The 144,179-nt window shown below is 35.5% G+C and overlaps 9 protein-coding genes and 2 non-coding genes across 13 annotated transcripts; 9 read left to right on the top strand and 2 right to left on the bottom strand.

Annotated features, from left to right (window-relative positions):
* Positions 1 to 4,235: 4,235 nt before the first annotated feature.
* LOC104897989 (protein NRT1/ PTR FAMILY 2.12) lies at positions 4,236 to 17,119 on the top strand. Its single transcript, XM_010684976.4, has 4 exons — positions 4,236 to 4,638; positions 9,997 to 10,214; positions 12,925 to 13,517; positions 16,022 to 17,119. Exons 1-4 carry the CDS (start codon positions 4,458 to 4,460, stop codon positions 16,890 to 16,892), a joined length of 1,863 nt encoding a protein of 620 aa, XP_010683278.2. The 5' UTR covers positions 4,236 to 4,457; the 3' UTR covers positions 16,893 to 17,119.
* Positions 17,120 to 22,971: 5,852 nt separating this feature from the next.
* On the top strand, positions 22,972 to 33,209 carry LOC104897991 (protein DETOXIFICATION 1). 2 transcript variants are annotated; one of them, XM_010684977.4, is made up of 8 exons: positions 22,972 to 23,239; positions 26,269 to 26,524; positions 26,822 to 27,366; positions 28,173 to 28,259; positions 29,348 to 29,404; positions 29,798 to 30,036; positions 32,008 to 32,213; positions 33,072 to 33,209. In XM_010684977.4, exons 2-8 carry the CDS (start codon positions 26,285 to 26,287, stop codon positions 33,135 to 33,137), a joined length of 1,440 nt encoding a protein of 479 aa, XP_010683279.2. In that variant the 5' UTR covers positions 22,972 to 23,239; positions 26,269 to 26,284; the 3' UTR covers positions 33,138 to 33,209. The 2 variants fall into 2 exon arrangements, with proteins under 2 accessions (XP_010683279.2, XP_010683280.2); XM_010684978.4 differs by lacking the exon at positions 22,972 to 23,239 and adding an exon at positions 24,774 to 25,121.
* Positions 33,210 to 43,851: 10,642 nt separating this feature from the next.
* Positions 43,852 to 52,400, top strand: LOC104897992 (adagio protein 3). The gene is made up of 2 exons (XM_010684980.4): positions 43,852 to 44,216; positions 50,382 to 52,400. Exons 1-2 carry the CDS (start codon positions 43,897 to 43,899, stop codon positions 51,964 to 51,966), a joined length of 1,905 nt encoding a protein of 634 aa, XP_010683282.2. The 5' UTR covers positions 43,852 to 43,896; the 3' UTR covers positions 51,967 to 52,400.
* A 553-nt stretch (positions 52,401 to 52,953) lies between these two features.
* On the top strand, positions 52,954 to 64,422 carry LOC104897993 (AMP deaminase). Its single transcript, XM_010684982.4, has 19 exons — positions 52,954 to 53,716; positions 54,021 to 54,187; positions 54,587 to 54,794; positions 56,016 to 56,188; positions 56,373 to 56,424; positions 56,508 to 56,635; positions 56,731 to 56,910; positions 57,029 to 57,096; positions 57,183 to 57,325; positions 57,464 to 57,525; positions 58,084 to 58,197; positions 59,696 to 59,836; positions 60,622 to 60,774; positions 61,637 to 61,690; positions 61,790 to 61,900; positions 62,066 to 62,239; positions 62,318 to 62,398; positions 63,835 to 63,933; positions 64,024 to 64,422. Exons 1-19 carry the CDS (start codon positions 53,236 to 53,238, stop codon positions 64,093 to 64,095), a joined length of 2,661 nt encoding a protein of 886 aa, XP_010683284.2. The 5' UTR covers positions 52,954 to 53,235; the 3' UTR covers positions 64,096 to 64,422.
* A 2,038-nt stretch (positions 64,423 to 66,460) lies between these two features.
* On the top strand, positions 66,461 to 71,167 carry LOC104897994 (hypothetical protein). Its single transcript, XM_010684985.4, has 4 exons — positions 66,461 to 67,314; positions 67,407 to 67,609; positions 70,378 to 70,452; positions 70,527 to 71,167. Exons 1-4 carry the CDS (start codon positions 66,636 to 66,638, stop codon positions 70,923 to 70,925), a joined length of 1,356 nt encoding a protein of 451 aa, XP_010683287.2. The 5' UTR covers positions 66,461 to 66,635; the 3' UTR covers positions 70,926 to 71,167.
* A 75-nt stretch (positions 71,168 to 71,242) lies between these two features.
* On the top strand, positions 71,243 to 73,566 carry LOC104897995 (thioredoxin H-type). Of its 2 annotated transcripts, XM_048645870.1 has the most exons (4): positions 71,243 to 71,284; positions 72,312 to 72,473; positions 72,578 to 72,700; positions 73,258 to 73,566. In XM_048645870.1, the coding sequence occupies exons 1-4, from the start codon at positions 71,258 to 71,260 to the stop codon at positions 73,387 to 73,389; spliced, it is 444 nt and encodes a 147-aa protein (XP_048501827.1). In that variant the 5' UTR covers positions 71,243 to 71,257; the 3' UTR covers positions 73,390 to 73,566. The 2 variants fall into 2 exon arrangements, with proteins under 2 accessions (XP_048501827.1, XP_010683288.3); XM_010684986.4 differs by lacking the exon at positions 71,243 to 71,284 and having other exon boundaries at positions 72,153 to 72,473.
* A 4,285-nt stretch (positions 73,567 to 77,851) lies between these two features.
* On the bottom strand, positions 77,852 to 77,924 carry TRNAA-UGC (transfer RNA alanine (anticodon UGC)). Its single transcript has one exon. It is a non-coding gene; the product is annotated as a tRNA-Ala (tRNA).
* A 4,153-nt stretch (positions 77,925 to 82,077) lies between these two features.
* On the bottom strand, positions 82,078 to 82,150 carry TRNAA-UGC (transfer RNA alanine (anticodon UGC)). Its single transcript has one exon. It is a non-coding gene; the product is annotated as a tRNA-Ala (tRNA).
* A 27,196-nt stretch (positions 82,151 to 109,346) lies between these two features.
* LOC104897996 (thioredoxin H2) lies at positions 109,347 to 111,952 on the top strand. The gene is made up of 3 exons (XM_010684987.3): positions 109,347 to 109,850; positions 111,129 to 111,251; positions 111,372 to 111,952. The coding sequence occupies exons 1-3, from the start codon at positions 109,482 to 109,484 to the stop codon at positions 111,501 to 111,503; spliced, it is 624 nt and encodes a 207-aa protein (XP_010683289.2). The 5' UTR covers positions 109,347 to 109,481; the 3' UTR covers positions 111,504 to 111,952.
* Positions 111,953 to 126,805: 14,853 nt separating this feature from the next.
* On the top strand, positions 126,806 to 128,738 carry LOC104897997 (thioredoxin H7). Its single transcript, XM_010684988.3, has 3 exons — positions 126,806 to 127,258; positions 128,015 to 128,137; positions 128,377 to 128,738. The coding sequence occupies exons 1-3, from the start codon at positions 126,896 to 126,898 to the stop codon at positions 128,506 to 128,508; spliced, it is 618 nt and encodes a 205-aa protein (XP_010683290.2). The 5' UTR covers positions 126,806 to 126,895; the 3' UTR covers positions 128,509 to 128,738.
* A 3,441-nt stretch (positions 128,739 to 132,179) lies between these two features.
* LOC104886480 (uncharacterized) lies at positions 132,180 to 134,007 on the top strand. Its single transcript, XM_048647548.2, has 4 exons — positions 132,180 to 132,323; positions 132,402 to 132,532; positions 132,606 to 133,023; positions 133,094 to 134,007. The coding sequence occupies exons 1-4, from the start codon at positions 132,194 to 132,196 to the stop codon at positions 133,804 to 133,806; spliced, it is 1,392 nt and encodes a 463-aa protein (XP_048503505.2). The 5' UTR covers positions 132,180 to 132,193; the 3' UTR covers positions 133,807 to 134,007.
* Positions 134,008 to 144,179: the final 10,172 nt, after the last annotated feature.

Here is a 144,179-nt window from a genome sequence, read left to right on the forward strand (position 1 = left end):
ATTGTGCATATTCCAATACTAGATTAGGGATAACTAGTATTGTTATGATTCCATTGTCTTGATCACAACGGGAGTTGGATTTTGACGGATTTGAGTATTTCAATTAAGGACATGAAGTTCTCCACGGGAGTAGGTAGAATGGATTGTTAGGAAGTTAAAGTGTCGTGTTTAATGTCTTTAATTTGCATGATTCCACGGGAGTAGGCTTGATGCATATTAGAGAAGCCATAGATCTCGGGAGAGGTCTATGGTACTTTATAGAGAGTACTTTTCCTTGTGAACATTTAATTTATTAGTTTGGGGTAGAAATTATTTTGTATTATTTCGTGCTAGTGGGGATACTTAACTGTAGAGTCTTTTATTTATATATTGATTAGTATAGTTTAATTCACCATTATTCTTGATATTAATCTCCTTCGTCTTACCATTATTTAAGGGCTAATCATAGAACAACTTTCTCCTTGTGGATTCGACTCTGACTTACCCTACTACATAGTTAGGAGGATTAGTTAGGTTATTTATTTTTGTTAGGTGCGCGACACGCCTATCAACTTGCAAGTTTCATCACGCACTCTTAAGAAAAACATGCTATTCCTAAACTATCAAACTAGCACAACCCAACTCACACCAATCGCATATGGGACCAATTTCACGATTGCGTCGGTTGATTTTCGAAACTCTCTTGAATCTTTCACTGGATTTATTTTGATTGCAATCCTTACTGCGTTGATGACTATACATATAATAGCAAGGAAATTCCAATATCTACACATATCATTCGAGTGCAATCAAAGGACATAGCTATGTACCAACTAGGGGAGAAGTCAGACTTGGTTGTGGAGGAGGGTCGGTTTAATAGAGAATTCTAAACATGATTGTTGAGGGAGATCAATTTACCTATAAAATAAGATATAACCATTGATTATCAATGATTTTCTTCAAAGGTATGTTGGGGCTACAGGGGTGTTGGGGTTAGGAGCGCAAGGGTAAGCAAATTTAGAGATTGAGAAAATTGGATAAAAGATGGACAAGAAAAGTAGAAATAAATAAACAACACACAATTTAACGTGGGAAAAATCCTCAAATGAGGTAAACAACTCACCAACAACGAGCACTTATTATCCAATATATGAAAAAGGGTACGAGAGTACAACCCCGAAGGGTAAAAAGGTAATGGTGACTCTCTAAATTATATTGGATCTAATTTTCAAAGAGAGCATATAAACTCACTAATGAGCTAGAAATTGTATTCTCTCTATGAGCTTATAGTAAGTGTTTTATGTGTATTTTGTGTGTGTTTGTGTTACTCTTGGTACACTTGGTACAAATATAAGTCCATGCTAATTAAGTGGGAAATTTATTGTACAAGAAAGCTTGGAGGCCAAGCATATTAGTACAAGCCTTGGAGCCTAAGGACATCATAATCCTTGGAGGCCAAGGATAATCTTCAAAAAACTTGGAGGCCAAGTATATGGTATGTGTGAATTTCCTCCGAGGCTTACAAACCAAGCTTGAATTAATTAATTTGGGATTTGTGACACATGAAACCCAACAAGGGGCCATAGCCCTCTTAGGCCCCAACATAGCTTCTCCCCCGGTACCAACTAAAAGGAGAATTGTGAATATGAGAAAGCTAACTATAACTTATTATATGACCTTTGTAATTATGAAATCTCCATCTTTTCCAGATATGTAAATGACTATTGAGTATTGTGTGAGGTTAACATTGTTTTTCCTAGTTTTCCTTCTAGAAACATGTGTAACCTTTAATTATAAAGTTGCACTATGTAGAAATCAAAATAATATACACTTATATTCAAATTAATATGTCAGGTTTGAGCATTCGAGAGATAAAAACATGACGGTAAATTCAATAGCATCTATGTTGTTAAAAATCATTGTCAATACATGCTATTGCCATATGTCATCATTGTCTCATGTAAACGAGTTTTATTTCACACTTCTGGAAGGGAATCTGGAAGTCCGATATTTTTCCGAAGTGGAAACACTTCATATGGAAAATTATGGTTAACACACTCCCCACGACAGATAATTTGGCGAAAAGGAAGATTGCAAATGTATATGAAAATTGCAAATTCCACGATAGTGAGAAAGAAAGCATATCCCACTTGCTCCGGGATTGCCAAGCAACAAAGCGCATATGGAGTACAACAATGGGAATCAATACAGAGCACACAGAGAACATATATAGCAATCCAAGATTGGATTAGGAACTTCCTAAATTAGCTTTTTAGAAAAAAGAAGGACGAGGAAGGGAATGAACTGAGAAGAAATTTCATTTCATCAATGTGGGGAATATGGCTCCATAGAAATGAGATAATCTTCAAAGAATCAAAATTTGATCTTAAAAGAATAATTGATCTCTATGAGGAAAACAGACGCAAATACGACGAAAGTGTTAAGAGAATAAGAGAAAGGAAAGGAATAGAACGACAAAATCAGCAAGCAGAAAGGGAAAATTCAGCCAAATGGACGATAGGCGCAACAACCTCTGACACACCACAAATTCTAGTAGTGCATGGAGCTTGGAAACACGAAAAGAAAAGAAAAATCTGGGAAGTAGCTATAGCATGGAAGAACACCACGCAAGGATCAAGAGAGGAAAGAGCTTTAAGAATATTTGCAAACTCGGTGCTACAAACAGAGGTCTACGCCATCCTGCAAGCCATGAAGGACATGCAATGGAGATGCCATGACCTAATTATAAAAACAGACAATCTGGAGGTAGTTCAAGTGCTTTTAAATGACGACCGAACAGATAAGAGGATAGATTCCATATTAAGGGAAATAAAAAACATAGCTAGTACATTTCATTTTTTTTTTCATGTATTAAAGTTAAAAGAGAAGAAGTTAAACTAGCCCACAATCTAGCACAAAAAGCTAGAAAGGGTTAACAACTTCTCTCCCTTGTTTGTTTTACACATTGTAAAAAACAAACCCTTTTAATCTACAAACAGAAGGGTAGATGAGGGTGTGCAAGAAGTCCAGTAGCACAGGCTAGGGTTCCCCAAATTTACAAGTAACACCCTTCTAATACTCATGACTAGCTAATTAAAGAAGAAAATGAGAATCCTGTTGGAATCAAGGCTTGAAAAACCTTGTCTTCTTTTCATTAAATGTCCCACATTGCTTGTGGGAGGGAATACTTCCTTGCTTTTATATTCCCTTCTTCCTTACTCTTACTGAGTTGGTACATGAGAATTGAGATGCTTTTGTGGTTGGATGGTTAAGGGTATGTTGCCAGAGGTTTCAGACATTTTCTTGATACTTTACTTTGATATCCAATCATAAACCTATTTCATCGAAGTTGAAGAATCAAGGAATTTGTCTTACAGATTCTGATAACTCGAGAATGCTGCTGCAATGGCTGTTATAGCTGCTGATGAGCTGCTACCTTTTTCAGAAAAGTAGCTCTGTGTCGTTCATCCTTACTTGTTCAAGTAAGTGAATTGGCATTACCTTACTCATTCAAGTAAGCAAGTAGTCGAGTTCCTTCCTCCTTTCCACACGAAGTACAGTACCATAGTAGCGACACTGCGGAACATCCGGGTCTACAAGCCTTTCTCATTTCAGTGCTCGAGCTTGAGCTGATGTCAGCTCATGTCATGCTTGGTTTGGGTTTGCTATCACACACACGCGTCACCCGCCCCTTGGGTCTTGGGGAATAAACTTAACTTAACTAACTTTTTGGACCCAGGCTGGGCGCGTGGCGCGTGTGTGACTGTTGAAGATTGTAACGACGTTTTGATCGATTATCAGTGGTCTCCTACCACGACACAACCTTGAAATTATTGTCCTTCTGCCATTGCAATTGTCAGTTAACAACAATAATGTTGGAAGCATATTATATTAGATGAAATAACCCAAGTTGTTGCTTGACCTAAGCCTATTGACTATTACTAGTGAACTTCCTTAGATTTTCGAGTTCTCATGTATGGTGAAATAGGCGAAGTGACTCACGCATTGATATTCATGGTCCATTTTGTCTCACTAGTTTGTTACTCAGACCAAGAAAGAGGTCCACATATTATTATGGCAACCACATTATTTAATGTTAATTCATTCATGTAACAATTCTTTTAAAAGAAATAAAAACAATCATTCATAAAAGTTGTTTGGTACGTACACACATCATTTTCATATATATATGGACGTGCCCACGTATTTGCTCATGAAGAAAATGCTACTATGGTCAGCCTCTAGTTAAGAAATTTGCACTATCTTTATGTTCACAAGAATTGCAATTTACAAGTAACACCCTTCCACACTTAAACATTTTCGTCAGCTTCATACCACCACCTAGATAAGCTTGCTTGTGTCCTTTAAATAACAACAACATCTGCCTGTTTCTACCATAAAATTTATTACTATAGAATTTATTAGCTAAGCTTGTAAGCTTTTATGTTTTCTTCTTTCTAGCAAATAAAAAGTGAGCTATGGAAACCGACAAAGAGCAAATACATTCTTCTTGGTTGTCATGGTGTTGCTTAAGGAGAACTTCTTCCTCATTTTTAAGGCCTGAAAGAGAAGCTAATGGTGATGGGAAACATCAGCTTGTAATGGTGAACTCAAACCAGATAAAGCCTGGTGGATGGAAGTCTATGCCTTTCATTCTAGGTTTTTCTTTCCTCTATATATATGTCTCTCTTAAATTTTAGTATCTCTTTTTGAATTCTTATTATTTAGATATAACTATATAGTCTTATTACTTTAGAATGTCCAAAGAATTATCACATTTAAAGGGAAAATTAAATTTCAAGGTTTTTATTGTATATATCTTCATTTTTATCTATTAGGAAAATTTGACGAAAAAAACCTTTTAAAGCAACCTTTGCGGAAAAAAAAACCACAAACTTTTTTTTTTTTACATATTTAAGAACAGCCTAATTTCAAAGTGCGTGATTTCTAGCCTGCCACACATAGTAAACACTAGCTGTCAAAGCTGCATAACACACTTGTTGCTTCTTCCTACATTTGTACAATTGTACTTATTATGAAACGGAGGAAGTAAATATCTCTTTCACCGTAAGTATATGATCAGTAAGCCACTCATAACCCCTTTGTTGTCTATGGTTTTCCATCAGTTAACCACTGTTATTTGCACTGTACCCACTCTTCATAATCTCCTTCGCTTTACAGATTTTCCTCCATCCCCAACTAGCTGCACTTGGGGCCCTGTACTCCCACCAATTTATGTCCCTAATATAGACACTATGCATCTCTTGATCCATTCTATATATTTTTCGGTGTGGTTTTTGAGATACATGAGTGACCCTTTTATCTTCTTTTAAACCTCTGTTTCACAGGGGTGACCTTTTTATCTTCTTTTAAACCCCTATTTCATTAACTGCATCACAACTTCTACGCATCTTAAAAACCACACTGTAAAAGTAGAATAAGTTTTATCTTGAAAAAAAAAATTGTGGTTGTTTTTGCAAAGAATGTTTAAATTTTTTTTTTTTTCACTTGAACTTTTTGGCAAATTTTTTCATTTATTGATTGATTGGTCGTGTTTCTCATGATGATTATAACAAATAATTATAATAGGTTTTATTTAATATTAGGTAGACATTTTAAATAGGTTGGTGAAACCTGATCAGTAAGATGCATTCCTATCTTTATATAAACTGATTTATATGACTATATGAGTACCACAATAATTTCCCTTTAGGTTGTTTTCATTTCTTGAGAACAAGGTATCGACTAAAGATATACTTGGACTGAAAATAATTAATAAAAGGACGTAATAATAAAGATGCATTCAAGAGAATGATGAATAGATGGAATTGATTCCCTCTTACGGTTAATGCATCACCCCTAAGATATTGGTGGGCAATCTATACTACTCCTAATATAGTACTATATTAATAAAAAGTACGCTTAAATAAGAAACTATGCCACGTGGTGTTATTTTTTAACGTATTTACTTTATGCAAACCACATACAATAAAAAGATTAGAAAATTTATGATATAAGATTTAATTTAGGACTTCAAACTTATATATTAAAGTTTTAACCACTAATAAGAATTTGAGTTCGTACATAGACGAGATTCCCTGTAATTTTATGACAAGACATCTTATAGGAAACAAAAGTAATAGCAGACTCTGCTGGTGCATGCCGAAGAGGAGAAACGTACATCATGAGCAGCTTTCATAAACCTATGTTTCTTTTCCTTGTTAACTTTTCCATCGAGATATAGATGATAGAAATGTCCGATAAAATAAATCATCATAAAACGCATAGGTCTTGTTGAGCAAATAGAGTTTAGAGTTTAAAGTTTGTTGTTAAAGTTATAATTTTTTGTTAAGTAGTTTTGACTGTTGATTTGACAACTTTCTTTTATAAATGTGTTTGGTAACAATTAACTGATGATTAAAAGCTTATTGCCATTTGTTTGAGTGAAATGACATTTATAGACATTTTAATACAATGTGTAGTAGTATTATTAGAGATAAAAAAAAAGTCATTGCACATATTATTACCTAATCATATAAAGAAAAAGCTCCTATTAGGAGCTGCTTTTTCATTTTGAAAGTTCTCATTCTAAAACTCTGTCTAAAACTCTATTTACCAAACACCTCTTTTAGAGTTGTTGACTAGTCAAAACTCTAAAAAGGTCCAAAACTCTCTTTTTTCTCCAAAACTCTAATTGTCAAACATCCTCATAGTTAAAAATGGTCATATGTAGTGATTAAATAATAAAAAATACTTTTTCCGTTCTGATTTACCTGCAACATGGGAGAAAAGCACAATAATTTAGATGAGGAGAGAAAGAGTGAGAAAAAAAAAGATGATCCATATGATGAGGAGAGATAGAAAGAAAGAATATCCCCAAAAGTAAAGTTGTAAGTAAATTTTTATTTTGAGGGGATGTTGTAAGTAAATTGATCGAAAAATCCAAAATGATAAGTGTTGCAAGTAAATGAGAACACAACCTTATTGACTAGATTGTCCTTAGAGAACGATAAGTAGTAAAAAAGATTTGTTAATAGGTTATGAAAACTAAGTGTAACTTACCAAAGAACAATTCACCTAAATGACTTTAGAAAGAAAAAATCCAACATGAATATATACTAGTTCTGTTTCTTTTTAATTTATTCACTTCAATTTGGGGAAGAATTAACAAGAAAATCTTAAAGTGAGAGAAAAATTGAAAAGGTATATAGAGAAATTGAAAAATGAGATAGAGAACTAAACTAATTGGTGGAAAGAGAAATATTGAAATATGGGTTATTATTAAAAAGTAAATCACATGGATGAAAAAGATGAGAAAGTAAATGAGACATGTTAATTACTAAATATAGAAAAAGCAAAGAAAAACACAAGTAGATTAAAAGAAAAAGGAGGGAAGCAACGAAACAACCTCAGACTTACCACTAAGCAGAACCAAAAGGAACACTGTTAGTTTTTTTTTCTTCTGTCTAACCGTCTCAGATTAGTTCGAGTAATTATCATAACGTATTTTTATAAGTTCAAGAATATGTTTTAATAAATTGTAATTTGATTTCCTTTTGACAAAAGTTTCCAAAATCCAGTATGAAACAAAGATCGACTCTAACCAAAACCACTTAAAAAAGAAACTAAAACCGAAACTTAGAGCCTGTTTGGCAAAACTAGCGTTTTTAATAACTTTAACATGTTGCAAAACTTGTAGTTGTTGCCATGTTGGGGGTAGCTGCTAGCTCTCTGCTAGTATCTAGTAGTGATTAGTGTTTTATTTAGTTGTTTAAAATAGGTATATTTGCAAAAGTATGTAGCTGTTGAAATTATAATAAATAGTAAATGATGTTTATCCATTATGAAATGAACGACTACAATTTCATTAGCTGGCTCAATAGTGAAATTGAAGATTTATTTTTTCAAAGAACTACACATAAAAAGTAGACGACTTTTAAACTACTAGAATAAATATATAATTTTAAGATAATATTCAACCCTCAAAAAAAATTTACATTACCTATTTTAGCGAAAACGCTCGTAGAATTTGGAACATATAATATTGTAAAATATTAGTTACATTTTCCTAAAAAAAATATATTTAAATCACATTCTCACTATTATAGTGGAAGAACAATAAATTGCCATAAAACAAAGTAATTAATAAATAGAAAAAGGAAAAAGACATAAAGAGCTTTTTCTGGTGCAAAAGGGTAATAAAACAAGACCTAAAAAAAACAAAAAAAAAAAACTAGAGGATATTAAGTGACAAAACGAGACGAAGCCACATATAGTATTTAATCTCTAGACCGCTAACTATAAATCTCAACCGTTATTTATTGAAATTCTACAAACGTGATCCATAATCTACTCTAATTGCTATCCACTATTATAACCATTTATTGTACCAAACCCTCATAGTTTCTTCATTAGTAATTTAATCTTGTCCAATCACTATCCAATATCTAAAATGCTAGTGTCAAATAAGGCTTTAGAAAGAACAAGAACAATATAAGTCCAATCCTTTAATTGGTTTACCTCTTTTTCCATTTGCCTTTTCCATTTATATTTTTCATCGTGTATTATTCCTCCATAATTTAACTGCTACTAGAATTTTGGAGCACCATGATGTCACTTTAGTTAGTGTACCTAAAAGATTTTTTAGATGATGGATGTCTCAGTATCACTTAGCCCAAACTTAAAAGTAATGATAGACTTATCCTCTATAGGACGACACAAGCTTTTCTTCTAGAATTTTTTTCTAGTGAAAATGCTTTAATTTTAGCTAGTTATATACTTCCTTTATTTTTTTTATAAATGCAATACTTTGACTTTTAAATTATTCACACACAATATTTTGACAGTAACTTTTTACAATAATAAGAATAATGAACATATAAAATATTGTTGAACTTGTTTCGATTAATATTTTCATAGTATCAACTTTTTGTAAATTTTACAAATACATAATTAGAGATATTAATGATCAAAGTTGTGCGTTGACAAATGTGAAAGTCAAACTATTGCACTTATTTAGACACAGATATTAGTAAGAGATAGGAAAGTTGTACGCTTCACATGTACAATGCTCAGTTAGATAGATGTTCAATCTAGCCAAATAATCATATATACTCATAGCTAATAATCATCCAGGTTCAAGGAGGAGATCCACACTTTATACAATAAATATTTTAACACACATGCGCGCCCGCACGCGCGCACACACACATATATTTATTTCTATGATAATGATATATATAGCGATTAATTGAATTATCCTTAGCAAATTTGAATGTTCTACTATGCGTTATATATTCTGATTCAATTAGCTTTGTAAGACTCTAAATTTTATATATAACATAAATCTTTTGGACGACGGTGGCATATATAGCCATTATAATGCATTTATCAATGTCTAATTTTGATTATATTTTTCCCTGAAAATATATTGATACATTTATTTACATATTGTAACAAACACATACTTTTTGTTAAAGAATTATATAATTCAGGGCAAAAGCAAGAGTGATGCTCGTAATTCTAATTCTAATTCTATTTTGGATTCAGGTAACTTCAACTCAAAATTCCGTTAAATTGGATCCTATCCTAATTTATGTTCATTCAATTTTGAGAGGAGCAAACAAGTGCAGATTTCCTTTAGATCTACCTACCAATGTATATATATAGTCATATAGACATTAGTACAAGTCACATCCTAGAGGTTGATCATGGTTTGTGTGTATATATAGAGATATATGGTGTTGCTTAGAGATATTAAATACAATTAAATATCCCATAAATTGTTCCTAACTTTTTAGTTATCTAAATCTGAAAATCTAAACATTCTCAAAGACTTAGATTTAAGGAAGTCAAATAAAACAAAAGGGTCGAAATCAATGTGCTGCCTTCTATGAATCTTTAACACTTTTTTTGTTATCAATCTTTAGCACTTTAATAAGTGAGTGTATGGGTTATATATAGTTACGTGCCAAAAAATTTCTAATGGGTTGGGTAAAATTGTTTGTGGTGGTGCAGGAAATGAAACATTTGAAAGGCTAGCAACGTTTGGGGTATTAGCCAATTTTATGGTGTATTTGAGACGTGAGTATCACATGGACCAAGTGACTGCCACTAACGTCATAAACATCTTCTCGGGCGTTTCTAACTTTGCCCCTTTGCTTGGTGCCTTTCTTTCTGATGCCTTCATTGGCCGCTTTTGGGCCATCGCCTTTGGTTCTTTGGCTTCTTTTTTGGTAAGATATGACTCATTTTCGTCTTTTTTTAATAAAGATATTGATTCTATTTTGCAATACTAGTCGAAAATGAACTAAAATTGATAAGTTAACTGAAATTGATAAAATTAATCGGGAACCGATAAGGTGTTGGAATGGATAAGGTAGCTGATGAACTTAACTATTTGGCAAAATTAGTTGCTTAAGTTGATAAATTATTTTAGCAAAATTTTTTTGAGGCGAATTTTAGGAAAATTGGTTATTAAAATTGTAAGAAGATTTTTCCAAAATTACAACCACCTGATTTTGAATAAGTAAAAAGTTTTAACGTATCATTTAAGCCATATTAACCACCTAAAATTGTATTATGGGTACTTCTCTAACTCTACGAATCATTTTAGCACCTATAGATTAAAATATTTTAGCACCTTGTCATTTAAGGTGACTAAAATGCTTCCCCAAACAAAGCCAATTAGGTAGATTTACATACCACATAAGAAAGTAAATGACATGTCAAATATCGATATTAAAACAAACATCGCTTACTAAATGACAAAATGTGCAATAAAAGAACGAAGATAGTATAACCAATGATTTCGTGTCTTCTTTTACTTGATAGTTCTGTTTGGTAATACTAACTGAAAATAAACTGAAACTTATAAGTTAACTGAAACTAATAAGATAAAGCTGAAACTGATAAGGTGCCGAAACTGATAAGGTAGCTGATTAGCTCAATTGATTTTGAAAAGATAAAAATTTTTAACTTATCATTTAAGTCATTTTAAACACCTGAAATTTTATTTTAGTTCATCCTGAAACACTACTAATTATTTTAGTAGTTAAAATATATTACTACCTTATTATTTAATGTAACTAGAACGCTTCTCCAAATAGAGTCAATGTAAAGAAATGAAAGAGTAGGGAGGAAACAAAGTAGGTGGGTAAGGTGGGCCTAATTTAGGAAAATAATTGTTGTAATAATATATGTAGCAAATAATTTAGTAAAAAATTGTAACAAGTACTAGTTTGGGATGGAAGAAGCATTACATTGCATATTTTGGCTATGTCATTATACATGTCAAAATATATTTGGTTTGATGGGTGAGAGAACTGAGAATAAGCGAAATCGAGCTTAGTAAGCTCAAGACCTTCATTTTGACGAATGTTGGAGCTGCATGAAGAGTAATACGCAAAAATATAATCACCTTTTTTGAAACACGTAGTATATGGTTTGTATCTAAAGTAAAGAAAGCTTGTCCTTGCTAGGGAGCACATGGTCTTGTGGCTTATGTGAAGAGCGTTTGGCTTTTGTTGATAAACAACCGTATGGTACGGTGCTATTATTTCGGAAAATCCGTGAACTATCGGCTAGGGGTTTGGATTCGGTGGAGTTTGATGAAAACTTTACATAGTGGAGTTGAATCCTAACCTTATATTTTAAAATCAACGACTCAGATTTTATGGAAAGAGATAAGGAGGGGGAGGATTTTTGGGGAAAATAGGGGGGAGTTTTGGGAAAGAATATATAAACCATTGATTTTAAAATCAATGGCTACGATTTGTTAAACTCTACGTGGTAGAGTTATTTACTAACTTTACTGGATCTAAACTCATCGGGTAGATATGTTTGTTTAGGTGATTCATTTTACTAGTTTGTTTTCGAATAGGGTCTGACGTCACACGTCATATCTCTATTATATAAGTTAAGGGGAAGCTGTGATGTTCCCTTTTGAAAAGACTTTTTAACCCTTCATTCAATAAAAAAGATTACCTATTAAGATTTTGATATTTTCCTCAATCATATCCCTTCCTAATTGATGTATATCGAAGAAAGTTCAAAGTAGCTAAAATAAACTTTCATAAAAATATGTGTAAAAAAGTTTATGATTGAAAAACAAATTAACATAACTAAAGCATTTTTCAAATCAATTACAAAACAAAAGACATAAAATTATAGTTTTGCCTAAACTTTGAAATGCAATAATAATATACCAACATCCAACAAGTAATGATAATAATCGCTAAAATAATTCACGCACCATCGCGTGCAAAATAGGCTAGTTTGTATATGAAAGGAGGGAAAACTAACTGAATTAAGACGTGAGTGGAGTGTTTAAGGCAAACGTAAGAACCTAATCAAAGAAATCGGGTGTTGGGATTATTTGTAATAATTTAACTATTTTTATAGGCAAATTTTCAACTGAGATGATCTCGCCTTGAGTCGTCTCATCTTTAATAAGGGGTCATTTTTTGTTACATTACAATTGATCATTTAGTGAAACTACTAGTAATATATATGGACATGAATTGGTTGTTCGTTTACAAAACAAATTGATACTAACGTCTCTTTTTATATCAGGATCAAACCATATGAGAAAGATATATCCGAAATATCCATATGATACTTAATCTATATTTATACTAGTTTTGTGCTTCTTTGTCACCTCAATAAGATATATTATGTGTGATAGGCACACATAAATTATATACATAATATTTAACTTATAACATAGTACTTCCTCCGTCCCATAATACAATGCTTGTTTTTTTTACACGGTCTCCAAAACGTAACTTTGACCTTTTATATCTTCAATTTTGTATTATATAAAAAGTTGATATTATGAAACTACACATTGAGACGAATCTAACAAGATCCCACATGAATATGTTTTTTTATATATACAAATGAGAATATTTGATCAAAGATTTTAAAGTTTGATTGTTTTGACAGGGTATGTTGGCACTAACTTTAACAGCCAGTATCCCTAGCCTAACACCACCATGGTGCCCATACAATGACCACCATGACCAAATATCGGGAGTCCAACAAATGAGTTCATGCTTGAAGGCCAACGGTGTTCAATTAGGCTTCCTAGTGTTAGGCCTTGGGCTACTTTGCATAGGGACAGCAGGAATTAGGCCTTGTAGCATACCATTTGGAATGGACCAATTTGATCACACAACTGAAGAAGGTAGAAGAGGGATCAATAGCTACTACAATTGGTATTATACAACTTTCACAATTGTGGTAATGTTGACTCTTACTGTAGTAGTGTATATACAAGATTCAGTGAGTTGGGTTTGGGGTTTTGGAATTCCTACAATGCTCATGTTTTGCTCCATTCTTCTCTTTTTCTTTGGGATGAGATTGTTTGTGTATGTCAAGCCTCAAGGCAGCATCTTCTCTAGCATTTTTCGAGTTCTCGTCGCCGCCTATAAGAAGCGTCACCTTGAGCTTCCGCATGCCGTCGAGAAGGGTGTTTTCCATGATCCACCCCCTTCGGGAGTTCTTGAGTCAATACTTCCTCTAACTCATCAATTCAGGTACTTTTAAGGTCTTTGAAAAATAATACTTTATTCAACTTATGCATCCTTATATACATAGTTTTTATAACGTTTTGAAACTAAAAGGTAAAAAGTGAAACCATATCAAAGATTAGTACTTCATTCGTTGATCCTCAAATCATGTCTCATACACTAATTTTACCATCTATCTATACAAATATATTAAAAGACGTGCATAAACAAAAAACTTTGTCATGTGACGCTCTTTTTAGAGAATTCTAGTTCATGTAATCCATGTACAATAAAATATAGAAATTGCGTAATATAGGGTTTGATCCCGAGATCTCAAGTAGTACATATACTAAAGTCTTAACCACAATGCTAAATTATATTTAGTGTTATTATCATAAAGTATTATATTAATAAATAAATTTTTTTTCTTACCCGAGGCATAACCCAGGCCTAATAACTAGTTTTATTATTATTTATAATTACATATCATATCGAAATTATGTCTTGATGTGAATCTAACAAGAAGTGAATCAAAAGATTTTGATATATCCGTTAAAAATTTATAAGTTTGACCATAAAAGTCAAATACAACAATGATTTGAGTAGAGATGGAGCATTAACTTTTAAAATAAATATAATTATAATTATATTTAATTGAAATTAATAGTGCCACGTTTATATCAATGGAAATTACTTAGTGTAGTGACTTTGTTACTTTTGATCAAGGTTATAATGGAAATGAGTTCTTTATTGATATTGAGAAAATAACTAGTATTACTAACATCCACTATTACCTACCTTATCCTATGTACGTGGGAACTTCTTTTAAGAGCTTTAAGTTAATGGCTAAATATAGTTCGACTGAAAAGTGCTTTTATTATGATTGTGCTAGAAAGTAAAAAGTTGTTCCATGAGTCCATAGCAATAAGCTTTTCCTATGATTTATGATGGAAAAGTCCAGGAGATTTCAAAGTTGAATTGAGTTGGACCAAAATGAAAGTTGTGTCATAAAGTTCAATTGAAAGGCACCCTTGCTTTCACCATCACCGTCACAAATATGTATTCCAAACCATGATAAGATTCTCATTGGTTCATTTGAATGTCAAATTTTATAAAGTTTCCTTATCATAAACTTTCACTAATATAAAATTTAATATAAAAAAATCTTATTAGTTTCGTCTCAATATATATATTTATTTTGTTAACTTTCCATAATTTTCACTACGGTAGTGGATAACACAACAACAAGATTGGCCTAAGAAAGTCTTACTAGGGTAAAGAGATCAACTGATCGATCGATTTTTAGGTTATAGGTGTATCAAGATAAGAAACCAAGCTTTTTTTGATGGGAAAGTAAGAAACCGAACTTATAGTTAGGGTTTTTAATATAAAGTACCCGAATCACATCTTCATCTTTTTGGATTATATTATTATTGCTGCAAAATATGAATAAACAGAAGAATATATTAAAAATGCGTCTTTAAAAAATGTGTATAAGTAAATAAGAAGTTTATTAGAGGACAAAGGAGAAGTTAAGGCCCACAAAATAAGTAGAAAAACAAAAGTTGATTATGAATAATTCGTACGCTCTTCTTTCCTTTTTTTTTGTTACAATTCATTTTGGGAGAAAATCAAGGAAATTTTGCAAAAAAGCAAGAAATAAGTATAACCAAATAATGTTTTATTTTGAAAAATTTAAACGAGATATTACAATATTGTAGGAGAGAGGAAAATTAGGTAGGTGGGAAGGTTTCAGGTGGATTATTAAAATAGGTAGTGGGATATACTACCTCCAATCTTTTTCTATTCCAACAATGTGTTTGGACACGATTTTTTTAAAAATGGAAAAAGTGAGTAGTTTAGTATAAAGGGATCCCTTCAATTAACTAGAGTAAGAGAGAAATCAATTTTTAATAAAGTAAAAGCAACTTTATGAGGAAAGTGAGTAATTTATGGTGTTTTTTAGTAAGATAAAGTAAGGAAGATATTGTCAACTAAAGTCTAAAAGTGGAATTGTTGCAATTGATATGAAACTACCTAAAATGTTAATTATTATTGCAATAGAAAAAAAAAGGTAGTAAGATAGAAAAGTGTAAAAAGTTGATATGATAGATTATTATATAAAAAAAAGGTGAAAGTGTAACAATTAAATAATAACGACAAAAAAAGGAAAGCGTAACAATAAAAAAACAGAGGTAGTATATATGTATAAAAGTTTTTCAAGTGTACATTATATGTTTATGGAGAGTCATACTTCATAAGGGTGAATTAAGGTACGATATTTCTAATTCAAAATGCTGCCAAACCGTGTAAACTGTACCCCCTCCATCTTTTTAGATTGTTGTATTATGTTCCTCCGAGACACAACTTTAAACCTTAATATGTTGAGTCATGTACAAATTAAGATATATCTAGAACTTATGTTCGAATCCTCGTCTACTTCAATACATAAAAAGAACGAATAATGCAAAATTAGTAAATGTTACATAGCATATATATACATATCTAATTTATGGATTATCATCTGGCAGCTTCTTAAACAAAGCAGCTATAATCCGTGAGGGGGAGCTCAACATAGATACTACACCAACACCAGCAAGCAGATGGAGTTTATGTAGCATCCAAGAAGTAGAAGAAGTGAAATGTGTAATACGAGTACTTCCTATTTGGGCATCTGGGATAATTTGTTTCACGGCAGCTGCACAACAATCAACTTTCGCAGTCTCACAAGCCATGATAATGAACCGAAACATAGGGCCAAAGTTCCAAATTCCACCAGGTTCAATTGGCATTATATCCATGCTTGCCATAGGAGTTTGGGTGCCAATCTACGACCGTTTCCTCGTTCCATCCCTTCGAAAGATCACGAAACACGAACATGGCTTTACGCTCCTCCAAAGAATGGGAATCGGCCTCGTGTTTTCGATTATCTCGATGGTTGTAGCTGGTTTAGTCGAGCAAAAAAGAAGGAACACCGCAAACATTCACCACCAAAGGCTATCCATCATATGGTTAGTCCCTCAACTAGTCATGTTAGGGCTTGCTGAAGGGTTCAATTTTATAGCGCAGATTGAGTTTTACAACAAGCAATTTCCAGAGAATTTAAGAAGCATTGCTACTTCTATGTTCTTTATCACTGTAGCTGGTGCTAGCTACTTGAGCAGTGCTGTGGTGAATTTGGTACATAAATATACTAGTCGACATGGTAAGCCTGATTGGTTAACTAATGATATTAACCAAGGGAGGGTAGATTTCTTTTACTACTTGCTTGCTATAATGGGTGTTCTAAATTTTATATATTTTATAATTTGTGCTAGGAAATATAAATATAAAATACTTAGTAACGTTAACTTAGAGGTGAAAGAGATTGCTATTGTAGATCTTAATCGAGTTAAACATTGAAAAAAAGAGAGGGAGAGTTGTCTAAGGTGTATAAATATTTTGTGTAATAAGGTGAGTTTGAGAGTCTTGCTAATTGCATGCTTTATAAATAAAAAGTTACATTTTATATATAGTTGTGTAATAATTTCATCCATTATATTTTAGAGTTCATTCATTATAAACCTTGGTATAATACCATGTGTATGATATATTTAATGATTTAATGATATTTATTCTCATTTGGAACACTTTTCATACTCACGTTACAATCGAGTATATGATGAAAGTTTTACCATATTTAGAGCAAGTATGTTCCAATAATTTAGTCCACAATCCAATTACAGAGCTGGTTCAAACTATGTGGAGGCTCTATATGCAGGATATTTAAATAAAAAAATCATAAATCTTATTAATTAAATTAAATAATCATATTTTTTTTTCTAGCTTCTTATAGAATGAGGAACCATGAGACAATCATTACCTTGTCTTTGTAATCTCCCCTAAACCTAGATTTCTCTATAGCCGCCCCCTCTTCTCCTTTGTCCCTTCTTCATCAGTTAGGAACTGACATGGATGATTTTTTCCATGCATCATAGAGCTGATCAACTCAAGCATGGCCCGATTTTTAGGCGCAATTTTTGACCCGCGGTCGGGCCCGACCCGATTTTTTGGTTTGGGCCGGACTTTGGGCAAGCCAATAATAAAAGATTTTTGTCTAGTTTTTTGCTCTGTCCGATTTTGGCCCGAAAAGCCCGCTCATTTCTCCCCCAAAATAGCGGGATTTGTTTGGCCCGACCTATTTTGGGTGCGGTCCGGCCCATGATCACCTCTAATGCATGGTAAATCCCTTTTCCTCTCTTATTTATCAGTTTTTAGTTTATTTTCTTGATTTGTTGAGTTTTAGGTTTAGGGTTTAGGCCATTTTTTAAGATAAAATGATTTTTGGCTATATTATAGGACTCACTTTTGAAAAAATTTATAACAATTATTATTTCGATGCTATTAAATTTGCCAAACAAGTTAGATCATCAACAACTTTAGCAGTTTCAACACCTATTAGTTTCAGCTACTTGTCAGTTTTCGTTTACTTATAATTAAGTTACAGCTCCTTTTTAGCTAGTATCACAAGACTTTATCATTATATTCTTCTTTTCATTTTTGTTGATGGCCGACTTATAATTTAATACATTTGTTTCCACCATTACAAGGTTAAGAATAGCCACAATTTGTACAATTGGTGCTTCATGTTCGCCCTCTCGTGCACACAGCACGCACCTTGCTTGTTCGAGCATACTACACCACATGAGCTTATTGCGATTCCATCTCAGTCAATGAGTCATAAGAAAACAAAATATATTCTAATATCGTTCGAGATTATTCCACAAAATAAAAACACTCTAATGATAATCATTCGACATCAATCTATGCAATAGATTATGGACTAATCTAATTGTTGATTTTTTTCGCGGTTTTTTCACCAGGCACCCCTGATGAGGTTTCTTAATATTTACCTGGACCCTCGCGTTTTCCAAAATTCACCAGGTACCTGTAGTATAGAAAAAAAAAAACTTGTGGGTAGCGAGTTCAGTTTACATGGAATGCATTTGCCATATATAGGGTCAGATATAACGACTTTGCCACTAGTTTTTCTACTCTCTTGATTCAGAGCATGAATTTGTATCGATTTGTAAATTGGGGACTCCAACCGGGCCATGCTATTAGTAGCAGCAGTTCAACAGAATTGCAGTATTGTGGACCTTGACATTGCTCGTGATGATGAAACAAAGCTTGAGAAAATCATGGAAAAAGGGAGGCGCTGCGCGAGGGGTGTGGGTTGGGGAGGTGTTGCGCGAGGGGTGGGGGTTGGGGGAGGGGTTGCGGTGGGGAGGGGCAGGGGTGGTGGGAAGGGACCAAGGATGGGGTGGTGGGGTTTCTTAATATTATGTTTTGATACCATATTGTTGCAGTTTTAGGCCGAAATCGCATCATCTTTATTTTATATTTTATCTTTGTTTTTATGTGATATATTGTTGCATATGGGTAAAACCGCAGCAATACCACTTCAGTAATAAGCAATTATTCTACTAGTGATGCATAAGAATCATATAACTTCTTCCAGAAATAGGTCTGTTTTTCGAGGCGTTGAATGGAGAGATTATTTATCCCTGGCCTGTATTTGTGTCACGAGATTTGAAAAAGTAGGAACGAGTGTTGTTTAGAGAACTTTACCCTTTTCCCAAAGAGATCGCACTATTTCTTCAGCTTTAAGACTTGCTTCGGAGCGAATCCATGTCCTAAACCTCCTCCCTAACCTGAATTCTCCTCCCTTTGACCCCATGGTTTCTTTTCCTTCTATCCGGAAGCATATGAATGTTATGCATGTTGATGTGGTTGGTGTTGGGGGTGATTTGAGACTACAAAGGGAATTGTATCCTTGGGTTTGAACAACAATGGTTCGCTATTATTGGCCGAAATCTTTGCAATTCATACAGGTGTAAGCATTGTCATAAATAACCAATATACTAATATGATAATTTTTTATGACTGTTTGGGAGTTGTTATTTGCATTTGTTCCATTGATGCGACTATTGATAAATATATGAGTCTAATTCTTACATGAATAAATCTGAGAAACAGCTTCTGGGAGTCAAAATTGAACATTGTGGTAGAAAACTTAACCATGTGGCGGATGTATTAGCCAAAAACAGTAGGCACTCAGATATTAGTAGTGTTTTAACCAGGACTTTCCCTTACCCTCTAGTTATTGTATGATATTTATCTTGATGATGGTAAGACACTCTTTAATTCTATAATATAATGTTAGTTGCTTTGTCAACCAAGAAAAATAAAGTAGTAATTATAAAGTCTTTGTACCCTCAATTTCAAATAATAAAACATGAAGAACTAGTGTTAGTTGTTACTGTAGATATTTTTGCAAATAATTTTTTTGAAGAATTATATGCAATCTATCAATACAAATATATTAAAAGCCGTATCTAAGGAAGTATATGTATCACGTGGCACTCTACTCAAACTTCAAATGTAAATGTTTTATGTTCATGTATCCCCTTAATAAAAAAAAAATTGTGTAATTGCAGGGTCTCTAACATGTAACCTTTGAAATTAAAAGTAAGAGCATAATCATCAACACACTATGACTTTATTGTCTAATGTTTGAAATAAAATATGATAAAGTCTTATAATAAACAAACTTGACTAAAAAGACTTAAACAAGTATATACATCTCTAACACTCTTATTAGTTTATTACGTAACTAACAAGAGACTATTGATGTCATGTTTTCTTATCACAATTCATTTTGAGCTATTATTTTAAACTTAAACCTTTCAAAAGAAAATTAGGGCTTGTTCTCCCCAACTTATTTTCAATTCAGTTCAGCTCCAATAAGTTCAGTTCAGTTCAGCTCCAATAAGTTCAGTTCAGTTCAGCTCCAATAAGTTCAGTTCAGTTCATATCAGTTCAGTTCAGATCAGTTCAGTTCAGCTCTATTCTTTTATAACCATTTTTTTAAATATTATTATTATGTTGGTATAATCTATTTTACTAATTACTATTATTATTATTATTATTATTTAAATATATATCATTACTATTAAGTATATTATTATTGTTGTTTCTATATATTTTTTTTTATTATAACTTTACTAATTATTATTACTATTATTATTAGGAGGAACATGGTTTAGGTCAAAGCACAAATAAACCCACTTTTTTTAGCCCATAAACCAATCAAATCGCGTCAAGACGTTTATGATGTAATTTTCGCGGTCCAACCCAATCATTATTTTATTACTAAAATTTTTATATTATTAAATCTAATTATTAAAACAGTAATATTAATTTACTTCTTTGATATTATTGTTATTATATATCATCGTCAAGTATTAATATATTAATACAAAAATATAAAATAATTATTATTAATTATCATTATTATCATTAATTATTATTATTATATAATTTATGATTATTAATATTATTTATTTATAACTATCATTTAAAAATATTCAAAATACTACTATTATTATTATTCATTATTATTACTTATCATTATAATTATTATTTAATATTCATATTATTATTGTTTAAAATATTATTTATATATTTATTACATTCAATTTATTTCAATGTAATTTAATTCAATTCAAATCAATTCAGTTCGGTTCGGTTCGGTTCTGATAAGTTCAGTTCAGTTCAGCTCCGATAAGTTCAGTTCAGTTCAGCTGTTTTATGCCGAAGAGAACAGGCTCTTACTTATCATGTCATGACGTAAACTTTTCAATTTATTAATGGACAAAAAATACAAAAAGTGGCAAAATAAATTATAAAATTTTAAAAATAATAACATATTTGTTTATTTGTAACTAACCCGGGTGATATCACCCGAACCAAAATACTAATTAAGATCTAAAACTCACATCATTACAATTTTTTTTTGTGAGAACCCATCGTTACATTGTGTACTACAGATTTTATCGTATAAGCATCTAATTGCATGAGCTAATTGATCAGTGCGTAATGGCGTGAAAAGTGTCTGCTCAAGTAGAAACTCACTAAAAAGGCATGCAACATCTCCTCGTTCCTAAACCCTCATGATTTGCCAATTTTAGAGATTTTCGTTAGAAGTCATGAAAGTGTCCTTTATGGAAGATGTGTCACTTGAAACTAGTGGATAGAAATTTCAAAGAAAAATACTTCTGTAATTTAAAAGAGGACTGTTAAGGTAGAATTTGATAGCGACCCTAAAATTCTTGACCAACTATATTCTCATTAATTGATATACAAAAACACATAATATGGGATCTTTTTATTATTATTAGGAAAGATAATTGGTCCGAAGATCAGCTACTAATTTGTAAAGCACGCCAACTCATATGCTGAGTACAAGGCTAAACAGTCCATAAGTAAAATGCCCCAACATATTATTGGGATGAGGATTGAAATTTGAAACCCTGGACAATTCCCTGGAAATTGGGGTGGTAGTCCACTGAGTTACCACCTCTCCCTCAATCATGGGATCTTATTAAGTTCGTGTAATGTGTAGTTTGATAATATCAAGTTTTTATAATTTTCATTGATACATAACTAAAGATATTAATATCAAAAATATATGCATCGAAGATCGTGCAAAAAGAAACATAAACTAATTTGGGACAGATGGAGTATTATCTAATCCATGTCGATATAAATAGAGATGTTGTGCCATATGAATGTGATGATTGAATATCATTTAATTGACTTGCTTCTCTATAGGTTATGTGCAATATATATTTTGTTCTCTAGAAAAAGCAAAAACACAACTCTTGTTTGATTGATTCTTGTATACGTAAACAATCAAGATCAATATTTTTTACGTCGTATTTCAAAAATATTATCGTAATTACTCAGTTGCTCTAGTAAGTCAGTAAATCATTTTTGGCAATATCTATCTAATATCAAAAAGGATTTTTCTAATCTTTGCCACAAGACATAGTTTAAGAATAACAAGATTTCATTAAAAAAAATATGATACAACAAAATTCCATTTGAGGATAATAAATAAGTATATATAATGAACATAGAAATAATCACGTAAGATATTTTTAATTTGTTTCAATTTCAAAATGAAAACTTTTTGCATAATAATATCTTACTTCCTTCATTCCGAATTAAATGCAACAATTTCATTTTTTTCATTATTCACATTTTTCACTTTGATTAAGGTTTGTGACCTGTACGTAATGAAAAACGTATGATCTTGTTAGATTTGTCTCGTGACGTACGTACTTTCATAAAATATAATATTTTTAACTTTTACTTTTATGTAATTATAGATATTTGTAGTCAAAATAATATATTTCGACATGCGTAAAATTGAATTTGTTGCATTTTAATTCGAAACGGATGAAGTATATATAATTTTTAATGATCTTAATCTATACCATAGGTCCCACAAGGCATGGGTTTGAAAAATCCTATCCAAAAAAAAACTCCATAATAACTCATGACCAAGTACCAATGTGTTTAATTAATATTTACACTTCCTTTTCCCTAAAAAAGATTTGAAAAAGGTATGGAGAGAGATCGTGATCTGATTCGCAGGCACTGAGGCTTATATAGTTATATTGTGCTGATTCATAGCGCAGAGTAAAATCTTTCATGTGTGATTTCGTTTGTGGACGACAAACAAAAACCTTCTTTATAAGATACTCCAAAGAACAAGACGAAACAAACAAACCTTTCTTTATTAGATATTAACGAATGTGCATGCTTTGTTAGTTGTCTTTGGTCCTTCTACCGGTTGTTGCTTGAGGTCTTCTGAATTCGCCTACGATAAGTTCGATCTTCTGCCATTTGACATTAATCAGGTACTTTCTTCAGCATTTCTGTTGTACATTTCTTCACTTTTTCTTCGTCCAACTTCATATGCTAGTTGTTTCTGTATAACAGTATAAGTGTGGACAGAGGCGGCTAAGGCCATGTGCAGGATGAGCAACTGCACAGGGCCCCCGAAATATAAGGGGCCTAATTTTATTAGTTGTCCGTCCAAAAAAAAAATCTAAATCTAATTACAAATATAAAGAGATTAATTTCTATTTGGTGTTTTTCTTCTTCTCCTATTCTCCAAAAAGCCCCATATATAACTCTTCCGTCTTTCTATTCACCAAAAAATTTAATCTTTATAATTTATTTTAGCACAGGGCCCCTAATTTTATGAGACGGCCCTGAGTGTGGAGAATAATTGTTTTTCTTGGGAAGAATTTAACCTGTATATATATAGGTTTACAATACAGGCTTATGACTAGTTAAAGAATAAAGACTATTTTATCCTTTTACATACAATGTTATCTAATAGTTTCTCCCCTTCTTCTAGGAGAAAAGACTACAATATTGTTGTTGTTAGGAAATTAGGATATCTATGTTGGTTTTTAAAATACTATCAATTTATCATAAGGTAAAAATGCATGTCTATTTGTTATTGAGTCAAGTTTTAATTGGTCAGAGCCATATAGGCAGGGGTGTATCCCTACATGCTCATCTTAGAGGGTGTGCAAAGAGCCCAACCGCACAGGGCTTCAATCGAAAGGGGCCTCAAAATTTATATTTTCTAATTATTTCTTCCTCATTGCGTGATGATTATATAAATAGAGATGGAGTATTATCTAATCCATGTTTGTATAAATAAAGATGTTGTGCCATATGAATGTGATGATTGAATATCATTAAATTGACTTGCTTCTCTATAGGTTATGTGCAATATATATTTTGTTCTCTAGAAAAAGCAAAAACACAACTCTTGTTTGATTGATTCTTGTAAACAATCAAGATCAATATTTTTTACGTCGTATCTCAAAAATATTATCGTAATTACGCTGTTGTTCTAGTAAGTCAATACATCATTTTCAGGCTTTTAACAATATCTATCTAATATCAAAAAGGATTTTTCTAACCTTTGTCACAATATATTGGTTAATAATTACAAGATTTCATTAAAAAAAAATACAACAAAATTCTATTTGGGGATAATAAATAGATATATATAATGAGCATAAAAAATAATCACGTAAAATGTTTTTAGTTTATTTCGATTTTAAATGAAAACCTTTTGCATAATGATATCTGATATAGGATTTTTAATGTTGTTAACCTATATCATAGATCCACAAGGCATATATTTGAAAAATTATACCCAAAACTCCATAACAATTCATGTCCAACTACCAATGTGTTTAATTACAAAAATTATTAAAAGAGATGGTCTAATTTTCATATAAAAGTAGACTTAGTCACTAAACAAATTAAACTAGTCACCAAAATAAATTAAGCTAGTCACTATTGGACTAATTTTCTTTTTAATATTGGATTTATCATCGTCTAATTTTAATTTAAAAATAGACGGTCTCTTACAAGACAAACTCGTTTAATTATTATTTACACCTTCCTAAAAAAGATTTTAAAAAGGTACGGAGAGAGAGCGTGATTCGCAGGCACTGAGGCATATATTGTGCTGATTCATAGCGCAGAGTAGAATCTTTCATGTGTGATTTCGTTTATGGACGACAAACAAAAACCTTCTTTATAAGATACTCCTAAAAACAAGACGAAACAAATAAACCTTTCATAATTAGATATTAACGAATGTGCAATTGTGCATGCTTGTTCAATTGTCTTTGGTCCTTCTACCGGTTGTTGCTTGAGGTCTTATGAATTCGCCTACAATAAGTTCTTCTGCCATTTGACATTAATAAGGTACTTTTTTGAGCATTTCTGTTGTACATTTCTTCACTTTTTCTTCGTCCAACTTCATATGCTAGTTGTTTCTCCGAGAAAGTATACTCCCATATTTTGTATGGGGCAACTTTTCCCATTTCAGTTACTTAATATGATTCGATATAGTCAGATTTGATTTAATAGCTAACTGATATGATAAGATATTGTTAAGATATGTTATAAGATTTCAACTAACAAGCCCACAAAAAAAAAATATGAAAAATAAAAAAATAATAATTTTTTAATATTACTTGTCATAAAAATTACATAAATGTCATGGTATTGGCCCATACTAAGTATGGGAATATCATTGCTCTTGTTTCTCCCCTTCTTCTAGGAGAAAAGACTACAACATTGTTGTTAGGAAATTAGGATATCTATGTTGGTTTTTAAAATACTATCAATCTATCATAAGGTAAAAATACACGTCTATTTGTTATTGAGTCAAGTTTTAATTGGTTATAGCCATATAGGCAGGGCTCATCCCTACATGTTCATCTTAGAGGGTGTGCAAAGAGCCCAACCACACAGGGCTTCAATCGAAAGGGGCCTAAAACTTTATATTTTCTAATATTTTTATATAAAAAAATGATTATTTCTTCCTCATTGCGTGACAAAAAATCTTGATTTTAGAATATGTGCTTATCAAAATTGTATATTATTGCCTAATATGTATGTACAACCTATTAATTTCAATAACATAAGGACATGTTCAAGACGGCCCTGCATCCTTATAGGGTCATTGGTGGCGCACTGATAGTGACATGTGCCCGTCTAGAAAAATATTAGATTATTGATCCGAGTTTTCAAATCGTTTTAGGATACTAATAGTGTAAAACCTCTCTAATTAAACTAGATGATACTACAAATCTTTTAACATTACTTCTATTCTAACTTTTATTTATTAGCTCTTATGGCTAAAGCCTAAATTAGCATTTTCAAATGTTGAAGAAATGGCTATGAAGGTTTACTTTATTTAGGGTGATTCAAGTTTCCTCTCTAATTCCATATGGGAAAAAATTACATCTATCCAAGTAAATGATATATGTCCAAAGAAATAAAAACGTCCCATCTAACTTTGAGCTAATTTTTTCTGTTGTTATTAATGATGTAACATATCGCACAGGGGATTTAGATTTTAGATGGAGGCCGGTACATCAGGTGTACAGATTGGTGAAGAGAGTAAAAATTTGACATGGAAAATTTTGATTAAAGAGGTTAAAAAGGTGAGCCTCCTTGCTGCACCAATGATAACAGTTTCAATACTACAATATATGGTGCAAGTGGTGGCGTTGATGATGGTTGGACATCTTGGGGAACTTCCTTTGGCTAGTGTTGCTATTGCTATCTCTATTACCAATGTCACCGGTTTTAGTCTACTTGTAAGTTCTAAGCCTCGTCTTTCTTTCTTTAATGTTGTGAATCATGCATTTAAAAAACATAAATTTAATTTTACTTTTTAAATAAAAGGCTGTGACACGGCACCCCATGGTGATCATGCTCACTCATTTAAGTTAAATTTCGGTGAAAAGTTGAATCGATTTAATGCCAAATGTAATTATATATAACCTCGTATCATAAGAGTTATTAGTGGCTAAAACAAAAGTTTTCGAAAAGTTTACGTAACTTCTTATATGTTTGACAAGTGACCTAATTGTGAATTTATATATGCTTCGCAGATTGGGCTATGTGGTGGGTTAGACACATTGTGTGGGCAAGCATTTGGAGCAAAACAATACAAAAAAATTGCAACATACGTTTATAGTGCAATAATATGTCTACTAGTAATTTGCATCCCCATTATCCTAGTATGGATTTTCATGGACAAATTACTAATTCTAGTAGGTCAAGATCCTGAAATCTCAATGGAGGCACGCAAGTTTTCAGTTTGGTTAATCCCAGGACTCATAGCAAGTGCTATCTACAACCCTTTAGTTCGTTTTTTGCAATGTCAAAGTTTAACTTTGCCTTTGCTCTTAAACTTTGTTGCTGTTCTTGGTATAAACACATTATCATGTTGGATTTCTGTGTATAAACTGGAGTTTGGGATTCAAGCAGTTGCATTCTCACTTAGTCTTTGCAGTTGGCTAAACGTAATATTTCTTGGGATTTATATCAACTTTTCTTCTGCTTGTGAGAGAACTCGACCATACTTCTCCAAAGATGTTTTCTACAATATTTGGCTCTTTCTTAAGTTTGGGTTCCCTGCTGCTTTGATGACTTGGTATAGCTCCTACCACTATTTTTTGGTATTCGTGTTCCTTTTATTAACAAAATTTGTCTTTTAATGCTAGATAGCTGAGCAGCAGGTGATAGCCTAATGGTATTGGCATCACCTCCGATCCTAGAAGTCAAGGGATCGAGTCTTACCCCTTGCAAAGCGGGATCCCCAATTTCCTAATTTGAATGGCACAAACAGTGAAGTTGTAACTCCTAGTAGCGCTATGCGATTGCGCATAAACTAATATATCCATCGTCGTTTTAAGTCAAACAAAAAAAAAAGTTGTCTTTTTAGTCCTTGGCTCCTTGCAACTGATTTGTTATTCGAAATTTTTATATCCAAGCTAATTTTGAAAATAAAACTTTTTTTAGAGTTTATTCGAACTAATCTAAACTTATTCGAAATATTTAAATTTATTATAACTTATCAGAATTTATTGGAACTTATTTGAACTTACTGACATGAAATCTTTTTCAAAGGCGAAGATATCACACCCAAAGTCAAGTTACAATGTCCATATTATTATGTATATAAGGTGTCCATCTATTCGGTTGGGACAAATTTTTGAGCCAAAAGTTTAGCCTAAGTGTAGTTAAGCCTGAAAAGGCCGTTTAAGCCAAACCCAATCATGTTGACTTGAGTATATTAAGAAAAAAGATTGTCAAATATTTGTAAGTTTAACTTTAAATGGTCAACTATGAGTCTATAACATACAAGAATCACATGAGTAATTTTGATTCAAAGAAATTCTTCGTTTAGATATATTTAACAATGATTTACTAATTTATCATGGTAACTATCCACAACAGCCTCAAGTGGTGGGCTTTTGAAGCTGTGACATTACTTTCAGGCCGTCTTCCCAATCCACAACTTGAGACATCCGTGCTGTCCATTTGGTACGTCTGTGCTTTATATATGTACTAAAATTGTTGCTAAGCATCAATACAATATTTCTTTTTTTGTATCTTTTAAAAGGATTATCAGGAGTGATAATGAGTTTGGTCTGTTCGCGTATAGTTTGGGATCGGTTAGGGCAAAGCTCGGTCAGAGCTCAGCTCATGCTGGCTTGGCTCGGATTTGGACTCATCTCGAGAATTTAACGAGCGCCGAGCTGAGCTAGACAAAGCTCAACCCAAAAGCTCGTGAACAAGCTCGATTATACTTTTATATAGAAAATATATATATATATATATATTAACCTAGATATTACATACTAATAAGTTATAGTTTCATTGTCTAAAAGAAAACTTATAAATCTCAAATATTAAAAAAGGAAAAACAAAAAAAAAACATGTAAAAACTAAGGGTGATAAAGAGTCAAGAATGTTCGTGAACAGTTTGAACTCGGCTCGTTTAACATTTGGTCAAAGCTCGGCTCGAACAAAGTTCGACTCGTTAAACTTTGAGCTCGGCTCGAGCTTGAATAAACTTTTTTTTTTACCGGAATAGAGATGATCTTATTACGCAACATGCTTGTCAAACATTACAGACTACAAACTTCCGGAGGAAAATCCTCTAACCACACTCTTAGCTCCACGACAGATTTGCACATTTGAGCTAAGATGTGGGCAACTTTGTTACCTTGTCTCTTGACATGAGCAAAGGCGACATGGGAACAAAGTGATGCTAAAACTAAAATATCATTAACTACTCTCCCAAACAGAGTTGCATCACTATTCCTACCATGAAGATGGTGAAAAAAAATTGCTTATGAAACGGGGTTCGAATAAATTTAAATGAACACAAATCGAGCAAATCACAATTCGGACTCGGCTCGACCAATAAACAGCCCTCCATCCAAAAGATATTATAGTATATACTACATTACTACGAATCTACGATATTAATTATTTAACTGATCTGACTTTGTTCTTGCTCCCTCCATCCAAAAGATATCATCCCCTTGGAAAATTGTAACTCCCAATACAATTTTCAAAGTGGATAAATCATTTTGGAAAAAGGGAGTACTATTTGTTTTTGGCAGCTTGAATATATCAACATTGTTTTTTACGGTACCGCTTGGATTGGGTTACACTGTAGGGTATGTATATCTTCTTTCTCTACTCATTTTGTAATTTGTACTATTTCTTTCTCGATACATATATTCAATGTGTTTTATATTAATTGCAACAATTTGACTTTTTGTACTATTGTATGTTTCATTTTGATGATAATTTTTATAATTTAAGATGTTTTAACATTTATCACTATCATGTATACTTTTCAACATATACAACTTTTCATAATAACTACTAATAAATAATTAGAAATATTATTGTCAAAGTTGCGCATTGACAAGTATATCGGACGGGTAAGCTGTTGCAATTTATATGGGATGGTGTGAGAAATTTCAAATTTGTTATCTGTGATTGAAACTTTGGATTATTGCACAGAATTGATGACAAGCATATATAATAAAATGAAAATCATACAGCATTAGGGTGTCGAACGAGCTAGGTGCAGGAAATGCAGAAGCAGCAAGGTTATCAGCATGGGTTGTAACAACTGCAGTTTTTATGGAGACTCTAGTTGCGAGTGTAATTTTGTTTTGTGGTCGTCATATAGTGGGATACGCATACAGTCATACCAAACAAGTCGTTACTTACGTTGCTGACGTGATTCCCTTCCTTTGTCTTTCCATTATCACCGATGGCCTTCAGATGGTCCTTTCTGGTCAGTTCTTTTTCTTTCTATAATAATGTTGGTGTAAGATCATGAATTTATAATACGTGCATTGTGATCTCGGGAACACGATGAGAACTGTGCTCCCACAATACAAACTAGAACATTTACGAATACGAAAACGAACATTTTGATGTTGAAGTGAAACATTACAAAATTCACTTACAAAAATGAACATTTTATTTTTGAAATGGAACATTACAATAATTCATTTATGAAAAAGAACATTTTACTGTTGAAGCGGAATATTACTAGAATTCAAATACGGAAATGAACATTTTTGTTGAAATGGAACATTACTAAAATTTAATTACTTAAATAGAACATATGGTTATCAAATAATATAGAACACATTTTTAGTGAAAATAGAACATATTTTTTGGTGGAATATAAGTTTTAAAAGAACATTTTAAAAAATAGAACATTTGTTTATCAGAAATAAAACAGATTCACAAAATATAGAACATAATTTTCTACTGAAAAATAAGCTTAAAACGAACATGTGTTGAAATAGAGCATTTGTTTATTGAAAATAGAACATATTTTTTTGCTGAAAAATATGCTTAAAATGAACATTTGTTGAAATAAAACATTTACTCATCGGAAATGGAACAAATTTAATGGGTGCATAGTGTGCACCGTGCTCCCAGGAGCACAATAGAATTTTCAATGAATTTAAGAGATAATTTTATGTTTGTAAAAGGTAAGATGATTTGTGTTGATATTCATTAATATTAGGTATGAAAATTTGATCATGTTACCTTATACGGCTTCCCCTGTACCAAGGATGTCTTGGCCTAGTGGTTAAAATTGAGGTACTGTGAACGATAAGTCACATGTTCGAATCTCATAATCAGAGAAGAAAAATATATCACCATTACTTCAACATCTTGGGTTTAAGATGGAAAAGAAGAATGGCTTTCAAGTAGCAAAGAGGGTGTTCAATTAGGAGTTCCAATGGTAATTGTTGTTTGTTTGTTTTCTTCGAAGGGTGTATCATGATCTTTGTTGTCTTGGTCTTGTAGTAGTAATTTGTTTTCATAGGAGTCATGAATGATGTATGGGTGTTTGTTTTTAGGAGATTGATTCTCAAATGGATGGTGTCTAGGTGTGTTCTAAAATGGTGTTTTAGGGGTAATTCCAATCCGTTGGTGTATTGAGCTTTTGCTCCTCTTTCTATTATAATAAAATGGACTATTAATTATCAAAAAAAAAAAAAAAGTCACATGTTCGAATCTCATCTCCCCTTCTATGTACTTTGTACCGCCTTCGTGACTCATATGAATCAATATATATATATGGCTTCCCCTGTAGAAATTCAAATCGACCTTACTTGAACAATCAAGCAAACTAATTTAACTGAAAATTAAATCAAATATAACCAAGCTAAGATAGATTGATTTAGTCATAAAAATCATGATATTAGCAATGGATTCGAATATAATCTAATCCAATTTCATATCCAAAAATGACCAAATTCAAATTAGTTTAGACAAATATGTTAGATTGTGAGATATTCTCTATCAAAATCCAATCTAAATAACAAAGACGTCTTGACCTAGTGGTTAAGATTGAGGTAATGTGAACGATAGGTTATTACAAGTCCGGATCTTCCCTCCCTTTCTTTGTACTATTTTCGTGGCTCATATGGATAAAAAAAATCCAATCTAAATGATCAATCTGCCATCTCTTATGATAATACACCTCCCCAATTTTTTATTTTTTTTACTAGCCTTGTAGGAACTACCAGCACATTGGCTGATAAAGCATGCAAAGCATGCTAAGGAAATATCCCAACATAATGTTGGGGGTAAGGATCGAACCCCTGACCTCAAGGATCAGAGGGGAGTGCTCTACCACATGAGCTAACTCCTCATCCATACACCTCCCCAATTGATTAGAGAGAATTTATTTTCTGTATTGTTTTGTTTTTCATTACAATTGCTATCGAAATTGATGCAGGAATTGCAAAAGGAAGTGGATGGCAACGACTTGGAGCATATGTCAACCTTGGAGCATTTTACCTAGTAGGACTTCCGGTTGCTATAGTACTCGGTTTTGTTCGGCATTTAAATGCTAAGGGTCTATGGATTGGAATATTAATAGGGTCAATCTTGCAAGCGACTCTGCTCATCATAGTTACCATTCTTACAAACTGGCGAAAACAGGTTATTACTCTTCTCTTTCTATTGGTTGTCCATCTGTAATTTCAGGTTTTCAAGACGTACATTTAACTATTGATATCTTTAATTACATATTAATAGCAGTTATGAAAAGTTAACTTTAGAAAACTATACATTATAAAGAATCTAATGGAATTTCAAATAATAATGTATTTTAAATAGGACATTGATTGAGTGACCCTAAGGGTTGTCAACCCTCTTATTATTGAATTTTCATTGGTTAGGAATACATTAAAACATTATTTTTATATATCTTCTCTCCTCATTTATTACATACATATCAATATTTTATTCTAATGTGTCTAAGAGGGTTGGCAACCCTAAGGGTTACTCAAACATTTTCCTTTTATATATATTAATAATATGAATTTACATTCAATGTTCATAACGTAAAATCATTAATATTTTTTTCTCCAAGACATATGTTTAACCATTAATATCTCCTTGAATGCTAAATATCAAATGTATAATCAAATTTCCATTTTAAGCTTACTCTGTTTCTCAACAAGTGAAACATTTTTTATTTATATGCTTGCCAACGCACAACTTTGATCAATAATATCTCTAATTATGTATTTGTAAAAGTAATAAAAGTTTGCTATGATGAAAATTTTCATTGATATAAATCCAACAATAATATTTTGTATTATCATTTTTGTTTTTATATATTAGTGAAAATATAAGGTCAAAATGAGGTATCTGAATAGAGTATAAGTCAAAATGTCTCACTTATAGAGAAACAGATTAAGAAACTATATAATGGTAGAACATAATATGAATGAAAATGAGATAGAGAGCCCTCTTTCCCCATATTACTAATTGAAACAATCTATGATATCGCAGGCTACAAAGGCAATAGAGAGATCAAGTGAAGGTACCGGTGAACAAAGAGTTGATGGCACTCAGTGAAGAACTTCAAACTTCAGTAATTTATCAAGAGTACAATTAATACTCCTTCAAACTAAAGGAAAGGTCTTTATTTCCTTCCAATGGGAATTTGATACCCAAATTTTGACCTCACTTGAGGTTCAAGATTTTGCCTATTAAATTAGTTAATATCTCCAAAAATGTTGAGAATTTTTATGTAGTAGAAACTATTAATCTTAGCTTTATGTTAGATGTTTGTGAAAAAATGATGTATAGCTTATTAAAGCTTTAGCCTTTATAGTTAATGTAAAGAACATGTTGATATGAATTGACAAAGTTAATCTTGTTGATATTGCCGCGCAAAAATTCTCTCATTTACGGACTTATCTCTTACTTTTACACTTTTCATTTAGTTAGCTATAGCTTATCTTCCGTTAGAATTTCTCAGTTCTTTTCGCTGCAACGTTCCCCTACACCCATGTATATACACTTCACTTGTCAATTAATATCTTCAAGCTTTCTCATAAAGTCATAACTCTATCATGGTATCAGAGCATTGATCTTTTTCCGCTTCTACAATCCTACCTCCCTCTCTACACCTCTTAGCTTCTTCAATAGCTGCAATTTTCATCCTCACAATTCTCAACAATTTCTTTTTCTCTCCTCCAAAAAATGGAATCCTTTGTCCTGCACTAGCCTCCCGCCTCAAAACACCTAGAAAGTTTCAACTCACAAAAAAAATATGACTTTACTCCTTCGACGCCCCTATAATTTGACTACCAAGACCATTCCCGAACATGAAACTCCTTTTTCCGAACTTCTATGGAGGCACACACCATAACATAGTCTCAATAATTATCACCACTATATCATATCTATCCTTAGCTTAGTGAAGGAAATGAGGGAGCTATGGTGTCCCTCAATAAATTTACTTAATTACCCCTTGGTAAATCAACTACTCTACCAAAAAATGATGAAATAAAATCAAATTCAAATATAGCAATAAAAATTAACAAAGAAAACTATATCGATCAAATATTTGATCAATCAATACACAACCAAGTAGTAAATCAAAAGGAAAATACAATCAATTAACAAAGTGAAATAATTTAATTAAAACAAAATACTTTGTTGATAAAAATATAAGAAATCGTTAATAAATCTACGTAAAATTCTTTTATCGCTCATCAGTTTTATATTTAAAAATCTTAAAGAAAGTATAAATAAAATAAATGATAAAAGACGGGTTTGATCAAGTGATATAGGCTTAATCAACAAAATTAGCTATCTCAAAAAACATGTGTAATGTTCAAATTTCACCTTTGTTTATTCCCAAAAAAGTTATAAAATATGTTTTTAAAAAGTGATGCAGGAGCATCTAGCTTAAACAATCAAGGTCTTCTTCTACATGATCAAAAGAAGAACATGGTGAAAGAGGTTCAGTTTCTTAGTCTAACTAGCTCGGTTTATTCTAAAACCTTACTTAAGCACCTTGATTAGGCTAATCCTATGTTAATCTCTACTTAAGCAAGATTAGTTAATACTTAATGACACCTTAATCATCATTATGTATTGGTAATCAAGTTTAGTAAGTGATTAGTAGTCTAATTACATACTTAAGTTAAGTTAATCATGTTTTAAGAGCTAAGCTAGTTTAGCTTCATTGTAATCCGGTTCTAAGCAAGCTTAGGAAGTTGTTTTTGCTGCATTTTGGTGCCACCTCCTACTGAATTGAAGACTTAGGGAAGAGGAGAAGCCCACATGAAGTTCACATGGGTGAAAGAAGCCTTAACAAGTGAAAGGAGGATGCTTCATGCTAAGGAAAGCTGCTGCCAGCTCCTGCGTCCCTCATAGCTTCTTTCTTCTGTTTTGGGCAGCAATCATTTGAGCTGCAAATGACTCAAGCTTTTGAGGAGTAATAGTTTAATATGTTTACTTTAGTATCCTATTGGTAGTTTTACTGTTTTGTAGCTTCCAATAGAAATCTAAGCTAGTTTGTAGAAGGTGTGCTGAGCAGGATGTAATTGTTGTTTCATGTTTTTTATTAGCTTAGTTGGCATAGCTAGGGAAGTCCAAATCAGCCGAAATTTGGACACAATGTAAACAAATATGTTAGCTTTGCTGTCTTTTTGGAATCAATGAATTTGAATCAAAATTGAGAGAGTTACACTCAAAACATTAAGCTGTGTGCTTATTGCTTCTTTCGGTCAGTTTAGACCATTTACAAATCTTTGCTTAATTCTATCACTTAATCGTTGAATTAGTGGTTGAAACTCAAAGTAGATGCAAGTTAGAACTTATTGTTATAACTTGATCTTAGATTGGTGGTATTTGGTTTGTGAAAGTTGGTGGTTGTTCAATAAATTGAACCGGTTAGATACATCGATTTTCTTTGTTTCCTTTGTTCTTGTTTTCTTTTGAATGCTCTTGAATGCTTAATCAATATGTATCATTTGGTATCAGAGCTGTAGGTTGATTAAGAGCATTCTAATTCATCCCTTAAACACATTAAACACACAACAAAACCCAAACACAATCCCCCCCAAAACCGAACCTATTCTAAGCCCAAACACACTTCTTTTCTTCTTTCTAGCCTAACTTTCATTGAGGTTGAATCAATCATGAGTGGAGGTGAAGAAAATCAGTTTAAAGAGGTATGAACTTGAGTGAAGCAAGGTTGGTAGGAGTGGAGAATCAAATAGCCACTTTAAGTGAACAAATGGCTAATTTGATGACTGTTGTTAGAGAAGGGTATAGAGGACCTTTAAGGAGGGATAATGTGGAGGATGAAGGTGTGCTATGATAGTAGTGAGGAGATTCTCTCTGAATCTTCAAGAACTAGAAGAAAACCACAAAAGAAAGATGATTTTAGAGACATTAAGTTAGAGGTTCCTGAGTTTGATGGAAACCTTAATCCAGATGCTTATTTGGAGTGGGTTTCAAGGTGTGAAAGGATCTTTGAACTTAAGGAGTATGATGATGCTAAATCTTTCAAGGTTGCTATAGCTAAGCTAAAGGGGTATGCATCCCTTTGGTGGGAGAATGTAGTCTTAGCTAGGAATAGAAAACAAAAGCCTAAACTTAAGAGTTGGAGTAAGCTTAAAAAGAAAATGAGGGAGAAGTTTTTACCATCTACTTACACCCTTGATTTGTATAACCAATTGGCCGAAATTTCTCAAGACCATAAAGGGGTAGAACATTACATCCATGAGTTTGAAAAGTTGTTAATGAAGTTAGATGTACAAGAAAGAGAAGAGCAAACAATGTCTAGATTTCTAGGAGGTTAGAAAAAGACATTAGGAGGAAGGTGGAGTTACATCCTTATTCTACCTTAGATGAACTTTTAAGTTAGCTCTTAAAGTTGAAAAACACATTAAGGAGAAGAAGAAGAAACCTTTTGTGAAGGGAACTACCTATCCTCAGGGAGTTTCTAATGTTAACACACCATACACATCTCCTTACACCCCTAAAAATGATGGTTTGAAAGTAGTTGATAAAGGGAAGAAAGTAGTGGATGAAACCTCAAAAAAATCTGATGTAAAGTGCTTTAAGTGTCATGGTTATGGTCATTATCAAGCTCAATGTCCTAATAAAAGAGTAATGACTTTAATTGACATTAAAAACATTGAAGAATCACTTGAACAGGAGGAAAACCAAGAAGAGGAACATGAAGAGGAGGCCGAAAGTGATGAAGCTTTGGAGGTTGGAGAGGTGACTCAAGAGACATTTAAGCCTTGTTTTAAGAAGAGTTCTTCATGCCAAAGAAGCTGAATTGGTTCCTTCTCAAAGGGATCAAATCTTTCAAACCAATGCTTGATTGGAGGGAAGATATGCTCGATGATCATTGATGGGGAGCTGCACTAATGTTGCCTCATCTTCTATGGTGGACAAGCTCAATCATGCTACTTTCTCACATCCAAAACCATATAAGCTTCATTGGCTTAATGATGGCAATTGTGTGGAGGTAACAAAACAAGCTTTAATTAGCTTTTCTTTTGGGATTCTTATAAAGATGAAGTTTTATGTGATGTATTACCTATGGATGCATGTCATGTACTCTTAGGTAGACCTTGGCAATCTGATAAAGAAGCCTTACATAATGGTAGGACTAATACATACACTTTCATGCATAATAAGAAGAAAATTGTGCTTAGTCCTAGTCCATGGCCGAATACTTTAAAACCAAAAACAACACCACCTAAAACACAAAACAAAAAAACCTTAATCCTTTCTAAACCACAAGTTGACAAAGCTGTAGAAAAGGGGAAGGTTATGGATGAAAATGATGAGAATTTTGATGAAGTGCACGAAATGGTGAAGCCTTTAGTGAAGGAGTTTGGTGATGTCTTTCCTATTGATCTTCCATGTGGTTTGACAAGTACTTTCATGAGACTTATGCACGAGGTACTTAGGCTCTTCATTGGTATCTTTGTTGTTGTTTTTGGTGATATTCTTGTGTATAGTCAAAGTGAACAGGAACATCTAGTGTGGTTACATCTAAGGAAGAAAAGATTTCCTACAAGGAAGAAGAACAAGCTAATGCCACGAAGTGATGGTCCTTTCAAAGGGCTAGAGAAGATCAACAACAATGCATACAAGATAGAATTGCCAGATGAAATGGAAAACACCTCTGCTACATCCAATGTTGGTGATTTAGCTCCATACCTTGCAGAAGATTTTGAATTACAAGAAGACCTTTTCGAACCTGAGGAGAATGATGCAGGAGCATCTAGCTTAAACAATCAAGGTCTTCTTCTACATGATCAAAAGAAGAACATGGTGAAAGAGGTTCATTTCTTAGCTAACTAGCTCGGTTTATTCTAAAACCTTACTTAAGCACCTTGATTAGGCTAATCCTATGTTAATCTCTACTTAAGCAAGATTAGTTAATACTTAATGACACCTTAATCATCATTATGTATTGGTAATCAAGTTTAGTAAGTGATTAGTAGTCTAATTACATACTTAAGTTAAGTTAATCATGTTTTAAGAGCTAAGCTAGTTTAGCTTCATTGTAATCCGGTTCTAAGCAAGCTTAGGAAGTTGTTTTTGCTGCATTTTGGTGCCACCTCCTACTGAATTGAAGACTTAGGGAAGAGGAGAAGCCCACATGAAGTTCACATGGGTGAAAGAAGCCTTAACAAGTGAAAGGAGGATGCTTCATGCTAAGGAAAGCTGCTGCCAGCTCCTGCGTCCCTCATAGCTTCTTTTCTTCTGTTTTGGGCAGCAATCATTTGAGCTGCAAATGACTCAAGCTTTTGAGGAGTAATAGTTTAATATGTTTACTTTAGTATCCTATTGGTAGTTTTACTGTTTTGTAGCTTCCAATAGAAATCTAAGCTAGTTTGTAGAAGGTGTGCTGAGCAGGATGTAATTGTTGTTTCATTTTTTTATTAGCTTAGTTGGCATAGCTAGGGAAGTCCAAATCAGCCGAAATTTGGACACAATGTAAACAAATATGTTAGCTTTGCTGTCTTTTTGGAATCAATGAATTTGAATCAAAATTGAGAGAGTTACACTCAAAACATTAAGCTGTGTGCTTATTGCTTCTTTCGGTCAGTTTAGACCATTTACAAATCTTTGCTTAATTCTATCACTTAATCGTTGAATTAGTGGTTGAAACTCAAAGTAGATGCAAGTTAGAAGCTTATTGTTATAACTTGATCTTAGATTGGTGGTATTTGGTTTGTGAAAGTTGGTGGTTGTTCAATAAATTGAACCGGTTAGATACATCCGATTGTTCTTTGTTTCCTTTGTTCTTGTTTCTTACTTTGAATGCTCTTGAATGCTTAATCAATATGTATCAAAAAGTGAGGCACATATCGCGTGCATAAATTGCTAGTAATTATAATTGAAACACTAATTAGGGTATATTCTGTTCAATTTATTCTGTCTTATCTTATCTTATATTTTTCTGAAATGAGTGAAGATAAGTTAACAGAACCTCTTATCTTATCTGATCTTATCTGGTCTTATAAGATCTTATATAAGTTAAAATAAGTTGAACAGAACGACTCTTACTACATCCATTTCTTTTTATAATCTATACGCTTTTTTTTAATCCATCTTTTTTTATCTACATATTGTTGTTTTTTTATAACACGCCCGATATTTTCTCCATTTTTTTCCATCAAAGTGATCTACTTTTAAATAAAATAACCCGTCTTATAATTTTTCTCTTCCACCTTTTTAATTTATCGATTTCACTTTTTTGTTTTTCTCTTACACTTTTTCAGTTTCTCTTTCGCACTTTGGATTTTCCTTTTGATTCTCACCCAAAGAGAAATGAGTAAATTAAAAGGAAACTAATGGAGTAATAATCTAATGAAACTCCTCTTACTCGTGTTTAACATATTAGACACAAAACCATACAATTATCATCGTAGTGTTATAAAAAAAGACCAATATAAATTGCATTAATTAGAAATTAGATTAAACTAGTACTGTACAATTATGATTTTGTAAATTCACCTATAAAATATCAATTACATATGATAATGTATTACTACATCCTCTGTTTTTAAACCTTCTCACTAGTCTATGCAGGGGCGGAGCCAGGATTTGGGGTGAGGGGTAGCGTAGTTTTGCTTTGTATCGAGTACAAAAAAAAAAATCCACATAACATAAGTACTAAATTAAAATAATACATAATCCAAATATAACATCAACAACAAAAATTACAATTATGCACGACGAATAATAATATTTGAAACCAAATTTATAATTAATCGATCAAGATTTACAAATCGTTCTAAATTTTGTTGGCTTAGTTGAGTCGAAGGAAGATCTAGATCAGAATTAACTTATAAACATAAATAACACAAGATCTAACTCATCAATATTCAACTAGTATTATTTTTGCTCTTATTAAAATCCATCAATAGAACAATATAATGCAACCCCATAACTGACATTTTATTGCAACATCACAGTTTCACAGTTGTATATTATTCAAATTTCACAATTTATAATTCAGCAAAAATTCACAAAAGTTCACATTTCACAACTGTAAATTAACAATTCCATACCAAAAATAAAAATTCAGAAGTTCATACAACTCGCAATTCATAAATCATTAGGTTTGAAAATCAACAACTGAAATTAGATGAAAAATAATGAAAGAATTGATAAGAAAGTAAGAAAAAAACCTACAAACTACAGATTGTCAATGGCTCACTGCAGCAACCACAAGATCAATAACAACCAATCCCCCACTAATAATCTTTTTCATTACTTTCTTCCTCTGCAACAACCCCACCTCCATCTTTATCATCTTCAACCTGACAACCTCTCCCCTTCTGCTACAATTCCAACCCCTTACTTGTTACTTCCTACATTCATTCTCTCTTATATCTGGACTTTTTATGTTTCTTCTATTAATTTTTTCTGGGTATCCGAAAAAAAATTAAAAAGTAAAATTGAATAAAAAGAAATTTGTTTTCTGGTATAAAAGCTTCTTAGAAAGAAACAGAGTAGCTGATTTGGGATCAGATGAGAAGCCGTCTTCACCAAAATAGAAGTCTCTCCACCAAAAGATAGGAGACTGGAGAGAGACGCGGAAGAGTAACGTTAGGGTTTGGGTTTCAGCTTTTTTTTTTTTTTTTTTTTTAAAGTCAGGGGTAGCAGGTGCTACCCCTTGTTACAACGTAGCTCCGCCCCTGAGTCTATGCGCATCTCTTTGCGCGTATTTCTCATATTTTATCTATCTTACATTATATATTACTATTAGATAAAAATTAATAAGGATTGAATATGAATAAAGTACTAATTGAAAAAAACCAAACAGAATCTCACACGACTAATTATAAGGAACGCTAACATATTTAATTTTATTCTTTAGACTGTAAAACTAATTCGTATCCCGGACAATACTTCCCGAATTATTTACCAATGGGCAGTTTAGGTCTTCAAAAATAAAATATAATCTTGTCTTTAAATGATTCCCCCTCTCCTCCTCCAAAAAAAAAGACCAACTGAGTATTGTAGTGTAGTTGGTTAGTGGTTTAACACATCAAATGAGAGGTAAGAGGTTCGAGTCTTGAAACATACATTTTTATTGTTTAATGTCTCATTTGATTATATGAAACAGAAAAAAATACATGTGATAGTATGATATTTGTTTGTCACGCATATAGATTACGCGAGATTGAGAATAGAAACTATCTTTTCTGAAATAAACTAAAACTATGTTAGAATATGAAGTTGAAAGATCTTCATTGTGATATGAGAAATGAGTGAAAGATAGGGATAAGGTGATAACCATGTTGAGATGACGATCACAGAATCGAAGGAAGCCAAATTGGTGCTAATTGAACTACTAAACTATTGTCTATTCCTGTGTCTCATTTTAAATATTTTGGGCACCGTCCCATGCAATTTGCGATCTTTTTATGATTTCTCTTGTCCTGTCAAATGTTAGAGTTTCACAAATATCTGTCTAACGATGACGTGGACTTAGTAGCGTGGCTAGTTTGGCCTAGATATTTTCCTCCCATAAATATCCTAACTGACACGTGGTTGTCACTGCACCAGCATGGACTACTTTCTACCAGTTTTGCCCTTTTACTCGATTTAAACTACCCTTTTGCCTCTTCTTCTCGTGTACAGTTTTTTTTTGTCTATTTTGGTTTCTTTCAAATAACGGTTTTTTCACCCATATTTACGAGGTTTCTTATATTCTTCTGGTATCCTCGCACTTTCCAAAATTCACCAAGTACCTCTGTAATTTTGAAAAATCATAAGACACGACCGAACGTCAATTTTCCGTTGAATATGACCCTAAAAAACTTAATTAACCCTAACCCTCCCACCACCAACCCCCTCCATCAATTATTAATTAGGATTAATTAGAGTTTAATTAGGGTTAATTAGAGTTGATTTGGGTTAATATGAATGATTTGGACGGAAACTTAACGGCAGGGGAATTTCAGGAATTTTTAACAAATCTTAAGGGTACTTGGTGAAATTTGGAAAATGTGAGGGCACCTGGTGAATATTAAGAAATCTCAGGGATATCTGGTGAAAAATCTCGTTCAAATAAACTACCCGCTCTTCCGAATTAAATGCAACAAATTCACTTTAATGCATATAGAGGCATTATATTGCTCAAAAATATTTATAATAATTGCATATAAATAAATTATATAAATTATAGTTTACTTTGGAGGATAAATATTTATAATGTAGTTAACAAACTACTTGAGTTTGAAAGTTATCTCTCAACCCTGACAAATTCTTGGTTTGACATTTGTGGATCAACTACTTAGAGAGTACGGGGAGGATAAGAGGAACTCTACTGTCGGATATCGAATCCGATCCGATCTGAAATATTGGATTAGAGGAATTGCGATCCGAATCCGATCCAAAATTTTCTGATCGGATCACCGGGTTTTCAGATCGGGATCGTTGACATTTTTGAAAAATCTCGATCCGAAAACCGAAAATTTTTCCGGACATCCGATCTGAAATATCTGAAATCTTAAAATCGGATCGGATATCCGAAATTTTTGATCTGATCGACGGATTTTCGGATCGGATATTTTTGCACACCCCTACTTGGTATGATTCGAACAATCGAACCTAAGACATCAATGATTTGTGGATAAGAGAATATTCCCTCCGGTATATGAAATATTCAATTAAAGTCTTTTTCTCTTAGACTTTTATAGTTTAAAATAATTCACTCCTCATGTAATTTATTTTTACTCCAATTAACTCAGGTCAATTAATTAAAAAATAGGACATCTACACCATATTTCGTGTGTATTTATACGATATTTTTTGCTCTTTATCCATCCTTGCTTCTTCTTCCTCCATACCCGCCACCACCACCAACCGCACACAACCTTCCCTCCGCAACCTATGCCAGCCTTAGACACCCGCTACCGTTGCCCACCCTCCCGGCCAACCACAACTCCAACCCCACCCCCCATCTGTAGACAACCCCCTACCGACCCCCACCTCCACGCCCAAAACCCCCCCCCCCTTGCTGGCCCTACATGCAATCAAACCCTCCTTAGAACTTCCCCCAATTGCTCCCACACAACCTTCCTTCTTTTTCTTTTCCTCCTTCCCTGCTCTGCAATTTTTTTTAAGAGAATTAACTGTTTGCCATGGGACTAAAAGAAATATTTTGCTCTACCATGGTAGAACTGACTAATCTCTTCAGTTCCGTGATGGTAGAACCAAAAAAATCCGGTTATTCCACGGTGGAGCCAAAAGTTTTTCCTTTCCACTATGGCGGAATGGGAAAAAAAAAAGATTGATTCCACCATGGTGGAACAAAAAATTGATTCACTTCCTGCTAAAAAAAAATTCTGAAATTTTGTAGTTTTGAGAATAAAAGTTTGGATTATTTTGGGAAGGTACCCTAAATAGTTTGGATTATTCTAGAATAACCCAAAGTTCGGATTATTTTGAGCGGACCGAACATAATTGGGATTATTTCTGTCAATTTTTCCTAAAAAAAAAAGTAAAAATAAATATAAAATACAACTCATATTTAGTAAATATGGACGGTAAATAACAAAACAAAAAAGGAAATTTTCTCATATACCTCAACAAATTTTATCGATGGCATATGGTAAATAAAAAATTTTTATAAGAGGTATAAACACGAAAAATCCGAATTTTTTTTTACAACTTAGACTATTAAATGGAAAAAAAAAAAGGAAAAAGGTCTTCTTGTAAATATTACACCAAAGCATGGCCTTTTGGGCACTCATGTCAACATATATGAGGCTCGATACAGCTGCAATTCCAACTAAACTTTTACCATTTCTCGACAGAAAGAGAGAGAAAGATGCATAAACCAAAAGGCGGTACCACTGCAATTGTAGACGATGATGAACCAAAAAATCGTTCTGGGAAAAGACCCAAAATCATCCATAATATCATACCAGAAGATGAAGATGATGAAGAAGATGAAGATGAAGATGAAGATGATGATGAAGATGAGAGAGAAAACTTATTGTATAATAACTTCCATTACTTCCCACCACCTATACCTTCATCAATTGTTGTTTGTGATGCGCTTGAATTTGATTTTCCAATCATTTATGTCAATACTTCCTTTGAAACCTTCACTGGTTACCGTGCCAATGAAGTTCTTGGTCGCAACTGGTTAGTTTTCTCATCTTCTATCTTTTTTATCACTTTCATTTTGTCATTTATTTGCTTAACTAATTTGATTGTAAGTAATGATTTTGTTTATAAAATATCATGCATTAGTTTGATTTTTTTTTTTGCTGATTTTTTTCCAATGTTAGAATGTTTTGATTGCTGGATTACATGATTTTATTTGTTCTTTGTTGAACTATTGCAATGTGTGCTGTGCTAATTTCCAGATCTCAATCAAGATGAAACGTTCATCTGTGAATTACAAGTTACAACTACTGTTTGTCTTATATAACGCATAAAATAATATCCTAGAATAGTGGTAGAATATACTATATTACAAGCTAGAATATGCACAAGAAACTTCCTAAATTACAACAAATTACAGCCTCATTATATATATGTATATATATACACACACAAAATATATAAGTCCATTTTTTTTTTCCTTTTTCCTAACTATTATCTATAAACAATTGTAATATTTAAGATACTTTCTCCATTCTAAAATAAGTGTTACGTGGGGTGAGACACAAAAACTAAGGAGAGGATGGAGAAAAATAAAAAGAGGGACTCATGTGATGAAGAAAGAGATAGCGAGAAGTACTATAACTCAATGCCGAACAAATAAGGTCCTCTTCTTTTGGACTTATTTTCAGTTCTCTTAATTTCACTTTAGTTTCTCTTTGCAATTTCATTTCTCCGAGTTTATTTCAGTTTATTCACTTTCTCTCAGTCTAAAAGAATGTGGCCTAACATTGCATTTGCTTAGAAACTTTTTGAAAATGATAAATGTAACACTTATTTTAGGGGTCGTTTGGTTGAAGTTGGGAAGCATAGCTTCCTTTGAATTTGCATTTCCCATGAAATTTCATTTCCTAGGAAGTACATTTTTTTGTTTGGTTGAACATGGGTAATTCTATTTCCCACGGGAATTTCCACTTACCTAGGGGGCCTAGGTAAGTTATTTCCTCCATTTTGTAGGAAATAGAACTCTAGTTCTACTTCCCATGTTTTTGCCAACCAAACAACACATATACCTACTTCCTAGAAATTCTAATTTCCCATGTATTTGAAGGTTAACCAAACAAGCTCTTCGAATACAAGAAGTACGTTATTGATAATGAGGAAGTACGTTATAGATAATATTATAATATAGTCATACTCCTGTTATAATTTCTTTGATTCTATTCCAATGCACCAACTTAAATGAAGAATAAGAATATGTAATTGATCATATAGAAACATATTGTTTTATAGGTTATATAATTATATGATAAAAAAGATCTTTTGTTGAAGTATATTTCTAGCAACATCTAATGGTACATGAATGATAATAATTTGAGTATTTAAACAAAAGTTATACTTAACTTATATAATTTGAGTATTTAAAGATAAGTTATACTTAACTACTACCCCCCTCAAGTTGGAGTATCAATATGTCTAATGCGCAACCTACTAGTGAGTAACAAAGATTTAGACTCTCGAAGCTATCAGGCGCTCATTCAAATGTAAGTAGTAGCAATATGACAACTTGAACGAAGTGATAATGCATTTTAATATGCCTATTCTGCTCATAGAAAACAAGATTAGCCCCATACAAGGGAGCTTGAATATCACAATACAACAACTTAGGATGATCATCACTTATCACAGGATACAACAAAGAGATTCTAATACAATCCATACGGAAATTTAGGCACAGATAGATATTCAACTTTGGTAAATGACCTAAAAGTGGGTTGCTTCTATGTCTTCCAAGATAGAGGGGAACAAAATATTCACTAAATGGATGTTGACTGAAAGGGAAACTCGCTCAATATACCTTCATTAGGATTGTCTTCATTTAACACAAAACACGTGAAGCTGTCTTGGATAGCCCACAAATGAGCTAAAATGTGAACCCATGATAGTTAACACATAGGTGCTCTAAGTTAGATTACTAGATAACATCCTTCAAACGAGCCACTTCAATGTCGGAGAAGTACTTAAAAGCACTCAAGTCTTTTATGTGAAAAGCACCTACATAGTGTTTAAACTTATAAAAGTTAACAATAGCCTCATGAGATGATCTTGACTAGGGTGTTAATGAGTCAGCTCGCGAACTATTTGAGTTCGGCTCGGTCAAAGCCCGGGCTCGAGTAAAAGCACCCAAGTCTTTTATTTGAAAAGCACCTACATATTGTATAAACTATAAAAGTTAACAATAGCCTCTTGAGATGATCTTGACTAGGGGTGTTAATGAGCCAAGCCTGCTCGCGAACTTCGAGTTCGGCTCGGTCAAAGCTCGGATCGAGTGGGCTCGGCTCGTGCTCGATAAATTAACGCCCAAGCCCAAGCCGTCTATGGCTCGGCTCGAAAGCTCATGAGCGGCTCGAAAACTTTTTACTTAGGTAATATTTATGCAAATTATTAATATCCCACATCGATTTTGAAGATAAACAACACCCTTATTTACCCTTATTGTTTGCTATGTCTGACTTTTCTCGGTGAAGGCTATCTATACTTTGACAATATTTGATAATTTATAGGCTGTACAATCTTATAAGGTTCGAACAAATAACTTAAAACACTATCTAATTATTATGAAGTACAAAAATATTAGATTAGATTGTCCACAAGTCTACAGTAGCTAGGAAAATATCTTTTTGGAATAGGTGGTGGGAATATTTTACAAACCAGTTTGTGGAATATTCATGCCAAGGCTTGTAGCTGGGGAGATGATTTTACTTTTCAACTTTCATATGTCCCATATCGAAGGAATAACAATTGAGAATTCACCACTATAAATATGTGTGTATTTGCATCTTGTTAGATACTTATAGATGTTAGGGCCTAGCTTACCTAATGGGGCTAACTCTTTAATGAATTAAAGATTTGAGTTTGACAAGATTTAGTTGGGTAGTAAAAATTTCAAAGCCTGATTTATCTAAGTTTAATCAAATCAATTATGAGCCGAGTATGGGTTTGAACCATTTGAGCTCGAGCCGAGCCAAAATTTTCAAGCACGACGAGCTTCGAGCTCAAGCCGAGTTGGACCTCAATAATATTCGAGCCAAGCCGATCTTGGACATGTTCGGTCTCGGTTCGGCTCGTTAATACTCCTAATCTTGTCAGTTGTGTACCCAATTATCCGTCGGGGTTTGTATGTGGGTTATATAGTGTAATGTTGGGTTTAACATAGTTTTTGAAGAGATTGGCAACAATTTTAAGTATATGATAAGTATCTCTAAGAAATTAGAAAAATCAGGCTTAATATTTACATGTCTTCCCATCCCACCCATCTCAAACAAAAGCATGGAATTGCACTTGAAAACTTGGGTTTTCGCTAGGCGATAATTCTACTCAATCATCTTTAGTCTCACTACTTGTTGGTAAGGGTAAAGGAGCTAGAGAGTGAAATATGAGGTCTCAAGTGGTCCTCTATAATCTCGACCAAGAGTAAAGAAACAAGTAATGGGTTTCTTTATCGGAGAACAACAAATACTATTGTTGATACAAAGACCCCAAAAACATGTATAATGTTAATTCTAATGAGCTAGGTCGGCTGCATTAGTTAAGATTTATCTCTTCTCTTTTGTCGAGCGTAATATGCTCTAGCAAACCTAATTTCTTCATATTGTTTCTAATGCCCTCTATTCAAGCCATCTTCAGCCTTTTATGTAATCTTTAATTCTCAATTCTTCACTACTCTTACTAGTGGCTAGTGCATCATTTTATCACATCTCTCATATGCAAGAACTACCGTGATTGTTATTCTCAAAATCTGCAACTCAAAGCCTCTTTCGAATATCTTCTTTTTGAAATCTATATATTTGTGTGTTCACAAACATCCAGCTCAAAATATACATCTCTATTACCACCGTCTTCCTAATATGGAAAATTGTAAATGCCTAACACTTAGTCTCATGTAATAACAATATTCTAATAGCCGTTATATAAAATTTTCCTTTGAACCTTAGAGACACGACGGGCACACAAATCACAAAGTGTTCTTCTTCTATGCCATACTCACTGTATTTTAAGAGTCACGTCTTGATCAATATCTCCATTACTTTGTAACATTAACCCAAGGTACTAAGACTAGTGTTACCTAATTCGCCCAAAATGGGCCAAAAGTAAACCAAAACCCACCATAATTTGCTTGTCTCAGCTCGCAATTCTTAAGGGGGATTAGCGAATTAGGTAGCAACTCCTTTCCATGTAATGCTACTACATCCTCGATTGACTCCCTCTCATTAGGATTGTACTCCATGTACTCTGTTTTGTTCTAACATAACCTAAACCCTCAAGATTCTAATTAGGGAATCTGATGTTACTCTTTCACACATCGTGACATTTGTTTTCACGTCCAACATGTCCTCAACTATGTCAAATTAGGTACATGGTATACCCTTCTTCGACATTGCATCAATCGAGTCCGTTGCAAAAGCAAATCAACAATGCCGATGAGATGTATTGTTCCGTAGGAATAACACTTGTAGCTAAATATGCCATATTCATGTATTCTTTTCCCTGGGCCCTGGCCTCCATATCAAACATAACCTCGCTTTAGATGAACTGGGAAATGCATGTTAAAACCGCTCTAAAGTTACTTGGCCTCTGCTACAAGTAACCAAGGCAAGTGCATGTCCACATATTATAATTGGCCCTTTGTAGAAAACTTGGTTGTTTTCGACATCAGAATTCATAAATTTAAGTGACCATATACATTTCAATGTGTAAACTCAGCCCATGCATCACACATGGAGGATATCATAAATTTAAGCGACCATATACATGTCAAAGTGTAAACTCAGCCCATGCATCACACATGGAGGATATTATCCACTACACATGATTCAAGATCTCATATTAACTGTGGAGCATCCGCCATCCGGCACAAGAAATCAAGTTTGAAGACCCTTGTAACAGTGAATGAGTTAAAGAAAACAGAAATTCCCTCATCTGCATGGTTTAGATATTGGTATCTGTGATCCAGAATTGTGTCTCTACACCTCCCATGCAGGAGCCTTTTGATTTCGGTGGCTTGCTATGTCCATCTTGTTAACACTGTATTCACTCAAATGACTCGCCAATTGGGTGGGCCTGCAGTTGGTAGCACCTTGTATAATTAAAAAAATTCCTCTTAAAGTATACAGAACAGAAAGGATAGCTATTTTCTACACCTGTACCTGCTAACTATGTAGTCTGAAGAAGGTCATATAATTTACTCATTCTAGCTCATGACAACCAGTACCCAAGGAGTTGTTTCATGTGAGGGAAATCCGGCTTAAAAATGTTTTAGTGTCAATAGAACATAGAGATGTTCTTTTCAATGATCCAGCCAAGCATAGCTCGTTGGTCATGTGTTTAGCAAGCATGCATCCTTAGACAATGGCTGTCCAGGTCATATTAGGTAAGAGGTAAGAGGTAAAAGAACTAGAACCATTTCTCAAGTTTGTATAATGTCTTTCACGTTACCCTTTTGGAGAACATCAAGATTTTGGCAAGTTCTATATGATCTCGTATTTGAAAGCAAACAGGACAATGGATCCTGTTTAGTGTAGGCCTGGAGAAGAATAAAACTAGGGATCGTTGTCCTGAATATGCTATATTCGCTGATTTGAGTGCTTTGGCTCTTGTTTTTCACTATATTGCCAGACAAGATACTAAGATATTTTCAAATTGGTGAATCCCCATGATGTCAACCGATGCTCCAGAGTCCTTACCTTAGTGTTGCTGATTTCTGCTTGTTGGTTCTTGGTTGTTGTGCAGGAGATATTTCCCTTCATATTTCAACATTTAACTTGTTGAGCATAATGTTTACTGATTGCTGAGTCAAGTGAAAGTGAATCTGAAGATCTTATTTTTCTCATTGCACTACTATTCTTGGAAATGAATTAGGTTAATCGCGTGAACAACAGTTTATTCCTTCATATGGTTGATAAAGTGAGATGTCTTGTTTATGTTTATAAATTGGATACTTTATATAATGTCTTTTGTTACCTTCTCTATCTATTCTATTGCCTTCTGTCCACATTGATGCAGCCTATTTTTTAGGGAAATACAGATTTTTTTAAACAGAATGAAGAACCTTCTATGCTATATATATATATATATATATATGATTGAATTTTTTGCTCAATGTTGCTTGAGACGGTATTGACTTTTAGTGTCATTCCTTTCCAGTCGTTTCTTACAGTACAGGGACCCTCATGCTCAAAGAAGGCACCCTCTGGTGGATCCCGTAGTCGTTTCTGAAATGAGAAGATGTCTTGAAGACGGAGTAGAGTTCCAAGGGGAGCTTCTCAATTTCGGAAAGGATGGTACTCCCTTGATAAATAGGATGAGGCTTCAACCAATATATGCTGATGATGGAACTGTCACTCATGTCATAGGCATTCAGATGTTTTCAGAAGCAAAAATAAACCTTAACCATGTGTCTTATCCAGTTTTTAAACAGACATATGACCAGCAAATCAAGTGTATGGATGAACAGTCCACAAAGGATGCCGAATTCTGTGGTATCCTCCAACTTTCTGATGAGGTCCTGGCTTATAACATATTATCACGTTTGACTTCGAGAGACGTAGCATCAATTGGGTCTGTTTGTAGAAGGATATACCAGTTAACAAAAAATGAGCATGTGAGAAAGATGGTTTGTCAAAACCTATGGGGAAGGGAAGTGACGTGTAATTTGGAGCTAATGACAAAAAACTTGGGGTGGGTTCGACTGGCAAGGGAACTCACAACTCTTGAGGCTGTTTCTTGGAGGAAGTTTACTGTAGGGGGATCAGTTGAGCCATCACGTTGTAATTTCAGTGCCTGTGCAGCTGGAAATCGCCTTGTTCTATTTGGTGGTGAGGGTGTTGGAATGCAGCCTATGGATGACACTTTTGTGCTCAACCTTGACTCAGAGCATCCGGAGTGGCGCCGTGTGAGTGTTAAGTCATCGCCTCCTGGACGATGGGGTCACACACTTTCGTGCCTTAACGGGTCCTGGCTTATTGTATTTGGAGGGTGCGGGAGAGAAGGGTTACTGAATGATGTCTTCGTTCTAGACCTAGATGCCAAGCATCCTACTTGGACTGAAATCTGCGGTGGGACTCCCCCGGTCCGCCGATCTTGGCATAGTTCATGCACTGTAGACGGGTCTAAGTTGGTCGTATCAGGGGGATGCACAGATTCCGGAGTACTCCTTAGTGACACATACTTGCTTGACCTCACTACAGATAGGCCAGTTTGGAGGGAGATTCCTACTCTGTGGGCCCCACCTTCGAGGCTTGGTCACTCACTTTCCGTCTATGGGAAGGAAAAAGTATTCATGTTTGGAGGATTGGTGAAAAGTGGGCAGTTGAGGCTGCGATCAGGTGAGGCCTATACCATCGACATAGGGAACGAAAAGCCTCGATGGAGGCAATTGGATTGTGGTGCACTTGCTGGAACGGGGAGCCAAGGAGGGGTAGTTGTCCCTCCTCCGAGGCTTGATCATGTTGCTGTGAGCATGCCATGTGGAAGGATAATCATATTTGGGGGTTCAATTGCTGGTCTGCATTCTCCTTCCCAGATTTTTCTGTTAGATCCTTCGGAGGAGAAGCCGTCATGGAGGACTCTGAATGTCCCCGGGCAGCCTCCTAAATTTGCATGGGGCCACAGCACCTGCGTCGTTGGTGGGACCCGAGTCTTGGTGTTGGGTGGGCATACTGGTGAGGAGTGGATACTGAATGAGTTGCACGAGCTGTGTTTGGCTAGCAGTCATGACTCTGACCTTTGATTATGTAAATCCCTACAGGAACTTTTTGATCCCTCATGTTGCTTGAGGGAGTGAGGCACGGTTTCCCCCTGGTATTGTGTTGGGAAAAAATGTATTTGCCCTATGTATCAATGTATTATGTATTGTGTATTATGTAATATGTATTATGTATGTATCTGTTTGCAATTTAGTATATGAGTATTATGTTCAATCCCCTAAGGGGCCTTGTCTGCAAACTAGGGCCGGGTTGACCTGAGTGAGGTTCCGGTCTAGTTAGGGTAATTTCTCCTTATCTTAAAAAAAGAAGGAAAAAAAAATCCCTGGTTGTTGATGTATTAATGCATTGAGAAGTTTGTTTGACACCGTAGGAAGTATATTTTTGTCCTTGTAACCGAGTCTGATATGCATTGGTTTCCATGTCTTCTTTTTTGGTTAATACAGATTATTTAAACTAAGTTGGTCAGAGGTGTATTTTTTCAATGATGAGAGAGGAGAACTAGAAATATGATTTACATGAAGAGGATACGATGATGAAAACCAAGTACACACATGGCGAGAAGATGACCAAGCATATACTCTCATAAAAATTTCGTTTTTTCGGGATAGGAGGAGGATTTATGATTAAACCTAAGAAACTCAAATCTAGCCGTAATGCTCTGTGCGTGCGAGAGTAGCCTTAGAGGAAATTTGTACAAAAATATCATTCTTATTATCTTAGTACACAAATTGGACACATGCTCTTAAGACTTAAGAGGTTGACACTTTGAGAATTTCTCTTCTTTAAATAAAACATATCAATATATCTGCTGACAACAAATGGAAGAAACCATTGCTGTCTCTCCAATCTCCATTATGTTATTAATGTTACAAAAAAGAAAAAGTAATCCAAAGTAGTCATATTCATATGTCACACATATACTGATATACACACTTAAAAAAATATGCCAAACCTACAAGTGGAGCTTTTTAAAAACCCATGACCCATACCTCTTTTAACTCTCAGTGGTACAAACTTTTGCTGCAAAAAAATAGTTTCTCCTTGTCTTCAAACTCACACTTCACCCAGCAACAAACACATATACTGATATACATATTACATATACAGATATACTCTTCTTTCTAGGTTTATTTCTTTCTGAGTTTCTGGGTTAAAAATGCCGTAAACCTCACTAAACCCAGAAAAATTCATCCTTTTTATGAGAAACTAAACACAACCCATTTCAATTCAATTAACTTCAACCAAAACCCACAATTTTTACCCAGAAAAATTTAACTTTTTTTTTTAATACCATGGACCCATCACCTTCAATGGTTCATTTAGCAATGGCGGCGTTTTTTGGGGCTTCAATAATGGCAATCTCTGCTTTATTCATCCATAAACGAAGTGTCGATCAAATCCTTGAACGTTTAATCGAAGTGCGCCGCAAAAAGGCGGTTTATAGGGCTGATAGATTGGTGGATGGTGAGTTAGAAGAAGAAGAAGAACATATGGGACATGTGGAAGACGAAAATGGAGTGTTTCATGATGTTGTTGTTGATGATAATGATGATGATGATGAGATTGAAATATCTGGGCAAGTTTGGAGTGTTCAAAGTGCAGGTGGAGAGAACATGAATTTGAATATGATTTCAAGTTATGGAATTTCTTCTTCAGTACCTAATGTTGTTGGGTTTTCTAATGATTGGTTAGAAGATGATTCTGGTAACCGTTGTTTATCTTCTTCACTTGATAAATCACACTTACCTTTGCTTCAGAGATATCTTAGAAGTGGTAATTTTATTTAATTTTACTCTTCTTTTTTTTTTTCTGGGTTGATTTTGTTAGGAAGAAAAGGATGATAAGTAGTTTGGTTTTTAGAATGTGCAGTAAAAGTATGTGTTAATCAGTAAAAATATCAGTTTCAGTCAGTTAAAATCACTTGTTACAAGTGAAAGTAGGTTTTAATCTGTAAAAATAAGTGTTGATCAGTAAAAATATCAGTTTTAGTCAGTTAAAATCACTTGTTACAAGTGAAAATTAGTGATATGAATTACATAAATCGTTTTCTGATAGTGAGTTTTTTTGTAATTTGTAGGAGATGTTTGTTCATCAAAGACATCTACTTCCAGTAAAAGGATTGCTTCTCAAAATATAAACAGAAATGCTTCAGAAAACACAATAGATTCCAATGAGCAAGACAAAGAGCTCCAAAATGGAGATGCAATTCATTCCCAAGAGAACAATGATACTTCTGCAAATGCTGTAAGTGTTTGTTTTTGTAGGTTAATTCTAGCTTGTTTCTATAACTCTATGCTTTAGAGTATCCATCTTCGATTGTATGGCATGTTCACTTCACCTTATTTTTACTTAGGCTCCATTTGGTAGGGCGTAAAATCGTTCTCATGGAAAACTGTTTTCCTTTATTTTCGGTTTTACATTGTTTGGTTGGCAAAGTAGTGTAAAATTATTTTCCCTTGGAATAAACACTTTTGTAGTAAGAAATTCACAATATTCTACCCCCATTTAGTAACTTTATTTTCCACAAATAGGTTAGCAATTTGAACTTTGAATATATTTGGATTATATTCCACATATAGAGAATCCCTTAGATTAGAGTTATCCCAATTGTCTTTTTGATGTTAGTTATTGATGGAGTTGCAGGATAGTAAATTGTCTGCTCAAAAGTCATCTGCTTTCCCAGCTGGATATGAAAATATTAACAGTATGCAAGATCAGAAATCCAGAGTCGCTGCTTGTGAGAGAAAAGCTATTTTAGATTTGCCGGCCAATGTGGAGTTAGACATGCCTTCAACTGGGGGAAATGATTTTACGGCTGAAAGTGTTCTACCGCTGAAAGCTGCAATGCCTGGTGAGCTGATAATTGGAAATATGAACACTAGCTTGCTTGATTTATTTCAAATGTGTTTCATGTGTTTTTTTTTCTTTTGGCAATTGAAATTTTATTGATAACCAAAGTGTTTAGTTCTAAAACTTTCATTTTCACGTTTTCAAACATTGCTATCTTTAACTATCTACAATTAAAAAATTAAAAGCTGCATTTTGAGAATATAAAAAGTAAGACAAAATTAATAAAATTTTTACTAGATTACATTTGATTTTTAATAAATGTAATACTTATTCTATTTCTTTTATTAGTTTAAAGACTTTCATTTTCACGTTTGCCAATACGCAACTTAAAACATTACTATCTTTAACTATCTACAACTAAATAATTTATAAGCTAAATTTTGAGATTATAAAAAGAGGACAAAATTAATATATTTTTACTAAATTACATTTGATTTTTATATCAGTAAAAACTTCATTGTCGAAGTAGAGTATGCGACTAGTGCAAAAGCGAAAGTGTTATGAGTTATGACTAGTTAAAGACGGAGAGGTAGAGAGAGGATCTTAATCACCTCGTAGGCTCGTACTCCCTGTTCTAAACAACATATGAAGACGTTAATTTAACTAGCCGAATATGCCATGTACTCCTGTAGTGTCGGATGAAGCAAGAAAGCTGGGGAAGCTGTCTAAAAAAATAGATGACAAATAGGGATGAATGCCGAGGAAAAGCTAGTTCGATTCAGCATAGTTTATGAAATTATTCTTTTCCATCTCTCCTCTCCTTCAGCAGTTGTTTCGATGGAGAGGGAAATCTTTTTATTGTGACCATTTAGGCTTCCTTCTTTTGACTTGAAAACTCACCTGAACTTACCCAAACTTATTGACCCTTCTGAACGTATATGATCATTGGCAATATCTGAAACTTATTTTTGATTGTAGTCTGAAGTACTGAATTTATATGATACTAACCACAATTTTTTTTTCATTACTTATCATTATTTCATAGGGTGACTGCAATATCTTCTGCTTCTTTTTGCATTACCTTGCTACCATGATCTATGTTTTAATCAGTTCTGCTTGAACAATTGTTTCATGCTACGTGTCATTTATAAATGAGCCAAGTGTAAAACTAATATCTTATGGTTTTCTGTTTATCATGGCTTTTTATTCCTTCTTTTGTGGGAGATGTCATCTCCTTAATCTAACTTGATAATTGATATGATATAATCTGTAATATGAATAGTGCCTCTAAATGTGGAAGAGGAGGAAGTCCAAAGAATGCTTCGTGAATGTTTAGAACTCCGGGAAGCATATGTTTATAGGGAGCAAGTTGCGCCCTGGAACAAACCTTTAGATGATACTGCATCGGGAGCAGTAGAAGACCCTTTTCACTTCTATCCAATCGAGAAAACTGATGTGAGTTTCCTTTCCTAGTGAAAAAATCGTATGAAATCTTGAGGATGTAGAAGTACCCGCTATAACTCTTAGAAGCTGGATTAATATTTATGACTTTAATCTGTCTAATCTTTGAGATTTTCTATGAGGATGCTGGATTGCTTTTCCTTGAGCTTTGAGTCACTTCATTCCCTTTTTGAAACAGCATGATTGTAGGATGGAAGATGGTATTATCCATATATATGCAAACAAAGATGGTGAGCAACATAACTTTATTCGAGATCTCTGTCATTATAGCTGTTCCTCTTGTGCTACTTGACATTACCTGCATATGTTTCAGACACCGAAGAGCTTTTCCCTGTTCCAAGTGCAACACAATTCTTCACTGACATGCATCAAATTTTGAAGGTCGTTTCAAGTGGAAATGTTAATTCTGCTTGTTTCCACCGATTACGGTTTCTTGAGGAGGTAGTTTTCTTTAGCTTTTGTTTCAGATTTTTCAGCTCATGTGTGATGTGTCTGTGGCTTATGATAACATGCATCTGAATCCTAATTTCATGCAGAAATTTCGTCTTTATCTGTTAGTAAATGCAGATAGGGAATTTCTGGCTCAGAAGAGTGCACCACATCGTGACTTTTACAATATCAGAAAGGTTGATACACATATTCACCATTCTGCTTGTATGAATCAAAAACATCTTCTTCGGTTTATAAAGTCCAAGTTGAGAAAGGAACCTGACGAGGTACTAGAATTTTCTCTCTGTATATAAAATGATGTTTCTTCGGTAACGCTTTTCAATTGAGAAAATTTGTAAAATTTCCATTATCTACAAGGTTCCGATGTTGTTTGCTTTACTGTAGGTTGTCATATTTCGGGATGGAAAGTACCTCACATTGAAAGAAGTTTTCGAGAGCTTGGACTTGACAGGGTAAGTAGGGCCAGCCTTTTCTGAATTGCTTCTGTTCTGCTCCATATCTAAATTTTAACTCTTCCTTTTTTTGTTAACTTTCGCAGGTATGACTTGAATGTTGACTTGTTGGACGTACATGCTGATAAGACAACCTTTCATCGATTTGATAAATTCAATCTCAAGTACAATCCTTGTGGACAAAGCAGACTGAGGGAAATCTTCTTAAAGCAAGATAATCTTATCCAAGGTTTATGCATGATTCAATCAGTCTTTTGTTAGCTATTGACAAAATAAGTTTACTTTGTATCTTTGAAATTCTGAAGGCATTATTCTGGATTGCATTTCAGTTCAAAAAGTAGTTGTTGCTTAATAAAGTATATTGCAGGACGTTTTCTGGCAGAAGTAACAAAGGAAGTTCTAGCTGATCTGGAAGCCAGCAAATACCAGGTCTGAATTTCACCAAAGCATTTGAACTGTTCTTTTGTATGACCATTAACATGGAAATTGCACTGCAACTTACCTAATCTTGAAATAATTGTGAATATTAAGATTAGATTAAGAGGTATTTGATGAAAAAAACTCACTTTTCTACGACAGTGTATGTGTTTGTGGAAGTGATCCTTGGAATTATGCTCCATTTAAATCATCTTAATGGCTCATTTGGTTCAAAGTCTTAAACCAAGAGAAAGTTACCGCGTTTGTGTGTAATTATCAATCACCAAGTATTTCTTTTATTTTCACTAATTCATTGCGTGCCGACATCTTTACTATAGTAACTGGTAATGAACATAATGAAGGGCAGTACTTACTTTGCAGTGGAAAGGCATTACCATGGTCCATGGACTTAATATGGGATATCCTTTGTGAAGTTGCGTACAAACTCATTACTATTCCCTCAAATTATGACCTTATATCAATAGGCCGTAAGTGCAATGTTTGATCATTGCTTATCATCTTCCAGCTTTGTTGAAGAAATTATAGATAAATTTCTGAGTTTATTCTCAGATGGCCGAGTATCGGATATCCATATACGGGAGGAAGCAAAGTGAATGGGACCAGCTGGCGAGTTGGTTCATCAACAATGAGATCTACAGCGAAAATGCAGTTTGGTTGATCCAGGTATAGTTGGTGCTGCATATTTTTGCATGCTAATCTTGTATATTTGTAAAAATGCTTGGGTCATAAAGGTAGTCGACCATTACGTGCAAGTTGCAACTAATAACTAATAACTAATAACTAATAAACAAAGAAACAATTGTAATCCCATCTAACTTATAAAAATTGCCTTTACTTATATGCCCGACAAACAAATTTACTTTGACACAATTAGCACCCAATATTTATTAAACACAAATCTTGACTACCAGAAAAATAATAACTTGCAACGAAAATCTTGAATTGAGTAACAAACAGAACGCTACAATTGAGTATGAGAGAAATCAAATCGTTGATTTTGATCATTGTAAAAGTGGTGATTGAAATCCCGATGTGTGGTGGTCAAGACTATATAAATATTAGAATTTTCAGTACGTGATGGCTGGTTATCTATTTTTTTCATCTGATTAAGGGATTTGAATGAAATTGAGTGATTGTTCACACCTAATGGATTTTGGAATTCCAACGGATGGTTTGTACTTATCATAATTATGTATGTGAACTCAATCGGGACAATAATTCAAAAAAGAGGTGTGATGGTGTGGGAGTAAGAGGTTTTGGGTAGGGGAGGAAACTAACCAATTATCATAGCAATTGTGAATATGAGTTATGTCGATATGTTTGGTAATTTTTTTAAAGACTGAAGAGTTTGATATGGAGCATAATGGAGAATCATCAAATTGTTCATGGATGACATTGAGTCAGGAGGGAGATGAGAAGCAACAATACATAAATGTGCTTATTGGATTATAAAGAAAGCTATAAAAAAGCAAAACAAACAAATAACACAAGGCCACATATCTAGAGGGATAATCATAATTAAATTCTAGGTACAGATTCTAATCCTTTTTATGATTCTTGGATAAAATCAGTTTCAGCAAATGGAAGTAGCTAAATCACACATTTTTTCTAAGTTTACCATACATAATGAATTACTGTCAACAGATACACTTCTTTTGAGTGAATGACTATTCTAACATGTCATAGCCTCATAGGGATTTGAAGATATGAGGAGCTTCCCCTCTCCCTCCTCCCACCCAACCTAAAACTCTTATCTCGGGAAAGAGTCGTATGTTTAACATTTGTTGTGCATCTAGCATGTTTGGTGCCTTCATAACTGTGTAACCCTACTCAAATTTCGTTATTATGTGAATATCTCCTCAAGTATCCAGTTGATAATATAAGAATTCCATATTACCACTTGAATGTGCTTGTCTCTTCATTGACTCAGTCAATGTTGGAGTGACATCACACTTTACAATGATAGGCGCCAAAATAGTTGAACAACTCAAAATGGGTATTTTAAATGCTTGGATCGGTGTTCGTGACTTATGTATAATTATAGTGCTCCAGGTGTAGTTTAATAAGAAGATTTGATCGCTTTATCTTGGTTCTTGCTCAAGTATTAGCAGCTCCTTGATCAAGAGTCATTCTAACAAATCTCTTAAATTAATCTGTATAGCTGCCAAGACTGTACAATGTGTACAAGAAGATGGGAATCGTTACCTCGTTCCAGAACATTATTGATAATGTATTTATCCCACTCTTTGAGGTCACAGTTGATCCTAATTCTCATCCTCAACTACACGTGTTCCTGAAGCAGGTCAGTTTTTTGCTTGTAGCTTGTTTTTTATGACTTTTTTCATGGTTATTGTAAAAGAGATGACACTCCAAGTTGATGGTTAAGATTAGTTGGCTTCTTTCAGCTGCTATCAATTTACTGGTGACTATGCTTAGTCAGACAAGTTCCTTCGTCAGTTTAAGAAATGTTGCTAGTCGAGACAAGGTAGAAGGTGTCAGGAAAGAATTGCCTATTTTTACGGATTAATTGATCAGTCGAATGGGTTTGATAAGAGTGAACAGAAGTCATATATGTATGTACTCTGTCCTCCAACAAACGGCATACATTCCTTTTTGGGTAGTCCACAAATAATTATTTTTGTCAATGTGAACAGAAATTCACATCACCAAAGACCAAACCCATGTGAAATGGACCCACTAACTTCATCTCTCACACACTATTTTTTCATATCTCATGTGATGTGGAATCCTCCACTTCCTTTCCTCTCAATCTATTTTGGATACTGTTACCCTATCTACCAAAAACCCTATTAAGAATTATTAAAATGCATGCTGAAGTCAAACAAGATGTTTATGGGAGGACGGAGGGAATATGTATATACGTATATTGGGATATCTTTAGCCACTCTATTTGATTTTTCATCTAATGTGACTCAAGTCCTTGCCACATTGTTCAGATTGAGCTCCACGGCAACTTCTTAATCATGACAGTTTCAGAGGAAGAATTGAATAACGAGGAGAGATAATGTACAGGAGAGAAAAATAATTTGCATTATGGCTCGTTTCTCTCTGATTCTTTTGTTGCAGGTTGTTGGATTTGATCTTGTGGATGATGAGAGCAAACCAGAGAGGCGACCAACCAAACATATGCCCACACCAGCTGAGTGGACTAACGAATTCAATCCTGCATTCGCATATTACACATATTACTGTTACGCAAATTTGTATACACTTAACAAGGTTTGTTCTCTTACCACGTGATTTGAGCTTGCACTTAATGAGGATTAGTAATATTTTGCCGCTGTTAAAAGTACTCCTGCTGTTGCATATGTCCACTTAGGCCCCGTTCTTTTCGACTGAATTAATGGGAATTCAGTTCAGTTCACACAAATTCAGTTCCAGTTCACACAAATTCAGTTCCAGTTCACACAAATTCAGTTCAGACAAATTCCTCTAGAAGTTTCAATTCAGTTCCATCCAGTCCAGACCAAAATAACAGGGCCTTAACTAGTTGTATCGGTTCCATATTATCAGTCACTTCAGAAAACTATTGCAACATTATTTATTATTGGTATTCTTCTGAAAAAGTACTAGTTAATTTAGATCTATAAATGAGAGTGAGGGATAGCTCAGTGGTTAATGCATCTCTCCCGATTCCAAGATGTCTCAGGATCGATTCTCATCCTTGGCAATTTGGAATCCCTTTCACTCCCCCCAACTTGCAATCCCTACCCCAAATAAAAATCAGATCTAAAATGCAATAGCTAGCTTATAATGTGTGTATGACATCAAAATACCAAAACTACGGAATGCACGACGTAGTCAACAATTAACATACATTTAGCTACTTCTGAATTTTGGGATCTTCATAATTGTCTTTTGTGTGTGTCATTGTGTTTGTGTTTTCATTACCAGCATTTTGTATGAATGAGTGTCAATCCTTGTTCAGCTTTCATCATGTGTTTGAACACGTGTGTGTGCCTATGTGTCAGTGTGTGTGTTTTCATTCACAGCATTTTGTATAAGTGTTAATTCTTGTGAAGCTTTCATTTTGTTGCTAGATTAAAATTATCTAAACTTCTTCTGCATTCTTTATTCACAGCTTCGCGAATCAAAAGGATTCCGGACAATCAAACTACGACCCCATTGTGGAGAGGTTGATGTCTCCTCTCTTTTTTATTCACGCACTCCTGTAATGTCTTTATAATGAACTTTTAGTTAAATATGTTCTAAACTTTTTTTTAATCTTCAACAGGCTGGTGATGTTGACCATTTGGCTGCTGGGTTCCTTTTATGCCATAATATATCACATGGGATTAATTTGCGAAAGTCTCCTGTACTGCAGTATCTGTATTATCTTGCTCAGGTCTCAAATTTTACACTTGAAAATAGTATATTCTGTATTTGAAATGCAAGATTAACTCACTCATTAAACCCTGCTCTTATACTTCCATCCTTTTATATCATGTTATGCTATATTTATTTTTCAGGAGTTCTCTGATTAGCTGCGACTTTTTTTTCTCTTATGTAGGTTGGACTGGCTATGTCTCCGCTGAGCAATAACTCCCTTTTCCTTGACTATCACCGCAACCCATTTCCAATGTTTTTCCAGCGAGGTCTAAATGTCTCTCTCTCCTCTGATGATCCTTTACAAATTCATTTGACAAAGGAGGCACTTGTTGAAGAATACAGTGTTGCTGCACAGGTGTGTTTCAGATATGCCGACATGCTTGTCTTGATTTTATTACACTTCATCTGTTGCCTACTCATCTCCTCTTTCCAGGTATGGAAGCTCAGTGCTTGTGACTTGTGTGAGGTAGCAAGGAATTCCGTCTACCAGTCTGGGTTTTCGCATGCTGCAAAGGTGAGAAACAATGGTATTTTGTAAGTAATTTTGATACTCCATTTCATGGCATGGTATCGCTATCGCCAGTTTGAAGTGGTGAAACTGGTATACAAGTGCAGACTCCTACTAATTGTCTTATTAAAATTTCACTGTTAATAATAATAATCAAAACCAAATTGCATATCCATATTGTAAAAATTTGCGCTGTTAATGCTACCTAAGAGCATGAGCAATGGGGTTGGTTTTGGTTGGTCTAGCAAAAAGTAAAGCTAGCTTTACTTAGCTTTACCATTGGAGCAATTGGCCCTTGGAGTTGGTTGGTCTGGATTTCTAGACCAACCATGCCTTGGATGGTGTGCATAACAACAAATGGGGTGTTGCCATATGTATCAATATTGCTTTATTGTTGCTGTTTTTTTTTTTACAAGATTGTTTTTTTATTTTAAAGTAAATAAAATCAGCTTATAATTTTTTAAAAAAAATTACATTACAACTATAAAGAAAATTATCTATATATTGAGCCTAAATTTGATATATTTTATCATATTTTTTCACAACCTACTTTTCTTTCTAATAACATTCTCCTACCTAAAATTATTCAAAATGTATATAAATTAATTAATATATCACTAATTAAAATATGAATAAAAATTATCTACTCTATATAAGAATAAGAACATTTTCGATAGGAAAGAGAGTATATGATGGAGTATACCAAAAGTAAGAGAGAGAATTAGAAAAGCCAAGTAGAACTAGTCTAGCCATTGTGAGAAAAAAAAGATGAGTTGGTGGGAAGTTAGTGGGATGTGAGGTGTAAGAAGGAGAAAAGGAGAGAGAATGGAAAAACTACAAAGACCAACAAAAACCCACCCACCCATTGTAGATGCTCTAATGGCCTGTTTGGTTATCGGTAATGAAATGTTATTAATGGTAATGAAGTTGTACGTAAATTTGTGAAGAAAGTCTTTGCCGTGTGGCTATGCCAATGGTAATGAAACTTCATTTAGAAACATCAGCTTTTCCTCACAAGTTTTCGTTACCACTCAAAAGTGATCTGATAATGTATGCTAATGACAAGCAATCAACATGGACATTGACATTGGACTTCTCTCACAAAATACTTATACATTAATTAATATTATTGTCATTTACCACCTATTAGGAAACAAAATTATTTCTTTCACTTGAAAGAATTTTGAAAATAGACAAAAATGATATGGTTTGGTGTAAGCTTTAAAGAGTGAAATTTAGGGGTAGAGGAAGCATGTATGTCTCTTTGTTTAGTCCGTACGATCATAACTGTTTACCTATTGTAATCTCTAGATATGCCTCTTTTAAGTAGGAAGTTTTCTTTTCTTTTATCAATGGTGGCTGTAGTGTAGTTACTGAATTTTATTCTCCTTACTATATAAACTCTCTTTACATCTACATATTTGCCTTGATACTTGTATCAGCTGCACTGGCTTGGAGGCAAATATTACTTGAGAAGTCCAGAAGGTAACGATATTCACAAGACAAACGTCCCTAAACTGCGTATAGCCTTTCGCCATGAGGTAAGTGTTCATTTGCAAAATTTGGTCGTCTGGTACCCGAATATCATGAGTTCATGACATGAGATGATACTTGATAATTTCTTCCTACAGACCTGGAAGGAGGAAATGCAGTATGTGTACTCTGGAAAAACAAAGATCCCTGAAGAAATCGACATTAATTGAGGAGATATCATAGATCCGAATTTTGGTATTCTTAGACGTTATGCACTTATGCTGCCGCACAGTGTACAGCCTGCACGCCATATTGGTTTACCAATTAGTTCTCGGAAAACTCTAGTTGCTCAAATTTAAGTTTAACTAAATAAGAGAGATGACTGAAGTTACAAAGGTTTCCTTACATGAGAAGTGACCATAATTTAGTTGGTTAAAAAAGCTAGGAATTTAGCATTGCTCTTAAGTTAAAGGTCTTATATTTACCAACAATATTGTACTTTGTTTTGTAGTAGTATACTTATAAGTTTATATATATTTTCTGGCCAATTTTTGACATGTTCCCCCACGGCTCCATCGCACCCTCCTTTTCTGTATCTCAAGGACCACGACTCGTTCATTCCTTAGATATGGAATATTCAATAGGGTTACTAAGCAGATTGTATATTTGGATCAATTTGTATGGTTGCCATATCAAAACTATGCCTTTTTTCACATTGGTTTAAAACTCCCACCTAGGGGTGGCAAATAATTGACCTGGTTTGAACACCCGACTTGAACCTATAAAAAATTGTAACTGGTTTGCACCTAAAATTTTGGTTAAATAGGTCACTTGTAATTGAACTTGTATTCGATCTGATAATAATTGATAACTGATCTTGACCTAGTAATCCATGACATGAATCGACATCTGTCCGAAAAAGACCGGTAATTGAAATGATGTGACCTGACAATGATCTGAATCTAATTTGACATTTGTCCTGATTATGACATAAAATTGATTATAACCCGACAAGGCTATTGTCTTGGTACTTGGTTGTACTCGACATATTGCTATTTGTTATTTGATTTTACCTGATTTATTGGTTGTACATAACTCGAATTATCATTAACTTCACCACATAGTAACATAAATCATAAACTAACACTACTACAAAAAAGCATGTATAGAGACTCTCTAACTAAGTGGTTTTTTTAGTAAACTAGATGTACTATTCCAGCATTGATCATAAATGAAATCTTAAATAATACGAATTAAATGTGAAGCAGCGACACACAAAGTTTCATGACTCGTTGTGTATTCGAATCGACCCCAGACCCCAGAACATTTCAGCTTCCTTAGCATCCTTGCAGTATGTCTTCCTTGCCATGCCTTGTATAGTTGTATCCATTCACCAATCACCACTATAATTTTTACACACTGGAGCTATACCAGTAACGCTAATAAAATCATCTTTAAAAGAAGGAAAAAGCTAAATGCAGCCCTAAGGGCTGCATATAAGAAGCTAAAAATGGAAAAAACAAACATTAACTTGTCATTTATTACATAGATTAATGCAAACTTTTGTCATAAATTTACAACTAAATTTCATTTTAAGCAATGTATTTATGTCTTATATGCAGCCCTTAGGACTGCATATAGCATAACCCTTAAAAGAAGTATCAGTATTGATTTTTTTTCTTAGCATTGCTCATTTTAAAAACTATAACAATAACTGCATAATGGAGAAAACTCCAAAGAGCAAAAGTACATTCATGTATTTGTGCTTATATCAAATTATCCAAACTTCCTAGTCCTGATTTTATGCATGTCTCAGACCATATTTTCACCGAAATAAACGTATATATAAATTTCATACAAAGATCTACAAAAAGGCAATAATATAACAAGATTCAGTTCCAAATTTAACCCATAATTTATACAAATATATTAAAAGACGTGCATAAACAAGAAACTGTGCCACGTGATACTCTCCCTAGGGAGTTTTAGTTCATGTAATTCATGTATAATAAAAAAATTTAGAAATTGCGTAATGTAGGAGTTCGATTTTCGAGACCTCAAGTACATATACTAAAGTCTTAACCACTAGACTAAGTTGTATTTAGTGTTACTATCATAAAATATTATATTAATAAATGAAATTTTTTCTTACCGGAATCATAACCCAAACCTAATAACTAGTTAAAACTTAAATGAAGAAACTTCTTTCCACCAAACTAAAACTAGTCCACATAACGTCACCTACAAATCAATGTAGGGTAGATTTACATTAAATCATCATGAGTACTAAATAGTCATATAGCCCTTTTAATAGTCATATACTACCTTCGTTTTCTATTATTTACAACGACTAGACATTTTTCCTTTCTACTTTATATCAAATCATTGCACCTAATAAAAAACGGATGTAGAATAATTTTTAAATTTTTTTTATATATGTAACTCAAGATATTGATATATGAAGTTACATTTCATAAACTGTGAAAAAAGCAAATGTAGCCGCGAATATATTGTATATAGAATAGATATAGTCATATAGATGCATAGACTAGTGAATAGTACGTCAACTCAACACTACTCCCCCAATCCATTTCCTTAAACCACAAGGATTTTTTTCAAATTTCATTCCTCTTATCATTTACTAAAGCCCACTCAAATCTCACTCCTCCTCCTCCAAAAACCCCTCTCTCACTCTCTCTCCTCCATCGCCGCTTCCTCTGTAGGCGAACCCTAACATCTTCTCCTCCATTTTCTCTCTCCTCCACCATCAATGGCGGCCACATCCACCTCATCCGACCCCGCCACCACTGAAGGTCCCGTACTCAGCGTAATCAGCAAACGCCTCCGTGCTCTCCGCAAGAAGCACAATCGCATCACTCAAATGGAGGAATCTCTCGCACAAGGTAAAACCCTAAACAAAGAACAACAAGACGTTCTTCGCTCTAAACCTTCCGTTCTTACTCTCATCGATGAGCTTGAGAAGCTTCGCGCTCCTCTCTCTTCAGCTGTCGACGAAGAAATCTCTCTCGCTATTTCCTCCAAAACCTCGCCGGAAAACCACCAGTCTTCGCCGGAGAATCATCGTGATAATGATGATGTTGATGAGGTTGAGGTTGATCGAATAGAAGGTGTTGTGAAAGATCTGTTGTACTTGATGTATTTCGGGAGTTTGTTTGATGTGAAACCTCAGAGTGAGTTCACTTCTTTGATGTTGACTCGTACTCATGAGCGTGGATGTTGCTTGACTTACGATTATGTTACTGATGATGCTACTGATCTTCTTGCTGAGCGTGATTTGGACTTGATTTCGGCGGTGCAAGCTTTGATGATCTCTCGTCCGGTGAATTCTGCTCTGTCGCATCAGAATGCGTTGGAGAAGTGTATTCATCACGCTAAGTTATGGCTTCAGAGTTCGGATGAGACTCTGGATTCGCAATCAGCTGTAACATGTAATTGTTTTTATCTGGTTTGATTTTGGTTCTGTGTTTTTGAGTTTTTTTGATTGTTTTTAGAGCTGAAGTTTTCTTTGTTGTTCGTGCAGATGCTGGATTGAGGGAGAAATTGAATAAGATTATGGCTTCGGATTATTTCACTGCTACACCGCAGATGAAAGGGCCTGGGGAAGTGGCGGCGGCTGCGGCGGTTGGGAATTTCGGTTCTTTCCAGGTACCAGTGCAGGAGAGTATGGTGCCTGTTGAAGTGCCTGTTCAAATTGAGGGATCCGCTGAGCAGTATGCAGATACGGTATATATAGAATATAGAATAATTCAAAAGTTTGATTCTTTTTGTTATTTATTTAACTTGGATAAGATACTGATGAATTGGGAATATCCTTAGAAAACTCAGTGACTAGCAGAATATTCATACTGAAGTAGAGGTAGCTAAGAATATGTGCAATTTTGTGTGTATTAGATAGAAGTATATTCACTTCATAAATTGTGTTTGTGTTTGTGTTTGTGCTTGTGCTTGGTTTAGAGGTTATGTTATGATTGAGTTGATTTGTGGACGCATGTTGTAGGGTGGGAATTTTTTTTGTGGATGTCACCAGAAATGTTGGGTATGTGAAAATCATGGGACTTTTGTTATGATGCATGATTAAGATTGGATTAAGTGAGATTTTATTCTGAATTTGACTCGTTTGAATAAATCAAACAATTCCAATTTGTAAAGATTTACTGATATAATTTGCTCAGTATGGTTGGGATATAAAATAATGATGCCAATATCTTGTAGAAAAAGGTATGGCTTCTAAACGTTGTATGAAACAATATGAAAATTGCTGAAATTGGTAGTTATGTTAGCTTGTTGATTGGTTTATTTAAGAGCTTGCTTGGATGTACTCCATAATAGTGTGTTCTTTTGCATTCAACTTTAAGCATAGTGTATTAGCCAATGTCTCTATGCTGTCGTCTTACGTTTGTTCCTTTCAAACAGTTTTATGCCTCACATTATGGTGCTTTGTAGCTGTCATTCCATCTTTCCAAAAGTTTACATATTGTTGTGATCATTGATTGTAACTCTTGTCATGTCTTATAAATGAAATCCGAGATTTGAATTACACAGCTGGATTCATTAATTGGTACTGTTCAGTGTTAGCGAAAATTTGAGACCTTACATTCTGTTGGGAGTGTAATTTAATTTTATTGCTCTCTTGTGAAGTGAGTCTCTCTGCCTTGCAAATAAACATCTAGGTTTTGGCATGTTATGTTTGATCCTATTTCTTGGCAGCTATGAGGTTATTTTTGAATTGTGATCGCTAGATGTCCCATTCTTTTCTTGTTATACAACTCTTCAGAGTATTCTTGTATATCTCACTTTCTTAGATCTTATTCTTTTTAATTGATGAGGTAGCCTTTGGTTTTGTAACATGGCTTAGTTTTCTTTTTGGATTTATGAAGGCATAGATAACAGTGTTGAGGAGGCTGAGTCATTTTGTATGATACTTGAAGCTTCTTATATATGATGTATTGTTGCTTATGAATTTTAGCTGGGATATTGTTTACTTAGTGTGTAATTTTATACCACCAAGTCCTCTTGGGAGTCATATGTTTATCTGTTTAATAACTATTGCTGTAACCCCTTGTTTGGGGGGATGGCCTATCTTAAAGTTATCATGGATATATGCATATACTATCTGCAGGAAAGATCTTAAAGTTATCATTAATGTTTTTTTTTTCTGAGACAAGGTTTTGTGTTTGACAATAGTCTTTGCAACTTGGAAGTAGGTGCAATTGTGAGTGGTATCATTTTATTAGAGATTTGAGCAGAGGTTTTAGAATATTTAGCCTAAAAGGCTGTCCTTGATTTGTTCTTTGTATCTCTACTTTACTATATATCCGCAATTCTAGATCGAGTGACTTGGTTCTTGAATTTTACTATTTCGTATTTTTAATAATGTTGTCAGTGTACATGAATTTTTTTTTGGCTCTGATTGGCTGACATTTAATCTGTGGCAATGAGACCCTTATCATTTTACACATTCCTACATCATAAATAGAGTTTGTTGAGGTTTGAGTTTGAATTAGGTCATAATTGATCACACTTTATGAGTGGCGTCACATTTTGTTCTCTCTCCTCCTGGTGACCAATGAAGATGCTCCTATAGTAAGTGGTAAGGGCATAGTTTCCTCTGTCCTGTGATTGTACACTTGCATAGTTTAGCTGGTCAAACGTAGTGATATATCTCCTACTTAAGATCTCCAGTTTGGCTCCATAAGCAATAATTGCTTTTGTAAGCACCTCTTGATGGATAAATTTGTTGGTTTTGTTTGTGTCCAGTACATGGGTATAACCAGTTGATATACTTGCAATTGCAACCTAGAGAGTATAGGACTCCTTCTCATAGTTGTTGAAGAGACTTGTAGCTGTGACTTCTCTTACTTTTGCTGTGACTCTAGACTCTACTGCTTATGTCACCTGAACTTTGCTGCATTGTTTGTTTTAATTTGATGGATTGCTTTTGGCTTCTAAAGTTGTGGATTTTACATAAACTAGTTCCTGTATAGGTTACACACTTTCTTTTTGTTCGATAATCACTGCCATTCAAGGTTACAGTTGCTAGGAAGTGGTAGCTAATACCACTGAAGTCTGTTGAAGATGTCTTCTGTTGATAAGACTTTGTATTGGTGCACGCAATTTTGGGATTGGTAATTGCAGTGGGCTTGGCTGGAGCAGGAAAAGTAAGCAGAGCTTGTTCGGCCGGTATTACCGTGGCCTTTGATTAGGCTGGTAGTTGTACCCTGTAGGTCCTTAGCCCTTTAACCTCATGATTAACTATGCTGGTAGTTTTACTAGTCTCTGAGAGCATGTCTTTAGGGATTAGACATGGAAGTCTAGTCTCTTTTATGGATGTTGAAGGAAATGTCTTACATGTGCGGCTAGCAGGGCATCTGGCAGGGTATTTGGCAGGGGTGTCAAGAATCTTGGGTCTAAAGCATTCATATTATCTGCTGTGTAGTTAACATCAAGTTGCGTCTTTGTTTAGTCTGACCTCTTTCATTGAACTATTGCAGGAGGAGAATCTGGCTAATTATGAAGAATATGAGACTGGGGAACATCAAACTGGGAACGGTGAGGAGTTTCAGAAGGTCTGTTATTGCTTTAGTAACTCGTGTTTGTTTGTGTTCATTTGTTTCTCGACTATAATAATAGTTTTCCTCAGGATGACTTGGAGGCCGAGAATCCGCCTGAAGTGGTCTCAGCCCAAACAGAACAAGATCAATTTCAGGCTGAGGAAGAGTATGGCTACAGAAATGCAGACTACAAGGAGCACCAGTATATACCCAGAAGAGGTGCAAGAGGTGGCCGTGGTGGTGGAGGTGGTCGCAGAGGATATCCTAATGGCAGAGGAGGCAGAGGTAACGGCAGGGCAGGTGGGCCTTACCAGAATGGACGTGGTCAGTTCTATGATAACTATCCTAGAAACTATTACAATAGAAGAGGTGGCAGAGGTGGTGGTGGTGGTGGTGGTAATGGTGGTAATGGCGGAAACTCTTACTACAATCATTCTCCAGCAGCTCAAGGCAACCACAACCAAGCAAATATGGGGGTCGAATCATAACACGAGCAAAATGGCATATGTTTTGGTTACTGGCTCGTTGTTGGTGGGTTCTGGTTATGTTTTGCTCTGCGTTGGGCACAGTTGTTGAGTTGCATATGTAGGTCTTTTATATGAATTCACCAATTTATTTGGATACCTCCTCTTGGTGTCGTGCCCCTTCTGTAGTTCAGTGAATGGATGGTTTTGACTAAAATCTTCTAATATAACATGATCTGGAGAGCTCGTCATCTTTTGTCCAACAACTTTGCTTGATTTTTTTTTTTTTTAATGTTTGCGGAGTAAATACTGATGTGTTCTGCATTTTGTGGATTTCATTCTAGCATGCTGGATAAATGAAAAGAAAAAGGCAAATATGCCAGGTAGTGTCTTCTTAAAATAACTCCGAATAATTGATTTCCAAGTAATCAGTGGAAAAATTCTATAATACAACAAAAGTGGAAAGTAAAAATATGCAATTAATATAATCTGTTATCTTTATAGCTTTGTGTGTGGTGTCTTTTTTGGGTTGAATTTGTGGTTGAGTAAGTTTCACGTTGGTCTAATTGGGGTTTATGGACTTCATTGAAGTCCTAAGGGATTGTTGTCTTTGACATAAAACAATTGAGTTAAATTGAACTGGATTTATTGCAATTGAAATGAACTTATGGCAACTGAAATGAATTAAATTATAACTAAGAAATGATAGTTGAAGCTAAACTGAATTGAACTGAACTGATTGCAAGTGAACTGAAATGATAATAAGATGGGAAGAATGGGCCCTAAGTTGGGTTTTGCGTCAGGTCATTTGCGTTGTTGTGTCAACTTCGCCAGTTCTTTTTTGTCAATTAAATGACGACTTGTTTTGAATCAAAATACATGTATTAGATTCTTTCTAGATAATATTTCTATATGAGCATATCTGCATATGTTAAAAGATTGCAAATATGTAGCATTAAACTTTGCTTACGATGCTATATTGCTTAGTATTTAAGTATGATTAATGTCGATAAATCTTTAGTTTTAAAGTAGATTCAAAGCTAACTCAAGTTGATTACCCTTCCAATGTTTTTCAAAGATGCCTTAATTCAGTTCTTCTAGATCATCACTTTGCATGAGTATGTTATAATCATTTATTGTGACAATTTGTCTGTTCTTAATTTTATACGAGATAACTTATGACAGCAGAATCAGGATTGAGTTGGCAACAGTAGAAATTATAAGTTGTTTTGAGTTACAAGAACAATTTCACTAGTAAAAGTAATATTCCAAATCGAATTTCACTATTTTTTTTGACATAAACTAAGATTATATGTCAACCTCAAGGATGAAAGCATCTGATACTGGTTTGAAGAAATGAGAATCTGCAATAATGATAATCATCTCACCTATATAAATTTCTGCTTGAAGCTGATAATTCAGCAAAGATATACAGGACTCGGACCTCAGTTTCATCTGCTTCTCGAAATGGGAAACCGTTTTGCCCGTGGCAAACCACCAGCAGTCGTCGCAATTCATTCTACAGAACAGTGGAATGCACACTTTGAGTTGTCAAAAAGTTCTGCAAAACTGGTTAGTTTGAGTTATGCTTTGTATTAGTTCTTTGATTATTAGTAGCTTTATGATATGTAATCCAGTTTTACTTGATTTCTGAGCAAAAATCCTTCTCGTTGTAGATGGTGGTCGACTTCTCAGCTTCATGGTGTGGACCATGTCAATATATGGAACCGATTATCAAAGATTTGTCGACAAAGTATGGGGATGTCGAATTTGTCAATATCGATGTGGATGAGCTTTCGGTACATATACATATACTTAGCTTAATGATGATTATATGCAGGAAAAATTGATACTAACTATCCTAACTATCAACTATGCTCAACTTCTTTAAACTGTCTTACCTATTAACTAAAAGCATCATGCACAACCTAATCAAGTATGAGGTGGTGATAGCCAAAAAAGGGGGAGAAAGTTTGCAAAGAAATAGAAATCCTGAAATAGAAGACTACTTTTGCATACTTTTACATACTTAATGGGTTATAAGTGAAACAAGAGTGTTATTGGTAGGACACTCTTTAAACTTGAGAAGATCCTGAGTTAACGAATTGGTCCACGACAGAAACGAGACTTCATAAATTCAGGGACTTGAGAATGGAACAAAAGGCAGGGAGACTCGCTCGTCTCCCAAAGAGAGATGCAGCCGTGTTGAAGAGACAATTATCTCACTTGCAAACATATCTGGGTGGGATCAAATATATGACAGTACTTCGGACTGCTTAAAATGAGGAGCATAATTGACATTATTCTGTTTTTTTGGTTGAGAGTTAACAGGTTATATTCCTCTTTTTCCTTGCAGGATGTTGCAAGCGAATTTGGTGTCGATGCCATGCCAACTTTCGTGTTCTTTAAGAAGGGTAAAGAGGTCGAGAGGCTTGTAGGTGCTAATAAGGGTGAACTTAAGGAGAAGATCACAAAACACAGAGTTTAAAGATTTCGAAGGTGTTATCAAGTTACATAGTTCTGTAAACTTTTGTGTATCTATCTTATTAACTGGATGTATTCTGTATGCTTAATTTTCATATATATGTGAAGTACTGGCATCAGGAACTAAATGAGTTTCTGAATTTACAGGAAATCAATGACATGATGAGTCGTTTAGAGGTTTTCTGTTGCTTTTGATATGAAAAGAGTACCATACATTGATTGAACTTAAATCTTATCAGTTATCACAGTAATTGAAGAATCATACTAATAATGTTTTACTAACTGAAAATTTATGTGCTCAAGTGGATGTAATTGTTTGTCTGTCTCTGAGAGTTTGCTTATATGGGTGGTTACTTATGAAGTATATAAAAAGCTTAAATTCTGTACAAATATATATATGGGGAAATATGAATGAGTTCTTTCTGAAATGCCTTTTTAAAGTTTCCTCTTTCCATTCTTGCTGTCAACTATCCAAATACATACTGTAAGCAATTGCAATGATTGGATAAATAAATTTGTTGGAGCCTAGAACTGTAGAAGAATAGTTAGAGTTGGGATGAGTTATTTTTGTGAACAATTGGGGTTACTTGATCAAATAGGGTCTTTGTACGATTAAATAAGGTTAATATTGTGAACTAATGAGGTTACTCGTATGAAAAGACGAGGTTACTAGCATGATTAAATAGAGTCGTCTTATTATTTGTTGAGGTTACTATATGAAGAAATGGGGTTACTTTTGTGAGCAATTGGGGTTACTCGTATGATTAAGTGAGGTTGTTCATATGAATAAATGGGGTTACTCGTATGAATAAATGGGTTTACTTTTATAAACATTTGGGGCTACTTGTATGAATAAATGAAGTTACTGATAATACAAGGGGTAACCTTTATAAGCAAAATGGGATTACTTATGTGAACAAAATGGAGTTACTGATATGAATAAACGGGATTACTGATATGAATAAATGGGGTTGCTCCTTATGAACGAATGAGATTACTCGTATTAATAAATGGCGGTTACTTGTGTGAACAATTGAAATTAGCTTTCCAATGTACAAATCAAATTACACTTAAAAGAATACATCAACTAGTGAAGCAAGATTCTTAGTCGGCTAAACTTAACAAACAAATAATATCAACTTTTCACATTAATGTATTTTAATTAAAAAATGTGGATGAAATTGATTTAAAACTAAAATTAACAAACTCCATTTTCTCACCCAGATTTATCACCATTTCCACCCCTTTCTCCCTACAAAGTAAAGTCAACATCAAATATTCATGAAACTACATTCTCCTTGCTTGACCCAACAATTATTAACAGTATTCCCTGATCTCTTCCTCCTTTTCTTTTCATCATCTTCTCTGATAACGGTGAGTTATTGCGCCGAGTTGGATATGCAGTGAGTCGTACTGAGTTGAATGAAGAAGAAAGAATTACAACATTATTTTTTCGCGCTAGGCTAGTTTTTTTTAATTAACAGCATTGGGTTAGACTTGAACACGTTGTGCTGGATTGGAATGCTTATATGGGCCGGCAAACCGCGAAATTATAGGTGTGGCCGACCGTATATAAGAATTTGTGTTAAATGAAAGGTTGAAGTATATATTGAAGATAAGACAATGGAAAATATAATAAGTTAGTTTAAACGTATGAATGTTTACTAGAAGATGTATCAATAAGAAAGTGAAGACATAATATATTTCATGTCTATTTTGACCGAACCACGTAAATCCTTGTGTTCTTTCGGTTTGTCTTCTTTATTGCTTTTCTCATCTTTATTATTTCATTGACTTGTTTTGTATTAATCAAACACTACAACACCCCTTTCCTAACAAATTGGTATCAGAGCTTGGTTGCTTAAGATCTTAGGTGTTTATAGAACGAGTTTGATTCAATTATGTCAATGAAATTTGATATTGAGAAATTTGATATGCAACTAAATTTTGGCCTATGGCCATTGAAGATGAAAGCCATCTTAGTTCAAAGTGGTTGTCACAAGGCTCTTGTAGGTGCATCCAAAAAGACTTCTAGTAGATGATCAATGGGAGGATATCGATTTGAAGGCTCTTTCGGCAATTCAATATGTCTCTTAAATGATGTCTTGAGAGATGTTGCGAAGGAGACGATTTTTACGGTTTGTGGTTGAAGTTGGAGTCACTCCATATGACAAAGAGCGTGACCAACCGTCTACTACACAAATCTAGACTTAATGATCTCAGTTTAGAAGAAGGCAAACCACTTGAGTCTCATTTAGATGAATTATTCTCTATTATTATGGATATACAAAACATCTATGTTGAGATCGATGATGATGATATGGCTATTAGGTTGTTGTGTTCTTTACCGCCTTCGTATAAGCATTTTCGAGATACTTTATTGTATGGTAGAGATGATTTGAGTTTGCGGGATGTTGAGGATGCCTTAACTTAGAGAGATTTAATTCACAATATGTTGGTTAAGAAGTGTAATAATTCTGCTCAAACTAATGCTTTGGTTACTCATGGTGGAAATAATTCTGGCAAGAATAAAATCTGTAACGATTGTCATGTGAAGGGTCATTACCAAATCAGAGTGTTGGAAATTAAAGTAGAAAAATGGGGAAAAGTCCAACGAGGACCAATCCGCAAATATCGCCAACGATGTTCTATATGATGATCTTGCACTTTAGCGTTACAAGTTTTTTGCGTTTCTATGATCTCATTATGATTGGCGCCCTTCTGAGATCACTTGGTGAAACGGGAAACCGTGTGGATCGATTTTTCTATGGAGTCTATGATAGATTGCTTTTAAGTTTGTACTATTTTTCTATGGAGTCTATGATAGATTGCTTTTAAGTTTGTACTATTTTTCTATGGAGTCTATGATAGATTGCTTTTAAGTTTGTAATAAAGTAGCAATCTTGTTTATGCACTAGATTTTATTCTACTTATGCTATTTCTTATCTCAATTTTCGTACTTTTGTATTTTCTTAAGTACAATGGCAATTTAGAAATTATTGATGTACTTGATTTTGTAGAATTGCTTGAATTTGTTGTTGAGATGAAGAAGTATTTGAAGAGAGTTTAGTCAATTTGAATAAGTATGCTTGGCGTTGGTGACTTTATACTCTCAATCTAGGCCATGTGATGGTTTCGTATATGGAGTTTTGTGTTCGAAGATGCATTGGTACACAGTTTATGGAAGATGTCCGTTCTTGATTGTCAAAAGTGAGTAGGCTTATGGAATTTTGTTTAAGGTTAAGTATCTATATTTATGGTGAGCATTTTTTTTCTTGGTTTTCATTTCAAGGTGGAGTTATCTTGATTGATCGGTTTCAAGTCAAGGTGGAGATTTGTTATTTGTGACTTGAAATCTTGAAGAAATGACATACGGTCGCCTTTGAATGCACATATCTCTCAATCTATAAATGTTTTTGATGTGATTCAAATTGAAAGTGATAGCTTGTTCAAAGAGCTTCCCAACGACAGGTCATATTCCCAATTTCACTGAGAAACCAGAAAGTTATGGCTCTTTTATGAAGCACTATCGAATGGAAATCGCCCGATCGGGTCAGGAGATATCTGCATGATCGGGTGCCATCTGTTTGATCGGGCTCCCTTAGCGAACTACAATCAGGCTTATAATGCTCGATCGGGCCTGAAACATATCGACCAGTTTGAATTTGATGACCGCCTAACTCGATCGGGCGACGGGGATTTTGATGCGGGATGCATGATTTCTTTCCAGGTTTTGTGCGAACTATATCCTAGGGTTTATTAGGGTTTTCTTATAAGGACCCTCTTGGTGTTCATTATACATACACACTTTTAGCCTTTACTATTCTTAGGACTCTTTGTAATTATTATTTTCTTTGTTTTTTCTCCATCATACTGAAGAAGCTCTCGATTCCCCCCACTTGTGGACGTAGGTCTATTTTGACATAACTACGTAAATCCTTGTGTTCTTTCGTTTATCTTTATTATTACAGTTACTTTGTTTTTTCTCTTTGTTTTTTCTCTTTGTTCTTTCTGTATAGCTCAGCTTAGAGATTGTTAGATCATTACAATTACTTTGTAATAAAAACATTATGTCTAATTTTCTCTCTCAGTTTCAATGAAAAACATCAATCGATCTTTCTTCTTTCATCATTCTATAATATATTATAGAAAAACCCATTATATTAATATATGGGATTTTAATATATTTTCGAATTCACATATCAATTCAATAATCTTCATGCAACTCAATAGTACTTTATTATATATATTAAAATGATAAAACAATGGGAAGGAAATGCTCTGTTAAAAACATTTTGGAAATCACATCACTATCTATATTATTCATGCGCGTAATGCCCTTTTATCTTTCTGAACACTATTTTGAAGATTCGATTCCCTGCGTATTACTAGGTATTAACTTATTTTGGATCATCCATTATTGTTGATTTGTTTCTTTGGAAAAAAAAAAAAATCGCTGGCAAAATTGGAGATGCGGGGGATCGAACCCCGTGCCTCTCGCATGCAAAGCGAGCGCTCTACCATTTGAGCTACATCCCCATGTTCTTCCATTTTCACATTATGGAAACATTCCAGAAGCTGTTCCATTCAAATTAATACTTTCTTCCTCCCTAATACTTTTCTTAGTTTCCTTTTCTATATTATCATATTGACTATTGTACCCACTTATGTACATACTAGAAATTTTTTGCACGCGATGCGTGCTTGAATTTTTTTTCAAAACAAAAATTCGATTTTCTTCGGCGTAAGAGTCAAAATTTGAATATTAGACATACAAAGTATAATTATTTTTAGTTGCAATATTTGATTGGTTTAGTTTATGTCATTTTAGTCTCTCACAATTCTTTTTGTTTTGTTTTTTTTTTTTTTTTTATTTTCAAAGTTAAATTCTATGAACAAAATAGAAATTTTATTGAATTTATTTATGATTTCTAATATTATAATTTTTTAGTTGATTTTGAATTAAGTACAATACTTTATAAAGTGTAAAGAAAGTAGACACTTTGATTTCAAGTCAATTTTTTCATAAGTTATAGTTTGTAAGTGAATTTTTAAGTTTTTATAAGTTTCCTCATTTTAGTGATTTGCATAACGTAAATTATGCAATTTTATGATTTTAGTTGACTTGTGAGTGATTGTTATAATTATATTTTGATATTTTTGTTTGAAGCCCCCTTTGATTTTTAAGTGAATTTGTAATTTAGAATGGGAAGGAGGTAACATAGTCTCTTCATTCGGGGACACCATAGCTCTTCCCTTCCCTTATATAATAGAGATATGTTGTACTTTAATTCTTGAATGATATATTACATAAACCTTTTTACCTTGATAATTAATCGCAATTATGTAATAGAAACAAATAGGTCCAAATATATGTAAAAATTTCAATTATATATAGAAAACACTATAAAAAATTAAATAATTTTTTTCCTTGTCTAACTTATAAATTCTGATTTAACTAAAAATACACCTCTATTTTTTATCATGACCCACCATTAATTGTGAATGATTCTTGAAAATAGTGATTTGTAAGTAAATTTTTGTAAATGTTTTTGTATGTATTGACGTTCTAGGTTATTAGCTAGTTTTAGTTTGTATGTTAATTTTAAGTTTTAATAAAGTTTCCTGATTATTTACGTGATTTTTATAATGTGATTTTCTCAATTGTATGGGTGAATTGTAAAGTTTCTTCTTTTAAGTGATTTGTGAGTGAGTGTTGTAAATTTATTTTCAGTAGTTTTCTTTGAGTGCCGATTTTGATTTTGACATTCCTTTTGTGATTTAGAAAGGGAAGGGGGCAAAAAAAGGCGTTTCAAAAGAGGACACCATTGCTCTCCCCTTCCCTTATATAATAGAGATTAAAAGTTCGATTAGCTTTTGCTACATGGTAATATGGTATTGATAATGTATACTCCTCTGTTTCTTTCGGTTCTTCTTATTTTGCTTTTTATGTTTGTCAATGTACATCTTTGACTTAAATATCTTTCATTGTGTATTAGTAAAATTATAATAATTGAATATTAATAAAGTATTCATTGAGACGAATCAAATAAGATCTCACATGAATATATTTTTCTATCATATGTTGATATAATTTAGGGTCCGTTTGTTATCGTTTTTTGTTTTCAGTTTTTTTAAAACTAAAAACCATAAATAGGAAACCAGAAAAAGTGGTTTTTACTTTTTAGTTGTCAGTTTTTAAAATCATCATGTTCGCAATAAATTTGACTAATTTTTTATTCATTACAGGACATATATCATATAAATTTGAAAATAAAAAAACCAAATAGTATACCGAACGGATTATAAGATTTTATTCAATTGTGAATAGTATCAAGATTCTAAATAGGAAGAATAAAATAAAACAAAAGGAGTATTAATTAACAACTTATTAGGACGGCATATATCTTATATACCATGGTATAATCTACTTATATTTTCTTATATATATAAATAATTCATATTTGAAGTGGAATCTATAACTCAGTTCAAGAAGTCTTGACATTTGGGGCATTTTTTTAAAGTCATTCTTCACGCCACCTAAAATGCAAACATACACTTTTGTCCCCTAAACTTTCATGCCAGAACTTTAAAAAAATTCATATACATATTTTAGGATGAAAGAACTAGAGTTTGGCTTACAATAAACCTCTACGGATAATATTTAGAATAAGTAGAATATAACTTTAACATAGACTTTGAAAAAAATATAATTTTTTGTAAGAAAATTAGATACATATATAATGTGGTTAAGAGTGTATAACATAAAATCAACAATTTCATTAATATCTCTGAGAATAATTGAATCAAGAAAGTTATATTATATTATTATGGAATAATCTTTCAAAAAAAAATATTATTATGGAATAATTATTTTTATCAACTAAAACAAAAAGAGTTTGATAATGTATGCGCAAAATGTATATTTATTTTGCAATAAAAATGTATCTTTTTTTAGGATCGTGACTTTCTATACTAATACTTATTTGCACGAACTGAAAAAGTGAAAACTTGTGTGTTTATACTTGGTTCAATAAAGTCTTATTTGATGATCCTATGACCATGGACATATTTTGTTAAAATCCTTATGACTCAACCCTCGTTACTATAATTTCCATTGTAATAAAAAGTTTATATATACAATTTGATCAAGGATAAAATGAATAAAGATAAGATGATAATAGATCATCTGCCATATGTGCGTTCTCTTCACCTGAATAACTCTGAACTTATTTGAACTGAACTTATTTGAATTTATATATCTAAACTGAATTTATTGGACTTGATTGAAACTTATTGACCTGATTGGAACTTATTTGACCTTATTGAATTTGGTTGAAACTTATTAGATCTCATTGGACTTATTGAAACTTATTAAACCTTATTGGACTTAATTGAAACTTATTTAACATTATTAGACCATGATCATAATATTTTTTGAATAATGATATAATCAGCTAATAGTAATAAGAATAATAAAATAATAGACAATAATACAAGTATAATACTATACATTGTGGTTCTTTTAATTAAATTTTTTAATAATAACATATCAACTAATAGTAATATGAATTAATAATAAAATAATAGACAATAATACAAATATTTAATAAAATAATAGACAATACTCCCTCTGTTTTTTTTTTTTATCATTCCTACTTTTCTGTGCGCGTCTTCCAATGCATGTTTTAAAACTTAAATATCTTTTATTATATATTAGTAAAAATTATAACGATTGAATATTAATAAAGTACTAATTGAGACGAATCAAACAAGACCCCACATGACTATGTTTTTTCTTATAAATTGAGAACATTTGAGAAGATTTTCTCTATGCACGAATAGTGTCAAGATTCCAAGTGAGAAAGATAAAAAAAACAGAGGGAGTAATACAATATAATCATTGTGGTACTTTAATTAAAATTCTAATAATAATATAATCAGCTAACAGTAATATGAATAATAAAATAATGGACAATAATACAAATTTTTATTGATCATTGACTATTTGGACCTTATTGGAACTTATTGCACCTGATTGAAACTTATTATCTTGATTGGACCTGATTGAAACTTATCTAAACTGAACTGAACTCATTGAATTTGAAACTTAATTTATTAAGATGAAGAGAACGCACCCTATATTGATATACCCCTGAAGATGAGGAACAAAGTAGTACTAATATAGTAATATCTCCTAAAAAAAGGTAGTACTGAAATTAATACTATGCAGGTGTAAGGCATGTATATATTTTTTAAAAAATTGGTAAGAAGAATTCTCCTGGTGCTGTTCTCGCATAAGGTTCCCATTCAGAGGCCCATTACAAGCTAGACACCTCCGAACTCCCCAACCCTCCTTAAATCCCTAGTAAATGTTTGGGGTAGGAATTGAATCCTAGACTTTACTAAGTTTAAGAAAAATGGAAAAGATCACCACTTGAGTCAATCCCAATTTTCGTGTAAGGCGTGTGTATATATCTCCTAAAAAAGGTAGTACTAAAACTAATACCATGCTGGTGTAACGCGTGTATATGTCGTTTCCATTTGAAAGGGAAATTTTTTCTCTAATGTGACATAACGAGACAGTTGGAAAACGAAAATATTAGAGACAGTTGGAAAACGAACATATTAGAGACAGTTGCAAAATGAAATTTGGAAAACGAATATATTAGAGACAGTTGCAAAATGAAATTGGAGATGCGGGGGATCGAACCCCGTGCCTCTCGCATGCAAAGCGAGCGCTCTACCATTTGAGCTACATCCCCATAGTTGATACATGATTGGATGAGTTGTCAATTTGGACTTTGGTATGTGGGACAGAATCCAAAACAGTAGGAAAAACAATATCGATATATATGTACGTTCTTAGTTTCTTACCATAGTTTTCCATGCTTACCTTTATTCTTTGCTTCCTCGTTGTTTTTCATCCCCAATAATATTCATATTTTCGATCCTATGACCTAGTATAAAACATTTAATTAGTTGATTTTAGAAACACAAACAAGAAAAGAAATCGACAAACAAGAACCCTAATAACTTCACTCAGAAGTCATACCCTTTGCATTTAAATTTATATGTACATCTATATTATATTATTCGGACATATATACTCAAACTACGTCAATAAAATTTCATAAAGTAAAAAAATGGATAAACAACAACCCAACAATTTCAACTATATATATGTACATACAAAGACCGGAAAATGGGACGGGTTTTGGGTACGATTTTTCGGCCGCCTTTTTTGGGCAAAAATTTCGGAACAAGAGAAACTTAAATATGCCAAGCCAGTATAAATTTTGACTCGCCCCAAAATTCCGCTTGGCTCGGCCCGAATTTGCGGGTTATGGTGCGCAAATATTGGCCCGCAGCTTGGCGCAACATGGCCCGTGGCTTTGCCTCGAAATGAGTCACTAGCGTTTGTTGATCCTGTTCTTTTGCTTATGGAGTAATTCGAGACTCTTAGATATGATGTCGAATGCAACTTTTATTGGAGCTAGATTCTCCAATTTACGTGCTTTCCGTCATGGTTGAGCTAGATTTATGTTTTTTTCGAGTTTTTATGGGAGTGATAAGTGAATTTTCGTGCTTTTTAATCGATATTAAATGAACGCATGTTTTTATCCTTTTTTTTCTTTGAACATATGAGTCTTTATTACATCAAGACAGGCTCAATTTTAAGTAATCTATAATTGAGAGTATAAAGCTTTATTATGCATATTATGTCCTAACTCCAAAGCATATATACGTTGTTTTTTCTTAGTTCTACTATTTGCATCCTAGTTCTTGTGTAAGATCGATGCTTGCACATGATTCTGACTCGTCATGAGACACAAATAATTTAAGGGCACTTTCAAAAGCTAACAAGCAATTCTCCGGATATCATATGCTTCTTACTTTGTAATTTATCAAATTTTTGTTTTTTGTATGGTTAGAATAGTTTTTTCAAAGTTGAATATTGGAGAATGATAAATGAAGTGACAAGTTTGTCCTAATTTTATCTATTTATTGATACGATTTTCAATATAGTAATTTTATGATAATGTTAATGTATATTCAATCAGTTATAGTATCAGTAAGTAATAGAGAAAATCATTTAAAGGGGTAGTTTCATGGTTGTGAAACCAAGCCAAATTTTCATTGAAATAATGTAATAGTTACATAATATGTTGAACTCTAATGTTTAATGAATGAAGGGCTTTGTTTACCAAAAAAAAATGTAATAGTTACGAAAGAAACAAACTTATAACTGAAATAATGTTATATCTCATAATTTTTAAATTTGTAAATTTGATGGATTTCAAATTATTAATTTATTACGAAATAAAAATATAATGTCATAAATTATATATTAATAATAAAAATATCATGATAAATCTACATGTAAGTATTAATAAAAAATTATCACGATAAAATTTGTATGTCAATTGGAGTACTATCATGAATTTGGGTAATATCTGAATTCGGTTCGAGTACAGTTAAAAATTAGTTTAAAACAATTACAGTTCAAATCAGATTCAATTCAGTTTCAGTTTCAATTTGAATTAGTTCAGTTAATACAATCAAACATCCAGTTCAGTTTAGTTCAATTTGTTTCAGTTCAGTTGCGGTTCAGTTATAATTTTAAATTTACAGTTTATTTTCAGTTGCAATTCAACATATCTCATTTGATTTAAGTTCTACTTACTCTCAGTTCAGTTTAATCAGTTCAAATTTTAATTTGTTCAGTCCAACAAGCCGTTCATTAACCAAACCGACAACTCTAACCACAATTAACATGCGGGGCAATGTATCGCCTGTATACCAATACATTCTGTCAATCCATATCCCTTTATTTGCAAGTACCATAACAGCATCACTTGCTATTTTAAGATGTCTTATCCTCCTCCTTTGGCACATAGAGTTATAAGGCTGACATGATTCCGCCATGTGCAGCTGTCTTGAAAGTGAACAACGTTATATTTGTTACTTCAACATCTTATTTGACGACGGATGGCCGCCCAACATACAACAGAAGACTAAAACGTGTCTTAACTTTCTTGAGATGATCGACAGTCATGTCGAATAGATGGGAAAAAAAGAGTGACTAAGAAAGTCTTTGCAGATGGAATAGTTGTGTACTTGTGTCAGTGTGTGTGCATGCTTTCACAACTTAATTACGCGCATGATACATTTCATTTAGACGGGGAAAAAGGTGAAATAGAATGATGATCAATTGCATGACGCTTTTGAAAATCTGTGACAATACAACCTCATACTCATATAATTAATTAAGTTGCTTCTCTTGATACCAGCTAACTTGATTAATGAAGTATTGAGTGGTTATATTGATCAAGACCATAGATTAAACTCTTGTCTAGCTAATATTACTATATATCTTTTTTGCGAGTATGTATGTACCAGTTTAAAACTTATTGTTATGGTCCATGTACTTCGAATATCATTGGACCTTACACTATAAGAGAGGCGACCTAATACTCCCTCCATTCTCTTTAATTATCAGTTGTCACAATTTTACTTTTACACTTGACAATTTAATTACTATTCATTGATTTAATTATCAGTGGAGCATATATATATATGAACAATATTACCCCTCAAAGTGTAACCATTATTGCAAAATAGAGAGTATATATAGCTACGTGTACTAATCTGACCAAAATAAATCAGTGGTTAGTTAACTGTATTAGTAAAATTACTTTCTTGATACCTAAATGAACAAACAATAAACTTTAGTGAAAAAAACTAAGAACTACTATTGTTCTATTATTAAGAACTAGTTTTAAGACCCGTGCATAATGCACGGGAGTATTTATTGCTTTATTACATATTTAAAGGAAGTCACATAATAACATTGATTTAACTTCCCGTATTACACTAATATTGGCACTCAGCCATACACCTCCTTCCAACAGTCCCAATCATCCCTTCTCTCCATCTCTCTCTATCTCTTCTTTCTTGTCGTCATGCACCATCACTTCTCACCACCTCATGGCACTCAATGGCCTCCGATTATGTATAATATTATAATATTTTGATTTTTATAGTAATTTACGAAAAGATTTCTTGCTTGTCAATTATTCATTTACAACACAAATGATTTACGATTTCGAGTCATTTTACCCTATATTTTGTGTCACCCAGGTTATTACTTCTCCTGTTATTCATATGAAAGTAATTCATATTCCAAAGCAATGAGTGTATAGAAAAAGAAAACATATTGGAAATTACTTCCTTTGATATACCAGCTATTTAGTCTCTTAGTTTTCATTGAGAAAGAAAGTACTTTGATATATTATATATAATATATATATATAATATATATATATATATATATATATATATATATATATATATATATATATATATATATATATATATATATATATAATATATATATCAGGTTCCTTTGATGCTAAAAAAGAAATTTTAGAAGTTCTTGCTAATTCTTTTTTCTAATTTCATGTAGTTCTTGCTTGCTTATACTCAGACCTGTTCTCCTCAACTTATTTTTAGTTCAGTTCAGCTTTGGACGATAATACTTTTACTCTCACATATCACTATTCAGTTCAGTTCAGTTCAGCTGTTTTATGCCGAAGAGAACATGCATCAATTCTCCACTTTATTTTTACCAATGATGCAACTCCTTCGATTAAATAAAACCTATAACAAATAAACCCACTACCCACAACCTATCACACTTGAACATGGAGATGTAAATAAACAGACGAAGGATTTAATATTAAGTGTAAGATTTGTGGTGGAACCTAGTTTAGAAGTTGTTTGCCTCTTATAAAATTATTTCAGGCGTTAAAAAGCAATGATTTTGATAATTTGAAATTAAGGTTGATTGGGGATTAAAGAGATTCCCAAAATTTAAGTTGACTGAGAATTTCAAATCCTTAACATAAATTACGTTTTCCATATCAATCAAATAAATCAAAAAGGCAAAGATTTAGTATTGATTATATACATAGAGATTTGATGACAGTATTTGCCTAATATAAACCTAAAATCACTCAAATTAACCATAATCTTGGTTGATTTGCTCAAATCTCTCCCATTCGAATTTTATTGTGCCACCTATTTATTCCTTAAGAGCAAAAAATTGGTGTTTAATTGACACATAGGATTTTTATGACCTTGTCTACGTTCACCTAAGCAAATTTTTCAACCTTTATATAATATAAAAATGTCTACATTTTCGTGTAAAGCATCATATTAAGATAATTTACTCAAGGTGGAACTTAACAATTTTTTTTAATCTGTTATTGTTCTAACGTCCAACTTTACATGTTTATTCTATAAGCCCTATGTGTTTATATTCTCTCTTAGAAAATGGGAGTTTTGCATTATTCACATACAAAGTAAATCTATCTAATTCTTTCATCGTGACCATGATAAATCTATATTTCAATATTATCATTACCTCGCCATTTTATACGCACAATGATGGTTATTAATGTCAATTACTTAAACAATTGAATAGTTCTAATATATAATGTTCAATTCATTATAAATCAATTCAATCGAAATCAACTCTAATAATTTTGATAAGTCAAATCAATTTAGTTAAACCAAATTTATGTGAACAATCTATACTATTATCTAAAATAAAATTCGAATCCTACGTGTCAAGCTCACAGTAACCGATCACTAAGTCATTGACATCTTTAACATGCTTGGCAATTTGAGGATCCATGATTTATGTGTTGATAATAATGGAATTTCAAGAGAGAAAAATAAAGAAAAGGAGAGAGCCGAAAATTATATTTTGATGTGAATTGAAAAACAATAGAGCTAGACTATATATAAAGAGATGGATATGTAGTTGGGGACAAAATTTTTTGCCATTTGATGTGTCTTTTGCAATAAATTTATTAGGAGGTTATTGTTTTTATTGAAATGATGGTGAAGAATTTATATGGGTCAAAGTATTAGAATTGAACTATCAATGCATCATCAAAACCAATACATTGGACAAAGTAGTTAATAAATTGATAATGACATGAGAGAAAGAGAAATAAGTACATAGAAAAAAGGGCATAAAGATGTAAATCATCTTATTACAACTACATACTAAAAATAAATATGAAACAAAATAAATTAAAAACGTTATCGATAATAAAAAATGGTATATGACAACTACATAGTGACTTTAATTACTACGTTTTAATCAATTGAAAGATAATCAACCAATACTTTGTTGTTAACGCCACAACATTCCGTATTGTTTAATCAAAATCTTCAAAATACTCATCATCAATCTTGTAAGCTCTTGATGGAATGCATTGTAGATCATATAACATCATGTTCGAAAAATCAAAATACGGACGATAACCATGTATTGTTGTCTTAACGTCTTCAACATAAGCCCAAACTTCATTGCGTTTATTAAAATGATATGTAAACATACTGGACATGTTGTGGAAATAAAAATGGCCTCCACGAAAAAGAGTTAAAACCATAGATTCAATATCTAAAAAATTCGAATATTCAACTTTAGCGGACAATTTTTTGGATGGATTTTCTGTTTCTATTATGTTTGGAGGAGAACATAATATTGATGTAGAGATAGGGGGAAGAAGTTGACATCAATATGCAAATTGAAAATCCGAAAATGAGTTGGGATGTTTGAAGAGAAAACGACACTATTTATACAAAAAAAATGATACGTTTATTTTGCATATTTACGTTATTTAGGTAATTAGTATCCAAAATTATGGTTGATTGACAATCAGAATAACTATTGATTGATTGATTGGTAACATAATTTGGATAGTATCAATTTAAATTAACTGATTGATTGACAATTACCATTAAGGGAGGCAATAATTAAGATTGATTGATAATTTAAATTACTTCCCGTATTTAGTTGGTTAGTAAAATTTTCGTAAATACCCTATATGCATGACAATTAAAATTTTCGGCCAACACCAATATTAATTTGAATTTTGAATTATGTAATTGTACCCATAATTAACATCGATCACATTAATTTATAAATGGAATGTGCTTGATTTCCGGAAATCTCATATGATACCATGATATTAATTGCCTAATTTAAAAAATCAATCAAACACAAATCACGATTTTTTTGCATTTTTCATATAATTTTCGGCCAAAATATTTTGTATTGCCACGTGGACACTCTCATTGAGAGTTTTATTATGAGAAACTCCAAGATTTATGTATTTTACCAAAGGCATGACACATCATTAATATTTAAGTTTGAAGTTTATACAAAAGCTTGACACCTCAGCATTTTTAACATAGACATGACACATAAGCAAATCCTTATTGCTTTATAGTATTACTAGTTTTTGGGCCCGTGCAAAAATGCACGGGAATTTTTTTGTTTAATAAACATGTTTATATACCAACTATAGTAAAAGCATATAAAAGATTCTCTACGTTCACTCCATTTAATATACGCTTATGTACTACTCGAAACTCAAATGAGTTTAACCTCTATACTATATTAAATTGATAAACTTTGAACGATGTATTGAAATACAGAATAATCCTATACATATTTAACCAAAAAGAAAGCATCAATGATGCACTTTACACAGAAAGACAAAAAATGCTTCTTTATGTTAATTATGAAGTTGTTTTGCAAATACATGACACTCTTAGGTTGTAGAAGACTTATTTATATATGTCATTAGCTGTAATATTAGACATATCATGTTCTTTCTCACAAATCAGTATTATTATACACTTTCTACCCGTGACTTTAAAAATGACCATATAAAATTGAGTACTGCTGAAAACCGAACTTCGGAGATACAAACCCATATGTGATAGGGATATCTTTGACTTTTATTAAAGTCATTACAAAACACAATCAAGGAAATTTTGTTCCATTTGACAGAATGAGTGTCATACGGGTATAAATACCATACTACTCCCCTTTCCTTGACATACTCGACCCCCTTTAAATGATTCTCTAGAAATACCAAATATATGTTTTCTCTATATATATAGTTGATATGGATCATTTCCCTTTCCCCAGCTAAAAAAGTAACGTGATTGATTTTCTTGTTGCTGGCTCCTTGAGCCACCCCGTGTCCTTGCCACCCCTGATTGTTGTTTTTCCATTTTTTTTATTTATTCTCATTTTGTAGTGTAGTCTCCTTTTATTTGGAGCCCCTTAGCTTGAACATGTCTATGACCTCGAAGATGAATGTTCGATTATCCATGTACCACAATTAACCAAATTTAGTAGAAGAAATACGCTACCCATTGGTAGAAAATATGACTTGTTTTGTAGAAAATTAAATAATTCATAATTTACGTTTAATAAAAATGCACGGGATGAGATAGCCCGTGCAATAAAAAAAACTCAAACGGCATGAGATAAATACATCACGTTGATGTCATTATTTGTATAATCCATGTTATTTTAAAGTCATTAATTTTACTCAAACAAAATTATGGTTTTTCTTTAAAGAATTATAAAGAATAACATAAAAATATGATTACCATAACTACCATAACTTACTAATAGAAAGTGGTCCTACTCGACCAAAATGCACACTCATACAACTTATGCAACTTAGTAAAATTAGAATTTAGCATATACTATTTTTCATATTGTTTTGCCCTACTCAATGTAAACCAACCTTAAATAGAAACCACCCTCATCCCTTTAATTTTATTCCCATAGCCACCCCACTAATCATACAATTAACTTCAAATTGAACAAAAATATTGACTTCAATTTATACTTGACATTCACCTATCGCCTATCTCTAGAACAAAGGGGTATTATAGACATTATTTAGTTCCACTATAAAAATCATGATCTGAATATATAGGTGTTAAATAAATTTAAACCCCAAGTTTGATTTGTCAATATTTAAACTTATAGTATGATTAATACGATTCGATAAGTGTTTCAATAAAATAAGCAACCCATTTCTTTACATTTGAAAATTTCATGTGATAGAATAGATCTAGTTCGATCTTGGTTATGCATTAGTTCTAGGTGATTATACTCCACTTATGATGAAACTAATTTTAATTATATAATTTAACATATATTTATTGAGATATAAAGAGTTTTCTAACTTTCTTCCTTCTTAATATATCATAATTGCATAAATGAAATCTCCTAATCATCTACGAACTTTATTAAAGTTATCAAATAGCTACCTATTTTTCTTCTCATTGAGATCTAAAGAATTCCTTAAATTTGAACCATAACTGAACTTTCCTTTGATCTTTTATGTTTTTTGACTAAAATTATCTTCATAATCTTTTGTGTTCCTTCACCAAGTGATATCTACCATTTTGTTTGATGACTCAATTTTTTAGCTTCATTGAAAAATTCTCTAACTTCATACCATGTGGCTTCAAGGATTTTGTTTGGATATAGAAATATTATAATTCAAAAAAAAAATTAAATACATATTTTATTTAATGGTTGTGTACAAATTTAATAAAATTTGATAGTCATTATTAACATCCATTTCAACCAACAATCACGATTTCAAAATTATGAGTAGATAAAGAAATGTTAACACAATAATCATTATATTTATAAATGTGATCAATTATATGAAGTGAAAATAAGTTATCTATGGATTTACTACAAAAAATAAGAAAAATAATAATAATTGTATTACATATAACTATACCTTTACCTACAAAAAATATGCATACTTACATTCCCACCTTTTTTCGCTATCATAATGTTAACTTTCACCAAACAAATTTAACGACAGTCTTTCATATAGCAAGTTAAGCTCTCCATCTTTTACAAATTATGCAACTTAGACCCGAAATTTTAGTCATAGTAGATTAACACACACAACCCCCCCTCCCCCCACACACATTTTATTCAATGCTCAATATGATTTAACCCAATTTTATTAATGAACATTTAATATATTCATTTCTTTTTTGTAGAATATTAATTAACAGGTAATATTTTATGGATTATATAATTGTAAGACATAACTATACTTTTACCCATGAAAATATGTATATGTATAATATACATAATACACTTTCCAAGTTTTTCTCTCTGCAACATGAACTCTCACCCCAAAAATTTATGGTCATCTTTCATGATATTTTTCATATTTTCGTGATTGATAATGTATCATATGATTCACCATATCATAAATGCTTTAAAATTTAGGGTGCGTTCTCTCAACCTGAATTCTCCTAAACCTAACTAAACTTCTCTTCACCAAAACACATTTAGCATTGAAGTACGTGATGCATCCATACTTGAATTCTTATATACGATCATTGTATGAACTCTCAATGTTGTACTATGATTCTGTAACCCCAAAAATATGATCGTATATAGGAATTCGGTAAAGTACATTTCATTCATTCAAAGGGTTTTTGCGTTCGTTAGCTACTGTATCACGCCTTGATGGTAATACTTTGTTAAACAATATATAGAAACTTTTAGGCATATTATATTGTGTTTAGTTCTCGATATTGCAACTTGCATATTACATAACCTATAAATTTTTATAGCAATTCTTTTTCATATTATTATACTCACGTTTTATTTAAAGATGATGAAGTGTAGGAGAGCCACTCAATATCGTTACAAAACTGATATGCAATTACTATCATTTCTAAAATATACTTATCTTATTGGAAAGGAATGATAGATTCTAAGGGTTATTTTCATTATTTTATACTTGATTATGGAATAGGAATGTGAAGATAAAAAAGCACCAAACTATGAAATGTTGACACAAAATTTTTCTGGAATGGGGTAATAATAAACTGATAATGAAGCAACAAAATATGAATGATTCACCAAATGTTGCAGAGATTTATCAATTGTAATAACTTAATCAATGCCACATATAATGTGATAACATATGTGTTAATTTGACTAATGGGGAAAAAATTGAGTACTAATATAGTTATGCATATCTCAATATACCATTTATTATAAATTTGTAAATACTCAATTTAGAAGGTGCATTAGAGTGCATAGGAGTTACCAAGTCCTGAAAGCCTAATCTATAAAGTTAATCGAATTAGATGATAACGTAGGAACCGATCCGAACTGATTGGAACTGAACTGAACTATTTACAACCGAATTGAACTGAATCAAACTGAACTGAAAATAAGTTGGGGAGGACATACCCTAACTATCATAAGTTTTACAGCACAAGTGCACAACCATCCATTTAAAGTCTTAGATTTATACCTTTCATTTTTATTGTAATTTTTTGTAGATCTAATTTACTGCAACAGTATAACTAATTTCCACGATTTTTTCTCTCTCTTGATCTATCTAATTACAAATTTTTTTGCTTATCACTGTAGAAAGCCGGTATTAGTTAGTTTCTTCTTTTTGTGAATTGTGATTCCTACAATCACATTTTAACCTCCATTGATAATTGCCAAACAAAATCAAACGACGAATGATTAATGTCGTTCAAATTAGGGGAGAGATTTGATCATTGATCAGAAGATGATATTGATGTTTATACTGTTTCAAATTTGGAAAATTTTTCAATCATAGTATTATATGTTTGATAAATCTAAAGTCAACCTTATCAATGGTTGAGATCTATCAATTACAATAGCTATAATGCTCTAGTGATACTTGTTTCTATTTTCTCTTCTCTTTTTTATTATATGTTATATCAATTACAATAGCTCGACTTTTGATCCGCAAAAGTTCAAAACCAAAAGTGCAAAAGTTGGGCTACAAATCTCGAGGATTAAGGGCGGATCCAGGAATTTGAATGAGGGATAGCGTAATATTTATTATGATGGTACCCGTTACAAAAAAAAAAATTATTGAAGTACAAATTAAGTGCTTGTTTAGTCCAACGTTTGAAGTAGCTTTTTCCAAAATTTTAGTTTTCACATGAACTTGTATTTTCTAGAAAGCGTATAACCTTATCTTTAACTTCCCAAAAGAATAAGTAAATTTCTCCATTTTGCAGAAAGTTCTAAGTTTCATATTTTTTCAACCAAACAATACACTTTGGCTTCTTGTGCTTCCTAGAAAATCTCACTTTTCATGTTTTGTTTAACCAACCAAACAATTAACAACACCAAAATTAAAAAAAGTTACAAAAGTGTCTTGTTTATAACACAAATACACAAAAAAAAAAAATCACAATTCACAACAGAATTATACAAAAAAAAAAAAATCACAATTCACTACAGATGTATTAAAAAAAAAATCAAAATTCACAACATTACAATTCTTGCCTATAGGTCTACAAATTTGGGTCCTTTTTTTCCTCACTTCAAATACAAAAACAATAACTATTTTTTCCCCTCAATAAGTACCGTACTTTTAATTATGATTTAAGAAATTATAATGATCTTCAAGGATATGTTAGTCAAGTCTCTAGAAAAGTTTCATCGTTCATCTAATCTCGATCTCAATCTCAATCCACAACTAAGCCAGTAGAGAGAAAGAGATGGAAGAGCGAAAAAATCACATAAACAATCTCCCCAACCGATAATAAACAATATATTTTCCCTAAAATATATCCAACTTCATATTGGTTCTCTTGGCCAAGTTGGAATTATCCTTATGGGATGCCTTGTTATTAACATGGGTTAAGATTTAAGAATACACATGATGCTCCCTCACTAAATTCCAAGCTTAAGCTATACGACCAAAAAGATGCTCCCTCAACTTTAGTCATCTTGATATTTATCAATCCCTCTAATCACATGACCAACAACTCTTACTGCAAATCATCTACGACCAAAAAATCAATGCACTATTAATCATAAATTGCTCGTGCATTATGAATCTCTTCTTCAAACACTTCATAAAAACATTCCCTGCAAATCTTCAACCACCAAAAAAAATTGAGAATATCGAGCATTTTTTATCATTATAAGCTTGAAAATCAACACTATATATGCTTCTAAAATTGCAAATATGAATAATTTTACATCATGCATCATCTTAAGAGTCAATGATTCATCAGAAAAAATGGATAAATTGAAACTCCAGATTATGTAATATACAAATGTGAACCTCATCTTCAACACATCATGAACAAAACCATGAAGCTAGGTAAACTCCAATGACCCAGGCCAAAGACTGAGTAGCATCACTTTTCTTCTTGGCTATAAAAAAAAGATGAGAATGATGGTAAGTTATCTTAGTCCAATGACCCAGGCCAAAGACTGAGTAGCATCACGATTTTTTTGCATTTTTCATATAATTTTCGGCCAAAATATTTTGTATTGCCACGTGGACACTCTCATTGAGAGTTTTATTATGAGAAACTCCAAGATTTATGTATTTTACCAAAGGCATGACACATCATTAATATTTAAGTTTGAAGTTTATACAAAAGCTTGACACCTCAGCATTTTTAACATAGACATGACACATAAGCAAATCCTTATTGCTTTATAGTATTATATAGATTTATGGGCCGACACTTTGAGAATAATAAAGGAAAACCTTCTCTAAAGTACCATAGTGGAAATCAAACTCTAATTCTGAAATAGGAAGGTTCTTTCCGAACCACTAAACCTTAGCTTTTCTTCAGCTTTTTAAGTGGTTTCCAAAATGGATGGCTGCGTAGATTATTCTCCAACGTCTACTTTCGTTGCATGTTGACATAGAAAATTAAAGGAAAATACCAAGTTTTTTTTAAAGGATCCGATACAAGCATATATGGCATCAAGCCCTTTTACCGAGGCGACTGTAGACCACCCAAAAGCGTCATGTACTTTTTCAAGATTATCCATATCTAATACTCCCTCCGTTTCATATTAATCTACACACTTTGACATTTTACACTATTCACAAATTACAATTTGACCCTCGTTTGTGATTTATACGTGAATAAAAACATAGTCATGTGGGATCTTGTTAGATTCGTATTAGTATGTATTTTATTAATATGTACTTTTTATAATTTTTACAAATACAAAACTAAAGATATATGTCCTCAAAGTTTTACATTGGCATGCGTGAAAAGTGTAAGTGTGTAGATTAAAATGAAACGGATGGAGTAATAGGGTTATGCTATATGCAACCCTTAGGGCTGCATATAAGACATAAATACATTGCTTGAAATAGAATTTAGTTGTAAATTTATGACAAAAGTTTACATTAATCTATGTAATAAATGATCAGTTAATGCTTGTTTTTTTCCATTTTTAGCTTCTTATATGTTGTTCAATTAGTGTTAGAAAATTTATATGTTATCTCTTCAATTTATTTTTAGTTCTTCAATTATAATCAGTTCAGTTCAGTTGCAATCAGTTTAATTTAGTTATTTAATTCTCTAATAATAAAATGATAATTATTATTAGGATTTTTTTTACTACAATACCACAAACTTTTGTCTGTTCTCTCGCAATAATATAAACTTTTGATTATTTTTTAATAATACAAAGTTTACATCAAAATTCCTCCAGTAGGTCAAGCTAACTTATAACCTGTAAAACGAGTAAAAAAAAAAAATTAAAAAATGATCTTCTTTCTTCCTCCCTCCTTCCTCAATCCCCTACCCACCTAAACCACCTCAATTTGTTACCTCTTACAACAAGTTAATAACTGGTATTGCCCTATTGGAGGAATTTTGATCAAAAATTTGTATTATTAAAAAATAATCAAAAGTTTGTATTATTGCGAGAGAAAATGCCAAAAGTTTGTATTATTCTTATTAAAAAATCCTAATTATTATATTATTATCATTATTATTATAACTACTATTACTATTATAAATATTAATATCATGATTACAATTATTATTATTATTATTATTACTATTTCTTTTGATATTATTTTTAATAATAATAATAATAATAATAATAATAATAATAATAATAATAATAATAATATTTTAATATCGCTAATTATTATTTTGCTAATACTTTTTTTCTATATGATTTAGCTAATTATATTGAAATGATAATTCAAGCCTAAGCGCCAGACTACTCTTTCTCGTTCAAGCAAGCAGAATATCGAGCTGTCGCTAATGTCGTTGATGAGTCTTGTTGGCTTCTCAACCTCCTTCTTGAGTTACATTGCCTTGGCCTCTCCGTCAGGCGACTCTTGTATATTGTGATAATGTTAGTGATATTTATTTGTCCAGTAACCTTGTACAACATCAACACACCAAACATGTTGAGATGGATATTCAAATTGTTTGCGAAAAGGTTGCGTTAGGTCAGGTACGAGTTCTTCATGTTCCTTCCAGGTATCAATTTGCCGACATATTCACAAAAGACCTACCTCGTCAACTATTTACAGAGTTTTGATCCAGTCTTAATGTACGCCCTCCTCCCACTATGACTACGGGGGTGTGATAGAGAATATATTTAGGATAATATTTTCTCATCCGATTAGGATATATTTGTATAGTATTATCATTATATAGTTAGGATTCCTAACACGATTAGGGATATTATTTTGTCAAACACTATATATATTGATCAATGGAATTACTCCAAGATTACGGTGTTTCACAATATCTAACACTTACAGCTCCTTGAATTTTTCACCTGAATTGGATTGAACAGTTAAATGACTATACAACTCGATTTTATTATTGTGGTTGTTTAAAAAGTTACTTAGTAGAAATTAGAAGTACATTATTAAGCAATAAGATCACTAAGGAGTTTTAGAACATCATATACTAGTAGTATAAAATCATTAGAAATACACATTTACTTGTAACTTCTTTTGGAGATATATCATGCAGAGACAATTCTCAAACTTTTTCCATACTGTGAATGTTCATGCAAGATAATTCCCCTAAACTTGGCACTGAAATCTGAGGTTATGCTCTTATCAGTGAAGTAAATAAAAGAAAGGATGGAAGGTAGAAACTGGAAAGTGCTAATTATTAAAGTTTAAAATAGAATATTTAAGAAATGAATTTTGTAACAGTGCTCCATTTTACACATTTAAATATTTTTCACAAAATTGCTTTTTTCGTCCACCAACTAGCTTGTGGTGTAGCTCGTCTGCTTTCTAAAACAAACCTGTCTACTCACTCCAAAACGCATTTACAATGTTTGTTTACATTAGTCACTAGGAATACAATCTTAACTTTCCAGATAGAATTATCTAGATTCCCTCCAAAGTCCAAACCCTACATATATAAAGTAAGTTTGTTTTGGTGTTGTAGAAGCTTTGAACTTTCTTTTAAAGTATCTTAAACTTTTGACAACTCGATTGACATTATATATCACAGATGTTGGCTTGTTGTACCCTTTTTACATAAATATATGTTACCCTATCTTAATACTCCCTTTGTTGTTTCTTAATAAGGCGTATGTATCCTAAAATTTGAAGATAAGTACATATAACAAAGACAAACTAATATGCTCTAATAATCTTTAAGTGTTGTTGCCTTGTTGGAATGAAACCGGTACCTAGCTAGTTCAAGAACTTTAAGAGAAACAAGACACTAGTAGAATAATTGTTTATTGCTGCGGTGATATTACTGCGGTTTTACCCATACGCAGCAATATATCAGGTAAAAAGAAAAGGAAAAATATAAATAACCATATTGCTGCGGTTTTGGTCGAAAACCGCATTAATATAGTTTTAACGGAAATTTTTTGAATTTTTCAGGAAACGTATTGCTGCGGTTTCTGGCAAGAACCGCAGCATGAATTAAAATAATATACTTCCTCCGTTTCTTTTTACTCGCTACACTTTCCATTATGGCAAGTTTCACATTACTTGCTACACTTCTTTTTTGGGCAATAAACTCTCTCTATCTCTCTCCTCCCACATGGGTCCCTTTTCTTTTTACTCTCTACCTCTCTCTTCTCCAAAAATTGCCTAGGAGTTCGTGAAATGAGAAGTGTAGCGAGTAAAAAGAAATGGAGGAAGTAAGAAAATATTATTTTAATATACTGCTGCGGTTTTAACAAAAACCGCAGCAATATGTTCTTAAAAAGTATTTAAAAATCTAAGTCTAAAAATTTAGGGTTTAAACTTTAAATCTCTTGTTTCCTTCGCGCCTCTCACGCCACCTCCTCTCTCCCCCTCAACTCTCACGCTCTCTCCTCTCTCCTCTCTCACCCTCAACTCTCACGCTCTCTCCTCTCTTAGCCACCGGCGCTTCCTCCCTCCTCGCCACCGGCGCTTCCTCCTTTCTGTCTCTCGTTCGTTCGCCTCGCCGCCTACCGGCAGGTTTTCTCACCGTTCGTTCGCTTCCAGATGTCTCGTTTGTTCGTCGTTCGTCGTTTCGAGCAATGGGTTTCGACTGTTCGTCGTTCTCCGTTCGCCGTTCTACATCTTCACGAGCAATGGGTCTCTCGTCTTGCAAATTTGTGTTTTTGACAATGAATTATCACGAAAAATTTGGCAGATCTGTTTCTTTTTTTTCGTTTTTTTTGGTTTCCTTTTTTTTCCGTTTATTTTTTTGTCTTTTTTTTCGTTTTTAATCTGTTTGTAGATTTTATTTTAGAATTTTTTTTGATTTGTTGCAATATATTTTTTGTAATATATTTTTTTCAGATCAGTTTGTTATTTTTTGTAATATATTTTAGTTTTTATTATATTTTTTGTAATTAGTCATTTAGTTATAAGGTTGTTATATTTTGGCATATTGCTGCGGTTTAAAACCGCAACAATATATTAATTACCTATTGTTGCCCCCTTGATTGCTGCGCGGCCAAAACCGCCACAATAGGCCACTTTTTGACCGCAACAATAAGCATTTATTCTACTAGTGAGAGGAGTTAGATTCTTGAAGATTTTGATCCATGAAACTGTTGAAGTAAAGTTATTTCGCAAAACTGTAGAGTGTTCGTAAGATCTTTTGTAAGGATTAATTAGAAACATGGAACAAGTGTTTTGTTCCCTGACTTAAGGAACAGACCGAGCAGTTCCTCGAACAACTATTAGGAATTGAAATATATATGGAACAAATTTAAAAGAAACCAAGTTATGAAAAAAACATATTTAAGATATTACTTCCTCCTTTTTTTAATAAGTGACACGCAGAAAAAGTGAGAGAATACCAATGAGCCTAGAGAAAGAAAATTGAGACCACTTAATTAACTAAACAAATTTGAGTATTAGATAAAGTAAGTAGGTGAAACTATTAATTAGTTGATGGCAAGATGAGAAATATTTTTATTACGTTGACCAGTAGATTTATAATGCCCATTTTAAAGTTTATTTGGCAATCACATAAATAGGGATGACAATTGGGCGGGACAGGTGTTGAGGATGGTACCTCTACATCCGCATAAAATTATCGTTCATCCCCATCCCTGCCCTACCACGCATTGCATGGAAAAATTCAAGACCCATCCCCGCCCCACCAAGTACGTATTTAAACTTATCCTCGCAACCACCCACATGGATGCCCGCACCCGATTCGTACCCACGTCATACCCACAAATTTATATTTTACAAGATAAAATTATTAATAATATAAGTATATAAGTAGAATTTCGATAATAAATATGTGGGGTGGGTGGGGCGAGCGGGGCGGGTGGGGTGGGTGGGGCGAGCGGGGCGGGTGGGGATGGGACGGGTATAGGATAAAATTCTCACCCGCTCCACCACCCATAGCAGGTACGATTTTAATCCACATCCCCGTCCCTTCCCCACCCCACTTAGACGGGGATGTGGCGGGTCTCCTACTTGATCCCCTACCATCCCTACACATAAGTATTTGATTGTTCTTTATAAGATATTGAACAATAACGTTCGTTATTTGTTATTTCGCTCGAGTGACCACTAATTTTGTTCATTTGTTCATTTGGAATTTTCTTTTTAATATTTTGCTCCATTAAATTATTCTAAATGAGCAATGAGTAAAATATAGTCTTGGATTATGTATCATGCTCACTATTCACCCCTATGTATGATAAAATTGCTAATGTTACTACTTAAAAATGTTTTCTTTTCAAGTAATGCGAGTTCGACACTGAAGATAGAAGGGGAGAGAATTTAACCGTTCGTTTTAGTCAAGCTGATAATGATTTGAACTATAAATGCAACCTGGTTCATGCATGCACAAACAAAAGTAAATCCCCTTCTCCCTCGAATAACCTATAAAGACAATATAATAACATAACATCGCCGTAATTTGGGAAGATTTGCTAAGATTAGACGTTGCTACGGTGCGCCGCTATTCTTTTAATTGAGTTTTAATGTGGAACAACAGACATGAGAATAATGAGATATCCTAACAAGAAGTCTACCCTCCAACATAACATAACAACATACCAAATGAAGGAGCATATTTTGAAGTCTACGCTAATCCAACATAATAACATACCAAATGAAGGAGCATATTTTGATGGGTAGCACGACCTTCGTATGTCAAGAAGTAGGAAAGTGGAGGGCATAGAAATCAGGCTGAGGGATGAGAATGTTTTTAAGAAATTTTGTCTCGGAACCCCTCTATAGTGAAAATTGCCACCTTGATAAGAGATCAACAAAAGCATTTTCTTTATGCTATCTTAGATTTTTGCTTGGATTCTTGTCAAAAGCACCAAAGAACATATAAATGTCTGTGAAATTAAGCTCTAGTTAGTGGCTCTTGAGAGTTGCGAATTTGCGATATCTTAGATTCATGATTGGATGTTCCATATTTTGCAAGTGATGAACAATAACATGCACTTATTATACATATTCGTTAATTTGGTGCAAAGCATATTTGTAGAAGAGAAAGTAATGGCATTGAATTTATTCGTATCGTTCGTGCATTAATATCATTGTAATTGAGAAGTTGATTACAATTTAATGTCAATAATATCACTTTCATTGATAAGTTTGTTTCATCATCAGAATTTCTAATAACAATGTCAATAAAAATAAAAGCATATTAGTAGAAGAGAAGAATGTCATCTAAATTTATTCGTATCGGTCGTGCACTAATATCATCGTAATTAAAAAGTTGATTAGAATTTAATGTCAAGAATATCACTTTCATACATGACAATAAAAGCAATTAGATTGTATTATATATATTCATTGATAAATGTGTTTCAGCATTAGAGGGGTGGCAATAAGACGAGACAACTCGTGAGTTACTCGAGATTGACTAGGTCAAAACTCGGCCAAAGATCAACTCAAGTGAGCTTGAATGAAACTCGAGCACGACTCGAGATGTTGGTCAGTCGAGTTAAACAACTCAATACTCGACTTGAAAACTCGTATGAAGCTCGAATACCCAATTATATATCAATAGCAAAATACTAAAATTCAACAATTTTTTACCTTTTTTTTTTTTGCTAAGTAATTTTTAACATGAGACACTTTCAAGCTACTCGAAATCTACTCAATCAATGCTCGACTTGGTCAAAGCCCAGACAAAACTCAGTCAAAACTCGACTCAACTCAAACTCGACTCGAGATGCTAATGAGTCGAGTTGAACTAGTTCAAACTCGAACTCGACTCGCATCATTGACACCCCTAATCAGGGTTCCTAGTAATTAACAATGTCAGCTGAGTAATGGGTAATTCTAGTAGATCAATCAAAGTTTAGTTCATAAAGGTTAGGGGAAGGAGGTCGCTATGAAACATTGGTTTTGTGTTTAAGTGGTAGTTTTTGAATGGAAGGTTGTAGAGATGATCTAGTGTTAGATATGTTATACGTGTCGTTCTAGATGGGTATTGCACACTAACGAGATTGCTTAAGGGCTTGTTCTTTTCGGCATAAAACAGCTGAACTGAACTGAACTGAACTGATTAGAGTTGAACTGAACTGAACTGAACTGAATTGAATTGAATTAAATTGAATTAAATTGAATGTAATAAATATATAAATAATATTTAAACAACAATAATATGAATATCAAATAATAATATAATGATAAGTAATAATAATGAATAATAATAGTATTTTGAATATTTTTAAATGATAGTTATAAATAAATAGTATTAATAATCATAAATTAATAATAATAATTAATGATAATTAGTGATAATAATGATAATTAATAATTATTATTTCATATTATTTGTATTAATATATTAATACTTGATGATGATGATGATATATAATAACAATGATATCTAAGAAGTAAATTAATGTTACTATTTTAATAATTAGATTTAATAATTAATAATATTTAGTAATAAAAATATTGATTGGGTTGGACCGCGAAAATTACATCATAAACCGTTTTGACGCGATTTGATTGGTTTATGGGCTAAAAAACGTGGGTTTATTTGTGATTTGACCTAAACCATGTTCCTCCTAATAACAAAATAATAATGAGTAAATCTATCATAAACAAAATAATATATAGAAACAACAACAATAACAACAATTATACCAACATAATAATAATAATAATAATAATAATAATAATAATAATAATAATAATAATTAATAGTAATGATGTAAAAATAAATAATAATAATAATAATAATAATAATAATAATAATAACAATAAGAGTAATTAGTAAAATAAATGATACCAACATAATAATAATTATATTTAACAAAATGGTTATAAAAGAATGGAGCTGAACTGATTGAAGCTGAACAGAACTGATTGGAAGTTAACTGGGGAGCGAGAATGGGCCTAAGAATTGATCATTCATAATAAGGTACATGCACGTCTTGTTTCCAGTTGCTTCAAAGGAGATGAATAATTTTAACTGATACTCTCCTTCATAAGTGATTCTAAGAATGTGGCCTATTAGAGATAATTCAGATATTATCTTATGTGATATGTTTTAGGAAACAAATGATTTCTATCTTTTAGCATAGGATATTTTCTAATATGCTTAGACTTGTATTTTATCTTTGAGTGGTATAGAAGCCACGGCTATGAATGACAAACTTTAAACTTTTGCCTCTAACTTATCATGGTATTATCAAGCCATAATTTTTTCCCGCAAAATTCTACTAACCTCTCCATCACCAAGGCTGGCGATGAGGATGTAACGCCTCCTCTTTCTCCCAAACTTGCCCATGACTCTCCCTTCTTCCTCGGTCCTCAAGATCGACCGGAAGATTTTATTACTCCTATTCGTCTCAAACATGATAACTTTGATGGTTGGTCTCACTCTAGTCGTGTAGCACTCAGATCTCGAGTTGCGGCACATTATGATTTTTCCATTTCTTGAATGATCATTAAGCCATCAAGAACAAAACTGTATACCCGATGAGTAATCTATCCAATAGAGATATACATTAATGATTAGTGAATTTCGAATTAATTATAATTTACTTGTCTATTTCTAATGGTTAGTGTATGCAGGTTCCAGATCCAAGCATGAGGACATTTGAGCGAAATGTCATCAAGGACGGTGGGCTAACAAAGGGCAACTATTGAGAAATTTTCATGTTGTATTTTCTTTTTGGTGCCAAAAAAATTTCACGTTGTACAAGTCTCCAATGGAGCTCATCTTTTGTAGGTTGTACAGTTGTACCGGGAGTCCGGGAGGGGAATGCCAAAAATATGGGGACATGTTGTAATCTAGATATTTTCTCCACATCCAATTTTTTGGTGGGAATTATGAATTTAATTATGCCCACTTTGGTGGTATCCCACTAATGTTCTTCGAAATTAATCTTTATTTTCAGTCAAATACTATAGACCACTTTATAACTCTAAAAGCAGTGCAGGAATATTAATTTAAATTTGCAATGGCACACATAATCTTTGACAGATTTGATTGTTCAATTTACTTATTTCTATTATATAAGGGGGCGTTGGGTTGCTATGGGGTAAAGGAAATGGAATCAAGAAAGGGATAGGAAGGCAAAGGAAATCAAAACCCTTAGATTTACAGTGATGTTTGGTTAGTATAATGCCAGTCCTCTTTCTTCCTCTTCTTACCCTTCTCCCATCATATCACCACCACGTAGTGCTGAAAAAGAATGAGACTGTTAATCTACTATATGTAGATTCTGCAAATTGTAAAAAGTTGATATATTAGAATATATACATTACGATAATTCCAATAACATCATATACTTATATGCATGTAATGTGGTCAAAGTAGGTCATATGAATAGTGCATAGATTCATAATATATAGATTAATATGGGGTACAATGACTATTTTATAGTTTTCATATTTTGATTTTTAGTTTCCATAAAAATTGGAAAGTGAAAACAAGAACAATAATAAACAGGCCTAAGAGAACAATTCTATACATTATCTTATGTTCTCCCTACCAAATAAGAATTGGCCTAGTTATAAAGATTTGGCCTCATGACTTCAAGGTCATGGGATCAAATCCCACTAGGGGATCTTTAGATTTCTCTTACCATCCCCCTTCCTCCAAGGAGTCTGACCTACAAACCTGATTGGTTGTACCTGTGCGAGGTGGCAGTTCATTAGGGTCTTTCATCTTACCAACTTAAAAAAATATTCTACCTAGTTTTTATCTGACTCTCCATGAATTAAAATCTTAAACAAGATACTTCATCCGTTTTATTTTTTTGTTTCTATTTAGAATCGGAGAATAAATCAATACAACTCAAAAAATGGGAAAGATTCCATCATTTTAAATAAAATTAATTTAACTAAAAACAAATTTTTTACCCTGATCTTGAGTTATTTTTAGAGGTGATCATGGGACGGGTCGGGTTCAGGCCAGGCCGCGGCCAAAATTTTTTACCCATTGGTCAGGCAGGGCCAAAATTCGGGCCGAATTTTTATGTCCAAAGCCCGCTATTTCAGGCCTAAATTAGCGGGATTTTGCGGGCCAAAACGGGCCGGGCCAAAAAATAGACTAAAAAGTCATTTTTGGCTTGCCCAAACCCCGTCCAAAGCCAAAAAATATGGGTGGGCCTGGCCTGGCCCGCGGGCCGAAAAATTCTGACCAAAACCCAGCCCAAAAACGGGCCGGGCCGGGCCAAAATGATCACCTCTAGTTATTTTGTGTTAGGCAACCAATGACACAAAAGTTTGAGAAATAAACGAGTAGAAAATGACTACAAACTAGTGTGAAAATATATGTTACCCTTTGAGTTAATTCATATTAACAAATGAGACAAAAGTTTGAGGAATAAAAAAGTAAAAAATGTACTAAATAGTGAACACATTTATTACAACTTAAAAATAATGGGAAATTTAGTTCATAAATTACACTTTATATGAAAAGATTTAAAATATGAACAACACATTAAAATTTACCGATGGGAAATAAAAAAAATAACAAAATAAAACGGAGGGTATCTATATATATATATATATATAAAACAAGGTTCATTTTGCTTACGTGTCAAGCCAGCATTATTCAATGTTCACTTCGCCTACGTGTCATGCTACTACTACATCTGCCACGTGTCATCGCCAAATTCGACACTCTATTATATAACGTGTTCACATCCAAAAAATCTGATATCATATGGCGTGATAATTTCCTTCCAAAAAAAAAGTACCTTGAAATCAAACAATGATATTAGTGTGAGAAGTTTTAAACAACTGCCTAAATTATAGCTACCGGTCAAATATAATTAAATGTTTTTTTATTTAAAATTCAAAATTCACCCACCAAGAATTGTTATTATAGTTGCGGGAAAATAAAGGTAAAAAATGTTATTATATAAGATGTTCATGTAATCACACCCTAATATAACTGATTGTCCAGAAAATAAAAATGTTCATTCATCCATATTTCAATCTCATTATAAATTCCTAAATGACAGTTATACTACTAATATATTAAATTAATTTTCACTAACTGTTAAAACTTACAATCTTGATTTTTTCAATATATTTCTCACTCACTAACTGTAATAAATCTAATCCTTTCCCAAAACCAGCTCAAGTTATAATTTCGGAATGTTCTTTTCTCTCTAATTTTCTTTTTTGGACGAAAAACTGATTTACAAAAAAAAATTCTGATTTTGAAAATTTTATTTTTTAAAAATAAAAATCTGATTTAATAAATAAAAACATGTTTCACAAAAAAAAATCTGATTTATTATAATTTTACTTTATTTTTCAGAATTTTATATTTATAAAATCTTATTATAACAAAAAAAATTAATCTTATTAAGTAATGAGATGATTTATGTATTGTATTGTAGTGACCGTTAAAGAATTGATATCGGTATTATATAGGACCCATAATTGATTGTGTTTTTTTTAGAATAATATTAAAAAAAACGGATTTGCTTGAATAAAATAATGGGATTATTGCCTCATCATGGTCTACATAGTGTATAAATTGATTTGCTTGAAAAAACCGATTTGCTTGCATAGATTATTGCTTAATCATCATATTCTTTCCTAAAGTAAATATTCTAATTAAATAAAGTAATATTATCGCACCTATAAAACCGATTTGCTTGAACTGATGGCCGAAGTGATATTCTTTCTTAAAGTAATACTCCCTCTGTTTTTTTTTTATCATTCTCACTTTTCTGTGCGCGTCTTCCAATGCACGTTTTAAAACTTAAATATCTTTCATTATATATTAGTAAAAATTATAACGATTGAGTATTAATAAAGTACTAATTGAGACGAATCAAACAAGACCCCACATGACTATGTTTCTTCTTATAAATTGAGAACATTTGAGAAGATTCTCTCTATGCATGAATAGTGTCAAGATTCCAAGTGAGAAAGATAAAAAAAACAGAGGGAGTATTATTCTCCTTACATTAAAATTACCACGTGGTAAAGCAAAGCAATAGGTTCAAATGAAGATGACACGTGGCAAAAGCAAAGAGGTGACCGAAAAAATTAGGATGAATGAGAGCAGAGGAAGCTTCATGTCTTGCCACGTAGGCTGAAGTTTTCTCTCTAATTTTCTTTTCTCTATCTCTAATTAAAACTTAGAATATTTTTTATAAGGCATGTTCTAATAAAATAAGAACAATCATACTACTAATTATAGATAATTCACAAGTCATAATATTGCAGCATAAGGGTCGTAAGCCAGTTTTAAACTATTCTCATTACAAGATTCTAATTTTTTTAATCACAAGGCCATAATAAATATTTCAACCTAAAATTACGAGATACACCTCTTTCACGAGTATGTTGGAATGTAAATATAGAAGTTTGAAATTGTTATACAATACAATTCTAAAAATCGAAAAGAATATGGAAAAGAGCACAAGTCATATGGTGATTAAGAAATAAAAGGCAAATCAAGACAGAAATATGCCATATTTGTATAATTTTCTTGAGTGATTGTCTATTTAAATTAACTTTTTCACTTAGAAATTTAGAGATAACCCCATTCATTTTGATGAAAATCATGCTATATAAAACTTTGATATTGTTTTTTAATACAATTTGGATAATCATATCATAAAAAAAATAAAAATTTGTAATAAGATAGTTTAATAAGAGAGAGGAGTTGAGCGGGACTGCAGAAAGCAAGGAGTGAAAGTTGTTGCATGATCGAGTGACAGTAGTGCTGCGTATTGTATTTTTATATGAGCCTCTGTATAAAACGATAGGCAGAACAAAAGCTTCTTCATTCAACTTATTTTGTTTTAAGAAAGTTTTTTTTACTAACCAAGTAATTATATTAATTAGAGCAAAAGTTACAACCTAAAACCAACTAAGAGAAAGCAAACCTTTGCTTAGAAAAAAAAAAAAAAAAGTTGGTTGGTCACATGTTTTATCATGACAATTAGCTACATCAATCACTAAACATACGGGTCATGAGCCGGTTTTAAAATTTATTTTTAATACACAATATGATTATGAAAACTTGAAATCAATCAGCTACTATTCAAATCATGATTTTAGGAGAAACATCCTAAAATCATAAATTTATAAACAAAGTATTCCCCCACAATTTAATGTATTTTTTTGTTTCATTTACGTAATTATAAATGTATATATCACGATCACAATATTTTTAAAGTTTAAAATGTTATAACAAACGAGTGACAGTAGTGCTGCGTATTGTGTTTTTATATGAGCCTCTGTATAAAACGATAGGCAGAACAAAAGCTTCTTCATTCAACTTATTTTGTTTTAAGAAAGTTTTTTTTACTAACCAAGTAATTATATTAATTAGAGCAAACAGTTACAACCTAAAACCAACTAAGAGAAAGCAAACCTTTGCTTAGCAAAAAAAAAAAAAGTTGGTTGGTCACATGTTTTATCATGATATTAGCTACATCAATCACTAAACATACGGGTCATAAGCCGGTTTTAAAATTTATTTTTAATACACAATATGATTATGAAAACTTGAAATCAATCAGCTACTATTCAAATCATGCTTTTAGGAGAAACATCCTAAAATCTTAAATTTATAAACAAAGTATTCCCCCACAGTTTAATGTGTTTTTTTGTTTCATTTACGTAATTATAAATGTATATATCACGATCACAATATTTTTAAAGTTTAATTAAATATTATAACAAAGGATTTTTATGTATATTAAATATAATTTTACATTTTATATTCTTTTAATCTTAAATACATGGATTCTAAATAATCACGGATTCAATATATTTCAAATAAAAACAACTAATTAATATACAAAATAATGTTGTCGTACGTTATATACAGCTCCAAACCATTTCTACATAAAACCTCCCGTGCATTTTTGCACGGGTGGAAAGCTAGTTTCCTTAATAAAAGAATGTAAAAGCTAAATGGATCAATATTAATTTTGGCAGGAACATGTATTATAATTTTGACAAAGTCAAAATTGGAAAATATTTTACCATAAAAAAATTTATAACAAATAAGGACAGAGGGAGTTGAGTAATGACATCATTAAGCCAACTCTAAAAGTACGTAAGGCTGGACATAATACAAACCCCAAACACAACTTCAATAATAGGCCATTAACATCAGAATCAGACCTTCCTTATTTTGAGAATAATTTACGTAAAAACTTCATGTTGAGCTTGCAATAACATAAAGTCTTGACCCAAAAGAAAAAAGAACAAATTTAACAACTTAACTAAAAAGCTAAACATGATCTATGGAATAATCGTACGTGATCACCGAGATAAAGGTAATAGTTTCTGTTTTACCACCGCAAAAAAAATATGCAACAATTATAGTACCTTGTTCATATTGTAAAACCACTGCTATAAAAACCCCACACCTCCCCTCTTCTGCTTCACAATTCTCCATAACACCAAGCCAAAACTAACTAAAAACCATAAAAATAAACACTCCAAAGATTAAAAAAGTTATAGTTTTTCCTTGTTATTGTTGATCAAAAGTACTAAAATAATAATGGGAGCAAGATTTTCTAGTATTCAAGAAAATGGAACACCTGCAATTACTGCAACCGCTGCTCCAACATCACTTCCACCTGCTTATCATATCCCGTCTAGCAGGTGGTCGTCCAAAAATAGCATGGTAGAAAGTAGGGTAACACCTGCTTGTTCTCCACATGTTCCAGCTAATTGCAATAACCCTTCTGCTACTAACACTATAAGGCCTTCTGTTTATCCTGCTAACAAGACAACTGTGTTTCCTCCTCCCGCTTCGGCTGCCGGTGGCGCAGTCGCCAAAGTGGCTGAAACGAAGGGGGTCATTTCCTTCCATTCCGCTACAAAGTGGAGGGAATATTTTGAAGCTTCTAAGCAGTCCAATAAGCTGGTATGTTGGTATATATGACTAATATGAGTGTGTATGTAGTATGGAAAGATATAAACGTTTTAGGAATGGAAAAACCCCTTAGCTTTCATTCATATTTTGGGGTTCATGACCACGGAAATGCCAAGGAAAAAACTTTGTATATCTACTGGGTAGACTACCCACCATTAATAAAGACTATCCACGAAAATTATTGGAGTTCGACTTCCGAGAACGTAAATGTTTCAATAATGGGGGGAATTAAACTCTTTTTTAAAGAAAATTATGCTTCATGACATTTAATGATATTCCTACTAATTACGTAATTATTGATTCTTTAATTAAAAAAGTCTTATAAAAGACCGTCTCACGTTAACACTAACGTGAGACGAATCTGTTCTTTCTCCAATTCTCAGCATCGATCTTTAATTATGGTTTTATGGTTGATTTGATTCTGGCTATTAGTTATTGTTTTGTGATAAATAGCTAGTTATGATATTTGCGTATTTAGTTATTATTGTTTTTTTTACATTAGTTATGACTTTTTTTTTGTTCCGGTTTTATGACTAATAGTTTTAGTCTAGAAAATAACTTAAAGATTATAATTATAGCATATGAATAATTATTTATTAATTTCACGAGTAACAATGATGCATGGTTTTATGTTTATAGTTTTGATATTTGGTGAACAATTATACTTTGAGAGTTGATAGTATGGGAGGTCAATAATTATGATTTTAAGGTCATTAGTTTTATTTATTGTATGCATTAGTAAACATTGTTTTTGCATTGGTTATTTGAGGTCATTATAACTAATGCAAAAATGCGATAGTTATTTAAGAAAGAGAGAATGACTGCATTAGTTTTTTTGAGAAAGACATAATTATTATGCGTGATATTGAAATTATGGCCAATAAAATGCATTATAATCTTATTTTTATGATATAACTAATATACTTCAGCGCTTAACTAATATACTCCAGCGCTTAACTAATATACTACAGTGCTTAACTAATTCAACGAGAAGCAATTTAAGGCTAGCATAACTAATAGGTGCAAGCGCTTAACTACTTTTACTACTGGTTTGATGCACGTGTGTTATGTCAATATGACATCAGCAGTCTCACGTTAACACTAACGTGAGACTGTCTCTCCAAAAAACGAAATCTTATTTTAGTTGATACAATTATAAGGGTGACAACATATGTTATTCACTTTACTATGTGTAATAGATGTTGATTTTCATGATAATTTTGATTTATGTATATATGAATTAATTTTTTTTCTTTTTATCTATTTAAGGTTGTGATATATTTTACGGCTACATGGTGTGGGCCATGTCGGTACATGGAGCCAACCATCAATGAATTGGCTGCTAAATGCACTGATGTTGACTTGGTCAAGATTGACGTGGATGAGTTATTTGTACGATCTCTCTTTCAAGACAATCTTTATAAATCTTTTCACTATAATACTTATTTATGCGTTTTTTCTTGATTTCTCTTTTTTAAATTAAAGTTTGCTAACATGACTGGATGATTACAGAATATATCACGTCAATTTGGAATACAAACAATGCCAACATTCCTGTTCATGAAGAAGGGAAAGCAAGTCGACAAAGTGGTTGGAGCAAGAAAGGAAGACTTTCAGAAGAAAGTTGAGAAGCACAGAGCTTAACTCTAATTTGAAATGCTAGCATTAATATAGAGTAGTAGTATATCTTATGACATAAGTTAGCATCAATAAAGAAGTATGATGAATTAGCGAAATGAGTCTTTTCTCTTCCCGTAATTTGTATGATGTGTGTTAGGTAGGTTGATTGGTTGAGATGGTGGTATATAGCCATCATATGGCATCAACCTCAAGTTCATGTGGTTTTGGGTTCAAAATTTGGATAGATTTCCCACTTTCCCTGTATTAGTAAAAGAAAAGAAGACGTATGATAATGTGTATGTAGCCAAGGTAGCTTGGCGTAGTTGAAAAGTTTAGTTTAACTCTTACTCTCGGCAGCTTTAAGTGGTGACAATTTCCCTTACTAAACTGGTTGAGTTTAGGTATTATGTTCATTATGTGGAGGAATTCTATGTTATGATCTTTCTTTAATATACAGCCTTTCCTTAATGATATCGATTTGCATACTCCTAATCTTCTTCTCTAATATGTTCACTGATTCTTACGATCAAACAATACTAGTACAGTACAATATCAAAATTTCGTCAATTTTTTTTACAACGAGAAATCGTGCATTAATTAAAGGAGGGAGTACAACCTAATGCTAATACAACCAAACGTAAACCAAACAAACAAACCTAAAGGAATTGTATGAGCTTGTACATTCCATGCATCTAAAACAAACATAAGTAAAAACGACATAAAGTCGCTTAGTAAGGGGGGGAGTTGCTGTCAGTGCTTGTGATGGTGGATTCAAACCTCGGATGGCTGATGTAAGTGATATAAGAAGCGGATGACGTTCACGATTCGGACAACGAACAACTAACGACGAGCATCGCGTCTTGCCGCATTAGCAATCCCAACAAGCGGCATCGCTTGGGATTCTAGGCTCATGATCTTTTGAAGAGTCACGTCCCATTGTGACTCATTACTCTCGTGAGAGTATTTCAAGTTTCTCCATGAGGTAGGAGAAACGCAGATGACTTAGCAGGCTGAAAACCCCCAAATGCAACTGAGGTGTCGCCTTCAAATGTGAAGTTGGCAAGTCAAGGACCATTAAGATCAATTTCGAGCTTTAATAAGAGCCAAACAAGTTGAACTTTCAAACACACCTCCAGTAAACCGGAAAACATATGTCCCAACTATAAAAAAACTGTCATCGCCGCATCCATGCTCATGAACTTCTTGATTCACCTTGTCCCTCAGCACAAATTCCTAAAAATGACATATTCTATTACGACAACCTTGAACCACAAATCCTGGCCTAACTGACAAACACTTGTCAATGGCCACAACAACCACGGATAACATATCTATAGAAACTCGAGAAAAACAATGCACTACTTTCATTTGGAGATTTAACACGCATTTTAATAAAAAAAATATGACATACTGACATCAAACATAACTAGTTTGGGAGCCCAACAACCGGGGGGGAGGGTAAGCCCCACACTAATAGGGGGGAAGCGGAAAGGGAAAGGGGAGCCCGATACAAAAACATGGGAGGGAGAAGGGAAGCCCAAAACGATCACAACACTAAATAATAGGGGATGTGCCTACCTGACGCGAGACGGGGACAGGGACGGGAGCCATGGACGCCGAAACACAAGACATCACTATTGAATAAAAAGGAGGGGGTTACTGACCAACGCAGGCAACAACGGGGGAGGGGGTTACTGACCAATGCAAAACCGCAAATCGACACTAACAAGGACGGGGACTAACATGGGAGGGGGTTATGATCACAATTACAATAAGGCTACGATTTACTATTTATTAACAAGAACGGCAGCCATTATTTATTTATAAACCACGACCTCCATATTATGGGCCAAAAGCATGGGTTATAACCTTAGGTCTTGCCAATTTCAAAAATGTTTATCGGACTACTCTAGGCCTTATTACAATGTTGTTTATCCGAGTCCTTTAATTTGTATGCCCATTCCAAGGCATATGAGTGCCTTTAAATGTCTTTCTAAATCGCTCCTAGATGCATCGCATTGACTCTGTTTATTGGGTCTTAAAAATGTCTGAAATAATGTATTATCTTTTATCTATGTACAATATATCTTTTTAAAATTGATTCGTTAACTAGCTAGATGAAAAACCTTTCCAACTCTTTTCTATTTTAGTGTATAGGACGATAATATCTGTATGGGGGCTGACTAAGTTCCATACCGGTTCAGTTGATACCGGTCTAATAGCTATTGGGCTTACGAGCCTGGGCTAAGGTCCAGTTTATATCTACAGTGCCTACGGGCCTAAAAGATATACTTTCAGTAAAAGATAAGAATATATCCTAAGGGAATATTCTTGGGAATCTCTCCCGTGATTCCCGGGCCCAACCAAGAGATGGGCTTAATCAAGTCCCTATATATACTCCGTTGATCTGAGTCATACGGTACGTACACGAATCCCAATACAATATACTTAAGAGCTACCGGTTTTAAACCTGATACTGACTTAGGCATCGGAGGGGCGTTCCTCGGATCAACCCCCGAGGCTAGTTCACTTATTCTATTTTGCAGGAATCCAACCCGGCTTGAATACAAGGACTTACCGGCCCATAACCCTGTAATTTGTATCATACCGGAACAATTGGCGCTAGAAGGAGGGGCGAACAATACCTTGTAGTCTAAGCCATCCCTTGCATCCAAACAACCCTCATGGATCCTAAGCAACCATTAGGGATGCCGGAGACGGACGAAAACAATGTCCCGTGGACAAAGCGCCCCGGGGTACACGACTCCCTTACCGGCCGCTAAGACAAGTCGGCCCCTGCTGGTACGACCAACAAACCCCTGAGACCCCCAGGAAGACATCTTCCATACCCTGCAGCACATGTTCACCCAGAACAGCTGAGAAGCGCGGCAGAGGTATTCCAGGCAATGGCCAACGGAACTCCACCGACCGGTCCCGGCCAAAGCGACCCTTGAGCAGAGCCCACAGTCCGGTGAGAAAACTTCGTACACCATGGACGGGTCGCCAAGGTGAGCGAGACCGACATGACCAGGATCAGGTGGCATATTCGAAGACCCCCACAGAGCAGGTGGGGAATGAGGAGGAAGAAGAGGAAGAGGCGCAGGATACCGAAGTTCAGCAGCGATCCTCCCAGCCGAGAAGCCGGAGTGAGTATCGGCGTAGAGCGCAAGTGTCATTACGGAATTCCCCCTTTTCCACGGCAATCCTGCAAGAGCCCATGGAAAAACTGAAAATGCCGACATGCAAGTATGACGGTAAGACGGACCCAGAGGACCACCTATCGGCTTATGAGGGCCATATGATGTTATACACTGATACTGATTCAGTATGGTGTAAGGTGTTCCATCCACCTTAACCGGATTAGGAGACCTGGTTCAAAAGCATTCCACCGGCAACTGTGTTTGACTTCCGACAGCTGACATCCATGTTCGTGACGCATTTTGTTAGCAATAAGCGTCGTGAACGAACAACCGGTGAGTTAATGTCTATTAAACAGGGGGAGGCGGAAAGCTTGAGAGACTATGTCGGGCGTTTCAATGCCGAAGCCGTCACTATTCTACGCTACAGAGCAGGAGGTAGCCGTATTGGCCTTAATGACGGGGTTGAAAGAAGGTACCCCTTCGCAGTTATCTCGGCAGAAAAAAGATGACATCCTCACAGAAGTCCTGGGAAGGCTAATGACTTCATCAGGGGGGAAGAATTTGACAAAGCAGCTAATGCAAAGAGGCCAGTGGCCATAGAAAAAGATAAGGAAAAAGACAAAGAGAAGGACCGCCGGGATGACAAATACCGGAGGGACAAAAAAGCTGAGTCAACTGGCAGAAAAGAGGAAAGCAACTCCGTGAAAAAGGGGTTCGAAGGGAGGCCAGACAAATACACCAATTATACTCCACTAACGATATCTCGAGCCGAATTTTTGAACTTCATAGCCAGGACAATAAGTGGCAGCGACCGAAAAAAATGTACTATAAAGGCAGGGATAAGTCCAAGTGGTGTGAGTTTCATGATGATTACGGCACAAAACAGATGATTGTAAGGACCTTAAGGACGGGATTGAAGACCTCGTTAGGCGAGGCTACTTTACCCAGTACCTGTCAAGGAACGACCGTAAAACTCCTCCAAGAGAGGACGACAACGGCGGTAGAAGGCCGGTAAAGGACAGGATCACTGAGATCCATACCATCAGCGGAGGACCAACTAGAGGCGGTAGTATCCACGGGGCGAAAGCCAGCCTCAAGGAGGTCCGTCACCAGGTGAACTATAACAATGCCAGAACGTGGCCGAACCCCATCTATGCCGTCTGTAGCATTTACCTCAGAGGACGCCAAAGGAATCGTCTACCCCATGACGACCCTTTGGTAGTATCTCTGCAAATTTCCAATGCGATGGTTCACCGAGTTCTAGTGGACGGAGGAAGCTCCGCCAATATCCTCTACAAAGAGACATTTGAAAAGATGGGATTTGACGAAACATGTCTGAAAACAGTCTCTTACCCAGTTATCGGCTTCACAGGAGCATCTGTCATCCCAGAGGGACGGTAAAGTTGGGTCAAGATAGGAGAAGGGTCCCGGTCGAAAGATCTCATGGTGGAATTTCTGGTTGTAGACGTCCCGGCGGCTATAATGCCATCATTGGGAGGCCGCTAATTCATGACGCCAGGCTGTGGTCTCAACATATCATCTTACCATGATCTACACCTCTCAACGACGGTAACCCGGAGAAAATCAGAGGCAACCAAGAGTCGGCAAGGGCATGCTACCTTACCGCACTAAAACACTCTGATCATAAAAGGCCAGCCGGCACGCCGCCGTCGGAAAGAAAACGGAGAAGGTTAGAAAATAAGGCTAGGAAGGACCTGTCCATGGAGAATTTCGAGGGAAGGCCGGCAGATCAACCAAGGCCAAGCCCTGCGGGTGAAACAGAAGAAATAAGTTTGGAGGAAGACAGACCTGACAGAACAGTGAAAATCGGATCTGACTTGGGTGAAGAAGTGAAAGTCAACTTAATTTCCCTGTTGAGGGGGCATGCCGACATTTTCGCTTTCTCGGCAGACGAAATGCCGGGCATGACCGCGGATTTCATGGTGCATCGCCTGAACGTGAACGAGGAAGTAAGGCCGGTAAAGCAAAAGAAGCGAAACTTCTCAGCAGAAAAGAACGCGGCTATTAAGGTGGAAGTAGATAAGTTGCTGGCAGCAGACTTTATCGAACCCTGCGACTACCCAGAGTGGTTGGCAAATGTGGTAATGGTGAAAAAATCCAACGGGACATGGCGCATGTGTGTAGACTTCACGGACCTCAACAAAGCTTGCCCAAAGGACTGCTACCCCTTGCCGAGAATTGACCAGCTAGTAGACTCAACTAGCGGCCATGCATTGTTGAGTTTCATGGATGCTTTTTCAGGGTATCACCAGATAAGTTTGCTCGAGTCCGACAGAAATAAAGCGGCCTTCATTACAGATGCGGGGGTTTACGCCTACAAAGCAATGCCGTTCGGGCTCAAAAATGCCGGTGCTACCTATCAAAAGCTGGTAGACAAGATCTTCGAACACCAAAAAGGCAGAAATGTAGAAGTATATGTGGATGACAGTATAGTAAAGAGCTTAACTGAAGAGGATCACATAGTTGACCTAAAAGAAACATTCGAAACACTCCGGCAACACCAAATGAAGTTAAACCCAAAGAAATGCGTGTTTGGAGTACGATCCGGCAAGTTCCTCGGCTTCATGGTAAGCGAAAGGGGGATAGATGCCAATCCGGACAAAGTTAAAGCCATCAGTGACCTCCCGGAGCCAAAGAGCATCCGGGACATTCAAAAGCTGACAGGGAGGATGGCGGCCCTAACAAGGTTCGTTTCCAAATCAGCAGAGAAGGCCTTGCCGTTTTTCAAGATTCTCCGGGGAAATAAGAAGTTTGAATGGGGAAAGAGCAGAAGCAAGCCTTCGAAAAGGTAAAGGAGCACTTCCAACGCTGCCCACCATAACCCGGCCAGAGTTGGGGAGAAACTACAGCTATATGTGTGTCAGTAACCGAGAAGACGGTCGCGGCGGTATTACTGGTAACCGGGAAGGACAGCAAAGCCCCATATACTTCGTCAGTCACGTACTTGCCGGGCGGAGCAGAGGTATGAACTGCTGGAAAAAATGGCCTATGCCGTCTTGATTGCAGCAAGAAAGCTGAGACCATACTTTGACTCCACACGTCCAGTCCTCACAAATCAGCCTTTGGAAAAAGCCCTCCACAAACTAGACACCCAGGGAGCTATTGAAGTGGGCAATCGAGTTGTCGGATTCGACATAGAATACCGGCCGCGTACCGCGATCAAAGCCCAAGCTTTGGCAGACTTCATAGTAGAGACAACTTACTCTGAACCCGAGAATCCGCCGGCAGGTGGAAAGTTGAGGTGGATGGATCAGCAGCCCAGAGTGGAGCCGGAGCCGGAGTGGTCATGACATCTCCGGAAGGGGAAATCTTTGAACATGCCATCCGCTTCGGGTTTAAGGCCTCCAACAATGAAGCTGAATACGAAGCAGCCCTGGCCGGACTAAGTCTGAGCATTGCGGCTGGAGCAAGAAACGTGATCATGATAACGGACTCACAGTTAATCTCAAGCCAAATTGAGGGAAATAGAGGCCCGGGAACCGGTAATGCAGAAATATACAACTGGTAAAGAACATGGTAAAGGGACTGCAAAACTTCGAGGTGCAATTGGTCCCAAGAACGGAGAACATGGCGGCAGCGCCTTATCAAAATGGCAAGCTCCAGTCTAAGCGACAAGAAAAGGAGTGAGGGTGGAGACGTTGGTAGAAAGAAGTATCGAAGTCATCCGGCATCCGTTAACACAATCATACCGAACCAGAATGGTAGAGGGTATACTGCATATAAGCTAACAGGAGAATCCCGGAAGATAAGATGGCGGCACAAAAGATGAAAGGGATTCTGTCTGGTATTGCATCTTTCAAGGACAGTTGTACAAGAAGGGGTTCTCCTACCTTTACTAAGGTGCGTCACGGCCTACGAAGCGACGAAAATAATTGAGGAAATTCATGAAGGGATATGCGGGAACCATATCGGTGGAAAACGTTAGCACTAAAAGCGCTACGAGCAGGATTTTACTGGCCTACAATGCTGACGGATGCCCGAACCTACGTAAAAAAGTGCGACAAGTGTCAAAGGTTCGCGCCAGTGATCAACCAGCCAGCAAATGATCTCCAGCCGATTTTAAATCCAATCCCTTTCGCACAGTGGGGGATGGACATTATAGGGCCCTTTACGCCGGCATCAGGGGGAAGAAAATTCTGATAGTGGGTATTGACTACTTCACGAAAGGATAGAGGCAGAGCCAACGGCAAAAATAACGGCTAATCAGGTAAAGAAGTTCATCTGGCAGAACATCATCACTAGGTTTGGCATCCCAATGGGAATAGTAATGGATCATGGCGTCCAATTCGATTGCGGCCCGATACGCGACTTCTTGCGTCCTTACAGCATCAAGTTTGCTTACTCTTCAGTCTGCCACCCACAAAGCAACGGTCAAGCGGAAGCCGCTAACAAGCAAATCCTCAATGCTCTGAAGAAAAGGTTGGATGAACTGAAGGGGGCATGGGCCGACATGGTACCGGCAGTACTATGGTCCAACAGGACCACCGAAAAGGAGGCCACGGAGAGACACCGTTCAGACTAGCTTTCGGGGCAGAGGCGGTACTCCCGGTGGAAGTAGGGCTACCCAACTGGCGGATTCTGAACTATGAACCCGTTTTGAACGAGCAGATACATAAGGAGGACTTAGACCTCTTACAAGAGATCAGATTGGCTGCAGAGCTGAAGTCGGCAGCATACAAAGACCGGATAAGTAAAGCCTACAATAAAAGAGTGAGAAGCCGTCCGATCTCCAAAGGAGACCTCGTCCTCCGAGGACGGCAGCAACAGGAAAAGCCCACGTGGACGGAAAGCTTACGGCCAATTGGGAAGGACCTTACTTGGTCAAAGAAGAGATAGTACCAGGGTCATATCGGCTCGAAGACATGGCAGGCAAGCTGTTGAAAAATAGTTGGAACGCCAGTGTCCTTAAGAAATACTATGTTTAGTTAGAAAATGGGCAATGTTGCCAGTAGGAGTGAATAATCAGGCTCTAGAAGCCGAACAGATTTATCAGCTTAATTGTAGGCAATAATTCCGGCACAACCGGGAAGAGCCGTTTTATTTTAATAAAATGAGCATCTTCAACACACCAGTCAATGCTGCCCATCCTATTAAACATTATTGATTAATCAGTCAATGACCTTAGTGGATCTGCTGAATTAATCAATAGTGTGAAACCGGTCAATGACCTTCGTGGATCTGCCGGTATAAAATAAATTAAACAGTATTGATTAATCAGTCAATGACCTTCGTGGATCTGCTGAATTAATCAATAGTGTGAAACCGGTCAATGACCTTCGTGGATCTGCCGGTATAAAATAAATTAAACAGTATTGATTAATCAGTCAATGACCTTCGTGGATCTGCTGAATTAATCAATAGTGTGAAACCGGTCAATGACCTTCGTGGATCTGCCGGTATAAAATAAATTAAACAGTATTGATTAATCAGTCAATGACCTTCGTGGATCTGCTGAATTAATCAATAGTGTGAAACCGGTCAATGACCTTCGTGGATCTGCCGGTATAAAATAAATTAAACAGTATTGATTAATCAGTCAATGACCTTAGTGGATCCGCTGAATTAATCAATAGTGTGAAACCGGTCAATGACCTTCGTGAATCTGCCGGTATAAAACAAGTTAAGCACTGTTGGTTAATCAGTCAATGACCCTAAGCATTAAACCGCCAATAAGATGGAAATCGGTCAATAACCACAATAAACATAGTGTAGAATAAAAGACGACATGAAAGTCCATCAAAAAGCTATACTTCATTAATCAATGAAAAATTACAGCCCTAAAGCTAAGCAGTCAACCACATGCGGTATGACCGCCAAACAAAAGCAAAAGGCCGATCACAGGCGAACGGATTTACAGAACGGTAGAGATAGTTTGGCTGCCCAAGGAAAAATACGGTATGGTCGCATAAAGCACACCACCCACAAAAGTTACCCAATACAAGAAGGGCAGGGCGGAAGGCTGAGAGTCTACTTGGCCTGCTCTTCCCCTCAGAGCCGTCAACGACAACCACCGTCTCCTCCACAGTAGGATCGGCATCAGGGTTGGGAGTGTCAGCGACATCGTTGGCGGCCTCCTGCCCTCCTCAAACTCAATCCTGGGGTCGGCATTGGCAATATCAGCTTCAGTCACACCGGGATCCAGGTCCTCACCCTCAACTGGTAGGCCATGGACGAGGTTGGTATGCGCCTCCTCGATCTTGGACCAGTCAAGCTCCGGGAAGGTGTGACGAACGCATCTCATCGCCGCAGACCAGCCACCATTATACCGGTTGAGTAAACGGCTCACGAAGTCCATACCCTTCTGGTACTCCTTAACGGTGGCGCGCTCCAGCTCTCTGGCCTCAGCAATTTGCTCCCGAGAAGCCTAATCTCCTCATCCTTGTTAAACAGAACAAGGGAGTGATCTTCCACCGCCTTAGTAAGGGCGGCATCGGCCTTGCTCTCCGCGGCCAGCGCGTCATTCTTCTCGGTAATTGCCGCAAGCAGCTCTTGCTCCTTAACGGCCATCCTACCTTTCAGCTCCTTACTCACCTTAACTTCGTTGAAGTAAGAAGTCTGAAAGTACCGATAGAAGTCGCAAAGCTCCTTACCGGACTGGGCAGACTGCAAAAGGCGCAAAGAAACAAAGGAGTCAAGACAACAAATAGACCGATAGGAAACTTGCAAGAGAAAGGATAAAGTTTGTTAGTCTTACCAGGGCCAAGTTATGCGCATGCGAGGCGGCAAGCGTATAAACCTCGTCCACCGGAATATCGTATTTAAGCTGTGTAGCTTTCAAAATACGATACCCAGGTTCCCGCCCTCAAGAGGACGGTCCAAGAGCAGCGATTCGTCGTCCAAAACGGTCATCTTTGGATCGAACTTCTCGCCGTTCTTCACCGGAGAGCGAGCCCAGCGCCTCTTCAAGAGATCCGGCATCTCCATCCGATCTCGCTCCAGATAGCCTTGCTTTCTGGGCTTGGCGAAGGGCTCAAGACCGGGAACCATGTCCGGTAGAGTAAGCTGTTTATATATCTTGGGCCGCAAAGAGGAGGTGCCCACCTCGGCCACACGACCGGAAAGAAGAGGAGGAGCGTTAGGAGCAGGAGCCTCCTTATCCTTGCCGGTCTTTGAGGCCACCCTTTTGGCCGCCGGCTCGGCACAGAGGTCTGCTCCGGTTTCCTTTTCCGGGCTAAGACCTCCGCCTGACGACGCTGCAGGGGGATAGTGTCCCTGACGTCGTCCTCGGCACCGGACTTCCGGCCAGATCCTCGACCGCCGCGTCCTCCACACGCCGCCACCGCCGGCATTTGTATGGGGACGTACTTGCTTGCAGGTTTAGGAGGCATATTGCTTAATGGCCGGTAGGATCTGTCGACGTGAAGGGCTTCACGGATCAGGAAATCCTTGCCTACAAAGAAGACGAGACAACGGTCAAAAAACAGAAATTAAAGCAGAAGTATAGCAATAAAAGCAAAAACAAAACACACCGTATGGGTCAGCCCGGCAGAAACCTAAGGCCGACAAAGCCGGGTTAGTAAAAACATAGTTGGTATGGGGAAGCCAATACTTGGGAACCGGTACCCTCTTCTTGCCTCTCAACGCCGGGATAGAGTCCGACGCAAAGTAGTCAAAGGCCACACGTTCCCGGCGGGTTAAACCCCTATCCCTGATATGTTCCATGCGAGAACGGGGCTTAGTCCATTGACGTCTTAAAGGAAAGTCGTCAGGAACACGCACCAGAAGAATCGGCCTCTCCAGAGCTTGAGGGAGCTAGGTTTGGGGTAAACCGTTAGCTTACCTGCTTTCGTGTATATCGACATCCATCCGCACGACCCTCAAGCTCGTCGTCACGGGACTTCCTCTTCTTCCCGGCCCCTTTACCCTTGGCGGAGCCATCTTCCTTAATCCAGTGGAGCTTTCGGAAGAGGTTCAAGGTTTCCGGAAAACCCTTATAACGGACAACCCAGGCGTAGGCCATTAAATTCCGCCATCCTAAAGGGGTCAACTGAGCCAAACATATGTTCCAGGCTTTGAAGACCTTGACGAAGAAGGGATCCAAGGAATCGCAGTCCAAAATCAAGCATGTGGGCATAAATAGCCACGTGACCGGAAGGGCAATCTGTTACACGGCTCCCTTCAGCCGGAAGGACTAATTTGTAATCATCCGGAAAAGCGAAGTATTGGGGACCCTTAATCAGAAATTTGCTTTGCCGACAGGTCTTCGCCCAGCCGATATCTAATTGGACACTACCAGCACAGCCCTCATCACTGGGAGGCATGTACAGTTCTGCTAGGGCATCTCATCAGAATCCTCAGGGATTATCTCGGAGGGTCCTCTCGGTCAGAATCCGACTCGGCTCTAAGGTAGTAGATTCCTCATCCGTCCCGGCTACATATTTCTCCACGTCTCCACAGCATCGGAGTGGACAGGAGAGGCCGGGATCTCCCTAGGTACCGGTCTATGGGATGTCTCACCCACCTCAAAGGTGGAGCGCCTGACAGGAGGCACGGCAGGGAATAATTCGGGGGAATGTTCAGCTAGACCTCTCATGGTTCCATACTGGCCTAAAGCCCCGGCTTGTCCCAGTACCATCTTTAAGGGGGAGGCATGAATGGCCGGCTCCACATCTTGTCTGCCGGAAGTACTACAACCATTTTGGCTATCTACCCTATGTTCAGAAGTAGGAGTAGCCCGGGGAGATGTGGTAACCTCTACGGACCTAATGGAGGTGCTATCAGACTCCGGCATCACTCTCACTCAGAATAGAGGAGACTTAGATATGTCTTGGGAATCAGAATTTTCAGAGTTGGATGACATTATAAATAAGACGGTATGAAAGATCGGAAAAAGTTTCGATAAAATACCTGGAAATAAAGACGCGAAGAGAAAATATGCCGGAATCAACTGGTAGCGTGAGGCCGGAATGAGAGATCAAACAAATGCCGTCAAGGAAGCGAAAGGATTTTTGAGAGAGAAAGTCCGATATGAGCGCGATCACAAGAGAGAGATTGCAAGAAGTGAGAAGCGGAAGTCACGCAAGAGGTATTTATAGAAAAAGTCGCGGCCGAGATTAAGTGACGCTTCGTCTTCCCGACATGATCATGCCACGTGTTTTAGTAGTACCCAGCTGTGAAGCAATCACTCTTCGAAGAGCTTTCAATGCAGGTGCGCAGCTCGAGGTGACCGTTGGAATTCCCTGACAACGATTCGCATTCTCTTGCTAAAAGTAACTCAGCATTTCCCATAACGGTTTGCAACCTATTAAACCGGATGTGTCTATGATAGACATACCGGCTTGGGGGCTAGTTGTATGGGGGCTGACTAAGTTCCATACCGGTTCAGTTGATACCGGTCTAATAGCTATTGGGCTTACGAGCCTGGGCTAAGGTCCAGTTTATATCTACAGTGCCTACGGGCCTAAAAGATATACTTTCAGTAAAAGATAAGAATATATCCTAAGGGAATATTCTTGGGAATCTCTCCCGTGATTCCCGGGCCCAACCAAGAGATGGGCTTAATCAAGTCCCTATATATACTCCGTTGATCTGAGTCATACGGTACGTACACGAATCCCAATACAATATACTTAAGAGCTACCGGTTTTAAACCTGATACTGACTTAGGCATCGGAGGGGCGTTCCTCGGATCAACCCCCGAGGCTAGTTCACTTATTCTATTTTGCAGGAATCCAACCCGGCTTGAATACAAGGACTTACCGGCCCATAACCCTGTAATTTGTATCATACCGGAACAATATCAATTGCAACTCTTGAGTATTATCTTTACACACTATTATAAAATGTGGGAAAATGGAACTAACTGAGTAATTTCATGCTCATATTCGCAAGTAGTTAAATGTACAAAGTTTATTTCACGTGCTACACGAAAATTCATGAATCATCAATGTGGACTATGTGTTCATCATTCAAATAACATAACTAGCTGCATTTACCCTAAAGAAATGTTTAGCTCATGTTTAATGTGCTCATTTATCTAAAAGGTCTGCTGAAAATAAGTTGTTCTTCCTTTCAGAATGCAAAAAAAAGAACAAAAAAATCAAAAGAAAAGGATATTAAATTGTTCTTTTGCTAGAGCCTAGATGCATGCTCCTTTATCGAGGGCTAGATGCTCCATCATAACGCAAAACTGCACTATTGTATCTCCTTTATTCTTTTTCTATTTTTTTTAAGGGGGAGCATTATTGTTAGTGCTTGGTTTACATCTCACTGAGAAGTAGCAAACTCATTACTAATTTCATTTTTATATTTTTCACTTTGATTTTTTAATTATTCACATAATTTACTTTAACTTTGGTTTAACTAATATATAAAAACAGATATTAGCTATCATCTAAAATGTTGTTTATGTCTTAGGGTAGATTTTCACAATATTAATTTATTATATATATATATATAATATTATATATATATATATATATATATTATATAATATATATATATTATATATATATATATATATATTTACTAATTGAGACGATAAATATTAATGGTCGAAGTTGTCTAAAGTGGAATAACTTTAGAAAAGATAAAGAAAAAAGAGTGACTAAATTAGAACTCATGCATCAGAATTTTGGATTTTGTAAAACCTTCGTCAGGATTTTTCGCATGGAGTTATATTGATTTCGAGTCCGGATCCTCTAGAGTTTTGGTGAAACTCTACAAGGTAGAGTTAAATCTGAACCATACTTTTTAAAATCAATGGCTCATATTGGTGGGAGGGAAAAATTGTCCGCGGGCTATGAACTCGCCCGATCCGAAAAGTTTCTTTATCTATTTTGGACTCAATAAGGAGGAGGAAAGTCATGGATTTTCATGAGGAAAAATAGGATTTCTAAAAAGTAATATATGAGTCATTTTTTTTTTCAATGGTTGATATTTCTCCTAGCTCATTATGCAACATTGTTAAATTTTCTTCTTATATTGGTAGTAAAACCAACTTTTCCTCCTTTTTTTTTGTTTCAATATATCCTCAATCATAAAATTTTTAAGTTTAATTTCGAGACATTTTTTTAATCTGAAAATCTTACATGAGCTCTATTACTATTTCTCTTTATCTCTCTTCTCAACACATGGATTTTTTGCAAATCCCTCCAAGAAGTAGTAATCTAGTTTAATTGTTATATATTCTTGGTTGCATAGTCTCTATCTCTATTTGAGATCTCCTCCTTTACACCCACAACGAAATAATGAACAATAACTCAATGATATAATTATTATTCTATAATCTTCTTTTATTGTGTAGAAGTATATATGCCATATAGATAATTAACTTTTTTTTTAGGAGACATATAGATAATTAACTTACATCATAATCATTTGAGCTGTTTTTAATCTAATAATATCAAAATCATGTATAATTCTAATATAAATCATGTAATGATAATTGGATAAATGATTATTCCAATCATTATATGAAAGTCTTATGATTTATTTTCTACTTTAATTTATATTAGATGTTTTGTTTCCTACTTTATATCTTATCTCTATTATATAAGTCAAAGGGGAGCTATGGTGTCTCCCAATCAAATGTTTTTTTTATCCTTAGCTAAATATATATACTTAATTGGATATTCAGATGTTGTACAATTATATCCTTTCCTAATCTAAAGATGGGTTCCAATAATAAATTAAATAATAAGCATTAACAAAGGAACTTGATATAATGAGAAAAATGATTACTCAATAAAAAAAAATTACAAATTTAATTTAACTACAAAACTTTACATCTAAATGTTAATCTCAATTTCTAAAAACTTTATAGATTACAGTAGTTTGTATAACAATAATTATTAATCACACTTCTATAATTACATTTTGATGAAATTTATTAAAAATATACTCAAACAATCGACGCACGCATTGCGTCCCTGGAAGACTATTCCTATAAATATGAACTACAATCCAAAAAAAACTTGATATTGATTTCATCTTCATCACTCCTTTAGTCTTTCATGACGTCCATCTCCGAACCACCCACAAAAACAATGTATCTACCATGAATTACTATATTACAAATGTTTCATATGCTTTATACAAGATTAAGTTTTATTCCATAAAAAAAGCAGCATATATGAAAGAATCAATCATGGTTAGTTAATAGTACTTAATAGCAATACCACAGCTATAAAACACCCCTCTTGGCATTACTTTTCTCTCAACATACCAAGCCTAGCCAAAGCAAAAATCAAATTAGTAAAATTTTCTAAGTGAGTCTCTCATTAAGTTCTTATCTTAACAATAAAAAGAGGTAAAATGTCTAACATTCAATTTCAAGAGAATAGAGCATATGCTAGAAATGTTGTTGGAGCTCCTACTTATAACAACCGCTGGTCTAATAACTGGTTAGAAAAGAGAGTACCTAGTACTACATTTTATGCTGCATTTCCCTCCGCAAATTATAAAAACTCGACTAATTTAGTTGGGTCTTGTAATTATGTTCCTGCTACTAATTATAAAGCAACTACTAGTACTGTTGCTGCTCGTGCTCCTGTTTTTTCTCCAAAAGCTAACGACGACGACGACGACAACGACAACAACAACAACAAGCTCATCGCCTTCCACTCATCCAACCGGTGGAAGGAATACTTTCAAGCTTCTAAGCACTCCAACAAATTGGTTAGTCATAACTATAAGACTACTACTAATTATTACTCCACTTTTATTTGTTCATGTTACTTGTTTGCGTTATCTAAAAGCGTAAAGTATGTTAAACAACTTTGTAATTCTTACTTGCCATTTGAATCAAAAGAACTAAACAATTCAGAACTAACACTGGATGCCATACTGTGTCCCTATTTTACTACCACATGTTCAGTTATTGCTGAAATTTATTTTTGTTTTGACTTTTTTTTTTCTTTCAGAGTTAATGTTAATATAAATTGAAGAGAACGTAGTCTTTTTTTTTTTTTTTGGTAAACACGGATTTTCATTCAATATTACTAATCATTCAAACTATTATAATCCAGCGTTAATTGTTCCATACAATAACTAGGGGTGTGGGGAAGGAGAATGTAGTCTTACTCGCTACTAAACTCGTTTTTCTTTTTTTTTCATTGGATTTCTTCATGGATTTAATATTATCAATTTAAAGCATATAGGAAAGAATAACATGGACAACATGTATATTTATTGACACAACTTGCTCGACTTATTTATTTATGTTTTCGAGTCTACATTACTTGTCTAATTAACCATGCATCAATGATCCATCTACAAGGCTGTTTTTTCTTATTTCTTTTTAATAGGAACTGATTTGTACCGATGGATTGATATTTGTAAATTAATTATCTTGACAATTGTCATACTTCCTCATGATCTTGTGTTTTGTGTATATAGGATACTAACTTTTTCTTTTTTTGGAAAATGTTTAAGATTGTGATGTATTTTACGGCTATATGGTGTGGACCATGCCGGTCCATGGAGCCAACTATCAAAGAATTGGCTGCTAAGTACACTGGTGTCGAGGTGGTCAAGCTTGATGTGGACGAATTATTCGTAAGACCCTTTTCAGAACATAGCTTTTGTACTTGTAAAATTGCATATGTATTCAACTATTCACTACCTTTAACTAGCATATTATTGTACTCGATAGAAATAAGGTCAACCTGAAATTGATCCAACTCGACCTGATTGCCCGTCCTAATATTCACTATCTTGAACTAGCATATTATTGTACTCAATTTCTTTTTTCAAATTCCTTTTTGCTGATAAATTTAGTCTTTGGATGGAAACAGAATGTATCGCGTGAGTTCGGAATCCAGACAATGCCTACATTCTTGTTCATGAAGAATGGAGAAAAGGTTGACAAGGTTATTGGAGCAAGACCAATAGATCTCCAGAGGAAGATTGAGAAGCACCGGGTATAATCAAGAATATTAATCACAATATTAGGATAATAAGCATTATCTATGAATATATACTATAGATGAGTCCTTTTTTTGGTTATCAAATATGTTCTCATTTCACTTAGAAAATAGAAGTGTGTTAGTTATTCATATATGAGTTAGTGCATTATTGTATTTCAAAAGAAAAGAAAAGTTGTAATTTAGCCGTCTTTTGATACACAGTATTAATAATAAATTAATATTTCCTTTTATTTCTTTTCTAGTGTAATAGTTTGACTCTTGCATTTTTCACACACCTCAATTTGACCGTATTTTTTTTTTACTAATATATAAAAACAATGATTATATTGAATGTTGTTGGAGTTGTTTCAATGAATATTTTCATAATATCAACATAATTAGAAATATTAATGGTCAAAGTTATGCATTGGCAAATGTAAAAGTCAAAATGTTGCACTTGTTAAAGAAATGGAGGTTAGTATATGTTTCTGTCTAGAAATTAAGGGTTCTGATTCCTTTGCTTAGGGAGTACCGGGTCAGATTCGAATGTCCTGAGTTCAAAGTCCGTACGCCGGAATCCTGCAAAAGTAACGGTTAGACTGCCCCGGGGGTTGTTCCGGGATCGCCTCTCCGACGCTCAAGTCAGTAATCAAGCTTAGAGAGATAAAGTCTAGAGAGAGATGCTCTGGTTTGTTAGGTAAGAATTTAATACCTTCTCATTGATGAGGGGGTTGCGTATTTATAGTGCTTGAAATACCCCAACTGTAGGCCAGCTGGGGGGCACTGACAGCTGGAATGCACCATCACAAGTGGGGCCCACTGGAGGCTCTAAGGCATTTATTGGGCTGGATTATCCTTGGTAAGCTTAAACCAGGAAATAAGCCCAAACAATTAGCCCCACGCCAGGAATGGGAAATATCGAGGCCTTGCTGAAGCATTTCCCGTTCGTGGCGGAACCTAGACAGTTTGGAACCCAGGTTACCCTGCTTCTTAGGCAGGAAAGGAGGGCACGTGCCGACCCAGTCTCCTCAAGGAGGAGGGGAGGCTTGAGTGCCGACCTGGTCTCCTCAAGGAGAGGGGTGGCTTGAGTGCCGACCCGGTCTCCTCGAGGAGAAGGGTGGCTTGAGTGCCGACCCGGTCTCCTCAAGGAGAGGGATGCTTGAGTGCCGACCCGGTCTTCATAAGGAGAGGGATGGCTTGAGTGCCGACCCGGTCTCCCTTAGGAGAGGGGTGGCTTGAGTGCCGACCCGGTCTCTTCAAGGAGAGGGGTGGCTTGAGTGCCGACCCGGTCTCTTCAAGGAGAGGGGTGCTTGAGCGCCGACCCGGTCTCCATAAGGAGAGGTGTGATTAGTGTACGGCTCGGCCTAGAGACCAATGAGCCCCATGGTTGACCGAGCCGGTATCCTCGTTCGCTTAGTCAGTCAAGGAGGGCCTCCTTAGGCCGAGCCGGTTGGACGCGGCTCGGATGAGGGGCCAATGAGCCCCATGCTTGTCCGAGCCGGTGCCTGCTCTCGCTAAGTCAATCTGGGACTTAGGAGACTTACTCAACCAAGGAGGAGTGCCTCCAAGGGCCGAGCTAGGTGGACGCGGCTCGGATGAGGGGCCAATGAGCCCCATGCTTGTCCGAGCCGGTGCCTGCTCTCGCTAAGTCAATCTGGGACTTAGGAGACTTACTCAACCAAGGAGGAGTGCCTCCAAGGGCCGAGCTAGGTGGACGCGGCTCGGATGAGGGGCCAATGAGCCCCATGCTTGTCCGAGCCGGTGCCTGCTCTCGCTAAGTCAATCTGGGACTTAGGAGACTTACTCAACCAAGGAGGAGTGCCTCCAAGGGCCGAGCTAGTGGACGCGGCTCGGATGAGGGGCCAATGAGCCCATGCTTGTCCGAGCGGTGCCTGCTCTCGCTAAGTCAATCTGGGACTTAGGAGACTTACTCAAACCAAGGGCCGAGCTAGGTGGAGCGGCGGGATGAGGGGCCAATGAGCCCCATGCTTGTCCGAGCCGGTGCCTGCGCTAAGTCAATCTGGGACTTAGGAGACTTACTCAACCAAGGAGGAGTGCCTCCAAGGGCCGAGCTAGGTGGACGCGGCTCGGATGAGGGGCCAATGAGCCCCATGCTTGTCCGAGGCGGTGCCTGCTCCAAGTCAATCTGGGACTTAGGAGACTTACTCAACCAAGGAGGAGTGCCTCCAAGGGCCGAGCTAGGTGGACGCGGCTCGGATGAGGGGCCAATGAGCCCCATGCTTGTCCGAGCCGGTGCCAAGGTTTTGGACCACTGGCTGAGGTGACCGAGTGGGAACGAGCTGATGAACTGGCATATTGTAGCTGGTGAACTTAATAGTTTCTTGGGAACCCAAATGCCACGTCAACGGTGGATTATTGGGGTGCTTGAAAACATGGTGGCGATTCAACTTCTGGTTATTCAGACTTTTGTGACGATTGATATTCCGAGGGTTGTGCCTTTGAAAGTTTTGGGCAGTTGGGAGGCCCTTAAGGTGCTGAAGCACAAGGCCCGGTCCAAGATGTGACGTGGCACGCGGAGATCGAGGATTCTGCCTATAAGTAGGAGAGAGGGGAGAGATTTTTGTCACTTTTACAATTCTCTCTCTCTCTAAATTTGAGTTTTCTGCTCTCTCTCTCTCTACTTTAGAGCATTTTCTCTCTCTAAGTCCAGCCCATCTTCTTCGTCCGACCAGGTACGCCTTTGTTTTGCTTTTTTACTAAGTTTTTCTTCTCTTTCTTTTAATAAAATCGGCCGACCCCCTTCTGTTGATAAATAATGGGGAGCTCGTCCGAGTCAGTGACACCCCCTCCCTCACCTCCTTATAATTTAGCCGAGGAAGTGAGGGTATGGGAATGGTTTTGGTGTCAACTTTAATAAGTTGCCCGGATCCCTCGGCATGCCTGAGGCGCTTTCCCTCCCAAGTACTCCTTCGCAAGCCGAGGAGGAGGAGGCCGAGGGTACCATCCCCCTACCCTGGGAGGTGTCCCTGGCCTATCCTTCTTCGAGGAGTTACTTAGACAAATATTTGTCTGATGGTGTAGTTAGGATAGCTATGCCAGGAGAGGAAGGCGAAGCTTCTACATCGGGTCGGCTCGCGTATCCCGAGATCGACCCCAAAGGCGGTCGGGGCCAAATTTCCACTTCCATCTTTAATAAAGGCCTTATTGGAGGATGCCCGAGGCCAAGCAGCGAAGTTCCAAATAAAGGACCCCTACATACTGGTCCGACCCGATGCTAGTCACACTATTCTGAGCCCACCCCCTGGATGTACCGCCTTTTATTACAAGGCCATGGAGATGGGTTTAAGATTCCCGCTGACCCCGTTTGAGAAGGAGATCTTGAATGCTTATAACCTATGCCTGGGTCAGCTTTCTCCAAACTCATGGGGAGGAATCTTGGCGGTTCAGGTAATATGTGACATCATCGGCGTTAGGCCGACCCTCACGCTCTGGCGCCATTTGTACAAGCTTTTTGAAATGCCAGCGGGGGATCACGGACCGGGTGGTGGTGCTTCCAAGCTCGGCGAGGCTACCGAACCGTTCTTGACTTACCCACTTCTCAAAAGGGGTTTCGCCGGTGCTTTGCCTTCGTCTACTATGGGGGAGAATGGGGCATCCCGATCGTGCCTCCATCTGACGACCCAAATCACTGCCTCAATTTCAAAGTGCCCGAGTTTCGGAAGACGAAGCCGTGGCTGCTATATACATGCAGTTAGAGGCTAAAATAGTGGACGGCGGCGAAGTTTTTGTAGCGGGGAACTGGCTCCCGAGCTGCAAGTTCTTTAAAGATGAGCACTTCCTGGCCGCGTTTGGTCTGAGCCCGGCTTTTCCCAAGGGTAATTCGGCAACAAGGGGGTCCGGTTGACTTGTTTTTGCTTTATTTCTATATTTGCTAACTGTTTGTCTTTTTACAGAGGCTTCTCTTGCTTACATAAAGGAAACAGACCCGGACATGGCCGAACGACTAACCTCCGCCGCTCTGAAGGCTGCTCGGATTAGGGCCGAGATGAAGGCGAATAAAATTAACAAGCCTTCTAAGCCAAAGGTAAGATACTTCTCTATCCGACCCGGTTTAATCCTTCTTTCCTTGTTCTCACCAACTTTTCATACGTTTACAGGATCCCTCCAATCCCAAGCCGAGAAAGCGCAAGGAGCGCACTGAAGAGAGGGTGGAGATGACAGAGAAGGCTTTGGCGAAGGCCCGAGCCGAGAAGGAGGCCTCGGCCAAGAAGGCAAGGCAAGAGCCTTCCGTTGAGGTGAACAGCCCCCGCCCGGCTTCTGGGGACGAGGGGACAACATTTCCCTTCACCCGAGGATTTCGAGCCGGTGCGAAGTCCAAGCCACGTACAGGGGACCTCGCACACCGAGCAGACCTTATCCGAGGCGCCGGTCCCCTTTACCCAAATGTCCAAGACGGACAAGAAGGAACGGATTGCCAGTGCCCTGGAAATACTGATTACCCAAACCGACCGAGATCATATCAACGCGGTGAATGGGAGAAACGAATCGAGCGAACTTTTTCGCTCCTGGATGGATGTAAGTACCTTAGCCTTACTCCTCTTTTTACTTTTTCATTTTTATTTTCTAACTTGTCTTTGTTTTGCAGTTTTCCATCCGGATGACCAAGGTAGCCGAGGACCGGCTCACACTGGTGCAGGAGGTTCAGAGCCTGAAGGAGGCGGTCGGAAGCACTTCGATGAGGTCTACCAGGCCAAGGAAGCTAAGCGCCTGGCCGAGCTCCGCTTGGAGGAGGCCAACAAGAAAATTGATGATGGCGAGGCGACCTGGAAGCAAGAGAGGGAGGACTGGCAGGTTGAAAGGACCAACCTTACTCTTGCCAAGGACAACGCTGAGTCCGCCAAAGCCACGGCCGAGGCCAAGCAGGCTCAGGCCGAGAAGGACTTGGAAGATGTCCGGCTCAAACTCTCCTCGACCGAGGCTCAACTGAAGGAAGCCCAAGCGGCCGTTTCTCGTTCTCAGGAGGAATGGTTCAACGCCTGGCAGAAGTCGGACGACTGTACCGATTTCTGCGCCGACGTGGGCCAATCTTCCCATAAGATGGGCGAGGACGAGGCGCTTGCTAGGCTTAAGGTAGCCTTTGCTGATTCCTGTCCCGAGGCCGACTGGAATTCAGTCTGGTCCCGCTACCAGGAGTTGGCCGAAGCCGACGCAGCGGAGATTAAGGCCAAGATGGCCGAAGAGATGAGGTCGGACAGCGACTCTGACTCCGATGATGAAGAGGAAGATGCTGGTAGCACCGAGCCACCTCCACCAGAGCAACCTGCCGCTGAGCAACCTGCCACCGGTCCTTCTACTTAGCTTCCTTAGGATTTTTATTTTCTTAGCTTTGGCCTTGTCGGCCCTTTTAGCTTTTCTGCTTTCCGACCCCCTGCTTTTGTAAACTCTTGGTTGTATTTTACAACTTTTGATCAATTGGAATACAACTACTATTTTGCAACTCGTCATTTGTCGCATATTTTTCGTTATTTGCAATATTACAACATTCAATAGACAATAAACTGGTTAAGTTTTGCTTGCCTTTTTGTTCAAAATAATTAGACTGGTTAAGTCTTTTTCATTTCTGGGGTATAAAACCGACTTGATACATGGACTGGTTAAGTCCGAGTTACAATTTGATTTGCTTGCTAACCCGACCAAGTACTGCTGGCCTTACATCATGCCCCTAGTGCAAGTAACGAAAAAAAGTTACACATAGAATCTTTTGAGATTGTCTAGGTTCCAAGGCCGAGCCAGGGGGACCCCTTCGGGAGATTCGAGTCGGAATCCCTGGCTTGATGATTTCTGTAACCTTGTAAGGGCCGTCCCAATTTGCCCCCAACTTCCCTTTGAGATGGGAAAGTCCAGTGGCTTCGACCTTTCGGACGACCCAGTCGCCTAGACTGATTGGCCGAGGTTTTACTCGGCGGTTAAAATGCCTTGTGATTCTTTGCTTGTACCGGATGGCTTGTAGCAAAGCATTGCCTCGGGTTTCTGGCAATAGGTCTAAGTTGATGGGCTTTTCTTCTTCATTTTGGTCGAACTCATAGAATGTCATCCGAGGGGAGGAATTCCCACCTCGACAGGAAGGACAGCCTCGCTTCCATAGACCAAGCCGAAAGGGGAGTGCCCCGTGGCTTCTTTTACCGTCGTTCGAGCCGACCAGAGTACTCCAGGTAGGTCGTCTACCCATGCACCTTTAGCTGCATCAAGGGATTTTTTGATACCTTTGAGGACAATTTTATTAGCCGACTCGGCTTGCCCGTTGGTTTGAGGACGGGAGACTGCCGAGAACCTTGTTTGAATGCCGAACTGGGCGCAATACTCTCGAGTCGGCCCGCTGTTGAATTGTCGGCCATTGTCTGATACCAAGGCTCTTGGAATTCCGAACCGGGTAATGATGTTCCTCCATATGAACAACTGAACCTGCTTGTCAGTAATTGACGCCAGTGGCTCGGCTTCGGTCCACTTGGTGAAATAATCAATTGCCACAATTAGGAACTTCCTTTGCCCAGAAGCCGGCGGGAAAGGTCCGAGCAGGTCCATGCCCCACTTGTCGAAAGGCAGGACTGCTTGAATGGTGGTGAGGGGAGTGGCCGGCGCCCTCGGTATGTCCGAGTGAATCTGGCAGGAGGAACACCGTCGGACTAAGTCCGAGGCATCAGCCTTTAAGGTAGGCCAATAGTACCCTGCTCTTAGCGCCTTTCCGGCTATAGTCCGACCCCCTTGATGGCTTCCGCAGGTTCCTTGGTGTATTTCTCGGAGGACATAATTTCCTTCCTCGGGAGTTATACACTTGAGGAGGGGATGAGTGAAAGACTTTTTATAGAGCTGCCTTTCATGCCAAAGGAACCAACCAGACTTATGCTTAATCCGGTCGGCTTCTTTAGGATCACTGGGTAAGGTCCCGTCTCGCAAGTACTCCACAACTTCATCCATCCAGTTTGAGGATCGATTGAGTACGAGCTGCTCTTTAGCATTTATGCTAGGTTCCTTCAACACTTCCCAAGTAATGGTTCTGGGGGCCGACCCCTCAGCAGAACTAGCCATCCGAGCCAATGCATCTGCCTGCTGATTTTCCGAGCGAGGGATGTGAGTAATCCGGAATCCGGACAACCTCGCAATGACAGCTCGGGCTTTGGCCAAGTACATCCTCATGTTGTCCTCTTTGGCCTCATAGTCCCCAGAAATCTGACCCACTATAAGTTGTGAGTCGGACTTGGCTAGGATTGAGGTTGCCCCAGCTAGGATGCATAGCTGGATTCCGAGGATAAGAGCCTCATACTCGGCTTCATTGTTAGATCCGAGAAACTCGAACTTAACAGCATACTCAATTTTTTCTCCGACCGGAGGTTTGATGACCAATCCGGCTCCAATCACTCTTTGTGGATGACCCATCAACAAGTAATTCCCATCTCTTGCGATCGACGGGGTCGAGTTGCGCATTCAGTGATGAAGTCAGCGAGTGCTTGGGCCTTGATGGTCTTCGGGGCTCGAACTCGAGCCCAAAATCGCTAACTGGTCTGCCCAGTCACTCATGCCGCTCGAGTGATTTCTATTCTCAATAAGCTTCCGAAGCGGTTGTCCGGTTAGGACTTTGATGGGGTGTGCTTGAAAATAGGGCTTGAGCTTCCGGCATTTTTGAGGCCGAATGGCATCATTTTGTAGCAGTAGACACCCTGAGGAGTGATGAACGCGGTATGAACCCTATCCTTCTCGGCCATGGGAATTTGATGTAGCCGGCATTTGCATCCATGAAGCTGAGAAGGGCGTGCCTGCCGTTGAATCGACCAGCCTATCGATCTTTGGCAAAGGGTGATTGTCTTTTGGGCAGGCTTTGTTTAAGTCGGTGAAGTCGACACACATTCGCCATGCCCCACTCGGCTTTTTGACCAAAACTTGGCTAGCCATTCCGAGTATTGACACTCTTCTATGAAACCCGCCTCGAGCAGCTTCTTGACTTCTGCTGCTGCCGCGGCATTTCTTTCGGGACCTTGGTGCCTGAGCTTCTGCTTGATGGTCTGAACCCCTCTTTGATGTTAAGCTCATGGCACATGATTTTGGGTCGAGCCCCGGCATTTCTGTGGCCTCATAGGCAAAGACATCTTGGTACTCCGTGAGCACTTGGATGATATCTTGCCTTGTTTGCGGTCCATGGCCTTGCCTACCCTGACAGTCCGACCGGGGTCCTGGCCGATCGCGACTTCTTCGTCCTTCTCGGCTGGTTGAGGACGTTCATATTGCTTGGGGTTTTCAGTTAGTAACCCCGAGGCTCGTTGAGGGCTGACCCCCTTCATACTTTCTTTTTTTCGAGTCCTTTTGGACGTCGTTCCGAGTCCTTTTGGACGTCGATTTTTGAGGCTATTCACATAGCACTCTCTTGCGGCCTGTTGCGCCTTGAATTTTTCCTACCTTCCCATCATCAGTCTCAAACTGCAAGAGGAGCTGGTAGGTGGAGATGGCGGCCTTGGCCTTGTTTAGCATGGGCCTCCCCATTATTATGTTGTAAGGCAAAGGGATGTCTACCACCAAAAAGTCGATCGGTAGGCTTCTCCCCTTACCCTTTTACCCATCCGAGTGGGTAATTTATTGATCCGACCGGGTGGACAGAGTTGCCCCCGAAGCCTATGAGCGGCTGAGCCATGGGGGTAACATCCCGTTCGGTGTACTTCAGCTTTTTGAGGCAGTCAAGGGTGATTATATCAGCGGATGAGCCGCTATCTACCAATACCCTCTTCACCTTTGTATTCGCTACCTTGAGCTCGATGACAAGGGGGTCGTCGTGCGGAACACGCAACGTCCGACTGGGTTCCCCAAATGTCATGAGGGGCAGCTAGCTCGGGGGAGCTGAACATCAAGCACCTGATGTTTAAGGTTCTGGAGGTGAGCCTTGCGCGCTCGGCCGGTTAGGCCTCCCGACGCAAATCCTCCAGCGATGACACCAATGAAGCCTTCGGTGTCCCCACTGTTCGACTGACCCACCTTTTGCTTTCCCTTTTCCTCGCTCGAAGCTTGAGGTAGTGGTTGAGCTTGCCCTGGTCGGCCAGACCGTTCAAGGATTTCTTGAGCTCCCGACAGTCATTGGTGGTGTGCCACATTCCTTGTGGTAGTCACACCACAAACTTTTGTCCCTCCGAGACGATGACGTCCGGATGGGCGTTGGCCTGGGAAGCCAATTTTTGTCCCGGATGCCAAAGTAGATTTCCTTCCGGTTTTTATTGAATCGGGGGTCGTTGCCATTATCAGTGAGCCGATCCCCTCGGCCCCCTGTTCTTTGATGCTTAGGCTGACCACGTGATTCCCTTCATCCTTCCTTTTCTTGCCAACCTCGTCCGAGTAACGGCAGATATCCGTTGCTTGGATGAATCTTTGAGCCCGAGCCATGGCTTCCGAGTAAGTTTTGACTTCATTCTCGGCTAATGACCATCTGAGCCGACCCGGTTGGAGGCCGGACATGAGGGCAGCGAAGGCTACAGCGTCCTGTAGGTCGGTTATTTTGAGAGACTCTTCGTTGAACCTCTTGATGTAGTCCGACAAGGATTCATTCTTGTCTTGCTTCACCCCCATGAGGTGAAGGCTGGTTTTTCTTTGCCTCTTTCCCGCTACGAACTGATGGATGAAGAGGTGCTCCAATATGGCGAAGTCAGTGATGACCCCCGCCGGCAGTTCTTGGAACCAATTCAGAGCCAACCCTCTAAGGGTTGGTGGAGAGAAGCGGCACCAAGTGGCCTCGCAGCTTGTCTGCACGCTCATTTGAGCCTTGTAACTAGCCATATGTATCTGGGTCGGTTAGGCCCGCAAATGGCTCGATCAGGGGGGTTTTAATTTTACCCGGAGGTTGGGTCCCTAGGATTTCCTGACTGAAGGGGATCAGGAACTTGAGCCCTCCTCCAGCTAGCTAGGGGGCTGAGAATGAGCCGAGTCCCCTTGGCCCTCTCGGTCATTTGCTTTCTTCCTGAGGAACTCCCGAGCGTCATAGCCTTGGCTGAGGCGCTTCTTGTTGTTAAGGAATTCCGGGCATCTTGGGGTTTCCGACCCGCACCCCCCTTGGGGATTTAGATACATGGGTCTCTGCATGCTGACGGGCCGACCCTCGCGCGACTTTTCCTTTCCCGGTGGCTCGGGTCTCTCGCATCGGACCGTGGCCGGCTAGGCTGCGGGTCTCGATTAGAACGAGAGTTGTCCCTCTGAGAGCGGACGACCGTGCGCTCCCTGGGCTCATGCTGATTGAGCGGGACTTGTTGTGGTGCCTCTGCTGAAGCATGGCCATCATGTCCATCATTTTTGGAATGTCTCCTGGAGCTGAGCCGTGATAAGGGCCAGGTCAGACGCGAAGAGCGGCTGAGGCTCCACATGCTGGATATGCTGGGATACTGACCGAGGGTCCAAAGTTTGGACGGTAGGTGACCTCCGAGCGGTGAGGGAGTCCGCTCGGCTTCTCGGTTATGCGCAGGCGAATGGCCTCGCTCCGGTCGAGGGATTGGGGGATCCCGATTATGTGCGGGCGAGTGGCCTCTCTCTGGCCGAGAGACCTGCTCGGAGGCTGGCTTGCCGCGAGTGTTTTTGGTTGGTGCCATGGTCAATTGGCGTTCTGAGCTGAGTAGCTGAATGAAAAATCTGAGTGAGTGGTGGCGAAGTAACTTTTTGTACTATCCCCACAGACGGCGCCAAACTGTTTCTGTCTAGAAATTAAGGGTTCTGATTCCTTTGCTTAGGGAGTACCGGGTCAGATTCGAATGTCCTGAGTTCAAAGTCCGTACGCCGGAATCCTGCAAAAGTAACGGTTAGACTGCCCCGGGGGTTGTTCCGGGATCGCCTCTCCGACGCTCAAGTCAGTAATCAAGCTTAGAGAGATAAAGTCTAGAGAGAGATGCTCTGGTTTGTTAGGTAAGAATTAATACCTTCTCATTGATGAGGGGTTGCGTATTTATAGTGCTTGAAATACCCCAACTGTAGGCCAGCTGGGGGGCACTGACAGCTGGAATGCACCATCACAAGTGGGGCCCACTGGAGGCTCTAAGGCATTTATTGGGCTGGATTATCCTTGGTAAGCTTAAACCAGGAAATAAGCCCAAACAGTATATAAAATATGTTTCTACTACATCAAGTCAATGAACTTCTTCAAAAATTATGTTTCTACTCAAATACTACCTTGAGGATGTGTTTGGTTAGATGGATTATATTTCCAACGGAAAATGGCATGAAACGCGTTTTCTAGAGCAAAACTCAATTATAGATTGATTTCTCCTTGTTTGGTTGCAAGGAAAGTAAATTTTCCTTTGAAGCCATTTTCCTTTGTTTGTGTTGTGTTATTGTTTGATATATTATAGGAATGTGTGACTTCCCTTGTCTTCTTAGGGAAAGCAATTTTACACCCTTGAAAAATGAAGTTCAACCCATATTTTTCCTTCCTTAATGCGATCCAAGCCAAACTAAGGAAGTGAGTAAAATATTTTTTTTCAGAAAAATGGTTTTCCTCCCAAGCAAACACACCTCGGAGTGATGTTGGTAGATGCATATATAGTGAAATCGATAAAAACGTACAAGTCATAAACATTCATTTGTAGAGGGAGTTTAAGTAATTAAAAAAGCAAATATAAAAATATGGCAAACATCGTCACAAACACATTCAACATACTAAATTGTCGGGGGTTTATGTTGAAAATTTTGTTAAAGTATTTAGGTATTTGTGTGTTGGTGAATAACAAATGTGTTTATCTATATTAAGATCTTTGTTCTCAAATTCTTTTAGAACTTAAATATGTCATTAAATGGGTCCGATCCGATCTTCTACTTTAGGGATTGTAAGTTTTGATTTCGGATCAGGTTATGAATTAAAGAAATTCAAATCAACCTATATTCATGTGATGGTTTTAGGAGTCAACACAATTCAAAAATGCATCTAATAGGAGGTTATCCGATTAAATTTGGGGCAAGTTAAGCTCCACAAATTTTGACCTTCGCCTTTTGAGGAGAAACTCATCATATCCTTTGTGCAAGGTACGAAGTCACATAAAAGAATCACTTCCTCATTAGTATGATTAATCTTCAGAATCAGAGGAAGATTTTTCATTTAGAAAGCCTTAGGATTTATCGTATTGTGTGAACCTCGGGTTCTACAAGGACAGATTTAGCAATCCGTCATTGATGATCGATTTGTTTGAATACCCGACCATATTAATCACATTTCAGTAGTGCTTTTTCTGCAAGACATAAAGGCATACTCCACCAAAAATCGCCAATGAGAAGTTTCCCGTGTCATTTCCATCACCTCCTATCATAAAACTTTGGAATGGTAAGATAACAAGATGATTATTAACTTAATGTCAGTTTACTTTCTCAGTTAGTGTTCCTTTATTTTCCTTTTCTCATCTGGATGTTCTATCTGTAATTTGTATTTCAGTTTTTAATTAATGCAATTTCATTGATGACAAAAAAGAAAGTTTGCAAGATGAAAGAAATTGATATGGGAATGATTAAGAAGATAAGAAATTTCAAAAGAGTTGTGGAGTATGTATATACTTCCTTCATTTTGTATTATTTATAACGTGTTGATTTTCAACACGATTTATGTACTAATTTGAATTAGAAATTTTTTACTAGCACCAAAAGGCACATATTAGTCCTTAAAATGTTGTTGGACTTTTTAAAATGTATATCTAAAAAGTAATTAATTTATAAATAAATCAATATATATTCTAAGACAACAGTCGTCCAAGTTCTGTGTTGGTAAACTGATAAGTCAAAGGGGGTGTTTGGTTGAAAGAGTTTTGGGGTAAAAAGAGAGGTTTGACTAGTTCAAACGTGTAATGAGAGTGTTTGGTTGAGAGAGATTTGAGCCCAAAAATGAATTTAAATACTAGTAGGAGCTTTTTGAAAGAGAGGTTTGTGAATTTAGGTGTGTAATGACTAATATATATATCCTAAAGTTGGTCAATACTACCTTTTAGCAAAAAAAAAAAAAAAAAACACCAAGAAATTACTCCCATATCATTATTGGTCATTTCACCTAATAAAGTATCAATCAGCTAACAACTATCTAGCAAATACTATTAATAAATAACTAATACAAACAACTATTAGTGAAACCAGCTAATACAATCAGCTAAATGTTAAAAGCTTACCTCTTTAATTGCCAGATAGGGCCAAAATGTTACAACTAAACACAAAAAGGGAAGTATGTAGCATTCATTTGTAAATCTGGTTTATGATCATTACACTTTCCGTCCTCTTCTACCAGTTCAAGTTGTTGTACTAAATGTTTAAGCCTTGATCTTCTCCTACTTCAGCGATATCCTTTCTCGTCATCCCTTCCACTGACCTTGGATTGGCTTCAATTAGTGGATATCTTCTACACATTCTTCAATTTCATATGTGTAGTGTAGTTGAAGAGCTTGAGACTCTTACATTTAAACTTGTGTTGATGTGTCTTTTAAACTTGTGTTAATATATATGTCTTTTGCTGGCCACTTATGACTAGGATGAGCAAAATCGGATATCTAATATGATAGTTAACAATGAAGTGAAATTTTTATTTTTCATATTACAAAAAACCATTATCCATTTCTGTCTAGTTTAACTAGATATTCCGTTTTCATCTATATAACGACTAGTGCCTACATAAATGCATGTTAACGCCATCAATCCCTTCACATCTATTATCTAAATAGTCTTACTTGATTGCCTTTCTCTTCAAGTTTTTTCTCGGTGCATGATAGCTTATTATGCATAGTAGCCATGGCAAGAACATCTGGTGTGAAAACTCAAGGTAGCAATCGTGGAATAAATAAGGAGAAAGCTAAGGGTCCGACATCGAATTCTCAAGCTCTCAAAACTCGATCAACGGAAGAGATTATGATTTATGGGCATTGAAGCTCTGGATTTTGGATTAGGCACTGGAGAAATTTCAATGCCAAAAACCTCTACCAATCAATCGAAACATCAATTTGAGATTAGACAAACCTTCAATGAATGATTGCAAACTATTCATGATAGTGATGGTCATCATTCTCAATCAGGACCGATTCAATCAGGTAATCCTATTCCGATTTTACAACAATTTGAGAATGTAGTAGTAGAAGATGACTTAGAGGAGGAAGTTATGGAAAATGTGAATGAGAATGTGAATAGAATGGCTGGATTTATGATGAATGTGTTTCTGAATCTATTCATATTGAGATGGAAGATATTCAGGAGGAAATTGATTTTTGGAGCTCTTCGATTATTTGTTATGTGGTTGGATCTAATTCACCTATTCAAGTGGTGGAGGGTTATTTGCGTAGGGTCTGAAAATATTTTAATATTGATAAGGTTGCAATGGTGAAGGGTATATATCATGTAAGATTCAATGCCATGGATTCTCAAGATAAAGTCTTAGAGGGCTATTACTTCTTTGACAAAAACCTTTGGTTGTGAAACCCCATATTTTAGAAATGGATTTTGAAAAACAAGTCCTGAAAACACAATTCGTGTGTGGGTAGAGCTGAGGTCGCATCATAAGTATTGGGGAGAAAAGTCACTTCATAAAATTGTGTCACAACTAGGTGATCCAATCAAGCGTGAAGAAGCTGCAATGAACAAAGAGAAATTGCAATAAGCTCGTGTATTAAATGAAATTAATATTGATCAGAATCTCCCTGATAGTATTAATTTTTGGAATGAGTATGGGTGTTTGACAGAATTGCCTCTTGTGTTTGGATGGAAACCAACTAAGTGCCAAAATTGTAAGAACTTTGGTCACGTGGCTCCGGAATGTAGATTGACAAAGTCTAAGAAGATATGGGTTCCTATAACTCATAAAAATCCTGATTTTATTGAGAAGATAATACCAGATGCAGTAATTAAAGTTATTGTGACTTCAACTGGTCTAAAATCTCCAGTTGTAGATGTGAATTAAGGTGGATTTTAAAGAGCATTGAAGCCTATTAAAGTAAGGGAAGCTAATATTACTCATACTAATACACAAAATCCCTTTCAAACTCTAGAGTTATTAGAGCATGTTTCAGCAAACTGATACCAGTGAATGATGTTGTTCAATAGATATATCATAATTCAATTCAGCAAGGAGGGGGAGAACCTCCTCGATTGAATAAGTAAGATGCTATGCTGGAATGTGAGAGGTTTGAACACCATAAATAAGCAAAAATATGTGCATCAATATGTTCACAAGCATAATATTGATGTTGTTAGCCTCTTAAAACTGAAAATAAAAGCTAAAAATATGAGAAACTTATATTAGAGGATTTTTAGAAGATGGTTTTTCACTAACAATTCAAGTTATCATGATGGAGGCGGAATCATCTTAACTTGAAAGCAATAGAGTTTTCAGGTAACAATTCTTAAAGTTAATAATCAATTAATACGCTGTCATTTGATACCTTCTTAATCAAATTAAATTTTCCCACCTAAAGCCAATTATCAATTTGATACACTACTTGAAAATTAGATTCAATTTTGTCCACCCAAAGTTAATAATCAGATTAAATTTTCTCCACTCCAAAGTAACATTCTTAACTCACAAAAAAAAAAATCATTCCAAATAATATTCCAAATTGAGTTTGATTTGACAAGTTCGATAGTGTTATAGAGCATCTCATCTATTTTGACTGCTTTTATTGGTCCTTTTGCGTTCCTTTAGTTTTGTTTATTGATTACTATAAATACCCTTTTAGTCCTGCTTATGATGAATGATTCTC

The sequence above is a fragment of the Beta vulgaris genome, chromosome 6, assembly GCF_026745355.1.
Source record: "Beta vulgaris subsp. vulgaris cultivar EL10 chromosome 6, EL10.2, whole genome shotgun sequence".
Lineage (NCBI taxonomy): Eukaryota > Viridiplantae > Streptophyta > Magnoliopsida > Caryophyllales > Amaranthaceae > Beta > Beta vulgaris.

What these genes read in the sequence shown, in the direction of transcription:
- LOC104897989 (XM_010684976.4), top strand. Translation starts at nt 4,458, where the DNA reads ATGGAAACCGACAAAGAGCAAATACATTCTTCTTGGTTGTCATGGTGT. An exon ending in GTTCTTTGGCTTCTTTTTTG is followed by an intron (nt 10,215 to 12,924) that starts GTAAGATATGAC and finishes TTGTTTTGACAG; the next exon opens with GGTATGTTGGCACTAACTTT. An exon ending in CCTCTAACTCATCAATTCAG is followed by an intron (nt 13,518 to 16,021) that starts GTACTTTTAAGG and finishes ATCATCTGGCAG; the next exon opens with CTTCTTAAACAAAGCAGCTA.
- LOC104897991 (XM_010684977.4), top strand. Translation starts at nt 26,285, where the DNA reads ATGGAGGCCGGTACATCAGGTGTACAGATTGGTGAAGAGAGTAAAAAT. An exon ending in TCACCGGTTTTAGTCTACTT is followed by an intron (nt 26,525 to 26,821) that starts GTAAGTTCTAAG and finishes TATGCTTCGCAG; the next exon opens with ATTGGGCTATGTGGTGGGTT. An exon ending in CCTTCAGATGGTCCTTTCTG is followed by an intron (nt 30,037 to 32,007) that starts GTCAGTTCTTTT and finishes AAATTGATGCAG; the next exon opens with GAATTGCAAAAGGAAGTGGA.
- LOC104897992 (XM_010684980.4), top strand. Translation starts at nt 43,897, where the DNA reads ATGCATAAACCAAAAGGCGGTACCACTGCAATTGTAGACGATGATGAA. An exon ending in GAAGTTCTTGGTCGCAACTG is followed by an intron (nt 44,217 to 50,381) that starts GTTAGTTTTCTC and finishes ATTCCTTTCCAG; the next exon opens with TCGTTTCTTACAGTACAGGG.
- LOC104897993 (XM_010684982.4), top strand. Translation starts at nt 53,236, where the DNA reads ATGGACCCATCACCTTCAATGGTTCATTTAGCAATGGCGGCGTTTTTT. An exon ending in TCAGAGATATCTTAGAAGTG is followed by an intron (nt 53,717 to 54,020) that starts GTAATTTTATTT and finishes TGTAATTTGTAG; the next exon opens with GAGATGTTTGTTCATCAAAG. An exon ending in TATATATGCAAACAAAGATG is followed by an intron (nt 56,425 to 56,507) that starts GTGAGCAACATA and finishes CATATGTTTCAG; the next exon opens with ACACCGAAGAGCTTTTCCCT.
- LOC104897994 (XM_010684985.4), top strand. Translation starts at nt 66,636, where the DNA reads ATGGCGGCCACATCCACCTCATCCGACCCCGCCACCACTGAAGGTCCC. An exon ending in CTGAGCAGTATGCAGATACG is followed by an intron (nt 67,610 to 70,377) that starts GTATATATAGAA and finishes GAACTATTGCAG; the next exon opens with GAGGAGAATCTGGCTAATTA. An exon ending in ACGGTGAGGAGTTTCAGAAG is followed by an intron (nt 70,453 to 70,526) that starts GTCTGTTATTGC and finishes AGTTTTCCTCAG; the next exon opens with GATGACTTGGAGGCCGAGAA.
- LOC104897995 (XM_010684986.4), top strand. Translation starts at nt 72,258, where the DNA reads ATGAGAATCTGCAATAATGATAATCATCTCACCTATATAAATTTCTGC. An exon ending in CAAAAAGTTCTGCAAAACTG is followed by an intron (nt 72,474 to 72,577) that starts GTTAGTTTGAGT and finishes TTCTCGTTGTAG; the next exon opens with ATGGTGGTCGACTTCTCAGC. An exon ending in TCGATGTGGATGAGCTTTCG is followed by an intron (nt 72,701 to 73,257) that starts GTACATATACAT and finishes TTTTCCTTGCAG; the next exon opens with GATGTTGCAAGCGAATTTGG.
- LOC104897996 (XM_010684987.3), top strand. Translation starts at nt 109,482, where the DNA reads ATGGGAGCAAGATTTTCTAGTATTCAAGAAAATGGAACACCTGCAATT. An exon ending in CTAAGCAGTCCAATAAGCTG is followed by an intron (nt 109,851 to 111,128) that starts GTATGTTGGTAT and finishes TATCTATTTAAG; the next exon opens with GTTGTGATATATTTTACGGC. An exon ending in TTGACGTGGATGAGTTATTT is followed by an intron (nt 111,252 to 111,371) that starts GTACGATCTCTC and finishes GGATGATTACAG; the next exon opens with AATATATCACGTCAATTTGG.
- LOC104897997 (XM_010684988.3), top strand. Translation starts at nt 126,896, where the DNA reads ATGTCTAACATTCAATTTCAAGAGAATAGAGCATATGCTAGAAATGTT. An exon ending in CTAAGCACTCCAACAAATTG is followed by an intron (nt 127,259 to 128,014) that starts GTTAGTCATAAC and finishes AAAATGTTTAAG; the next exon opens with ATTGTGATGTATTTTACGGC. An exon ending in TTGATGTGGACGAATTATTC is followed by an intron (nt 128,138 to 128,376) that starts GTAAGACCCTTT and finishes GGATGGAAACAG; the next exon opens with AATGTATCGCGTGAGTTCGG.
- LOC104886480 (XM_048647548.2), top strand. Translation starts at nt 132,194, where the DNA reads ATGCAGTTAGAGGCTAAAATAGTGGACGGCGGCGAAGTTTTTGTAGCG. An exon ending in ACAAGCCTTCTAAGCCAAAG is followed by an intron (nt 132,533 to 132,605) that starts GTAAGATACTTC and finishes ATACGTTTACAG; the next exon opens with GATCCCTCCAATCCCAAGCC. An exon ending in TTTTTCGCTCCTGGATGGAT is followed by an intron (nt 133,024 to 133,093) that starts GTAAGTACCTTA and finishes TTTGTTTTGCAG; the next exon opens with TTTTCCATCCGGATGACCAA.